Source organism: Phragmites australis, chromosome 18, assembly GCF_958298935.1.
Source record: "Phragmites australis chromosome 18, lpPhrAust1.1, whole genome shotgun sequence".
NCBI classification, from domain to species: domain Eukaryota; kingdom Viridiplantae; phylum Streptophyta; class Magnoliopsida; order Poales; family Poaceae; genus Phragmites; species Phragmites australis.
In genome coordinates this window covers 698,203-815,199 of record NC_084938.1, presented here as the reverse complement: position 1 = coordinate 815,199, position 116,997 = coordinate 698,203, and the positions used below count along the sequence as shown (strand labels likewise).

Below are 116,997 nucleotides of genomic sequence, written 5' to 3'. Positions count from 1 at the left end.
CAATCTTTACCTCTTTGGCTCGCTTGGTTTTTATTTATTTATTTCATTTTGACCCTAAAAAAATCCTTCTAACTATTCCCTCTTCTCGCGGCATTTTTCTTTCTCTTCGCTTCCCTCTATAATTAGATTACATGCCAAGAGTTGCTTAAACCTTTCTCCCATAGTACAATAAATATGGTGAGGATGGAACTTACATGGGGTCAAGAAGTGCACCATCTGCTTGGAATCACGACATCTGACCGATTGACAACCTCTAAATTTGAATCCCACGAATAATACATATATTTCTTAGTGGTGCATGTATTTTCTTTTACCTATCCATGTTTACTTTCTTGTGCTTGCATGACCTTTTCGATCTTTTTGCAGTTGAAATCAAATCTATAAGATATGATCTTATTTGGCATAGCTAAAACTTATGGAGTACAGACCTCTAACCTTTTTATCTTGTTCTCTCCAAGATCGAAAATTCTTAGATGCTAAGGGTTTGATAAAATCATAATGCATCAAAGTTACACAGCTAAGCAATTGAACGATTTTTTTCTCAATTCCATTCAAAATTCCAAACTTCGAATTGAATTAAAAAAATTAAGCCGGCGACGACGAGTTTTATCAATGCTCTATTGCCCTCGTTAGCGTCTCTCTCTCTCTCTCTCTCCAAAAAAGTCTCTCTCTCCTTACTGTATTTTTCAACAACCAACGTAATTGATGACTAAATAAGAGGAGACAAAGAGAAAAGAGAAAACGAAAGGGAAAGGGAAATAGACAGGGGAAATTAATTTTTTGTCACCATATCGAATGGCACACTTTCAAAATGTATTCCTACAGAAATAGCTCCCTCAAATACCAACTGCTCCCCACTGAAAGTTACTTAGATCCTGTTTAGCATACTAAGATTTATAAGCTTTTGCTGAAAAGTGATTTTTATTGAAAGTTAGTTATGATTTATACCAAAAACTGTTGATTTTTACGAGAAAATTTTAAGGTCTCAACATATCAATTTTTTAGAAAAGTCACTCTTAACAAACTTATCAATTTTTAGTTTATTTTATCACATGTCAACTTTTAGCTTTTTAAAAGTCAGCAATAAACCATCATATTTTGTTTCAGTTTATAGCTTTTAAGAAGCAGAAGTCAACAATAAATTATATCAAATAGGGTCTTACTCCCTCCGATTATAAATACTTGTTGTTTTTAACTTTTCATAGTTTTTAATGTACAATATTGACCATTATTTTCTATTAGAATATAATTATAATATCTAAAATAATAGTATAAAGTATTTTCAAGATAAATCTACACATATAATTTTTATATTTCTAAACTAATTTTTAAAATTATTGATATTAAAATTTTAAAATTTTGACCAGATCTTAATTAAAATGACAAGTATTTATTACCCGAGCGAGTATTTACCACTATAAGCTCTTTTTCCCTGCCAATTAACATTTTTCATTTTCTTTATTCCTTCTGGGGAAATGTCTCTTCTGCCCTCTTCTTCTTCCTCCCCTTCTACCTGGTGCGCAGGAGCTCCGCCGTGAAACTCTTGCTCCTCCCGCCACCGATTCCAGCCAAGCTTGAATGGCCGATGCTATTCTCCGCGCTCACAAGCAACAGCAGCATTCAGTGGAGGGGACGCGTGGCTGCTGGGCCGTCACCAAGGCGTGGCCTTTCCGCCCGCTGCAGAGAGCGCACGAGTGGGAGAAGGCAGGTCGTCGGGATCCAAGCGCTGCCCATCGGCCATGATTGTCGTAGCATCGAATGCATCTTCATCCCCCGCTGCATCATGGAACTCACAAAATGCTACGCAGATTGGATCAAATCTTGACACATATCACACTAGAAATTGGAACAAATTGCAACACAAAATCGCAGCTAAAATTGATAAGGTCTGTCCATGTTCACTGCCGGAGCATTGATGGCTGCTAAGTCGCTGGTGGACTAGTACGCATGTGTACAGGTTCATGAATGAATATCAATCGCATGGCCTTGCTCGTGGTTGGAACCGAAACCACGTGAGGCAGATCCGTGAGCCTCCCATGCTCGCAGACGAGCTGTGCGATCGTACTCGCCGGCCGGAGCACGAAAGGTTGCGGCGCAAGACATAACTTTTGTGACTCCCTTGTTCGCTGATCGGAGCTAAGGAATTTGTTCGAGCACAGGCACGAGGGCCATCGACTGCGCTGCGCCGCTCTGCCGTGGGCTTGACTCCGACGGCTGCGATCTTCGCCGTAGGGCGTGCCTCTAACAGTTCGCGCCTACGACGATGGCTCCGTCACGACTGGAGCGTGGGCAGACCGGCGTCCTGGGCGTCGGAGAGTCAGCCCTGGACGAGCTCAGGGAGCCCGCGCGCGCCCTCGACAAGGGAGAGGTCAGAGGAGCTTGCCGGTGCAGGCGAGGAGGTGGCCATCCGATGACAGCTCTATCGCGGCTGGGGAAGTGGGTGGAGCGCTGCCGGAGAGTAGAAATGTCTTTTTTGCGTTGTTTGCCATGTCGAAGTGAATATAGAAATGAAAAAAATGACAAGTGGCAGCGAAAAAGAGCTCATAGTCACAAACGATTAATTTTTAGTGGGACTAGGCGACATTTGAGAAAACCACTTCGGTTGAAAGGCTGCCACTCGGGTGGCAAAAAGTTAAATTGGCCAATAGACTTGCCAAAAACAAAATAGAACAAGGAATTGTTACGATTCAATGATCAACATTGATAACTGTTTTAGCAGTTGCTCATGTCACTTAGGAGGAGATATCCATTTAAAAGGGATATATGTCCGTTCGCATATGAATATGTATGTCCATCTTATATAAACACACGATTCAATGAAATAAAATGTAACAAATTCATATTGTATTCATCTTTGTCTCTACAATCTCTACTACTTCCATCATGTTATCAATCACGTAGTTCTACCAAATTGCTAATCATTCATAACATAAAAGAATAGAGGCTCGATAAAAGGATCGAATGGATCAAGAGAGAGATGAATTGGTTTCTAATTAAAACTATTTCAATCGAACTCTAGAAAATATAAACAAGCTTATCCTGGATAAATAGTAAAACAACTACAATAATCAAATTTAATAGAATTCTAAGCAAGAAAACATGCAAGCTACAGCAAGAAAAGAATTACGGAAAATTAGCTTGCAAGAAAGCACACGCTCAAAGTAAATACGGGAAAGTAAAAAAATGGGTAAGGAGATAATAATTTTTTCACGATATATTGAGGAGTTGGCACTCCTATCTAATTTTCCTTAGAGCATCCACTATAAATATTGCTTTCTCTTGAGTCACCCAGACTTGAATGCTCCCTAGTGATAGCCACTTATCTATCTTCGAATTAGCGGGTTTCAAACCAAGCATAAACCTTTATCTTGAGACCTCCACAAGAATTCCAAGAGCTCACCAAAATACCTCCAATCACTAAGGCCGGTTATATGTTACCAATCATCAAAAGTAACAAGTCAATAGCTTCACTCAACCCAAATCAGGCCTAGACTACAGCTAAATACACACTTTCTACTCTCCTTACATTAATGATACCCTTAATATTCAATTAAGAACTTTGTAAATCACTTTAGTGCACTCCCTTACTTCTTGATCACACACTAAGTGTTTCATCTCTTCTGAATCACAAGGTTGATCAGTGAAATAAAATGAGGTGGTATATATAGACTAGAGGTCTAAAACTAGTCGTTGCCCAACCACTCATATTTCTTGTGAACGTCAGATGATCATGCATAGGCTCTAAACACTGGAACATCTGGTGTGAATCGTCCACCCAAAACTAGTCGTTTCAAGCATTGAATCCTCAGGTGAAGTCTCTGATACATACGTTGAACCATCATGCATGTATGAGTTCAACTTCCATTGAACCGAAAGAAATTTCTCTGAACTTTACTCTGGCGACGCCTCATATATATGCGTCAGACCATCTGACGTGTATAAGTCTGTCTTGTAGTGAAGACAAAGAAATCCTCTAGACTTTACTTCGGTGATGCATCCGATATATGCGCCGGACCATCCAACATGTATAAGTCTGTCTTCTAGTAAACACAAAGAAATCCTATAGACTTTACTCCGACGAAGCCTCTGATGGTACGCTGGACCATCCGACGTGTTCAACATGAAATCCCTTTTTTGAAAAATACTCTGGCGTGTACAAGAGCGCCGAGATAAAAGCTCTAACGTGTACAACATCTTTACCACTGGACCATCCGACGAGTATAGAGTTTTTAGAACTTATCTAATTCAAACTTCTTTAAGTCATATCTTCACTTCAACTCATTCATGGGTTTCTTTGCGCTATCTAGTGTTATAATTGCACGAGTGTGCATCGAGATAAATCTAGACTTAACTAGATCAAGCTACTACTATTAGCCCTCTTTATAGTACGGTCAAAACCAAAAAGAGCACATGCTACTCTAAGTGTCATTCATCTCCTTGTGACACTTAGAACTAAAAAAATCCTTAATACTGATGTTCACATCCTTTGATCGCTCAACCCTTCAATTAAAGGATCAAGATCACCCAACAATATCGTGAACTAATCTTTTAATTATTCTTAAAAACAAACTTGTTAGTCACAATTATATAGCTGTCATTAATCATCAAAATACTTATCACTTACCTAGGGGCCTAGATGCTACACTCGACAACCTCAAATTCACATTATTTTTATGGAAAACAATCAGATGAAGGAGAAAATTTGTTTAGTGAACAACTGTACCATTAATATAATATTAAGGGAGATCAAATGTTTCCAAATTCTTAAAAAGATAAACTAAAATATTATGATCATCGTTGGACACGATGCATTAATTATTATTCCGAGTCAAGCCACAATTGTTCTTCCTTTGAGTACACAAATAGTAATCGAAGATGCACTCTTGTATTCCAATTCTACTCATACCCTACTCTATTATAAAGATATATGTTTAAATGGATTTCATGTGAAAACTCAAACTGACAACGATTATAAATATTTATTTCATCCAATGAATACGACAATCAAGTACTTAAGAAAATTCCTTTCTTGTCATCTAGATTGAACTATACATATATTAAAATCATACCACATATTGTGTTCAAGATAGTTTTTTAGAATCTTGATAAATTTAAGACTTTACATGATCACATTGTTATCCTGATTTAAGAATGATAAGAAAAATTATCAGTAATTTTATTGGTCATAATATTAAGTTGTAAAATTTTAAAAATCCTCAGATTTTATGTGTGTCGCATGTGTTAAAGTGAAATTAATTTTGAGACCCTCTTATCTAAAAATTAAAAATGAGCCACTCAATTTACTTAAACACGTTCAAGTAAATATATGTAGTCGTATTCAACTATTATCTAGACCATTCAGGTATTTTATAATGTTTATATATGCATCCACAAAATAGTCATATATGTATCTGCTCAAGATAACCTAAAAAGAGATTAGGAGACTTGATAACTCTAATATGTGAAAACACGTAATACCACTAAATGTGCACGCATATATGTATCCTAGCCGAATTCAGGTTTAGCCCAAGCGCTGCTAAGAAAAAACCACAGCAAAACACACGGGTGCAATCCCATAGATAGAATCCGCACGGACTGCGATCAGGGATCAAATCCGCACGGGCTAAAACAAGCCATCTTCAAATCAGCAAAACACCATCGCACAAGCCAACCGAACCAGCGTTCGGTTCTCTCCTTCAGCGTTGTTTGCGACGTCTGAGTGATTGTAGAAATGAAAAAATATGCCATGTGCCAGGTAAAAAGAGCTTATAGTGGCAAACGATTAACTTTAAGTGGAGACAAGGTGTCATTTTGGAAACCACTGCGGTTAAAAGTTTGCCGGAAAAAAAAAATCGCCAATAGACCAAGTGCCTGTCGCCAATAGAAAGAAAAAGGCCATCACTGACTGGAGAGAGAGAGAGAGAGAGAGATCTCCCGAGGGGCGACGCCTCGCGATTTCCAGCGGCAAGGTTCGATTTTGATCCCACCCCCAGATTCCCCACCCCGATTTGCCCCCATTCGAGTCGCTGGTTCCTGCGGAGTACTGGAAAAAAAGATCCCAATATTTTTTTTCCAGTTGCTGTTCGTGGCGCCGCCGCTTCCGTGCTGCGTGTTCCCGATTCGGCAGTTGCTGGACTGAGGGGAGTTCTTGCGGTTGGATTCCTATTCGGATCTGCGGAGGGGTCAGGTTTGTGACTCCAATTCGACCAGCAATGAGCGTTCTTGAATCTTGATACGGGACTATACGGGACCAGATGCGGGAGGCGTATTGGGAGAAGGTTTCTTGAAATTTCCGTTTGTGCTTCGTGGAGTGAAGTCTCTCGCTGGGATCGCCCAATCGTTCGATGGGCTGTGTCAGTTCGAAGCAATTCCATGGTGGGGACGAGCGCGGGGACGGGAAGCCTCGCCGGCGACCCTCGAGCAACTCGCTGAAGCGTCTGGTTAGTTACAGTTCCAGCAAGAGGCATGAGGAGTTGGAAGAGGAGGATGAGGAAGGGGTGGTTGTGGTACCCACGTCCTCGAGCGCCGGACGTCGTGCTGGAAACGACGCGAGCACTGCGAGGCTGATTCGGAAGCCCCCAGCACCGGTGGTTGAGGCAGTGCCGGCATTGCCGGACAAGGCTGCCACTTTGGAGATTGGTGTTGTTGATGCAGAGAGGGCAGTAGCTGCTGCATTTGGGAATTGGAAGCCTGCTGCAGTGGATGTACAAGTCAATGGCGCGGCCAAGCAAGAGCCGAGGAGTGGTGGTGTTAGGAGTGAGGGGGAAACCAAACCAAGGATCAGGGATGTACCCAATGGAGTCCAGGGGGAGCATGTGGCAGCAGGATGGCCAAGATGGCTCACAGAGGTGGCGGCAGAGGCGGTTCGTGGGTGGCAGCCTCGGAGGGCGGAGTCTTTCGAGAAGTTGGACAAGGTTTGTCATTATTCTGACCGTTACTTTTGCAACAAAATTATCTTATGTCCTTTTTCAGAACCTTCATTTTCTATCTTCTGGATCATCCTTATGAATTATTGCCTATTGGGTGTCACAAAGTGCTTGATTATTCCAGTGGCATACGATATTCTGATAGGTGTTGAACTAGACATGTTTCTAGGGATCAAAAGAATTTTGGAATGTCGTTCTTGAGGGTGTGAAGTAGTTTAAAAAACAACTGCAATACTAGAAACAGAGTCCTCACCCCCGACTCCATTTGTATTTCAGAATGAAAATTGTTTTGTATCAACGGTTATACTGTTCCATTTCTGCATAAAATGCATCACTAGCTCCAGACTGACCAACACAGAACACAAAGTAGACAAACATGACATCCACCATCTTTGTAAATGCTACTCCTACTAGATGACAACTTCCTTAGAACATATAGTACACCCTCTTCTACTTCTTTTCATAGACCTCAACATTATAAAAGAAGTTCCTAAAAGGCCTGATTAGAATTGGAACCAGCATTGAACCATTGATCCTATGTGACTTCACCCTTCTCATGTCATCTTCTAAATATTTCAGATAGGTCAAGGTACATATAGTAGTGTTTACAGAGCACGTGATCTTGAGAACAGCAAAATTGTGGCTCTTAAGAAAGTGCGGTTTGCCAATATGGACCCTGAGAGTGTCCGATTTATGGCAAGGGAAATTCACATCTTAAGAAGACTTGATCATCCAAATGTTGTGAAGCTTGAAGGTTTGGTGACATCGCGCATGTCGAGCAGCTTGTATCTCGTATTTGAATACATGGAGCATGATCTTGCGGGACTTGCAGCTACACCTGGCATAAAATTCACAGAGCCTCAGGTTTACCCTCTAGACATGTCCTTTGGCTTTACATTTTGAAAACTTCTCCATTTGTTTTCAGGTTGATGTTGCCCTCACTTTGAAAAATGGTCATTTCAGGTCAAGTGTTACATGCAACAACTACTTTCTGGACTTGACCATTGCCATAGCCGCGGCATTTTGCACCGGGATATAAAGGGTGCAAATCTCCTACTTGACAATAATGGCATTCTTAAAATAGCAGATTTTGGTCTAGCTACATTCTTTAATCCCAACCAAAAGCAGCATTTAACAAGTCGTGTGGTAACATTGTGGTACCGGCCTCCTGAGCTGTTGTTGGGTGCCACTAACTATGGTGTTGCTGTTGATATATGGAGTTCTGGTTGCATTCTTGCTGAGTTGCTGTCAGGGAAGCCTATCATGCCAGGACGAACTGAGGTACTGTTTGACTTTTCTAGTTGTGACCAAACTTGCAGATGGTTGCATTCTAAGGATAATGCCATATTTTTTTACCCACAATAATTCTAATATTGTCTACTATAGTGTCTATGTGAATCTGTCATTTCTTTCATTTCACTATTGGTTAAAAATGAATTTGACTGGATTCAGATGTTTTTGGAAGCAGATGAAGGTGAATCAGTTCCTTTGATTACTTGGTACAGTGAAGGTTATTTTCATTTGAGAATTTAAACACGTCAAGGAAAATGATATAATGGTTAGCTCAAGATGCCTGTAGCACGTGCATTAAGACACCATTAATGCTTTTTATACGTGTACCCTGCAGCATAATCTTACGATTAACATACATACAGGTTATGTGATGCTGGGCCTATTTTTACTTTTACATGGACCAATACCAGTTTTAAGTTAACAGTATTATTTATAAACTTTCTATCTTCATATCTTTCACGTCTCCACTGTTTTAGAATTTTGAGTCTTGAAACATCAATGCGAATTTTCAAAAACTGATTTGTTGTGTGAACTCATTCAGGTGGAACAGTTGCACAAGATATTCAAGCTGTGTGGTTCACCATCAGAGGAGTTCTGGGCTAATTTGAAGTTGTCCCGTGCTACCATATTCAAACCACAGCATCCGTACCGCCGATGTGTGAATGATGTTTATAAGGACTTCCCTCCTGTTGCTTTAGCTCTTCTGGACCGTCTACTTGCTGTAGAACCTGGGAATAGGGGTACTGCTGCATCTGCTCTTGAGAGCGAAGTAAGTACTGGCCTTTACATTTGTTGATCTGCATGTCTCTGGACTCTAGTGTAATATGCACCTATGTTGGCCCCTACATTTGTTGATTTGTAGGTTCGGCGTGATGCCTGCACAAAGTTACAAAAATATGGTGTCTAGTGTACTTTTGTTTTGTTTGGCATGCTGGTCTAACTTCCCCTTATATCGATAGCTACGAGTGAATGCCGGAATTTTCAAAGTTTCCCTCTCCTTCTCCTGTGATTAATTCTTTCTTGTTTTTTCACTAATCTGCAGCCTTGTGTCCAAGATGTCCTATCTTGTGTTTCCTTGCTATGAATAACTTTTGCTCCTAAACATGTGGCCATGCGTATGAGATGCTAAAACTGATTTGGGCTCATGCGTTTACACCCAAACATCATTGGCATGGATCTGGCCGTTCAATCCAAAAATATGAGTTTCTTTGTTGTTTTCGTTCATGTTCTGAACTTAGTGACATTGCTTTTAATATGTCGTTTTACATTTTCTAGTTCTTCACGACAAAGCCTTATGCCTGCGACCCATCAAGTCTACCAAAATATCCTCCAAGCAAGGAATATGATGCTAAGCTTCGAGATGAAGAAGCTAGGAGGCAATTCCCTCTCAGCAACCAAGACCTACATAGAATCTGCATTGCCAATCTTCTATGTTGGACATTTCTTTTTCGATCTAAGCCCATGCCATTGTGTGCAGGCAAAGAGCAGCTGCTAAAGGACAGGAATCTGAAGCTGGACGGAGGAAGCAACTTCCTGCACCGGATGGCAACAGTGGATTGCAGGTACTAGGAAATTGCGTCTAAAATATAGAGGTCTCTGAGTGAAGTTGATAATCATGGCACAAGAATTTCTACAATCTTGTTCTTTTTGCTAGTGCCAAAACGTAACACTATCGAGTTTTCAAAATATTGTCTGTAGATTACTGAATCATAGTGGGGGGAAAACCATGTAAGTACCACATGTTACGACTTCTATGAATTTTACGAAACATATGATTCATTATGGTAACTAGCAGGCTATCATAACCATTTGAATATCCGCTTGGAAGTGAGTGCATATTTAATTCCAGAACAAAACATACCATGTATAGCAACTAATGCTGTCATATTCTGTTGTTTCTTGTTACTGATTATTTTGGTTCCATGACTTCGCAGCAACGACGAGTTCAGGTGAATACCAAAAGCAGCAGTTATAAGTTCACTCCAAAGGAGGATGTTGTTTCTGGTTTTCCAATTGATCCGCCAGCAAGAGCTGCAGACAATGGTTACCCTCAGCGGGTTCCTTTGATGCATGCTGGCCGTTCATCCTCCACTCTGGGCAGATCAAGTGGAATGGATCAAAAGACCCAAAGATTTCACACCTCCCAGATTGTTGCTGCTGAAATGTCTAACCAATCTAATGCATCCGGGCAGCGAGGCAATACTCCTACTAAGTTGTCTAACCTTGGGAACAGTGCCAGGACACAGTATTTGAGAGAGCATCGGTCCAGTTCAAGATACAGTCAGCTCACTGCTGCTGACCCTTCTGACAAAACCGAATGGACTCATCAATTCCAAGAAAGGCCGTCATCTTCCCACCGGAAGGATGATGTGGCCGCAAACAAGGAGCCTACAGTGGTGAGTTTCATACTTATCCTAAATTGCTTTTATTGCTCTTAAAATTCTCAAATAGCATTCCACAGTTGTTCCGATCGACATTTTGTCTAAATCTAAGTCTTTGATCATAGCATGGAGTATTTCTTCCTCCGTTCCTATATTCTGTTGACACTTTCTGGTCAATATCAATGATTCTATGTCAATTTATAGAATGCAATTGGAAATGGTTGTACATGGAGGGTATTCCTCACATGCTGCTAAAGAGTAGGAATTAGTTTGTTGCTGCCATATGATGATAATTTTTCTCCCTTGTTCAGGTGAGTGGTGCAAAGAAGAACAGAATACACTACTCTGGACCATTGATGCCTCCTGGAGTGAACATGGAAGATATCCTTAGAGAGCATGAGCGGCAAATCCAACAGGCCGTACGAAGAGCCCGTCTCGACAAGGGAAAGGGAAAGCACAACGGTGATAGAGAATAGTAAGAGGTGCTGCTCTATACTACCGGGAATGTCAGGGCTGATCGCTAAGAAGTTCGGTTCCGTGTTGACCCTGATTTGAGCAATCAAAACCATAGAAAATAGTGTTCGATCCCGTTATTTTCCTGTCCCCCCTCAAACTGAGGTTTTTGCTTTGCCAGAAACTCCACACCTGACGTGGTTTGGTGCCCAGGAGGCAGCAGCAAAAGAAAACCTGCACCTGTAGAGATTTACTATCCTGAGTTTAGCATAGGCTGTCTGAAATATTTTCTGAAGATTGGTTGGTTATCCATAGTCATCAATTGTATATCTCGAGAGTACACTCCCTGAAAATTGATTCATACACCTGTTGTGGCATATGACAAGAGAAATACAAATCAAATTACAGGCCATTGCCATCCTCTGCTTAGTGATGCATTTTTTCTCCTAGCTGAATTGCTCTTGACATCCAAAGGCGATAGAAAATGGGATTTCAAAGGTTCAACGGCTAATTAAAAAAAACAAAAGTTGGGTGTTTTCCCCTGAAAATCACCCTGATTTTGTTGACATGGCATCTGCGTGAATATGAGTTAATAAATGAGTTGCACGTTTTAACTTCTTTCTTCCTTTTCAAACTTTCTCTCTATAAAATATGATACAAACGATATTTTTTTTAAAAAAAAATACAGAAGATTTTAGAACTGTCTCTAATATTTTTAGGATTTTTAGGATTTTTTATATTTTTTAACTTAAATTAAAAAACTAGTCGATTTTAGAATTAGATGCGGACCGAATTGATCGAATATCACGATTTTTGACTGGACATCGATGAATTTTGGAACCCTGGTGTTGAGACCATTCTCTCACATTGCACCAAATTTTAGAGTAGTCCTCACAAAACACTAGGTTTTAACCCAAATCTTCACCATTTTTTACATCTTACAAAGCCTTGGTCCATCCAGCAGATGCACAACCAGGCTAGATGTTCTGCCACATGAGCACATGAGGTGGATTTGGCGGGAAATCAGGGCCATTGGCGGGCAATTGTGAGCCCCCTTGCCATTGGATCCAACCCCACTGCCCCTTTGTTATTTTTTTCTCGTCACAGCCAAACAACTAAGCAAACCAGGCTAGGGCAACCATCTCAAGCTTCAGCAAGCACCGCTACAGGGAGGAATGGTAGAGAAAGGGGAAGGAGTGATGGTACAAGGAGGAACAAGGCAGCTTTGCTGGTATTGGGTCACCATGCCACTAGCCAACATTTCAGGTTTTCTTTTGCGTAAAAGTTTCTGGGCTTTCTTTTGTGATGGAATGCCATGACACTTAACCAATCGAAAGCTGAAATTTGATTAATAGATGAAGGCACGTAGTCAGATTATACTTGGTTACATAGTCGAAAGATGAAGGTTAGTAAAACTTTTGTAAGAGAGTTTAAGACCCACATGATTATCTAGAAATATTGTCACATTCAAGTAGTAAGGGAATGTAAGTAGGACAACTACCTATGAAGTAATTTTTCAATTCACTATATAAAACTGAGAAATACTGATCGAAAAGGGGTAGAAGACCGATTTGATAAAAGATTAAGCAGGTAGATAGAAAAACATTTATCAATAAGAGGCAAACTTATTCTCATTAACTCAATTCTTTCTAGTCTATCAATGTACATGATGTCTGTTTTTAAAATCTCAGGAGGGGTTCTTCAACAACTTGATTACTTTAGAAAAAAGTTCATTTTACTTTCCCAAAACTATGTCAGTGGTCTGAATACTTTCAAACCATCTATTTTACTCACTCGAAGTTTTAATACCAGATTACTTAACCTCTTAAGATGGTTCTAATACCGATTTTAATAACGTGAAAGCGATTTTGATGATATGAACTTCTCCACAACCACGTGGATTACCACGTTATCTCCGACGACTAATATGGAAAAAAAACTTTCCTGCTCGCTGGAGGAGACACACGGCGGCGCAAAAGCCAATTTGTGGCTATGGACTTCAAGTGACGTGAGGCAAGCAGGAAAGTTTTTCCTATTTTGATCATCAAAGGTGACATGACAATTCACGTGGTTATGGAGAAGTTTCACATCATTGAAAACCGCTATTAGAACTAGCTTAGGGTTAAGTGATTCGGTATTGAAACAAGAGAGAATAAAATGGACATTTTGAAAGTTTAATGAGTTATTCAGACAACTGACATAGTTCAGAGAGTAAAATAATTTTTTTTTTCATTACTTTTAAGTCTAAATTCTACTTAAAAAAATAATGATCATAAAAATAAGTACCACCTAGCTAAAAATGAAGGATCATCTGCCAACCCAAAGCACACGGTGGTTTAAGGATCCAACCAGCTCCACCGCTCCCGCTCAAAGATCCCTGACCTCCCACCTCCACCGCTCCCGCGTCTAGAATCTTCTGGATCCCTGTTTGGGGTTGGAAATGGTGCCCTGCACCGTCGCTTATCTTATCTCGTTTTCTTTCTCTTTTCATTTTCTGGTTAATTTGATGATGCCAGGACGGGAAAACAGGACGAGCTTGATAAGGCCCGTATGGATTTCCTTGTGGATATTCGCGGTAAGAATCTCCATTGAATCTCAATTTCCTCTCTCTTTTTAGTAGGACCTGTTTAGCATTTGGAATACAAATTCAGAGTTAGTAACTCACAGTAGTGTGGAGCTGATATGCATCTTTGGGAAATAGCGGCAGTGATGTGTCCCTGATCAAAAGTACTAATTGATCAACATGTGCCAACGTTTATTGGTTATGCTCTGCAGTATCTAAATATCCAACTAATGATGCACATTATAGGTCTGACCAGCTATAGTTATATAAGTAATTTTCTTTTCCTTAGCCTTACATGTTTGGATGCCATGTTTTTCTTTTTTTTTTTTGCTATTTAGTTTTTCATAGGAAGTAGTCACGACTCACGAATTGACCTAATCCTTTTGAGTTAATTCCCCTTAATATGATGTATTTATGCTCAAATTAGACTATTGGGACGATTATCCAGAAACATGGCATGTAGTAGGGCATTGATTAATCGTTTGGAAATTGAACAAACAGTGTGATGTTTCTTAAGCTACTCTTGGACCGGTTGGTGTCCTACTCTGGCCTGATTCAGCTCCTGATGATGTAATTGCCTTTGTGGCTGCTGACATTGAGTCGGCCTCGATCAGATGGCATGCTTCAATTATTTAATGTCTTTCACATCATTAAAGTATGAATTGAGAGTGAAAATGCGGCAATACCTCCACTTTTGTTTTTCTCAATGGACAAATACTTTGAACAGGGAAGCCTGTGTGAAGGGACAACTATTGTGAAATAGAGGAATACATTTTTTTTGCGATTGAAATAGAGGAGTATATACTGAATAGTATACTAGCTGAGGTGTTTTCTATAAAATAGTAGTTTCATATGATTTCATTTCAGTCCTGTATTTCGATTCATATATTCGCTCTCAAATCATGTAAAGGAACTGAATATGGTCCTTACCGAGTAGTTCAAACTGCTGCAGGTTATAGTTTCACTCTCACATGGGTAGAGGGAGTAGATAAATGGGTTTATCACGTCTCTGATTTGGGCACGCTGGAGGGCGTAGCACCATGGATACATGTTCCCTTAAGATTCGAGCCACATATGATGCGTTCCTTCTTTGAGGAGGTATCAAGAGTCACCAGCTGAGCTAGCTCGATCAGTTGCCTACTAAGCTGGAAGCCTCCGGATGTAAAAATGAGCTAGTGACATAATATCTCGTGGCAGGACTAACGTTAGGCTGTCTGTATTTTTGTATGTCGTTCAGTGTTTTGTTTTTAGTTAAGCAGCTCCAATCCGATCCCTGCTAGTTTTGCAGAAATCTGTAGCTTGACCTTTTGTTGGGGTTAGCTTCCCTGCTAAAGCAAGCTTTGGAGGCAATGGAGCTTGGGATTAGTTGATGTTCAAGATGAAGTCGAACCTGATTTCCAAGAGACAATGATGTATTCTTTTGGTCAATTGATAGTTTTAGAGGACTATTTTCTCCCAGCAAATTGGCCTGCTGAAGGCATGTGGTGTGTGGCTGTGCATATAGTGTGCACGCGTCCGACTTGTATTTAAAGAAAAACATGAGCACTGTGACACAGTCGGTCAAGTATTGAGTTTCTGCTAGTATATCAAGGACTTGGGAGAACTGAAAAGAAAAAAAAAACTAGGCAAAGTACATTAAGTTAAGGGAGGACCATTCCGCGGGGGGTTCGGTTCTATTCCATCCCTAACCATATCTCCTTTATTTTGTTTTTCTTCTGATTCTTCTCTCGTTCTTATTTCTTTTATTTTCTTCAATCTTTAATAAATTTTTTGAAGGAATTTGTGAAGTGAAAAGAGAATCCTGTTACAGAGTGAATGGCTTTAGGAATCTTTTCGTGTCAAAAATCAGGAAAGAAAATCGTTGGAGCGCTGAAGGGAACGAAAATACTTTCGTGAAGAGACTCCTTTGGGATGGTCTTATTCGCGGTATGGGGAATTGCTAATGTGCTTTTCTTTATTCTGGTTTCCAAAATATTTGTAGTTTGACTTATCCATTAACCAAGGCAAACAAAACGAAACATGCTCCTCAAAAAACACAGGTGGGTTTGCCTTAATAGCAAAACCGAGGTGGGACGCCAAGAAATTTGAGAAATTTTTAGAGAGATCATCCGGGTACTTATTTAGAATTGTAAAATATTTTTTCGGTGGGACGGCAAGGTTGCTACGGCTGGGAAAATGAGAAAACGGATTTGTCCTGCTACTTATTTAGAAATTTTAAAATAATTTTGAAATTCGTAGAGTTCACAAGAAATTCTCCAGAAAAATGCCAAATAAACATTCAAAATCTCAGGAAAACCCAGAGATTTAGAATAAAGCATTTCAAACATGATGGAATAAATTTTAAAGATTCCGGTTGTGGCATGCAATCCCCCAAGCCTTTCGCTAGTTCCTTTAGGATACCCATTGTTCATAGGATGGGAATCCTTCGACGTTCTGCACGTCCATTGATATACAGGCTCAAGCTTCATATTTCAACGGCCGTGTAGTACATCAGAGTATCCCCAGAGTATCTCCGTCCTTGTTCATGACCTTACTTTACTCACTTGTATCATATGGCTGGCTGCCCAGCAATTTGAGCGCTATTAGTTTTACTGCCAGTAACTTATGTTTGAGAAACAAACCGTGGCATATTTTATACCGCATAACTAAGTGACCATATGAGAGAGTTTTAACCATAAATTAAATGACAACATATGTATCTTGACACATGGAATCTCTATCCAGCATCAATGCAATAATTTTTCCATTCTTTACCAAGAAATCCAATGCTCCAGTCCGCCGTTAAGCTCATGCACTCAGTCTATGCACCAGCTCTCAGCCATCATAAATAACCCCACATTCATCCATGGATACACCGCTTATTCCTTAACTCTCTCAACTGCAATATCTTCTTCAGCTTCACCAAGCCTATAAAAAACATTGTAGGCTTCATAAGTCCCAGGACATCTTCTAGACCTATGGCCTACGCTTTTTTATGTATGCCAACTACCAATACGATAAGCCTCAACATGGACCGTATGAGTACCCACCGGTATAGCGATATAGATCATTCATGTGGCACTTTTCACATCTTGTTCCTGATTTTATGTATTGTTGTACTAATCTCACATCTTGTTTTATTTGTCCAGTCTACTCCATCTATTTGTGACTTCATCGAATGATTCGATATTGAGCAAAATGAAGACTAGAAGCGGTGGGTCGATATGAGCATGCGATGGAGGAGAGAATCGTACACATGCCGGGAGTATGAGCAATAACAAGAGGAATTACAGCTGAAACGGCAGAAAGAGGAGCGCACGAGGAAGGCAGCGCAGGACCATACCGCGGCTCAACCTTGTGAAGCTAAGAGGGCAAGGAAGCGGGAGAGGGCCAATCGCCTTAGCGGGAGAGGGCTCGTCGTGCTAAGGCGGCTGGCCCCGATACCCTGAGAAAGGGTAAATATCCTAGATGCACTCAGTAGATAGCATCTAATGTAACTCAACATATTTTCACTCCCTAAGTCATGTTAAGTTTAGCAGTGACACACTATTAGGTTGGTCTTTAAGCGCATCGTACATACTATAATTTTTTATCGTCGTGTCTTCATGGTTAGGGTCCCATGTAATGTTTGGCACCATATGTAACCTCTGTGCTGGATAATATGCTAAGAGTGCTTCACATCTACAATTGTTCACAAAATTAGATTTTGTATCTTCCTAACAATACGTCACTAAAAAAATTACTGATACAATTTTACATCAAATACATAAATAAATATCGATAAATTTACAACGATCCATAATTTCCAAAAAGTAACTACTCCGTGATGCCGTTTTGATCACTTTTTGACAATTTCGATCCAAAGTTTCCAAAATATCAATTTCCAACATTTTTCATCGAATAAATATACACTATTTTTCAAATTAAACTATACAAATATTAAATTAAAAAAATAAATTTCACCAAGACTACCCACCCTCTCAAAAGGTAGTTAGTCCCTACCTGCCCTCTGAAAGGACGGCAGGCGCCGGGGTGGACCCCACCCACCCTTTGAGAGGACGATAAGGGGTGACGGTGCCACAATATCATCCTTTCAGAGTGCGAGAGACTCCTATTTCGACAAATCTTATAATCAGAAATCTATTTATTTAAATTAAATAAAAAATAAAAAAATAAAAAAACTCGCTCGTGGATTGTTTTTCCGTGGGCTCGCTCTCCGGAAAAAAGGCTGGGATCAGGGGGTTTGGGCTTCGTGTGGTGAGATTAGATTCTTTTCTTTCCCCGGTCCTGTAAGGACCGGATGTTGTTTTCTCGCCTGGTTTTTTCTAGTTTTTGTTGTTGGCCTTCTTCATGTTGTTTCGTCCAAAGCAACTCTCTAATTAATACAAATCTAGCAGCTCTCTAGCCGTTTTCTTTTTTTCTTTTTAAAAAAAGAGAGTATACCCCATCATCTGAAGTTCTGAACTTAAGACTTCGGGTTTGTCGGCGACGCCGCTCTCGACCACGCTGCAGGGACATGAGCCGCGTCAGCGCCGGCAGGCCCATGATACGATGACAAGGCGCGAGGCGAGGGGCGGCGGAGGAAACACGAGCAAGTCTGCGATGGGCCAGCCCAAAAGCTTTTGCTCCGGCCTGCCCGCCCGCCGTGTCTCATTGGACTGTTGGGCTGTCATGATTTGATGGGCCCAGCATGTCGTCGCAAGGAACGGACTCTTGGCGCGCCGAGAGCCCGGGACGCAACAAGCCGAGAGCCGCCGGCGAGGTGTGATGCTACGAAGACGGCGGCGGCGTCCGTTTGATGCGCTCACCTCCTCCTCCTCCCGCCGCCTCCGCCGCGCTGTCCAAGCAGCACCTCCTCCGCATCCGCCGCTGCCTCCCACCCGTTTGGCGAAATGCCGCCCCTGCCCAGGACCCGCCGCCGCCGCCACCGCCCAACTCCTCCTCCTCCCCCGCTTCCCTCTCAGCCCTTCTCTTCTCCTGCACCGCGCATCGCGCCCACCGTCCCGGGGAGCAGCTGCACGCGCGTGCCGTCACTCTTGGCCTGGGCGCGCACCCCTCGGTGCTCCCCAGGCTCGCCGCCCTCTACATCGCCCTCGGCGACCTCCCCGCCGCACGAGCGGCCGTCGAGCAGGCGGCGAGAAATGCGCGGGCTTTCCCCTGGAACCTGCTCATTTGGGGCTACGCCGGCCGGGGGCTGTGGGAAGACGTGGTCCTCGCGTACGAGAAGATGCTGGCGCTGGGCGTCGACGCCGACAGGTTCACGTACCCGTCGGTTCTCCGTGCCTGCGGCGAGCTCCGGGAGGTCACCGTTGGCCGGAGGATTGAACGGCGTATTCGGAGGTGTAGATATGGATTGGACATGTATGTCTGGAATGCTCTGGTGGGGATGCACGCCAAGTGCGGGGAGCTGGAGGATGCGCGCAGGGTGTTTGATGGAATGCCTTTGAGGGATGTTGTCAGCTGGAACACGATGGTTTCCGGGTATGCGTCGAAAGGCTTGTGGGATGAGGCATTTGAGCTGCTACAGCGGGTTCCTGGGGTGAACATTGCAACCTGGAACGCAGTCGCAGCGGGAAATTTGAAGGCAGGGAACTACGACGAGGTGACAAGGTTGGTGTCGCTGATGAGGAGTTCCCATGGTCCAGGGCTTGATTTTGTGACTCTTGTGATTGGCCTCAAGGCATGTGGTAAGAACGGTTATCTGAGGATTGGCAGGGAGTTGCACAGTGTGGCTGTTCGTCTGTGCTTTGATGGGCTTGAGCGGGTGGAGAATTCGTTGATCACAATGTACTCAAGATGCGGAATGATCAGCTATGCCTACCATTTGTTTCGAACATGTTCAATTCGGAGCATAGCAACTTGGAATTCATTGCTAGCAGGATTTGCATTCACGGACCAGGTCGAGGAAGCTATTTCTCTTTTCAAAGAGATGACTGATTCCGGTGTCTGTCCAAATGATGTTACTGCATTAACTATGCTTTCACTTAGTGCACGTTTCGGACACCTCTGTCACGGAAGGGAGATGCACTGCTACATCCTTAAACATGGACTCAGTGGCTCTAACTTACTGCAGAACTCACTCGTTGAGATGTATTCAAAGTCTAGACAGATGGCAGCTGCCCAGAGAGTGTTTGACCAGATGCAATGTCAAGACAGGCATGCCTACACTTCACTGATTTTGGGTTATGGAATGCAAAGAGAGGGGAATGTATCGTTGAAGCTCTTTGATGAAATGATTTCCAACAGTATCAAGGTGGACCATGTAACTATGGTTGCGGTTCTTTCAGCATGCAGCCACTCTGGGCTAGTAACTCAAGGGCAACTACTATTTACCAAGATGTTCGATGTATTTTGCATCGCACCAAGGGTGGAACATTTTTCTTGCATGGTCGATTTGTACTGCCGTGAAGGTTTGCTGAGGATGGCTGAGGAGATAATTGACAAGATGCCATTCCAGCCAACTGCTGCAATGCTGGCAACTATTATTGAGGCTTGTAGGATCCATTGTAAAACGGAAATTGGGGATCGAGCTGCAAAGAGGCTGCTGGAAATGAGGACAAACAACCCTGGTCATTACAAATTGATTGCAAACATGTATATAGCAGCAAAACGCTGGCCAGAACTAGCTAAGGTTAGATCATTAATGAGCGCCATGGAGCTAAATATGATCCCAACTCATTCCTTACTAGAGTCGGAATATGACATATGTCCAGTCAAACAAGATTATTGCTTCAACCACAGTACAGATGGAGGCTTGTCTGATGACATGACAGAAACTGATTTCTCTAGTAGTGAGGAAGTGAAATGCAATGGAGCTTTTGGTGGGTAATAATAAAGCTGGAATCCAATAAGCTATTTTTGGACCATGGCTTTTATGTTAGGCAAGCAACTGAACAACCTGTGCTCTTCACATCACGGATGGGTAATAATAAAGCTGGAATCCAATAGGCTCTTTTAGACCATGGCTTTCATGTTAGGCAAGCAGCTGAACAACCTGTGTTCTTCGCATCACGGAAGAGGTAATATACTGGTTGCTGATATATTTTATTGTCATGCTACTTACTGAAACTTTGTGTTTTCAAATTGATGCTACTTCACCATGCTAGCTTACAACTTAGAGATATTTGTTTATATATGTCCACTTTTGAGGTTCAAATTACTAATACCTGGAAGTACTTCTATACGCCAATTTGATATCCTGGATAATTCCCCAGATAGAAAGCATTTTAGCTACAGTTTCTGAATTGGCACTTTGGATCTCTTGCCAAGTTCTTTCACATCTATTCTTGATTTCATGCTGTGGTATTTTGGCTCACCTAGGAGGATGTGAAAGAAGATAGTAGAGGTCTTTTTGCCTCTCTTGCCAAGTAGTAGAGGCAATTGGATGGAACAGGTATGCTTGCTCCTTTCACGAAAAGGCAACAATCTTAGCAATGTATGTTTCAAGTTCTTGCTAACTTGAGGATAGTTATTGGTCTCTGATGCACTGATGTTCCTTCGTTTGTTTTACTGTTCTTCTAACAGAGAACCTTTGCATTGCCACATACAAAGATGACACATCCAATACTGCCTTCAAGCTCAACCACAAATGATTCAGTTTGGTAATATTAATATCTGCGTACTATTATCAGTGAACACTGTTCTTGTACTGTTTTTTGCAGTCGTGTGATTCATGGTCATTTTAATTTCAGAAGTAAGCTGTCACCCTATCACCTCAAGAGCAGCTGACCAACCTCTGAATTGCCCGAGTATAGGAACAGCTTTGGTAAGTTTCTTCGATCCTTTTCTGGAAAGTGAGAATTTTTTAACTGGAACTCAAGGAAACTACAATTTTGTTCATTTGATTTGAGGTCATTCCAACAGGATAGTACGTGTAATGCATGTTCTCCATGTCAGTAGCGGTTCTGTTTGGACACAGGAGTTGCTGTTAGCTGCTCTCTCCGGTCATAGTCTATCCCGCAGTCATGATATCAAATGTGTTAACTCTCCTTTCTGTTTACCCATTGATTACTGTGTTTCTATTGTTGCATGGTCTCTATTTTATGCAAAAATGAGTAGCTCATAACCTACTGGTAATAATAGTAATGCTGCTCCATAAAAAGATAGAGAATTCTGATTCTCTATCTTTTTAGACAGCCTGTGCTTTGTAGTCACTGCTCAACTTTTTGTCCCATGCTGTCAGTGTTGACCTCTTGAAACTTCGCAGGATTATGCGCAGCTCGATTCCCCACCTCTGCGATTTTTTCCCCAGAACTGTCTGCTGCGAATCAAATACCGACCATCCCTGCGGATTCTTGGCAGCGGTCGCTCCAGCAGGAGAGCGTGGCAATCCGCTGTTGCTGTAACGAGATCGCCAACACATCTCCGCTGCCTGCTTCTGCAATGTGGAGCGTGCACGAAGGAGGCCGTTTCGGCCGCATATGTTGTTTAGGTGTTGAGCTATTTAAAGTTTAATTAAAAGTCTGAAAACGCTGCTACTTCTCGCAGCACAAATCCTTGTGTTCATCAAGCTTGCAGGAAGAACTCTGACAGTCGCCAACATATCTCCACTGCCTGCTTCTGCAACGAGATGGCTACCTGGTCGGCACCCACTCGCCCTCCAGAACCGCTCGTCGATGACTGGAGCGTTGCAACCACTGAAGCGAGGACCTTGCCGTCCAACCGCGGCGGCGCAGGCAACAAGCCAGTGGCTACGTACGGGGGAAGCCGCCGTGTACGAAGCGCGTGGAGGCATCGTTCTGGAAATGCCTGGCTCCCGGCGCTGGTCGCCGGCGAGGAGCCGTCGAACGACATGAGCTGCGTGGCGATTGCATTTGCAGTGGCCACTACTTGCAGTGCAGCTGAAGCAGCAGCTTGTGATCGATCCAATCCAAGTCTTCTTGTCTTAGCATTATTACTCATGTAAGTCTTCGTCTTCCCCTAAAAACAAAAACGAAGAAAAGGAAGCCTTGCCTTAAAGATAAACAAAACCAAGTCTTCGTCGTCAAGGGTAAAAAACAAAAGAACAGGTCTTGTCTTATTTCAAGTCTTTTGTTCATCTTTGAATAAAGTTTTGTGTCTATTTCATTCATGCGGCCATACTTGACCTTTGTTCATATACAAGTTCGTCAATGCCGTCGTCCTTATGTGCTTGAATCCTTCTCGTTAAAGCGATAAACACGTCTGCGAACCGTGTGCAGATGGAGTAGGTCATCTATCTCAGCCTATGAAGCTTTCGACTTCAAAATGGCGTCAACTTCTTTAGTCTGTTATTGTCTTAAATTACCGCAGGCGGCCAAGTAAACCAATTGGCTTGCGTGTTTCTTGACTCTTGGCTATAATATAGCAAGCCTGATTGACCAATGACTACATAATTAATACTTAAGGATCTCAATCAAAACAGATTAATTCAACGCAACCAGCACATATTAGACTTTACTCGAGGTACCAAAAAACGTTTTCCTTAGCAACTGCATGACCGCGTCTAGAATTACTGACAGATAGTGTGACTTATTTCATTATTAAAAAACAACTACAATACATAAGCTACTATGAATTGACATGTCATGTGTTGACGATCGAAATTGATACATTATGAAGAATTTCGGTTCTGAAAATTTTCTATTAATCGGTGAACAGTACCTACAATCAGTACGCAGTACTCCGATTAGTAAACAGTGATTTCAGACCAGTAAACAGTGATTTCAGACCAGTGATCATGGTTTGTTCCTGCAGTTGGTCTCCGAACAGATGGAAGAGTTGGTCGAATCTAAGAAGGTTGAACTACATTAAAGCGTATTCAGATAGATATATGAAAGTTTTACGTGTTCAAATACGAAATATATGTTTGTTATATAAAGTTTGGAGATCAGGTAGGCATAACCGAATTATATCTGTAAGTCATGTTCGGTTTGAATTAGGAGTCCTGATCTCTTACGGTTAAGACCTGCTGCCTTTTAAATATGATAGGGTTATGACCGATTGAGGACATCAACCAATCGATCAAACATAATTTACATTATCTTTCATCTTTTGCCTAGCTCCTGTAGTCCTGCTCCTCTTTTTCCTCCTCCTGCTGCTACTCGTTCTTGTTCTCGACGATCAAGGATAAGCCGCTCGCTAATCGTGCCTTAACGGGTCCCTCCCGGGTGCGATTTGTTGACGAAGATCTGTCGTCGCAGTGCCAGACTAGGCTTTTCAGGTGTTGCTCGCCGGGTTAGTTATCCTTTGCCGGTTTGCTCGTAAATCGGTCGCTCGTTGCCGCGAAAGCGCAATAGTTACCTCCGCTGTTTTGCGCCCTGCGCGTGCTGCTGCGGATTGCACACGAGATGCTCGTGTGTTGGCGCGAGTATCCATATTTTTGTTGCAACACATTTTGACGACTCCGCTAGGGAATCGACTTCTTCAGCCATTGTGCAATATGGACTCGAGATCAACTCCAACAACTTTATCACGCCATCCATCTACGCCACGTCCGAGGTACAATTTTCAAGTACATTAAATAGATCTGTTAATGCTGCTATGCCTGTGTTCTATAGTCATGAAAGTACTATGCAAGGATTATATGGTGATAATGGTATACAATATACCATGTTGAATAATACCATTACATCGAATTTTAATAATATTAGTACATGCAGCAAGAATTTGTACCTCCTAATTCATCGGCAATATTTGCGTCACCTTGTGTGTCACAAACTAACATACCTATGAATAATCATTACAACCGAATCGATATGATGGGTTCGGCTAATAATTATGAGGCATTACATGTTAATAATTTTAGTAGTATACAACAAGAAATTGGATCTCTTGATTCATCGGCGAGTGTTTCACCGTTTATACTTACACAACAAGCTATGCCAATGAATGAGATATATGGCTGCAGTAATGTTGATCATTCGATCAATTATATTGAATCACCATATGCTACACCCTGTGTCACTAGAACGGAGGTTACACCCTATGCTTTTTCAGCACCATATGCAACACCTAATGCGTATAATTCAGCTTCATATGCTACTGATGATTATGGCGGAATAGATGAGAATTCAGTAAGTATGCATGTACCTCCATACAACACTGTAGCATATAGTGTATCTCCCACACTACCCTAAATTTCCGGTATTCCTTGTAATTCATTGCCGGGAACTTATTTCAGTGTTCCCCAATAAGATATATCATATGTGCAGCCCACAATGTCATATTCTTGTGATACCCTAAAGCCATATATTTTTAGCTCAGAACAACAAGCTGATTTCGTGTCTACTCGGCTCACAGTCGAGTAACATATAGGGCCTAAAATATCGGAGGGCAACCTGACATGAACAGAGATGAAGCATGTAGGATATGTGAAATATTTTTGGATTCTAAGGTAGGAAAGAATTAATTAATTTATTGTGGAAGATTGTGAGTTCCTATAATTCAAATGTGGAGTCAGAGTCGGTTTTAGAAAAAGAAAAGCCGGTTGTAATTGAAAGGAAAAAACAAAAGCTAGCTACTATTGAATTGACAGCCATGCTTGAGATAAAGGAAGCTATGATGCTACAATCTGAATATCATGCTAAAACAATTGATGATCAAGACCGAAATAAGGGTGTTTCAGTCATAGCTGATGTAACTAGTGGCAACAAATCTACGCTTAATGAATTATCTGAAGAAGATAATAGCGCGATTGAAGCAGAATTACAAGAACATTAGAAGGAGCTACTTTCGTGCTATCAAAAGACAAAGCATGGTGTCATTAAGATAAAAGAGATTTCATCCATTGATGCCCTGCTGAAAGAGATACGATCTGAAATTACGTTATCTGCTTCCTAATATGATATTATAGACTCTATATTTTATGATTCTGAAAGATTGGATAAAGAGGATAATGCAAGCAAACAATTAGGTTCGAGTATGAATATCAAAAGGCCGATTACTATTGCATACCAACGGTTGATTAGTGATCACACTAATACGGTTCCATACCTGCGGGGTTTTAATGTGCAAGAACTTGCAAAATTCGCAGGTAAAGATAGTAGAATCACCAGTGAATTCGTTGGCCAAGTTATTGTGTCATATAGGAAAGCCGATAATAGTAATACATGCAAGTTAGGATTATTCCCATCATCATCTTTACTAGGCAGCATATTTATATAGATTACTTTACTTGTTCTACAATCGCTCTACACTTGGTCACAAATGGAGCGTAAGTTTTGTGATTATTTTGAATTTACAGATACAAGGTCGAGACTGATATTAATATAGTAGAAGATAACTCTAAGATATCGGAGAAGATGAATACAAGTAAATGTGTAGCCGAGTGGGTTAATATCAAATCTGAACCATTTATTTGTTTAGCTTTGAAACCATCTCCTCAAAATAATCAGCTAAGAAAGAAAAACTGTACATTTGATTTTAACATGTGTGACTAGGATTTTGATAGTTTATTACAAGAGAAATATATTAGATTACTTGGTCATCATGCTATACCTTCATGTGAAGAATTAGAACAACGTATGTATTGCAAATGACATATTTTATTTACTCATACTACTAATGATTGCAATGTGTTTCACCGACAAGTACAATCAACTATTAGTGAATGTCGATTGAAGTTTGCAAACTGTGGCATCCTAAATTTAGCATATTAATTAAATAGCAAAATTCAGTGCAAATTTAAAATTTTTATAGTAAATTAAACCAGATAAAATCAAGGAACTATGTATATGAATATATATACTAGTATTAATTGGCTAAGTATTCCAAAATGCGCCAACTTTATTTTAAGGTAATCTCTGCCTTAAGTTGATTCATACGCAATTGGTTTATGATTTTATGTTTCTTTGAGTGGAGATTTGAATTGAATGTCTCTCAATTCAAATCTTTTCTTAGATTCTTTCCAACTCAGATCCAAATCGAATTTAAATCTTTTGATTCAAGTCATATTCCTAAATCTTGGAGCTTTACCTCTATCTCATAATTCAAAAAATCCATTTAAATTGATCCTAATCCAAAGTCAAATTCAAATTCAAATATCTCTTTTGAATTTAATCCCACATCCATTTTTTTCTTTTTTTTTCCTTCTCCCCGGGCCGAATCTCTCTTTCCCTCCCTGTTCAGCCCACCAGCCGGCCCGTTTTTTTCCCTCCCTTTCCTCACTTTTCTCCCGCGCTTGGCCCATTAGCACACTGAGCCGGCCCAGCCGTTCGGCCGCGCGCGTGCCAGCGCTCGCCCGTGCCCCGCCCTCACTGTATTGTCCACGTGTCGCTCATCCACCCAGTCTGCACCTGCGCGATCTCCTTTCTCCTCCAGCGTGACGCCGCACCTCGCTGGCGCTCACCACCACAATACCGGCGAGCCATTCGCTCTCTCTCCCATACCGCCGTCCTCTCCACTCTTTCTCCCCCTCTTCCCCGTAACCCGAGGGCCTGGCACCGCGTGACTTTCGCGCCCCGCCTGCCCATGGACGGTGCAGAGCGCCCACACCGCGGGAAAAATGGTGGGCGTCGCTTCGCCACCTCCCCGTCGTGATATCGCCGATGTCTGCCCGGCGTCGCACGCGCACCTCCCCTCTGTGCTCCCTCTCCCGCTATAAATAGCGCCGCCCCGGCCTCCCTTCTTCCCCTTTCCTCCCATTACACCAGCCGCCATCACCATTACACGCCACCACATCTCGCCGCCGTCGATCCTCCGACCACATGCTGCCGAGGAGCTTTAGGACCCTGCCTCCGCCTCTGTGCCACTGCTCGTTCACCAGAAGCCCGACAAGAGCCTGTCCGCGCTAATAGTCGAGCAGCGCCGCTGCCACCTCTTCGACAAATCACCGGTCGCAGTCTCGCTTCTCGTCGTCCTTGAGCACGGTGAGCACCCCAAGCCCCTAGCACCCCCTCCTAGATAGCGCGTAGACGACCCTATGCTCTCTCTTGGCCGGTTACCATGCGCCGCCGTGTGCTTGACTTTCGCCGCGTGCTTTGGCTCAACACCGACGCGCTGGTACTCCGTGTGTGTGGCCGGCCATCATGTCGTGATGCCTAGATGCCTTAGGCCTCTCTTTCTGTGCGGGTTGGCGCCTCCCAGTACAGGGGAGGTGCTGCCCGATTTTTGGCTACGCCAATGCCCATCTTCGGCTGCAGGCTGGTATTGATCTCGTCGTCGGCCACCGTCGACGTGCTCCTCGCCGCATTCATCGTTCCGCAAAGAAGCCCGGCGTCGACTTCCCGTCGTTAAACCCCATCGGAATCCCACGCCGACGAGCTTCCCCGTGCGCATCGCCGTAGATTTCTCGTTGTCGGCCACTTTTTCCCCTCCGTCGCTCACGCTGCGCCAGCATTCGCCCACGCGCCCACACACTCGAGTGGACCGGTCAAAGGTCATGACTCGGCCTGGCCAAGTGGGCCATAGCTCGGCCCGAGCGCCACTAGCCTGCCAGGCTGGCCCAGCCGTTCAAAGGCCGCGCCCAGTGGGCCGGCCCAGCTCCTGTAACCCACTAAGCCATCCAACCCAAACCTGAGCGGGCTGGCACTGTGCAGCCTGGTACTGTGCAGCCCGACACTATACAGCCCAAGCCTGACCCGGACCGAGCCCATCTTTGCCCAACTAGTACCGTTCATGTGAGTCCCACCGATCACTGTTCATTGGGTCCCCCCATCACTGTTCATGTGGACCCGAGGTTATTGTTCAGTGGGCCCCACTTGTGGGTCCCACTCATGAATAGTACCATTTGGTACTTTTTCGATTTAATTTAGATTAAAACTTCCAGGGGTCATAACTTCAACTTTCTGGCTCTGATTTCGACGATTATTTTGCCAAAATTCATCTAAAATCGAGATCTACTCTTCTGTCACATTGTGATATCTATTAGGGCTCATTTGGTTTTCTATTTGGTATTAATTGATTCTTTTCTAGTATTGCTGTTATTGATCATAGTCGCAATTGCAAAGCAACCAGTGTTCTGCGAGTGCTGCGCGGGAAGCATCAGGAGGGAGGAGGATCCTGACTACAACCAAGACTTCGAAGAGAACTTCGAAGAAGGCAAGTCCTATCTCCTTGATCATACTAAACATATGGTTTTCAAATAATATACATGATCAACTAAAACTAAACTTATTACCGTATGTGCTATGTATTGCGATTTTACAAACTACTTGTAATAGTTAATCCTAGCAAACACATGCCGTGCTTTGACTATTATCACCCAGAATACATATCAACCTAGGATTACCTGTTGTTATCTATATTAAACAATAGACGACATCTTGATACTTAGCATGCTTAGGATTGAATACGCCTCTTCAAAGACGTCGCTTTTAAAATGCACCTCTTCGGAGATAACGATATACTATTATCAATGTTAACTCATATACCATGAATCCATGATGATTATGAATTCTGTGATGGTTGTGAAATCCTTGACATCGTGTGGGATATGGTGGGAGATGTGTAAAAATAGGTGAAAACTGTTTTAACGAGGGCATGTGGAGTAGTACTTTGGACGAGGATGCTCCTGGGAGCTTGAGTCACTTTTGTAGTGTTCAATGCCAGAAGATACCTACTGTGGCTGGTTAAGGACCGAGTCATTGCGCCGTCATGCTTAGCCACCCTTGTACAACCATGCGTCCTGAATGGGCAGGACTTACCTTTTCTTTCACCGGACTGGGTTGGACATCATACTAGGTGGCTGGGGAGTAGTGAGAAGCCAAGTGTCCATCTAGCCATCTGTTGAATATTTCGAGAGACGGCATAGCCAATCTGGTATTCTGAATATGGTCTTTGGTACTTGGGGTGTCTCGTAGAAAAGCCCGGCAGGAAAGGTGTTTGGAGGGTCTCGGTATGATTCGCTCCTCCGCTTGCAACGGTTGGAGGCTGAGCATATCCCGTGGGTAAAGCTGTACAACCTCTACAGAGTGTAAATATATTCGAATAGCCGTGTCCATAGTCATGGACATGCGAAAGCAGTAACCCTAATGACTAGACTCCAGGTGCGTGTGTCTTGATGAGTGAGTGTGTGGACTAGATGTCTGTGTGATGAGGTTCCTGGCACAATCCGTCAAAAGCTATGTGGTATTAGAGGTACACCAGATGTGATAATAGGGACTGCGGAGTGAGGTGTTGCCCCCCCCCCCTCCCTGCAGGACTGAAAAACCCCAAGATAAAGCTTTACCTGGTTTCAAACTATTTAAAACAGCTTTAAAGTCAATAATAAATGAAACAATGGAATACCTGCATAATTCGCTTTACGCGGAAAACTAAACCGAAAAATCTTATCGTTGAATTACCCATTTACGCATCTATCAATACCTTGAAATAGTATAGTGCTTGCTGAGTACCTTCCGTACTTACTCTTGCTGTCATTTAGATGAAGAGACAGACCCTGCCAACGCCAGAGGCAAAGATAGGGTTGAAGAGTAGTCTCTAGAATCGCGTTCGCACCCTAGCTGCCTGTGGCTTGGGTTCTACTTTCCGCTGTGCTTTTCTTTGCCGTTCGGCCAGGTTTGTAATATACGCTATAGCTTGTAACCTTTTATACTCTGTAACCTTAATACTTATGTACAAAGTTTAACTGTGGTACTACAACTATTATACTGTACGTATCAGTTATTTGATCCAGGGACTGATACAGGAGGCATAGGAGATCCCAGAAAAGGGGTCTTACACAAACCATCTAGAGACAGGGGGCATAAAGTAGATAAGCAATCTTTCCCTGTAAGTCTACCTGGTAGTGAAAACAAGAAAGTGTTGATATGGCCAAAATAAGCTAATACAATAAAAGGCAAGAAGGTCGCAATAGTTAGTAACATTAATAATGATAGAACTAGTAAAGCTAGCAATATTATAGGCAACAATAAGAAGATGGTTTGAATTCCTAAAGATAGTCAGAATGTTAAAGGTAAGGTTAAGGTTCAAGCATCAACTGCTAGAGCTGTACCAAATGCAAAGCCGAAGGTGACATTCAAACAACTTCTGGCTAAGTATGAGAGGGAGAAAGCCGACCCGAATGCTGCTAGTCAGTTTGATAATTTTAAGCAGCCGAGAGCACCTCCAAATATGAGTTTGGTGGTCGACATCGGCGATGGGAAGGATTTCATGCAGCGGCACTGTATCCTCCTTCTGGGCCACTAATGCCCATGCCGTGGGGGCCTCTTCCTATGATATTTCCTCCTTATCCGTTGTGGGGCTGGTATGGTCCATGGAAGCCACCTCTGATGCCTTTTGAGTCATTCCATCCAGGGCGGACAACACTTAGGCCACCAGTGTTTGATAGACTATCTCATCCTAGGGATGACCGTTTTGATCATAGGAATTGGTCTGGAAATCAAAGGAAGAGGAAAGTGATCAAACAAGTTTATCGTGTTAAAAGGGATGGTAACAAGGATAAGAGTTCAGATTTGCCTTCAAGAGATGAGAAGCTGACTATTGTACCCAAGGAGCTGATAAGTGTGAATTCATTTGAAAGAGCTATGTCGATAACTGAAAAACATGCACATGCTTCATGTGATCAAGACAAACACACATCTGGTTCGGGCTCCTGCATTAGTATGTGACAAGAAAAAGCAACACATAGAAGAGGAATTATTGATGTCAGGCTTAGCAAAAAGGAAAGGTCTAGCAGCTCAATTGTAAATGATGCAGCCGAATGCATGTGTTCCAGTTCAGGTTCAAAGCAAGAAAGTGAGAAGGCAATTGATGTGACTAATCAAAAGCATGGCCTTGATGCGGTTAGTTACAAGAAGAAGATGTGGGTTCCTAAAGGTAGCACACAAGTTCAGACCAAGGGTAGTATTCAAGCATTCATTGCTAGAACTATACTGGAGGCAGATTTTAAGGTGAAGGAATCCAGAAAACAACCACAAAATCATATGTTTGCACATGATCATCAAAACCTTTGGTAGCCACATCATTTGTGTTCATTACATGTTCTACTGATGTCCTTATCGTGGAAACTATGCCCAGGTATATTTGATTATTCTCCTTGGTTTTGGTGTAATCCTTAGATGTCATTTTATGAATCTTTACAATTTAGTCAGGCATTATCAAGGCAAAGTACATAGGATCTTATGGCCATATTAGAAAATTATTAGGAGAGCATAAGATATATGGAAGATGTTTATTTATCATCGCCCTAAGAGCATACATAGCCGACATATCATTTATCATCGTCCTAAGCGATGGCTGGAAATAGATAATAAGTTATTCATGATTATTGCGCATGAAAGTGATTTTCGGTACGTAAGCTTTACCAAAAAAAAAAACAGGGGGCATCTGTTGACGACCAAAATTGACATATTGTGAAGAATTTCGGTTCTGGAAATTTTCTGGTTGACCGGTGATCAGTACCTACGATTAGTGCACAGTACTCTGACCAGTGAACAATACTCCGGCCTGATAAACAGTACCCCGGACCAGTGAACAGTAACCTCCGACCCAGTGAACAGTGATTTCAGACCACTGAACACGATCAGTGGTCATGACCAATGACCAGTGATCATGGTTTGTTCCTGCAGTTGGTCTCCGGACAGATAGAAGATTTGATCGAATCTAATAAGGCCGAACTACATTAAAATGTATTTGGGTAGATATATGTGAGTTTTACGTGTTCAAATAGGAAATATATGTTTGTTATAGAAAGTTTGAAGATCAGGTAGGTATAGCTGAATTATATCTGTAAGTCTTGTTCGTTTTGAATTAAGAGTCATAATCTCTTACGGCTAAGACCTGATGTCCTTTAAATATGAGAGGATCATGGTCGATTGTGGACATCAACCAATCGATTTAACACAATTTACATTATCTTTCATCTTTTGCCTAGTTCATGTAGTCCGGTTCCTCCTTCTTCCTCCTCCTGCTGCTACTCATTCTTGTTCTCGACAACAAAGGATAAGCCGCTGGCTAACCGTGCCCTGACATGGTCCCTCTCGGGTGCGATTTGCTGACGAAGATCCGTCGCCACATTGCTAGACTGGGCTTCCCAGGTGTTACTCGCCGGGTTAGTTATCCTTTGCTGGTTTGCTCATAAATCGGTCGCTTGTTGCCGTAAAAGGGCAATAGCTACCCCCGTTGTTTTACGTCCTACACGTGCTGCTACGGATTACACATGAGGTGCTCGTGTGTTGACGCGAAGATCTATATTTTTGTGCCAACATCATGTCTCGAAAATTCATTATAAATCCTAAGACACAAGAATTGTTCAATTGTGCCTTCTGGATGTTTCACAGGAAAGGAGTGCATGATTTTGGAGAAAGAGATTCAAAGGAAATTTCATATAAGAATGAATTCTCTGAGTGTTTTTGCAAATTTTCCATTTTCCAGTGCTAATGACTAAGGAGAAATGTTTATGAATTAAGAGCCATTGCAAGAGAACACGCATGCATTTCCTTCACGAGTAATATACAGCCCATTAATAATTAACAAGTCATAAGTTTCCTCTTTGCAGATAGATACAGAGCACAACAGATGGCATATCAACCAAAATAAACTCATGGCGTCACCGATTCTCCAATTGGGCTCTTTTATTAATCCAGCATTTGGATTCCCTCTATGTCTATGTCACAACTAGCTAGGCTCCATGCAGGCTGTTCAAAAAAAATATATAGGTGGCGTGCGATGCTATTATCAATTGGAGATGTGTTACTGGGAATCACGATGGCCGTTCATTTGTTCAAATCGAATAATCAAGAATGAAATGTATCTATTGAAAGAAAATTAATTAATTAATTAATTATAATAAGTCTATTTTATCCCTTCGAGCTATCACGTTTGTCTGGATAACAACTTTTAAACCGTCTATTGTACTCTCCCAAACTATCAATACCATTTATTTTACTCCTCGGAGTGGTTTTTCTTGGTGGATTTGATGATGTGGTGATAGTTTCGCCACGTGGCAGTCCTAGTCAGCGTGCTGACAACAGCGTTGCGTAGTAATTTAATTTTTCTTTAGAAAAATAATTCATGAAAATAGATTATTCCGAAAAATAGATTTTATGTTTAGAAAAAAAATCCAAAAAATATAAAATAATTTAGATAAATGTTTTAATATATTTTTAGCTATGTTTTTATTTCTGTAAATATTATTTAATGTTTTCTAGTGTAAAAATTATTCCAATAATGTTAGAATAAATGTTTTAATTTAGAAATTAGTTTTAGAAAATATAGATTAATTCTGATAAAATTTAAAAATATTTTCTTTGATAAAATAAATATTTTTAAAATGTTTTGTTGTATATCAAATTAGTTTTAATTCTAGAAAAATTAGGTTTAATCCCGGAAAAATAGTTTTCGTCATTTTTAGCTGTAGTTTTTGCGTCATTTCTAACCGTTTAAAATTAGTTTAGCTGTACTTTTTAACACATTTTTGGCACATCTGAACATATTTTGAGCATATTTTGGCACATTTGGACACAATTGCCCATATTTTAGCCACATTTGGGCTTATTTGTGGCATATTTTGACACATTTTAGCCACATTTTGGTCACATTTTGGGCACATTTGGACCCATTTTATACACATTTTGAACACATTTTTGATATTTTTTTCTAAATTTGGGCACATTTGACCACATTTGGGCATATTTGATCATATTTGGACACATTTTAGCCATATTTGGGCACATCTTGGGTATATTTTGGGTACAATTGGAAAAAATATGGCCAAATGTGCCCAAATATGTCAAAGTGTACCCAAATGTGCTCAAATATGTTCAAAATATGGCAAAATGTGTCCAAATATGGACAAATATGTGAAACTATGACCAAAATATGTCCAAATATGCTAAAAATAAGCTCAAATATGATCAAAATGTGCTCAAATATGATCAAAATATGACCAAATATGATCAAAATGTGCCCAAACGGGACCAAAATGTGGTAAATGTGCCCAAAATATGGTAAATGTACAAAAAAATGTGCTCAAATGTGCTCAAATATGCCCAAAATATACGCAAAAGTATGGCTAAACAAATTTTAAACAGTTAGAAACAACGACTAAAAACGACGAAAACTATTTTTTAGATTGAAACCTTTTTTAAATTAAAACTAATTTTATATGTAACAAAACATATTAAAAGCATTTATTTTATCAAAGAAAATATTTTTAAACTTTATCAGTATTAATCTATATTTTGTAAAACTATTTTCCAAATTAAAACATTTATTCTAACATTTTTGGAATAATTTTTACACCAAAAAATATTAAATAATATTTAAAGAAATAAAAATAGAGCTAAAACATATTGAAACATTTATCTAAATTATTTTATATTTTTTGGATTTTTTTAAACATAAAACATATTTTTTAGAATAATCTATTTTTCTAAAAAATCAAATTACTATGCAATACTGATATCAGCACTCTTACTAGGACTATCATATGCCGAAATCACCACCACGTCGAAACCACCAAGAAAAATCACTCTAGGTGTAAAATAGACGGTATTAATAGTTCGGATAAGTAAAATGGATAGTTTAAAAGTTCAAAGGTTATCTGGACAAATATGATAGTTTGAGGGAGTAAAATGAACTTATTTCTAATTAATTTGTTGACTGGTACCATTAAATATTTTAGAGCAATAAACTTCTGAAGTCGGCCATATTCCAGCGCAATAATGTAGGCAAGGGAAGGGATTCAGAGAACACGGCTTCCAAGGAAGCAGCAGCCAAATGGAGGGCGACACCGGCGGCGGCGTCAGGGTCGTCTCCCGGCGCATGGTGAGACCGTTGACGACGCCGGACGGGAACGGCTACCATCATCCGAAGGAGGAGATCGAGGTGATCCATCTGACGCCGTGGGACCTTCGCGTCATCAGCATCGACTACATCCAGAAGGGCATCCTCCTGCCCAAGCCTCCTTCTGGCGGCGATCACCTCGTCAACGCCTTGGCGTCCTCCTTTGCGCGAGCACTGGGGCAGTTCTACCCGTTCGCCGGCCGGCTCGCCGCCAAGGAGCGCGGGGACGGAACTGTGACCCTGTCTTTGCTCTGCACCGGCGAAGGCGCCGAGTTCGTGCACGCCACAGCTCCTGGTGTCGCCGTCGCGGACATCGTCTCCTCGCTCTATACGCCGTTCGTGGTCTGGGCGTTCTATTCCTACAATGGGGTTCTCGGTGCGGATGCCGCCGTCGAGCCCATCCCTGTGCTGTCCGTGCAGGTCACCGAGCTCGCCGACGGTGTATTCATCGGCATGTCGTTGAACCACACTGTCGGCGACGGCACAGCTTTCTGGCACTTCCTCAACACCTGGTCGGAGATCAACCGCGGCGGTGTTATCGGCGACGACCTGCGCGAGCTATCCACGCCGGCGCCGGTGCTCCGGAGGTGGTTCATCGAGACCAGCCCGGTCCCGATCCCCATGCCGTTCAGCAAGATGGAGCACGCCGTTCGGCGGTTCGAGCGCACGGCGGTGCAGGAATGCTTCTTCACCTTCTCCGCGGCGAGCGCCAAGAAGCTCAAGGCGCGGGCCAACGACGAGATGGCCGGCACGGCCACCGCCACCATCTCCTCGCTCCAGGCGGTCCTCGCGCACCTCTGGCGCGCCGTGTGCCGAGCCCGGCGACTCCCGCCGGAGCAGGGCACGTTCTACACCGTGGTCGTCGGATGCCGGGGACGCGTGAACGGCATACCGCCGGGCTACGTCGGCAACGCCATGGTGTTCGGCAAGGCGGAGGCCACCGTCGGCGAGATCGAGGAGAAGGGTCTGGGGTGGACGGCGTGGCTGCTGAACCGCGCCGTGGCGTCGTTCGACGAGGCGAGCATGAGGGAGTCACTGGAGCGGTGGATCCGGCAGCCGGACTTCACATACATGGGCAACCTGTCGTCCGGCGCCACGGCGCTAGTTACAGGGAGCTCGCCGCGATTCGACGTGTTCGGAAATGACTTCGGGTGGGGGAAGCCGGTGGCGGTCCGGAGCGGCTCAGGGAACAAGGCTGACGGCAAGGCGACGGTGTTTGAAGGGCCGGAGCGGGGAGGGAGCATGTCGCTGGAGGTGTGCATCGCGCCGGACGCGCTCGCGAGGCTCGTCGCCGACGAGGAGTTCATGGACGCCGTGACCTTGCAGACGTGACGTTCACCGCGCATTAACTACTTAATTGACAAGCTGCCATGTTCATTGAGACCATCTTTGTTTGTTGCATCTTCCATTCTCTACTACAGCTTGCATTGGAGTCAAACAGTTTGAAAATATGAAATTAAGGTCGTGTTTGAGAACGTGCCACATCAACTACTGGTTTAAGTTACCAGGAAATGTAGCAGATCGATTAACACAGCTCAGTAACCAGAAGCTTGGTGTAAAAGAGATTTGCATTTGCCATGCTTGTTCAGTGGAGTTATTCTTCTTCTTCCAATATCATGTATTTTATTATTTTGCATACTTTCAGTTGAACAATCCTCGATAAACTTATTTTAGGGAGCACGAGGCATCGTGCACACAATCTTTTCTCAAGAACGTGCAACGCACGTATTTCGTGAAGAAGACGTTAGACCATACAACCATGTAGCACATCCGACAATATGAAAATGCCGGATTACAGAGTAAACAGCGTCACTCCTACTGTAACTCCGCGTAGGCCTGCCCGACACAAGTTTTTTAGTGTGGAAAATATATATCTTTACCGCTAAGTGTTATTTTATCTTCTAGAGGGAATATATGTGTGGTATAATAAATAACATATCTCGAGGGAATATATGTGATATGACAACTACCATGTTCTACAAATATATTATGGAGGTTTTTGGTACTTTGGTTCGTGCACCCAATGTATTATGCCGACAATTTGGACAAAGGCATGAATATGTCAACCTTGAGTGTTTGGATTGCAACAAAATTAAGTAGCTAATTATTTAGAAAAAAACAACTAAAGTAGCATTGTTCAAAGCCAAAACTATACAGGCTGTCAATAATACAACATCGAAGGGCTCAAACATGAATTTCAAGTCATCAAAATATTGTCTTATTCATATAAAGTCCTATGGTAGTTTGGATCATAAATCATATATGTGGTAGCTCATTGGTTAGGATCCTGGCGGTGGATCTTGTCAAACTGGATTCGGGTCTCAATTTTGGTGTGGGTGCGCTCACCTTTCCTCCGGGATTAAAACTAAGGTAGGATAGTACATGTACACCTAGATGTGTTTAGAAATTCCTGCAATCAGGTAAAACAGTTTAAAAGCTTGCAAGTATCGTGATGTTTGAGGATATCACCACGATTACCAATTAGCATTTACCAGTTTAAATTACTCTGAAATCTACTTAATTATGTCACACATAAACACAACTTCATCAACTAGAAGCGCAACATATTCAAACACTTAGAGATCAAATCTTAGCACAGTTGCCAAACTGTAAGAAGAGAGATGTTTGTAGTAGTGTATGTTTGATAAAGGAGGCATCCATTTGTCATGCTTGCTCAATGGAGAGCTAATATCACACACTCACACTAAGATACCATGCTCTTCCCATATCTATTTATTTTATTGTCGTGCATATTTTGAAGTGGAGAATCCTCATTAACTTACTTTAGGAAGCATGAAGCATCGTGCACATAAATTTATAGTGTGCAAAAATCTACCTTTGTCACGAAGTTTGATTTACACGTGGATGTGTTTAGAAATTCCTGCAATCAGATCAAACAGTTTAAAAGCTTGCAAGTATCATGATGTTTGAGGATGTATCACCACGATTACCAATTACCATTTACAAGTTTAAATTACTCTGAAATCTACTTAATTATATCACACATAAACACAACTTCATCAACTAGAAGTGCAACATATTCAAATACTTAGAAATCAAATCTTAGCAGAGTTGTCAAACTGTAAGAAGAGAGATGTTTGTAGTAGTGTATGTTTGGTAAAGGAGGCATCCATTTTTCATGCTTGCTCAATGGAGAGCTGATATCACACACTCACACTAGATACCATGCTCTTCCCATATCTATTTATTTTATTGTCGTGCATACTTTGTAGTGGAGAATTCTCATTAGCTTACTTTAGGAGGCATGAAGCATCGTGTACACAATTTTATAGTGTGCAAAAATCTACTTTTGTCACAAAGTGTGATTTACACTTGGATGTGTTTAGAAATTCCTGCAATCAGATCAAACAGTTTAAAAGCTTGCAAGTATCATGATGTTTGAGGATGTATCACCACGATTACCAATTACCATTTACAAGTTTAAATTACTCTGAAATCTACTTAATTATATCACACATAAACACAACTTCATCAACTAGAAATGCAACATATTTAAACACTTAGAGATCAAATCTTAGCAGAGTTGCCAAACAGTAAGAAGAGAGATGTTTATAGTAGTGTATGTTTGGTTAAGGAGGCATCCATTTGTCATGCTTGCTCAATGGAGAGCTGATATCACACACACTAGATACCATGCTCTTCTCATATCTATTTATTTTATTGTCGTGCATACTTTGAAGTGGAGAATTCTCAGTAACTTACTTTAGGAAGCATCAAGCATCGTGCACACAATTTTGTAGTGTGCAAAAATTTACCTTCGTCACCAAGTGTGATTTACACGTGGATGTGTTTAGAAATTCCTGCAATCAGATCAAACAATTTAAAAGCTTGCAAGTATCATTATGTTTGAGGATGTAACCACGATTACCGATTACCATTTACCAGTTTAATTTACGCTAAAATCTACTTAATTGTGTCACTGTTGATGATAAGATTTGACGTTTATAGTGGTTATTATAGTAATGATTGGTTTAATAGGCGACCAGCGATCAATACATCCACTGATGAACAGTGCTCCGACCACTATGAACAGTGCTCCGACCACTATAAACAGTGCTCCTACCACAGTAAATAGTATTTGTCCAGATAAACAGTAACTTCGACCAGTGAACAAACTTCATGACCACGATCAGTGGTTATGACCAGTGAGACAATCATTGATCATGGTTTGTTTCAGTAGTTGGTCTCCAGATAGGTGGAAGAGCTGGTTAGATTCAAGTACATGGATATGTCAAATATGTAGTCAAATTTAAGAAGGCCGAGCTACAATAACATATACTCAGGTAGATATATGAGAGTTTGCATAGTCGATTAGGAAATGTATGCTAGATATATAAAGTTTAGAGATCAAAAGACATAGCTGAATTATATCTGTAAATCTTGCTCGGTTTAAATTATGAGTGTTGATCTTTTACAACTAAGATATGCCGCCCATTAAATATGAGAGGGCCATGACCAATTGAAAAAGAAATCAATAAATCAAATAAATCTACTTTACCTTGCATCTTTTACCTAGCTCTTATAGTCTCATTCTCTTTTTCAATCCATATTGCTACCTATTCTTGATCCCAACGAACAAGTACAAGCGTCGGCCATCCGCACTTTGATAGAGTCCCTCCCGAGCGTGGATAACGATGAAGATCCGACAACATAGTGCTACAACCAGGATATCCTAGATGCTGCTCATCAGATATTGCACACAAGATGTTCGGTGTTTAACATAGCATCTTTACGTGTCAACACACTTTTTAACGACTCCATTAGGGAATAGAGTTTTTCGACTATCTCTTAACCAAATTCTAAAACCCTAGACATTTCTACTTTGAAAATCAATAAAAAAAACATCATAATAGCGTCCTATAACGAGTTACAAGAAGAAACGTGTATCGCAATCGAAACCAACTTAGAACAATGTCGACAACAATTACTCTCGCGCTATGTAAAAACTCGACAAAATGTGGTAAAAAAGAAGATTTTCCACCATCTACCGACCAAAATCCTAGGTACTAACCAATGTAAATGTTCAAAAAAATTACTGGTATAATTGATCAATCTATTGGTGCAACTATAACTAATACCTTAAATCCCTATTTTAAATTAAAATAAAAACAAAATACTCTTAGTATACTCATAGCTCTAACTTACGTATTCCTAGAGCTAAAAATACCCACCTTTAAAACTTTGAAGCTAAAATTCTACCAAACAAATCCTAAATAACATGATATCAAATACAAACAAAACCACTCCGTTTGAGTGAATTCGCATAAACAGATAATTATTGCCAACTTGGCAACTTAACCACATGGCAAGCAAAACTGCGCCAATCTTTCCAGTACGACACGGCAACACCAAGCAAAACAGAACTGAATAGGATGTAAAAGTCATCTTAACCAACTGCTAGTTACTACATGGATGCAGTATAACAACTCGAGGGGTTACAATCCCTTTTAGATGACAAAAGTCAGCCGCGCCGATTGCGTCCACAGAAACATTCAACATATCCAAACAGCAGCCGGTTCAACACAGTACCAAACTAGATCTTGATGCCTGTGAAGTTCGATAATATCATGCAGTCCACTGGCCACCATATCCAGCAGCTGGCTGCGGCGACACCCCCTTCGCAGCAGCAGGCTGTGGATTTGCAGGGGCTGCAGCATACCCACTCTGAGCTGCTGGTGGTGCAGATTGATCGTAACTGGGCGGATTTGTAGGGGGCTGGGTGTATCCTGCCTGACCATATGCAGGTTGGCCAGCTGCTGGTGCAGTAGCATAACCAGTTGCCGGAGTAGGACCATATCCAGACTGTGGGTACGCACTTCCATAGTTGGGATCAGCCGGAGCTCCCTGGTAACCATAGTTCGCATTGGTTTGAGCTGCTTGATCACCATATGCTGGTTGGGTTGGTGGGAACTGTGCATAACCACCTTGCTGAGGATAACCTGGTGCTGCTGGTGCACTCTGGCCATATGGAGCTTGCGCTTGCCCACCCTGCTGTGGGTAACCCTGTTGAGCATACCCATCAGGCCCAGTAGTTGCACCATATGTTTGACCATAAGCAGGAGGTTGCTGAGATGGTGGCCCATAAGATGTAGGAGGTGGTGCTTGGTAGGTGCCATCTGCAGCCGGTGCACCTCTGGGCTGCCATTGTCCTGGTCCGCTGTATGCAGGCCTAGCATAAGGATCGGGCTGTTGAGGATAGCCTTGCTGGGGGCCCATTGATGGCTGCCCATAGTACTGCTGGTTCGGTGCCGGAGCATTATATCTAGGATCACCATACCCATGGCCATAGTTCTGTTGAGGCGGAGGTTGCGGGTACTGAGGTTGTCCATAGCTAGGAGCCTGCGCCTGCCCATAACTGTTGTAGTTCCCAGGTCCAGGGGGGTAGCTTGGTGGCTGGCTATCATATGGTTGAGATCCCTGCTTGTAGTAGTCATAACCACCACCCTGATGGGAAGAATGTGGCGGAGGGCCCTGCCTCTGGTCCCAGCTCACGCCACCCCTTGGTGGTGGCTGCTGCGGGTAGCCACCGTAGGGTTGGTTGTAGTTCTGGGGTGGAGGCATACCTCTTGGTGGGTATCCATAGCCAGGCTGAGTTTGAGAGCGTGGCCCCCACTGAGAAGCTGCACCATGACCCTGAGGGCGGTAATTTTGCGGACCATATCCACCAGATTGAGTTGTATGTCTTGAAAATGTCTGTATAAGAAAGCATGTTAGGAACCAAAGGGAAAACTATATAGCAGATAGTACCAAATAGTGCAGATCCAAACCTTAACACATAAAGCAAAATGCATTTATAAGATGTTATCAAGGGGAAATCAGACAGCGTTCACGTTAGATTCGAATAACAATAAGAAAATAGGCCAGCATATCAGCTCAAGTATAATACTTCCTTAAAGACAGTCCATCACTGGCAGCTAAATCATGCAAGAAACAATGTTCAAGAAATGGATCTCATTAACACTACTACCGAAACTTCCACAGCCACGTGGACGACATGATCCTAATCATTAAGAGATTCAAAATGTCAATCTGATGTGAAACCATTATTAGAATGCAAATATCAACAAGACCCTTGGTTCACCATCATTAAAATTGCAACAAGCGTGGAGATTCGAAAAAAGGTTTGGAATTCAACATGTTGGTGCATCTTAAGAAGCTTGTAAATGGTAGATCCTTAATGCAAACAGTTTCAATGGAACACAAGAATATTGAGAGATTAAATGCACAGCAGCACACATCCGATAGCAACTGTGACAATATTGGTCATGACAATAATGCTAATTAACCCGAATTTCCTGACAGGATTACTTCAACAATCTAGTCAGAATGCTAGCATATCAAATAACTAACAGTGATGAGCAAATTCGCTGCTGTTCAGGTATAGCATATAAAAGTGGTGCTTTGCAGACAACATACAGTCACAAACAATTTAGCAAACCTAGACATGGTGATGCAGTAGCCTTGTCATGGCAACGATACATTTGTTGCTGTCTTCCAATGCCATACCGTTTCAGTTTCCTTTTCAGCATAGGCAGCCTTACCAGTTACCAACTACACAAACCATGCACGGGTAAGGGATAATGATCAATATCCCTCTTCTGTGCACATATAGGATGAAGGATGTTGACCCCCATGAGGAAAGCCTAGCCGTATCTGCATTAGGATACCCAACCAACTCCAAATTGGCACCTTCAACAAAAATAATTCACAGAAACTGGAAGCGGGTGAACCTGATGAGTCAGTTCTGACTTCTTACGTAGGAAACAGAAACATATCTCATCTAATAATTAGCAAAAGGCTAACTGGGCAAACCATTGGTATAATCATAGATCAGGTCAAAGCGTCCAACACACTTGTGCTCCATTTTACTTCAACTAAGCATGCCCATGTTTACAGAGAATTTCAACGGATGTGAAAAGTTCTATTTATACATGTACTTTGAAGAATAGTCAAGCTAATGGAACCAGCCACAAGAATTGTGTGAAATGTATCCAAATCTCTCAAATGAACTTGTTACTGATCATGCATGCCTTTGGCTCTTTCACAATTCATATTATATACATAAACCGGGAACATTATTCTGATGGACGAGTACGGAAGCATGCATGGTGTTGTAAAAACGAGAAAGGAAAGTAAGCCCATACAAGATCATAATGCCTAGTAACTAGGACAGGGATTTTGATGAGGGAAAGAAAGTTGAAAATATTCATGTAGATTGCAAATTTGATTAAGCATACACCTTAAGAAACAAATATTCCTCAGTAACAATGTATACAGGAGGAGATAATAAATTTACAACTCATGAAGCTGAAAGAATCAAATTATTCACTTAAAAGTTATAAGTCCTCAGTTGTGCCAAAGTGATGGCATCCATTGTCTCATTTATCTTTCATCAAAAAGTGGAAGAGAAAACACAGAAACAGGTCGCTGATTAAGAACTTACCTTCCAGTCCAACTAGGCACTGCTATATATCAAGATTGATACTTCATACAAGACCAATTGTAGAAGAGACTGGTTAGTTTATAACCACACTTCAGATTTACTAAACAGGCAAGGGGCCAAAGCTCCCCAACACAAGAAAATGGCAATCTATTTACAACGTTACTAACAAAATAAGGATGCCAAACAGTGTTTTTCTTTATGCTAAAAATCAGTACAATTGGGACATCAATGCAAGTTAACAAGCTTATCAGAGACAAGTCTAAGAAATCCAATGACAGAAAATCTCAAGTTTTGCTCAACAAAGTTAAAACAGAATCGATCAACAACATCAAGGTAAGCCATATGTAAAGCAATGTGCTCAACAGTCATGCCATGAATAACAAAAGTATCATGATGACAATATTAAATTCAATACTAGCATCACTGCTTTAACCATATCGTGAATGAAGATACAATCATGAAGCATGAAGCAGGATCGCATTAACAAAGCATAATTGAATTAATCACAGCACAAATGAACAATAAAAAGCATAAAGCAGCTGCATCCTGCATGTGATCTTCTAACAACACAGAAAAATGAAAGCACGAACAGACTATACAAAGCACAGAACAGGATCACATCACCTGATTCATAGCTTGCTTGATCATATCTTTTGCAACTTCGATCTGCTTCTTATTCCCAGTAACACGTACAGTTCTTTCAGTCAATGTAACACCCTCTGGAGGATGTTGGGGTATCAACTACAAGAAATTTTCAAAATTCTCACCACCTTAGGCCTCATTTGATATCAGCTGTAACAGTATACCATGCCAACATAACAAGTAATATAACCACCTGAATACGAGCACCAGATCTTGTTTGCAGATTTTTTATTGTCTCGCCGCCTTTTCCAATAATCAGACCAACCTGTAGAAACAAGATAATGGTTAAACAAATAAAATGGTATGCAATATACTTCATCATTAATGCTAAGAACTAACCTTGTTATCAGGAACTGTCATCTCAAACTGCTCTGATCCTGACTGTCCACTTCCAAAACCTCTAGCTATTAAGGCAGGGGAACCACCAGCCTCAGCCTGGAGTATAGCATTCGAGAAAATGTTATTTGTTACTTGTATGGATGGATATATGATTCAAAAGACCAACTAGAATGAAGGAAACAACACATTTAGTGTACCTCAGCTATAACACTCTTAATGAGCTGCTCAGCTTTATCAATGCTTTCAAGGTTTCCAACTAATTCAACTTGACGAGTCAGGGCACTCGAGTCAGCATCAACGTCCTTGGTTATTTGGATTTTTGCACCTGAGCTCGTTTGCAAGTTCCTGATTGTTTCACCAGCTTTTCCTATTAGGACACCGACCTGCATGGATTCCCAAAATCAGCATACCCCGAACAGCATGCCAAAGTTAGTGGTTCCTGTAAGTGCTTCTAATCATGTTTTTCCCCCTCCGTTCCTCCTAAACCTCACTAGTATTATGAACTATCAAGTAGAATCTGACGGCAAACCAGATATTCCTTCAAGTAATATACCTTGCTATTGGGCACTTCGATTTTTCGAGAAGTCTCCTGTGCGGCACTTGATGCAGCACCTTCTTGCTGTGGAGTTTCAGCCGCTGCTTCCGGTTTGGGCTCAAGTGGCTTCTCCTCAGAACCCGCCTGCGAATCCACAGCAAGAGCGACCATGCCATTCGCAGCATCTGCCGCCCCCTCCGCTGGAGCAACCTTGCTGTCCTCTGATCCCAAGAGAGACAGCGAGCGAATCAATCAGTTCAACCGAATGTTTCAATAGGTAGTGACTGTGTCTAGTACAATAAATCCTAGGTTCAGGCACAGATAGAGAGGGGGGGGGGGGGGCAAGAGATTCACCTGCTGCGTTGGGCTCGCCGTCCACGCGCGGGCGCTTGGCATCCTCGCCGGCGCCGTTCGCCTCCGCGCCGGCGTCGACCTCCTCGAGCTTCCTCTTGTGATCGCCCTCGCCTGCGGTGGCCACCTCCTGGGCGACGGCGGCGGCAGAGGCGGATTCGACGGCCGGGGGCTGCTCCTCGGGGGCTACCTCCGGTGGCGGCGGCGCTGCATCGGAGTCTGCCATGGGGGCGAAGGGATTAGGGTTTGAAGGTTTTCGCCGCACCCGATTTTTTTTTTTCACGGGCGGACGTGGAGGCGCTTCTGGTGATGAGGGGGAAGAACGCGTCCTGCCTAGCCCAGCTATATCATGGGCCGAGAAGGCGTAATTTTTTTTACAAATAGTACGTGTCCTTTCAAAAGAGGCGTATTTCTGAGGATGCAAGGGGTTAGGGAAAGCGTATTGTTGCGTACGCTTCAAACAGGTCCTCAATACGTAACGCTTGACTGTATGGATGAAAAGTTCGCTTACCACATGGGATTTCTAGTTTGGACCCGTAGAAGTGAAGAAAAGCATCTAAACTTACCCCACTTTAAGTGTGTATTTTCTCTCTTTTTCTCCATAGAATATTGGAGAAAACACGATAAACACGAGCGATATGAAATCCTTTCATGATCTGGGGTTATGCTTCTCGGGAGCTGAAGGTACGACGACGTAGATTAAAAGTGGATGAATATGCTTTAAGATGAATATTTTAAAACTCTTGATGATTTTTCTATTGAGTGGCTTATCCGAGGCATCTAGTATTCGTATGCTCACGCGCAAGCCAATCTAGCACAATACATTACAACTAATCCGTAGCATGTTCATTTTTTTAAAAAAAAGTAATTCCTAGCACGCAACCAATGCCTACGACATCCTTCGTCCATGGAACATCCAATGGTGATAATAGAGTAGGAGAATACATCAAACGTTTTGTTGCAAAAGCTGCGCGAATTCAAATTTGATGTGTTTTTAACCCGCGTCCATGGACCGATTGGTACAACCACTAGCCCGACCCAGGCCGGACTTGCACGTTCCGTCCCGTGCCGGTGCCTACGTTGGACCCCACCGCCCTCTTCTCTCTTCCCCGTCTCCGACTCAGCTCCTCCTCCCTTTCCCTCGTCGGCGGCGATCCCGAATTGGGAGCGGCGCGCATGGCGAGCCCCGACGAGACCTGGGCGCGGGGCGGCGCGGGGGACGCGCCGTCGGGCGCCTCCACGCCCGGGGCGTCGACGAGCTACGCGGCGGCCCCGGACGCGGGTGCGGAGGGCGCGTCGCCGGACTCGCTGCAGAACACGCCGTCCAACATCGCGCGGCTGGAGGACGCGATAGAGAACTGCGCGGCGCGCCGCAAGTACCTCGCACGCACCAAGAGCCCCTCCGACGGCGAGGACGTCCGCTGGTACTTCTGCAAGCTCCCCCTCACCGACAAAGGTGCGCCGCCGCCGTCCCATCACCCGCCAGCCGCGTGCTTGATGTGCTACTCCACTAGTTAATCAGCGAGCCCCTTGCTCTGCTGCTTCCGAGCAATTCATCCATGGCTCGCTAACTCTATGACTAGCGTTAACTGGGGTTTAGATGTCACACACACTAGTTGCTAATTTAGACTCGTAACTGATATGGGAATTTCAAAAGGTTGGCGCATGTGCGCCCTCCCCTGACCAAAAAATGGAGTTGCAATTTAAGGCCCTATTTGTTTCAACTTCAGATTCTGACTTTCAGCTTTTATAATCCGAAGCTGAAACAAACAGGCAGTTTTTTGTTATAGCTTTTTAAAATCTGCTGGTTGGATTGTGAGAATCTGAGAAGCTGGTTTTCCTCAGCTTTTGATAGATTGTGAAAGTCCATTTTACTAAACTGTCCATTAAATTTTTTTAGAATCTACAATCTAAAAGCTTTTCATAATCCAGCTTTTCACAATCCAGCTTTTCACAATTCAGCTTTTATAAGCTGCTTTTCAGAATCTCTAGCTGAAACAAACATGCCCTAAGTTCCATTCGACATCTAGCTACTTTAGGCTCCTGATGATTGAACAGTACCATAGCGTGCCTGCGTAGTTCAGCACATGCTATTGTTATAATTGATTGGTTTTTTGAACTATCACTTTATCTACACTTGAGCCGAAACTATCACTAATTTGGCTCTTGACGTTTTCGTGCTGTTGATGCAGTGCTATCTTCGTCGGTACCACGGACAGAAATAGTGGGGAAAGGAGACTATTTCCGGTTCAGCATGAGGGACTCTCTAGCACTGGAGGCATCTTTCTTGGAGGTTGCTATAGCTTCTGAAATTCTGCTCTAGTTGGTGCCCCAACACTGGTAGTAGTAGTAATAATAATTATGCTATAGCTTTTGTGATACAGCCCATTCGAATATTGGTAACATCGTTAGATAATTAATCTCCGATGGCGATTCCTAGGGTTGAGCTGTGCTAATTTATCTACAGTAGTGTATGTTTTGCACATTTGCTTTTTAAATTTGGTTCATTCTTTTAGTTTACATCTCCTACACAATATAAGGGGAATATCCTCCATATTTTATTTTATCGCTTCTCTTGAATTTAATGTTATTCGGTTACTGTATGTAGAGGGAGGAAGAGCTGCTTGCATACTGGTGGAGGGAGTATGCTGAATGCAGCGAAGGACCAAGAGGATCCTTGGTAAAAGGTGATGATTCAGACTCAGGAGATCTGTATAAGGTGGAGGAGGAGCGGGTTGGGGTACCTGTGAAAGGTGGACTTTATGAGGTTTGTAATCCCTTCTCTAGTACGTTCTATCACTAGTCATGCTAGCAAACTTTTTTTGTTGTTTGCCAAAGCATGTATGGATCATGGGAAGCGAACTTTGTTATTTGTCCATATTTGGTTATACCCATAGTTAGTTGCTGAGCAGGAGTAGAAATAAAACCAGTAAACTTGAAACCTAAGAGAACTTTTCTTACATATCTGCAGTATGGTGTTTTCGTTTTGGCATTCAATATGTTAGCTAGTGAGCTTGTTTTTTGTCATAACATCCTACACTACTGCAGGTTGATTTGAAGCGACGTCATTGCTTCCCTGTCTACTGGAATGGGGAGAACAGGCGTGTCTTGAGAGGCCACTGGTTTGCACGCAAAGGTGGTCTTGATTGGATCCCCTTGCGTGAGGATGTTTCCGAACAACTTGAGTTAGCATATAATTGTCAGGTACAAATGCTTTGTGGGGTATTCTTTAGTAACATCGTGCCAAGGCTATTAAGAACCATTTTCAGGATTGCCAATTTGTCATAACTGCTATAAGGATTTTTTTTAACAAACCATGGGTTGTGAGGGAAAATGATATAACTACATATGCCATGGTGCGACCTACATTGTGGATAAATCTTTCACCCTTTTCATGTTCCACTGTTGATTTTGTCCATACATATACTCCCTTCTCTAATTTCCTTAGCTCAGAAAACAACTGAGCACCCTGATGTTGTCAAAACTAGGTCTGGCATCGTCGCAAATTTCAACCTTCAGGCCTATTTGCAGCACGGGTTGATCTCCAAGGAAGTACACCGGTATGTAATAAGCTGATAAGGCTCCCTCAGAAAAGGAAGAAAGATAACTTGAGGTCAAGGCTAAAATATATCTTGTGCAGGACTTGCATGCTCTTTTTACTGGAGAGGATGATACTTGGGAAGCTTGTCTTGTCTTTGATACAGGTCCTAGGCTAGGTAGCAACACAATCAAATTAAGGCGTGGGTTTTCTTTTTCTGAATCTGGGAAGCCTTCACAGGTAAACTACTGTGTTAGCGATTCTTAATGCCTCTTATATTTATCAAGTGTTTTCAAACACATAAGTTTGATTACTTGGAGGATGTAGAAGTTGAAGCTTTTTATATGTACTAAAACCCTGAGATACCTGAACTCTTGATATTCGGTTCTGTTGATGTTCATTGCTCATTTGTTCTTTATTTTATAAGCACAAAGTATTGACATCTGTATGGATGGAAAATTAGCTATAGGCACAAGTTCATTCTTAGCAGCATCCTGAAGGACTGATAAAGTAATTACAGTTATGTCCTATTGAATATGTAATTTAATCTAGTGCCTCTGAGGTGAACTAGATACAGTTAGCACAGACCAACTATTTTGTACTGCATAGATGAAGGTCACCATCTCATCATTCAGTAACCTTGCATGTTGGTGCATTTTAACCACATGGGAGTTCTGTACTATTTGAGTTTTGAAACTTGCATGAGAAATTACTTTAACAAATGGACTAGTAAGGAGGAAAACCTCCTTAGTTTTCATTCCTTTTTGCTTCAAAATTTGAAATGCAGTCCTATTTTTGGTTTGTCAACTTGATATCAGAGTCTGCAAGCATGAATCTGGAATGAGATCGTCTCACCTTTTTTAGGGGTTCTCTCTCTGTATGCCTTTCACCATCTTATTATCGCTGTAATCCTACAGTCAATTCTTGTTTAGTGTATAATTGACATCTGATTCTTTGTTAGGATGAGCTGCGGCAGCAGAAAGAAGAGGAAATGGATGATTACTGCTCTCAGGTATTTGCAATCTTTCCCAGGATGAGTTGCATGAGCCTTATCTTTCTCCACATCAGTAGTCGGAATTTGGAAGTAAGACTGAAGTGCGCAATAAATTGATATTATTATCTCCCAGGCAAAGAATAGATCCACATAGTTGTTACAGAAAAAAGTACTTCAGAATACTTTGTTCCATTTTCTAGTTTATCTGGATTTGATGCTGCCTCTATCGGTATCCTTCCTATTGTCAATTTTTTTTTTGTTTAATATGCAATTAGGTGACATTATATGACTTCTCATATGTGGCCTACCGTACTCAAATGGCATGATGGCAAATTTGCACATGTACAAAACTATTCTTGAGTGGAACACTTTATTCGATTGTCCAGATTCCTTAGCCCTATCTATTCATCTTACAAATGATTGCCACATTAATGAAATATAATCAGAAGTTCATGTTTGTTCAAGAGAATTTCCATAAACTTTACAAGGTTTTTGGTGCTTTAAAACTTTGAGTGATAATGTATTCCACAATTACTTTTAATAGGTTCCAGTTGGTCATCTGGTATTCATGGTTCATGGCATCGGACAGAGATTGGAGAAAGCTAATCTTGTTGACGATGTTGTCAATTTCCACCGAGTAACTACCAACCTAGCTGAAAGATACTTAACTCCTTATCAACGAAGTACCCAGAGGGTTCTATTTATTCCTTGTCAGGTAAGAATTGAAAGTTACCAGTGTGTGATACCTCCTGCTGAAATCTCTGTATGACCTGGTTAGCATGATAAAGCAAGTCTGAATTTGGGTTCAGGCAATGCTGAGAGCCTGAGATAACATATAAAGAATGCTTGATCTAATTTTGAACTACTTTATTACATATGGTAACCAAAAAACGCGTGGTGCTTTACAGCATTACTTTTGAATTTAATCCATTTCTTTAAATTAACTATAAGGGGTTGTTTGGCACAGAGATCCGAGATACATATGACAGGTTGTTGTCCAACACTCAGGCATTTCTAGTTATATGTATTCTTAGGCAAACATTGTCATCTCTGACCTTTTCACAAATAAAGTATTTAGTTATCACTTATTTATATTGCTAAGTATGGTGGAAGTACAGATTAACATGTTGGTTTTTTGTTGGCGTCTTTTTCTTAATAGTGATGCTTATTATTGCAGTGGAGGAAGAGCTTGAAGCTCAGTGGTGAACGTACTGTTGAGAAAATAACTTTGGATGGTGTTAAAGGTCTTCGTGTAGCGTTAGGCGCCACAGTTCATGATGTTCTATATTATATGAGTCCTATCTACTGTCAGCATATAATTGACTCGGTATTTTGCTTTATTACCCACTATTCTCTGTCATTTTTACAGATTCCTTGATTTTATTCATTGGCTTTAGATTTTTTTTTTTTTGTAGTCCTACTTTGTTTGGTGGTATTAGATTCTTTAGCGGGATTACATTTTTTAATAGTCCTAGTTCAAGCATTTATGGTTCGAATATATTTCCATCCTAGCATTGTAGCTCAAGAATTGCTGCATTAGAGCATGTGTCCACCCAATATTCACATGTTCCTTTGTCACACCGCAGACAAGTGGTGGAGGAGAATGCAAAAAATGGTGGTAGGATTAATAGACCACTGATGATTTTTCCAGGAGGATTCAAATATAATGCTGATTTTTTTTTTAACCTGTCTCATATTGAATAGAACCTGAATTTCTTGAAAAGATAGAAGTTAGTTAAATTGTTTAGCAATCATGCTTCCTTCCTTTGCTGGACAACTATCAGATTTCTCATTAATTTATTCTCTTTTTCATGCATCTCACGGAGTTCAAATTGAAATTGTTTTAATTGCCCTTGCCATATGCCCATATCCATCACTTTTTGTCCATAGGACCTGAACTGAATAGGAGCATATCCTCAAACTCATCATCAGCTTGAGACCTTGAGTCCATTTTTCCTTAATGTATAACAGGTCTCAAACCAGTTGAACAGGTTGTACATGAAGTTTTTGAAGAGAAATCCTGGTTATAGTGGAAAGGTTTGCAGTCCTTGATTCTTTCACCTTTTTTTTTCAATGATTGGACTTGCACTGATGATTTTGCCTTTTTTTGCAGGTTTCATTGTATGGCCACTCATTAGGAAGTGTTCTATCTTACGATATACTTTGTCATCAAGAGTCCCTTTCAGCCCCATTTCCAACAGAGTATCTGAACATGGAAGTTACGCCTAACGAAAGTCAAATAGTAAAATCACCCAATGTAGCTTCTGTACATGTGTCGGGCGCAAAAGAGCATGATACTTCTTCAACTGTACAGCGATCTTGTGCTGATAATGTAAATGGTGTTGTTGACGAGAACAGCACCAAAACTGATCCTTCACATACAGACAACAATCACCTGTCATGTGTGCTTGAGAATACTCCAGAGAATGATGCTGCGCTTGCATCACCTATTGCAGTGGATGAAGAACAAAGTGAAGAAGTGTCTACATCAGCTGTAAGCACAGAAGATGCTGATGGGTCTAGCATTTCAAAATCTGCTGAGAAAGTCCACGATGAGGTCCTTGACAAAGACAAACTGATCTATTCATTAGAAGAAGAGGTGTGAATATATGGAATTTGTTTAATTTTTAACGCACTTATCACCTAGGATTCATCTAACTGTATAAGAAGGCTCATCATTTGTTGATTTCCTCGTGAGAATGATAATGAGAATATATTCAATAACTAGTTTCTAAGCCCAAGATTTAATGGTGTTGTCTTGGAGCCAAGCCATAGTACAAGTTATGTCAAACTGAGACCTATACCTCTCTTTCATGCAGGTGAAACGTCTTAAGGCTAGACTAATACAACTTGAACAACAGAATGATTTAGTGTCTGAAAACATCGGTGGTTTTGAGTGTCATGAAGGTAACTGGTTGCTTTTTGTGCGTGGAATCTCTTGGAAGACTTGTTATCTTTACCTTTGCTAATGTTTATTCAAATTTTTATGTATATTTGTGGTAGGTAATGATGCCAATCATACACAACACATGTCATTAGTCATTTCAATGGGGCAAGGCAGCACAATTCAGTCCTACACACCACAAATTAGATACACTAAACTAAATTTTAAGGTAATCTGTCCTGAATTATTTTTCAGTAATCTGTTTAGTCATTAGAGTTTACTTTTGATTCTATTTTTATGCCATCATCGTGTCACTTTTGGATATTCAGGTTGACACATTCTTTGCTGTTGGATCTCCCTTGGGAGTCTTTCTGTCCCTCCGGAATGTTCGTATTGGTATTGGTATGAAACCTTTGACTGATAATATTTCTGTTTATAAACTGGTTATCATTGGAAAAACAATCAACCTTTTGTCTGCTGTCTGCTTGCTTTGCACCAGTGTTGATGTTTTTTTATCTGTTTTTGGTTTAGATAATCTGATGTTTAGATATAAAATTATATCGAGCATTTTAGCATTTTGTCACCATGTTAAGTACCTACTTGACTATATTCATCTACTAGCTGCTGGAAAAAAAAAAACTATTGAAGCTATGCTTCAAGCATGAACAATGAGCAGGGAAAATGGCTGAAAGACTACTTTCAAGAATGATCGGTTTTTCTTGTCAATTCATCACATGTATTATAACATGCTTCTTTTGGACGAATAAAAATCTGAAGTTCTTTAAAATGGATAATTTTTTTGAAAGAATAAAATGGATAGACTGAGATGTGGTTCCTACAATTATAGGGGTCCATTTAGCGACACATGTTTTTCACTATTAGCATTTATTTCTCTATGTAGCTACTGAGTATTGCTCCTGGTGACTGGCTAGTGTTCCCATGATTGGCAGTCGTTACATGATTTGTTGCTTTATATCTGAATTTTATACCTTCTTCTAAAGGCGGGGGGAAGGATTATTGGCAAGACAAGAACATAATTGAAGAGATGCCATGCTGCCGGCAGATGTTCAACATTTTCCATCCTTTTGATCCTGTAGCATACAGGTTTGTAGCTTTCTCACATAGCATTTTTCTTACCTCATGTTTGGAGAGTTCATGAAATATACAATTCACAAGGGAACTAAATAAAGCTAATCTTGTATCAAAATATGTAGTACATAAGCTTCATCACTTTTAGTTATGTTTCTTTATTGCACTGGAAGACAGTGCACTTATCTGTTGCGAAGTGAGGAACATGTCACATGAATCTAGGTGGGCTTTTATACAGAGTTGAACCACTTGTATGTGAAGATTATATGAACAAGCGCCCTGTCATTGTACCCTACCATAGAGGCGGAAAGAGGATACATGTAGGAGTGCAGGTGCGTTGGAGCATGTCTCAGTTTTTACTCAACAGGTTTTGCCCCTTATTACCTGATTTGGTTTGATACATCATGCAGGAGTTCGCAGAAGATGTTTCTGCACGTTCTCAAGCCATTACCCGTCAATTGAAGTCATTGAAGGTAAGGTCTGCCCTTCTGCAATTGTTGTCTGAATAGTCTACGCTTTTAGCGAACAAAAATGTGAATCTTGGTGGTTTTTATACATTTAGCAGTACATTTTACACTAGTGAATGATTTAGAAACAAAGTTGCTAGCATAGCTCATACTTAATGAGTTTGCACTCTTACCCCTTCAGTTTCAATTCCTGTTTAGGTTAAAGCAGTAGCTGCTTTTCTAGCACTGAGCAGAAATGACACAGAAGGTATTCGTATGTTTTTATCTTTTTCTCATTTAGCAAACAAGCAATGTTCTGACAATTTTTGTTCATTTAGAGGATAGTGAGGGTACTAATGAGAAAGGAAGATCATATGGTTCCATGATGATGGAAAGGCTGACAGGTTCGCCAGAAGGTCGAATTGATCATGTGCTTCAGGTGATTAAAATTTTGCGATTAGAGAAAGCTCAATTTCTACTCTGTATTGGTGTATTACTACAAGGACATGCATTTAAAATGAGCGTCCTCTGCTGTGTATGTTAATGTGCTGGTCAGTTACAATAATGTACAATTAAGTATTGTGTACTGTTCTGACACGATCCACCTTCTCTTTCTTTTATTTTTGACTTGTTTTTCTTGTATGCTTTTATATTTAAAGTCTTAATAATCTTATTCCAGGCGAAAACATTTCAACACCCATATTTATCTGCCCTGGGATCTCATACGTGAGTTCTGTAACCTTTCCTGTTGGTTTGGTTATTATTTTTACAAATGAATTTTCTGGTTTTAACTGGTCTGTGGATTGATTCCTGTAGCAACTACTGGCGAGATCATGATACTGCTCTCTTCATTCTCAAACATTTGTATCGTGATATACCTGAGGAAGCTCCAGCTGATGAAACTGAAAGGAGGCCTATTAGTCTATTTTATGTGAGGGATCCTATTGCTGAAGACACTCCTTTGACATTTTCAGATAGTTCTTTAGTTAAGGAGTTCTCCAGAAAGGTGAGAACTTATTCAAGAAAAATGGAGAGTGATGCGAACTGTGAAGCCTCCTGATGGTACGTTGACGAAGTGTCCTCATTTCTTCTCAATCTTGTTGCGTACATAGATCGGTTAGTGAGAAGTGGTAGCACAGATAAAAGTTTGCCATCATTCCTAGTTGAATGAGAGGTTTCAGTAGCTCAATATTAGGTGGAAAATCCCTTGATGGTGATCCTCATAATTTGTTGAATCCAAATGAAAGCTGTGTAATGTAGGATTGTAGGCTTATAGACAGTTTTAAATTGGTATTGCTCTAGTTATCCCCACTAAATTTTCTCGTGACTGCTAAGTATTGCTTGATTATTCGCGTTTATTGTTTTGAATAGCATCGCGAGCCTAATTTTGTGATGCTGCTAAGGTACTTGATTCTGGCTGATTCATGTAGGTTCCTTGTTGGCAGAAGTTTGCTTGAAATCTAAAGTCCAACTTGGTCAGCAAATAGCTGATTTCGAAAAGCAAACTATGGGAACTGGCAAATTACCATTCCCCTTCATTTTTCAATTGACGCGATGGAATGTGTCTCTGTGTCCGTGTGAATTGTAACATAAAAATTAAAGATCATCCAGAAATTTTTAGAACCCCAGATGTTTTGCTTTTTTGCATTTGATTTGCCATTATTCAATATTTACTTGTGATTGTATGACTCTGATTTTAAAACAGTCTGGATCTTGTGGATTTCCTGTTCTCTAGAACTACATCTAGCGACTAGCATGGCTTCAATTGTCAATAAAAGTGCCTTTCATTCTTCTTATTTTGCTCATTTAGTTTACCACAATTGGAATATTATTGTTCTATGTGTTTGCCCATGCATGTCGATGTACTGTGTTTAGGTTTGCCTTTTAGCCATTGATTGTACAGAGAATGAAATCTAACCTAAAGTAGCACAGTTGTTGCTATAAAGCTGGAATCTCTTGCTTCTTTGGAATGAAGACTAAAGTTATGTTTTCTTTTTGCAGGTGTCAATATTTGCTGCAACTGTGTTATGATCTCACGATCCTCACTGAGCGGAAGTTGGATGTAGTTATGGAAGAACAATTCCATGTAATGGTGCATGGTTCACAGTTGACATCAGAGTTAGGGAACGTCGGTGAATGTTGTAGATAGAGTACGGCCGGTGGTTGTGTACTGTAACTTTTTTCCTTCCTATCTGAGAATGTAACATTTTACGTAGCATTCGGCCATTTTATGTGTATAGGTTCTTGTATCAAGAATGTGATGTAGTTGTACATATACGAATTATGAGAGATTAGTTTCGAAGAATGGTTGTAGTTCTTTCTCGTATACCAACACAAGGAGAGACGAAGGTCAAAGGTGCTGCTTGCATTTTGCTTTTGCAGCAGCGTAAGGCGATGGCAAAGTCATCTTACCTTAGCACTGCCAGATTGGTAATTGCAGTGTAAGCCACAGGGAAAGCAAGCATTGTTCCTAGTGGATCTCTTGCGCGCCCAAGCAATTGCTCACTAGATTCTGCTAGGTACAATATTGACGCTTTTTTTTGGTTAACGACTGCTGTAAATCTTGCGTCGACAATGGTTATCCACTTACAACATCAGAAACCAAATGTGTGGGAACTACTGCTCAAATCTAGCACATCAGAGGCTTACAGAAGACCGTCAATCAGCAAATCCGGCACACTCAGATCACAATGTAGAAAGGAGACTCAGCAACTCAACAGAGAACAAAGCATTGAACGATGCAAGCAAGGCTTGTTTGGTACAGAACAATATTAACTTTTACAACCATTGAACAATCATGACACAGCTAATAGCATATACAATACAAAATCTCGGTGAATAGCTACTACCAATGGACAAGCTATACAATAAATAAAAATCCTCCGAAAAGAATAAAAAAGACACCATCTCAACAGATAACACCCGCTGCCCACAATCACATTGAGCCCAACGCCAATGAACGACAACAGGAGCCCAATCACATTGAGAGATAAAGGTGGATGCTTAATGTACACTACAAAAAGGTTCTGGGAAGGTCATCTCCTTGCTGAATTCCCATGTCTTTGGCTGCGGAAGTAGCTAAGAAGAGCTTGCGCCTGCAAACACAGCAAAATTAAGCCACACCGTTATGCTATATCAACCGGAGCACAATGATTTGGAAGTGCGCACTGCACATTCTAATTCTAAGAAAAATGGTGGGAATCAGTAAACCTAACCTTTTCTCTTGCCCGCGGTGTTCCTGACTGTGAGAGGGCGACTAAAGGGGGCACAGCACCCTCTTGAAGAACTATGCTGCAAAATCTGTTGCTGTTTGTACAGAGCTGATACAATGCAGCAGCAGCATTCTCCTTCCCTCTTGCAGAGCCCAATTCAACAACTTCAACAAGGGATGGAATACCACGTGCCTGCCCAATCGCAGTCCTCCCTTCCGGTATAGTAGCAAGATTTGCCAACACAGCCACAGCTTTGTCGACCATTCCAGCAGCAGGATCCATAAGCTCAACTAGGTGCCTCACAGCATCGGCTTGCACAATGCGAGCCTTGTTCTCATGAAGTATGGACAAGTTAAACAATGCAGTGGCCGCATCTTTCTTTCCTCGAGGGGTACCGTTTCCTAGTAAGTCTACAAGAGGCTTGATGGCCCCAGATCGTCCAATCCTCACTTTATTTTCTTCAATAACTGAGAGACTGAATAAAGTAGCTGCTGAATTCTCTTTAGCTTCAGGGTTCCCTGTCTCAAGGACGTGAATGAGAGGATCAACAGCATTAGCACTTGCAATTGCAATTTTATTGTTGTCGTTGATTGACAAATTCAGAAGAGCTGTGACAGCATGTTCTTGGGTTTTGCCATCTGGTGAATGAAGAAGACCAACCAGCAAGTTTACAGACCCACAGTTTGCAATGACAATCCTGTTCTCCATGTTGTGCTTAGCTAAAAGGCGAAGCTCTGACGCTGCTGATCTCTGAACATCTATAGAATCGCTTTTCAAATCTTCAATCAGCTTGCGAACCTGACCCTCAATGGCAGAAAGATCGTTCCGTGCATCCATCGACGAGGAAGATATTATTCTGGGGAAACCCCTATCGGATGCTTGCCGCCTAACAAACTGGCCTCTAATGCGGCCATCGCCCAGTCTTGAAGGGATTAAATGTCCTGTAATTTGAGGAACAGAAGAGGCTACAGGCGCACCACCATCTGTAACCTCTCCAGATGCATCGCTACTGTAATTTGTCCTATCGCTTGGAACTCTTGTCACCCCATTGTCACATTCCCCATCAAGTTGACCACTATTTGGAAGACTACCATTCACTGAAGAACCAGCCACGTTGTCCTGCAGATCCCTGTCCAAACTAGAAGATTGAAATGCTTCCTCTGTAGACTGTTCTGAAGTTTGTCCAATCAAACCTGCACGTCTTCCTTCCAAACTAGACTCTCTTGCTTCAGAACTTGCAAGAGATAACCTTGAAACATCTGGTGCAGAACCATTTGCATGTTCCGAAGATTGACTTGTCGAGACCTCATGACCAGAACGGTTGGCATGCGCATGAGGGTGCTGTTGTACCGCACTATGGGGAGGAGATGCCCCGTTCAAGTTTCTCAAATACACGTCTGCTTCTGGGGATCCAGGAATATTAGCCCTAGAGACGACACTAGGATGTAGAGGACTGCCACCTGCAGCACTCAAATCCTGATGGGAGGAGGCAGCTGAAGGAAAGTTCAACTTCAAGGATTTCATAGGATCAGGAAGTTTAATGTCATGCGATTCACACCAGTTAGCTATCAAAGCTTTCACAGTATAATTAGGAATCAAATTGGAGTGACCAAGTCTTTGGCGTGTCTTCGGGCAGATAGTAAAACCCTCATCAAGCCACAACTTGATATAAACCCGCTCATAGGTCTGACCAGATGCTACAATAACTGGATCAGACATCAGCTCCAAGGAAAGCGGACAGCAAAAATCAGCAGGAATAGGCACCCCGTTGATGCTAAGCAATTGAGTTTCCCTGATAAGGCGCTCATGAATATAGTTGACCAATGGAATCATCTGCTCAGCTAGACCCAGTTCTTCACGGTTCTCACTTCGTAGTGCCCTTGTTCTAAGATTCTCAAGGGAAACAGCTTCCATGTACAATTCCATGTTTGTTGACAGACTCAATGAACTCGATAGTTTCAACAGATTCTCAGGACTTGCTGCACTTGTCTCCGCAAGCTCCATAGCAACCTCCTTCACCAAATCAAACATGTGCTCATAATTTACGTCCTGGAGTTTCTACATGAAGTAGAAAATCACAGATGAGTTGGATGCAGAAGACGAATTAGGGGTCACAAACAGCAATAATTAAAAAAATTACTTTCCATTACCTCAATACAAGTGCAGGCATGGCCAGTCAGAGAAGGTAACAGAGAATTAACCAGCTGGCACAACTGAAGGGAACATCCCTGAATATCAGAGATTACTGACTCAATTTGCCAACCCTGTTTAAGGTAATAAGACCATACTGAATCAGAAAGGCAAGATTTGATGTATTAGCTATTCAACGTTTCATGGCACTCATCAAGCAGCGTTAACTAAATAGCTATAGTTTTTAATGGGTAAATAAAGTGACATGCAGAGTTCAGGGGAATCCATGAGCATGTAAACATTCAGAATACACCTAAACCACCATGAAGGATTAAAAAAAGGTTTTATCTGTAATGGCATAAAGATTAAAGGAATATCCAGTGACAAGGACAAGTATACTGTTCACTGCACATGATAAAATGGAACCACCAATGGAAAGAATGGGATAACTCCAATAGCTTCATGACACAGGTTGAGAAAATACAACTCGTGCACTTACCCTCATAGATGAATAGCATGTGACCTTTGCACGACTTCCCATTTTCTTTTTGTATAAACACGAGAAAATTTGGAAACTACCATTGCAAAGCTCATGGAGTTGGAAACTAACATTGCAAAGAACTTGTGCTGCAATATACCACCCCAAAGCAATTTAAGTTGAGGAATACCATTTCCGTCATTTTTGGGATGAAATCCTAACAGCAAGCATGGAAAAGACCTAAATACCCTTGTGTATGGCTGGTAGCACACGTTGTGATTCATTTGGAGATCTGATCATTTTCGTCATGAACTCGATAGTTGGATGTGATCTTTGGACATGGATTTCAAACACATTGGAATTTTGGTCACAACTCAATGACAAAACACCTAAATATAAGCATTTTTTACTTCGGCCTCCCGACTCAGGGGCGCAACAGCGGGACGAGCTCGGGAGCGTGGCGGTAGTGCTTTAGGTTTAGGAATCAGGATACAGAATGAGAAAGAAAGAAAAGGCAGGAGCAACTTAGGCATTTTAGAATCAATTATCTCCCTAAAACTCCTTTCCGTTTGAATTAGACAGAAAAAGTAACGGCAATGGTATTCCACAATTTAAATTGCTTTGGGATGGTATTTTGCAGCTCAAGTTCTTTGCAATGGTAGTTTCCAACCCCATGAGCTTTGAAATGGTAGTTTCCAAATTTTCTCTATAAACTATGCACATTGGATTCACACGCTACCTCACTTGAACAATATTTCTTATTAGATAACCATAACATGAACTGGTAGAAATGTCAAATGCAACTGTAAAGCTATTCAGTTAAGTCAACTAGAACATCTTGGCTGTTTACCAAGGACCAAGATCAATGCCCCAGCACACTCCAAAGGTTATTCTATAGAAGAATGGGAATTTCATTTAACACAAGAAGTGGCCAGTCATAGATAACGTCAGTCTGAAAGTTGAACCTATGAACCTTTGAATGCTTCAATTAATATAGGCATCTATGCTGTTACCAACAGATCGAAACTTTCAATATTTCAAGGCCCCAGAGTTCAAGCTATCAGGATGATAACAGCTATCATATATTGCACTACAATAATAGTTACAGGAAACTGCATGATATCTTATCTTGTCGGTGTAAATGCTAGTCAAAAAAAAAGAAGGGGGGGGGGGGGGGAGTGGGCGCGGGGGAGGCTAAATAGTGGCACTGACAGATAATGCAAAAACATTTGTATCTAGTAAATGCATGTTATGGTACCGAGTTTTGCGCACAGGAAAAATCAAAAGAGAACCAGGTTCCTAGTAAGAATTGAAAAGGACATTGAGCTGTTAAAAACGAAGCATATCAAGGTAGATAGACAGATCGATTATGCTTTATTTACTTCATTCTAAAGCATAATATATGAAACGTAGAGTGAATCAGTGAAATGCGAGTATATTAAATTCACTCATGTGTACTTACAAAATATATTTTGCTGGTTGCCTGGTGCCAGTTTCCAATAAGCCTTGAAGCTTCATTGATAGCAGTGTCAAGCTCCCTTAAGACCTCATTCAGTTGCTCTTCGGGAGACTTGCACAGATCTTCTAAAAGGGCATTCATAATGCTCGAGATATCGTATACATTTTGGCAATACTTCTGAATAGGCTTGGGTCTCGCGGTAGAGCCATCAGATGCTAAGACACCAAGGTGGGAGATACTATTGAGCAGAGTCGTTGGGGAGAAATTTTCCATCAACCCTGATTAAAAATCCATGTGTGTAAGAGTAAGACAACATGAATTCATAACTATTGAATATTCAAAACCATTCAAATATGTTGGTGCAATACACATTAGAATTATATAAGAGCTTCTCACTAGACACACACTATTACTGCACACAGTTATCGGTATTCATCCCAACACATCTGGTTAGCTAAGCTATAGCCCTTTTTCATCCACATTTTGATCTCTCTTTTCAATCCACAACATATATGCATATCCTGATTGGCATACTAGGTATTGACTAAAGTGTATGCATATAACAATGACGGGTTAATGTGGACTCAGACCTCTCACAACAGCAACAACAAAGCAGACGGATGTGGAAAGTGATGCTTGGGATGAGAAAGTGTATTTGTTGGCTTTCGAGCAGTAGCGGCAACAGGGCGGGTGAAGTGCAAGATCGGACATTACTTTCCCGAGCAGATTGTGTTCTACAAGTAACTGCATGGTGCACTCAATAGTCGTGATTACCAGAAAAGAGACGCTTTGAACCTTGCGAGTGCCAATAGACAATTTGCCAGTGGTGTGGTGTGAAGAATAAATGCAGAAAAAGGTTTTCTCAACTTTCCATTTCAGTCCAGACAAGCTACCTCGTTCCCCTTCAGTACCATCCAGATTAAGTTTAAATGACGTTACGGTTCGATGGTCCGCTGACGCAACGCAAACGTCCAAACAAACAAGATGCTGAGCACCATGTGATTTATTATTGTACCGTGACGCCAAAAAACCTAGGTTGGAAGTTGGGAACAAACCACTCGATTGCGCGGGGAAATGGAATAGGTCTGTAGGTAAATTACGAATTGAAATCCCCGAGCACCACAGATAGCATAAATACGAACTCTCAGGTTAACAAAATACAGTATATCCCACAGAACATTCAACGCATGAACAGCGCCCCTAGCGATGCAATTGCACACACATAAACGGTACCCTGACACGGCGAGCGTGTGGACTAATGGGATGTAGCATTTGCAGAAACGCCTTACATGTTTGGAAGAAGAGAAAAAAAAAAAAGAACAACCTATAGCATAGAAGTGGCAACCTAATCGATGATACATGAGCCTACTCTCAAGTCATTAGGACGTTGGCAAGTACACGAAGCAGACATGAAGCAGTGGCTCACGAATGGCAACCTAGCCCAACGATCCACCCATGATGACTAAACTATAAAAGGCGTGACGAAAAGGAGAAGCTTTTCAAATGAACCCCTAAGTAAGTAACGATGCCATTTCCACGACGGGGGCACGAGCAGCACGCGAGCGGATGCCGGAGTGCAGCTCAAGGCAGGCAAAGCGTAGCTGGATTGCGAGGCGTGAGCAGGGAGGGTGCCTGGCGCGCGGCGCCAGCCCAGAAACGGGGGCCCTCGCCCCTCGGCGAGAGCGGAAGCAAGCGAGGCGGCGGGGAGCAACCGCGCGTGCATAGGCAGAAACGCCTTACATATTTGGAAGAAGAGAAAAAAAGAACAACCTATAGGCGAGGAGGGAGGGAGGGAGGAACCCTAGGTAGAAGGGGGGAAAGGAGGCCCGGGAGCGGATCGAGCGGGAGGCGGGCGGGGTGGGGGGGCGTAAGACTGACCTCGTGGCGGCGACGGCGAGGGAGGGGATCGGGGGACGGAGGCGGTGGGGATCTCTTGGTCTTTGTCCGGCGGTGACCTGGTGTTGTGGGCAAGGCAAACAAAGCGTGGAATGGGGAGGAGGAGGAGGAAGAATGGCCCTGGCCCTAACAAGGCCTGCCTGCCTGGATTCAGTCAACGCTCAAGAGTTCCAAGCTGTATAGACGATTAGATAGATTCCTTTTATTTTGCTTACCAAACTGATTATGATCTTACAAAACCAACATCCGTTCAGTTTGGATTGTACACGGTCACTACTGTATCAATACCGTGTGCAGCGCTTGTTTATTCTTTTCGTGTCTCACGTTTCTACATGGTATCATACTTTGGATCATTGGTCTAAAAACCTTGGCCGACAATCGGACCGACCTTCCATGTCTCCTGCCTTTAACTCGTGCATGCCATGGGCTCGACCGAAGTCACCCATAGCACCAACGTTTCCACCATGATGGTTGTATCCATGTCGGTCATCTCCTTCACAAACTTCGTCAACATCAAGACGCATGTCCCGATCATGCCTGATCTTGTTGTTTCCAACTACACCCAGTGAAGCCAGTTCTTCATGACGATGTGCGGCAAGTTTTGCCTCATGGGTTCAAGCCAACTACGCCATTCTCTCTTGGCTATTCGACTTGATCTTCGATGGCATTCTGGATGTCACCATAGAGCCATGCACACGACCGTTGGATTGCCACAGAAGGTGCTTTCTGCAACAACAAAGAATCACACGCCATATAAATCAACACCCAGTTTCACACGCTACTTTAGGGTGACATGCCCGTCCAGCCTATTGCCAACTCATGAAGTAGCTCACCAACTCCCTTCGTGACGTTACCCGCTCCATCTCTGACCCCCATCTCATCCTAAACTTGCTCTGTGGGCTTGCCACGTGGCTCAGTCACTAGGCGGACATCCTTGCCTGAGAAGGATCTCTTCCCCCTCCTTTGCCTCTGCTGAACCTCCTTACTCCTTGCGGAGATGCACATGACGCACACCACTAATATTGTTGTCAGCAGTTCTCTCATGGCCTCTACTCACCCTTGGCCTGCAGCGCGGGTGTGTGCACCCAGGCTCCATCGGACGTGTCCTCGAGTTCCTCAAATCAATGTGGCAACAAGTACCATAGTGGGAAGCAACATGGGTCTTCCATCCCTAACCCTAGGGCGCATACATCCCAGATGCAAAGGCCCGTGGATATGTTCCAATCCATTAATGCATCGTAGTGGCGCTCTGCTACCAGTAACGCTAGCCTCCTGAGTTTGTGCTCGCTGGCACACCCTAGCCCTATCATACGTCATCCACGCCTTCCTACATATCCCCGTTGACCTCCATGCAGCCCTCATGGGATCAAGCCAACCTGATTGCCGCCATGAACGAGTTGTCCAGTCAGGCTCTGTGGCAGTAGACCATTGACTCCAACGCCACGGTGCACATGTCCACGATGGATGGTGATCTCTTTTTATCACACCCTCTACTCTATCCCTCCTCTATTACCATGGGTAAGGACACCACAATACGTGTCTCAGTTCGTGGCATTGCCATCCTTCTTACTCATTCCTCCAACTTTATTCTAGACAACGTTCTACTTGTTCCTTCACTAATAAAAAATCGCATATATGTCCAATAATTTACTAGAGATAATTCATGCTCAATTGAATTTGACTCTCATGGCTTCTCTATCAAGGGCACTTGGATGCAACGCGGGATCCTTTGGTGTTTGTGCCACCATCATCGCCATTCTCATCACACTCGTTCCTCTCCATTGCCACATTGTCCTTCACTTGGCACCAGTGTCTTGGTCACCTCAACATGCTCACCCTCGAGACTCTGCAACTATGCCCATAGGTAAGTGCTAAGTGTTTCGGTGATTAATGACAATCGTATCATTGTTGACCGTTGTCTACTATTCACAACTCCACACCCTTTAGCATCTAGGCCCCTAAGTAGGTGGTAAGTATTTTGGTGATTAATGACAATTGTATTATTATGACTAATGTGTATGTTTTGAAGAAAATCAAAATCCTTTAGTTCACAATGATTGAATGATTTTTCTTGATCCCTCATAGAATTCTATTGGTCGATCAAAGGACATGTGCGTCAAGATTAAGGATCTTCTAGTTCTAAGTGTCACAAGGTGATGAATGACACTTAGAGTAGACATAGATCTTCTTTTTGTCTTTTGATCGTACTATAAAGGGGGGCTAAATTTTGTAGTTTGACCTAGTTGAGTCTAGATATAGTTGGATGCACACTTGCGAAAATTTAGCACTAGATAGCTCAAAGAAGTCCATGGGTGAGAAGTTGAAAAGTTAGAACTCAAAGTCGATTGAATTGGACGAGTTCCAGGAATTTTGTTCTCACCAGATTGTCCGGTGTGAGAAGGATTATACTCACCGGACTATTTTTCTTCTCTGTGAAGATTTCAAATGAACTCACCGGATTGTCCGATGATGGAAGAAATTTTGCACTGGAGCATTTAACAGAAGAGTCATTTTTCAGAGAAATTTGAAGTTAATGCACCGGATTGTCCGGTGATCTGAAAGACTCATTGTCGGAGGATGAACTCCTCAAGCGGGGATCCTGAGGGACCCCCTTTGAGATTCGGTCGAGGGGGCTGATTCTGGATCTACCTTGTACGGGGATTTAATGCAAATATGTGAGATGTAGGCGAGACGGATGATCGTCCGCTAGTGGAAGTAAATGCTCAAGGGAGTTTAGACAGGTTCGGGCCGTACGGAGCGTAATACCCTACTCCTGTCTATATGCTATTAATGCTATTGAAATGACTCTCTCTAGATCTCTTGTGTTACAAGGTTTTTTGTCTAAGTCTAAAGCTTCGGTCTTGCTTTGAGCTTGGTGAACCTCTGCTCAGCTTCTCAGACTTGTGTGCTGCGCTTGTCCAGAACCTCTCCTTCTCCGGAGTGCTCCCTCCCCCCTTTTATCTTGTTGGGGGAGGCTTGGCGTGCCCAGAAAGGAGGGTACGAGTTCCTATGGGCCATAAATGGAAAACAAACATCATGGGGCTGCAGTTTGATGCTACAGGGGGTTGAAAATGCGCCCTCAGCCGGTCTTGTCGCCCATTACGCCCATTTTTAGCAGATGCAGGGGGGCCACCGGGCAGCCGCCGAACGACCCCGCATACCCTCTCGGTCAGAGCAGGCTTGACACAGTAGGGGGTAGGCGACATGCCTCGAGCCCAGCGACGATATCTCTAAGCCGTTTCTTTTATGAGCCCCGCAGGGTGACGTGCGATGGGACCTGTCGCATTAAATGTCCCCACGTCTTCCTACCAGGAGGTGGCAGGGACTGACGTACTCAGTACGACAGGCATGGGGGGGAGTGGTTGGAAAGTGACAGGCCACGCTCCCTCTTAAATACAACATCGGGCCTCTCACCAATTGACACCTCACCGTTGAGCCCTTGTGGGGTCCACCAGCAAGGGGCTTCTCAGGTTCTCGGGGAACTCTGGGTGCTCGGGGACTACTGTTCATAGCCCTGAGCGCCCTCTCCCGGATATGTCTCTTCTCGGTCCTCGGGGAACTCCGGGTACTCGGGGACCACTGTTCATGGCCCCGAGCACATCTTCTGGAACTGGCTCTTCTCGGGTCCTCGGGGAACTACGGGTGCTCAGGGACTACTATTCATAACCCAGAGCGCCCTCTCCCGGAACTGGTTCTTCTTGGGTCCTCGGGGAACTCTGGGTACCCGGGGACCACTGTTCATGGCCTCGAGCGCCCTCTCCCGGAACTGGTTCTTCTCAGTCCTCAGGGAGATGGTCCATGAGGGAAGGCGCCACGTGGTATTCTGTTGTCCTGGCCTCGGGACTCGGAGACCCCTGGTTCCTATGTCACCGACACTCATACACCGGACTATTTAACAGAATGACTATTTTTTCTGGAGAAAATCAGAGTTGAACTGACCGGATTGTCCGATGACTTAAAGAAGTCGTCACTGGACTATTCAGCAGAAGTTTGGTATTTTTGGAGAAAATGGATTATAACTTACCGGACTATCCTATGATGCTATATGGAAGAACACCGGAGCATTTTGCAATGGCTACTGACAACTGTCAAATCAGCGTGTGAAAAAAATTAACTCACCGGATTGTCCGGTGTTAACAGAAGCGTGTGCACCGGACCATCCGGTGTTCATAGAAAAAGTGAGTGGTTGGGCAACAGCTAGATTTGAACCTCTACCCTATATATATCCCCTCACTTGGTTTCATTTGTCTCTCTTGTAATCCAGAAGTATTCACACTTAGTGTGTATCATCTAGAGGCAAGAGAGAGCACTTGAGGTGATTTGCAAGTTCTTAATTGAAGATTAAGGACTCCATTAGTGCTTCAAGAGTAGTGAGTGTGCATCTAGCTGTTGTTTTAGGCTTGATAGGGATTAAGTGAATCAGTTAGCTTGTTACTTTTGGTGGTTAGCAACACCTAGCCAATCGTGGAGATTGGAGGTGTTCTCGATGAGCTCTTGGATGTCTTGTGGGAGCCCCAAGAAGCTCGTGTACTTGGTTTGATACCCGTCAATCCGGAGATGGAGAAGTGGCAATCGCTAGTGAGCACTTGAGTCTTGATGACTTAAGGGGGAGCGACATTCTTGTGTGGATGCTCCAACGAGGATTAGTGGAGAGTACCAACTCTTCGATACCTCGAGAAAAACTCAGTGTCCTCTTTCCCTACTCTTGTTACATTCCGTATTTTGCCTCTAGCATTTCCTTTATGTAAGTTTCAATTTCGCACTTTACTTATGTTATATATTCTTGCATGTTTGTGCTTATCATTCTAGCTTGCTAGGTCGTCTAGTTGCTTTTATACATTCTAGGCTAAGATTGCTCTTTGTTATAGAAATCGATAGTTGATTTAGTTTTTTATTAGTGCCATATTCACCTCCCCTCTAGTGCCATTAGATCCTTTCAACCCTTCCAAAGTCGCTACCAAAAATTGTCATCATACTTGCATCTCTATGTTTTTGGTTGTCTATGCTACCCAAACATGTCCTCCATGGTGGCTAACAAAACTCTCACCATGCTCTATTGCGTGTGTTTTTAATCGACCTCGCCACGAATCATGTGATTATAATGTGTTCTCGTTTGCTTCCCACAACCTATCTCGGTCTTCCTCCACTATCGATCCCATCGACTTCATCGACATCTTTGATATGCCCTCACTTCCTCCTATGTGCTGTGCTGCACCTGCACACCCCCTTGTCATCCATTCCTGTGTCACACTGTCATGTGCGTCACACGCATCGGCACTGCATGGTGGTGATGAGGAGCTCCTACTTTCCTTGGCCTCGCCACCTTCCCAGCTGGTTGTTCCAAAGGTATCGCCACCTCCAGTCGGCTCTCCTCTTTGCTCTTCGCCAGCCGTCATAGAAGTCCATGTACCTCTAGCTAGTCCTGAACCTCACAGGAACCGGCCATCACAGAGGTACACATTGTACCTCCGGCCATTCTTGCACCCGATCCTGCACCCAGTCCTTATCACATGGTGACTCGCGTAGCAGTAGGTATCATAAAGCTGGTCTATCGTCTTAATTTATCCGTGGTGCACTCCTCTATTTCTCCTATTCCTTTGAACTATAGGTGTACCCTTGTTGCTGCAAATTGGCGTCGCATGATGACCGAGGAGTACTAGGCTCTCTTTGATAATAAAACCTAGACTCCTATTCCTCATGGTGCCGACAGGCCGGTCGGCATTCCAAGTACCGATAGGCCGATCGGTTGTCACCTTGCGCGACAACTGATCGATGTCTACCCAGGGTCATGTCGGTATACGGAGTGCCGACAGGCCCTAGGCCCACTGACACTTAGGCTGTCGGCATGGGAAGACGTATCGGTACTCCACATGTCGACAGGTATATATTCTTATAATTTAGTGAATTTGACTAATATTTTTATAATTTTTCATTAAAATAATATTATTAAAAAATCCCCAACGCATGAGCGAGCGAGGTGTTGATAAATCAACAAGGCGACGACAGCAGCGGCACTTGATTATATTCATGGATGAGCAGCAGCTAAGAGCATCCCCAATCATATTCCCTTCATTCTGTTCTCTTCCTGATTCCCCTTCACGTTCTCATTCCCTTTTTTTTTCTCTCATCTCCAATAGCTTCCATTCGAAGGGATTCGTGAAGGAAAATGAGAGAGAATCCCGTCCTAGAGAGAATGATCTTAGAAATCCCTTCATAACGGAAACCGTAAAGAGAAACTGTTAGCGTGTTGAAGGGAACGAGAATCCCTTTGTAAAGGGATTCTCGTTCGCAAAAGAATCCTTTGGATGCTCTAATAATCCATTTCAACTCAACTTTTGAATGCAACTATATAATCCAAACATACATATATGCACACCCTGCACTGCAAATACTCCTAGGGCCTGTTTAGTAGAGCTATTTCTGATTCAAATTCTCTGCGGAGAGTGATTTTCTGGGGGAAGTGATTCTGTGGCTGAAAGTGATTCTCTAGAATAAGTTATATGGAGGAAGTGATTCTGTGCGCGAAGTGAATCAGATGAAGCTATTTTTTTTCAGTTGAAAGCTGCTGTTTGACAGAGCTCTACCTGATTCTAGCCAGAAAGCTGCTATGCGAGCTCTGTTAACAAGACCCCTAATTCAACCAAATACTCCACGGGTGATGGTCGAGCCCTAACCGCCAAATACTACTAGTATATAATATAATGATGGATGCATGAACCAAATATAATTCTTGTGTGGCTACCATTTTTTCAGTATCGTCCATCGTATGCACATGCACTGCACTCCATGTCGTCACTACACCTCACGTTACTAGAAATGTGTTTGGTTTTCCAAATTTGCCTCCGCTTGATCTGGTGGATACTTATAATATTAATAAGAAATGCATTTGATTATTCACATTTACTGTTCTAACATGATTCAACATATGTAAATATATGTCTTTAGTCTGGCCCGGGATTCGAGCTTCACTCCGAAATCTCTTCCGATAGATACAGTCTCCTACATCTGCTCATGCAAGCGGTCCACTTATTATGTCACAAAATCATCTTTATACGAGCAATTAATCACAATATCAACTTTTATATCTACTCATGCATCTCAGATTCAATCAACCGAAAAAACTCAACTCAATTTATTTTAAAAGATATAATCAATTAAATAATTTTATTTTAACAAATATAACTCAACTTAATTTATATCCGCTCAATCAGACTATACAGTACAAGTTAATAAAACCCCACACTAAAAACCAAACAGACCTGATTGGTTTCCTTTCCCCCTCGCCCAACGGCACAAAAAACCGGCTTCACATGCCTGGTCGCTGGCCGGAAAGGCGTTACGCGGTAACCTCTGCCTCATGACAGCCGGGCCCTACCGTAGCAAGCGCGTGAACGTTGCGGGCCCCACTGCCCGTTGCCCCACGAGCACCGAGGCCCCACCCACTGACCGTTTCCCCTCCCCTCCTCCTCCTCTTCTCCCCGTCCGCGGCGACCTCATCGACAAATCTCGCGGCTGCGGGGGTATCCGCCATAAATACACGCGCTCCTCTCCTCTCCTCTCCTCTCCGCTGTCCCCGACCCGCGCCACGCTCTCCAGCACAGCTAAGCTTTCTCTCCTGTTCCGCCTCCTCCGCGTGTTGAGCTGCGTGCGCGCCTCGTCGGCGCTGCTGCGTCGGGGATACAAAGGCCTCGCCTTTTCGCCGGGGCCTGCAACAGAGACTCTCGGCTCCGATCTCTCCGCGGGTGGGAGATCGGGCGGAGGTATCTGCGGATTCGGGCGCCGATTGCGGCGTCAAAAACCGATCTTGTTGCTGAGGGTTGGGGCGAGGAGGACAGCCCGCGGAGATGTGGGGGGAGTCCAAGCAGATGCTCAAGTCCCGCGGCGGCATGGGCGGGGGCATCCCCGGCGGGGTGGGGGACGAGGAGTCTGACTACTTCCCCCCAACGCCGCGCAAGGACTGGTCCACGGGCCTCCTCAAGCTCGTCACCGCCACGGTCATCTTCATGGGCGGCGTCGTCCTCGGCCTCTCCGTCAGCGGCAGCGTCGCCCGCTACTACTACAACTCCCACGCCGAGCTCTTCTTCCCGGCCACCACCTACGGCTGCGACCGCGACCGCGACTGCGGCCTCGGGCTCGCCTTCAAGGCCTTCGTCCACCCGCCGCACCTCGCGCACTCCATGTCCGACGAGGAGCTCTTCTGGCGGGCGTCCCTCGTGCCCAAGGCGGAGGAGTTCCCCTTCCAGCGCGTGCCCAAGGTCGCCTTCCTCTTCATGACCCGCGGCCCTCTCCCGTTCGCGCCGCTCTGGGACAAGTTCTTCCGCGGGCACCAGGGGCTCTACTCCGTCTACGTCCACACCGTGCCGGACTACAAGCTCAACGTCTCCAAGAGCTCTGCATTCTACGGCCGACAGATCCCCAGCGAGGTCAGCTGAGCTTTCCTTTCTGTTTTTTTAGCTCGTTCATTCAACTAACCAGTCGTTAATTCATTCATCGTTAGCATAAATCTTCACTAGTGCATTGTAATCCAACAGCATTAGAGCGCCTGAGAATTAGAATCGCATTATTGCCTTGTCAAAATTTCTGATTGATTGAATAGCTGGTGCCTTGGTGGCCGCTTGTCATGCTAGTTGGTGGCTGCGATGTGCTCAAGTTGATTGGGATGTGTGTGTGGGTATGCAAATGGGGGAGGATTTGCTCTAGGGGAATATGCTTGCTTGTCCAAATGCTAGGTTGGTAATCTACTCTATTTGTTCAACAACTAGTGGTCTTCACGAATATCAGATGACTGATGATGAGATTATTGCTTGACAAATATTCCAGTTCAATTATTTACTAAATAACCTGTCAAGAAATTCGGGCAGGCATGAGACATTACTCTCCATTTTCTTTTTGTGCAAAAGTACCACCTTTGAATTTCAATAAAGTGGTTTTTCAGAGTGATACATTACTCTTCCTTTTCTTTTTGTGTGAAAGTATCACCTTTGAATTTCAATGTAATGCGTGCATTCCTTCTATATTTCACAGCACAATTCTCCTTCTTGTGGTAGATGGACAGCTTCGTTCCACATTCTAATATTTATTTCTTGCATATGCAGGAAGTGTCTTGGGGGTCGATAACCCTTGTGGATGCTGAGAAGCGCCTACTGGCCAATGCCTTGTTGGATTTCTCAAATGAGCGCTTTGTCCTGCTCTCAGAGAGCTGCATTCCTGTGTTCAACTTTCCAACCGTCTATGAGTACCTCATTAACTCTCCACATAGTTTCGTTGAGTCCTACAACATCGACACCCAGCAATGTGCCGGCCGGTACAACCGTCGCATGGCTCCCCACATCCTCCCAGATCAATGGAGAAAAGGGTCGGAGTGGTTTGAGCTTAACCGTGAATTGGCTGTGCAGATAGTAGCAGACTACAAATACTACTCAATCTTTAGAAAGCATTGCAGGCCATCTTGTTATCCAGACGAGCATTACATACCGACTTATCTTCATTTGTTCCATGGGTCCCTAAACGCCAACAGGACTATCACATGGGTTGATTGGTCAAGAGGAGGCCCACATCCAGCTAGATATGGTGCTGCTAGCATTTCAGAAGAGTTCATCCAGGCCATCAGAAATAATGGTACGCGATGCACTTACAACTCCAAGAACACTTCTGTCTGCTACCTCTTCGCGAGGAAGTTTGCTCCTAGTGCTTTGGGACCGTTGATGAACCTCACTTCAACTGTGTTGGACTTTTGAGTCGTCCGCCATGTGTTGTCATTGGCATTACGCTACCGAGGTATCTATTGATGCAACCGGTCAGGAAATAGAGGTACACTATTAGATTGGAGTCGGCAACATGTGTCTCGGTATAGATGGATCAGATATGGCTTTTGATTGATGCATCTCTCGTGGATGATGCTATGTGGGACAGTGAAAATTGCTTCACTTATCCTGAAGCTGATCCTGAGCAACGGACATATGGCACTGGAGGAGAGGACTTTTCTTTCACCTCCCATTCTTTTTAATATATCATAGTTATGTGATACTAGATCTTTTCTTTTCCTTTTCCCCCTATCTACTGTAATGAATTGATCAGATACTAATTTCTGTGAATATAACCTATCAATCATTGCTTTACTTGAAGTCTGGTATTGCCAGATGTCGCTGTATACTTAATCGACTGTCTCTAAATCTTCAAGTAACAACTTGTCATTGGTTGTCTGGTCGATGATGCTTAGGTACAGAAAAGCTAGATATGGAAGTATGTGGATGCAAGCAGTTTGTAGACTGTCTTTGCAGTAAGGAAAAAAAGTAGGCTCCTTTGATGAAAGGAAAAAAAACGGTATGCCGTTTTGTTGCAGATTCTTAGTGTGTTCAAACATGGCGGGTGTTTATTTGAATCTGAATAATACATTGCCAGGAACATGCTTGATTGGCCTTCATTTGACAGCTAATATTCTAAGATTGGATTGGTTGGTGAACATGGGGGACATGATTTAGGCTGGTGCAGTCCACGCACCCTTGTCATGCCCTTCTTTTTAGTAGTATAATCCATGGGCAGAGGTCCATGAAACATGATATTATAGTAGACATCTGTGCAGTGTATCCAAATCTAATCTTAGTCTAATCCAAGCAATAGTTTATGTGCTGTAGCCTGTGTGTTCTTTAGGATGTTTCCAGTTAGATATTTGGGAAGGAAATTCTGGTGCGCTTTTTTTTTTGTGAGAATTGTATTGCCGGTGTTTTTTATTTGTGAAGAGAGGCGTATCTCTCAGATTGGGTGAAAGTGACTTTTTCTGGTGCTTGTGCCGTCTAAGCAAAGACGATTCTGTTGCTGGGTACCTGGCACATTTTGGACTAGAAATAAGATGGGGTGAAAGTGATGTCTTCTGAATTTTGATTTGTGCCTCTGACGAGAGAAAGAAATCACTCAGCTATATTGTTCCCGAATAATTCTGTAGAATGAGAATCTTTATATCCTTTTGTCTATCAAAATTAAAGGAGACAAGTGGATAGAGTGAGCACGGCCAAGTCTTTCAGGAGGAGGATGACCAATGCAGTAAGCAGAACAAGCCCTTGAAATCCATGCCTTATCCGCAGCAATTCGATGGGGCTTTTTCGGAACAAGTGATGCTTTATTAGCTTCCAGCTTGTGATGCGTAGACTCTTTCTTATGATATCAATCTATCGCCCATTGGACAAGACTGAGAAAACGTTTAATTATGCTTGCTTGTACGCACGCACTAAAGCTGTATGATGATTACATGCCAAGAAACGGTCAAAATAAATAAGAAAAGAAGAAATGCCGGGTAGGTTTGCACTCGTCAAAAAACGAGTAGGATTAGTGTGTGTTCTTGGTTGAATCCATCCATTTGCAGTGACCAGTGACAGAGCCAGGGTGTAGCTGCTGTATCGTGTGGGCCACAGAGCCTGCCAACCCGAACTCCAAGCCCAAATGGCCCAAACCCACTAGCGTCGTCCGAAAAGCCCATTTGCATCGCCAGACAGACACCAGCTGGTTTCAGTGATTCAGCCTCTCTGAAATGCTGCTACTGTTGTTCATTTGTTGCTAGGACTACTATTTCTTGCAGTGAGTGTTTTTTTTGCGAGAGGAAGAATTGTCATTCTTTTTTCTAAGCTTCAACATTAGATATAAGATGTGAATATCTAAACTCACATCACATTTTATATACATATATCCACACATTAGATCTACAACCTATACTCACACACCTATCGAAGACATTTACGAAACCTTAATCTCCTTATACTTTTGCTCAATCTGTAGTACTTTTGCCACCACACATGAGAGAAGGTGTGGCGATATATGGTAGTGAACCAAACATGGCTTTGCTATTATTCTCCACAGGGACGAGATAACGAATGTGTTGTCTGAACTAAGAGCAACTTCAAGAGCCACGCTATCACACCCTCCGTAGTCAAAATAACGTGAGCTACGTAAAAATCACGCTCCAACAGACGCGCTGTCACACACGCTATTTTACTAGACCCTCCAAATCACCCTCACCGCACGCCAAATGTAGCGTGTGCTCCCGGCCGCCCTCGAGCAACCGCCGCTTCACTCCCGCCTTCCTCCCTCCCCTTCCCCGTCGACCAGCTACCCATTCCACCTCGTCGCGAGAGAAGAGCGACAGGTGGAAAAACGCGCATCAAGCAGAGGACCAGAAGCTCCGGCGTGCTGCCCGTGAGCCCCCGCGAGCTTTCTCCTGCTACGGGCGCGCCGTTGCCGCCCCATCCACCGACGATTTCTCCTACAGGTTCGGCCCCCATTAAACTGCCGCTCCTTCGGTCCTTCCCCTCCCTAGATCTGACCACTTGATGCCCAAATCAAACCTATTCGTGTGTTTCTTCTCTCCAGCAAGGTTAGCAAATTGCCGGGATGTGGTTTCTTCCTCTGTTTTTGTTTTCCTTCTGGGTTAATTTTTCATATGTTCATTGTTCAGATTTGTCTTGCCGTTCGAGGTAATGCATTTGAACAGAGAAACTAGACTTCCAGTTGATGCGCTTTGGACTGAGCAGTGTTGAAATTTCGTAGGAAAGAGGTTAATGTACATTGCCAATAGTAGCAATATTCCGTTCATTCTGTCTCCCCATCAGATGGAGCAATATTGCCAAAACGAATTTCAGACAACGAATGATTTCTCTTTCCCTATATCAATGATAGCTGCTTCCTGAAAAAACAAAAAAGAAACAAGCTACCTGCATACTATCTAAGATAGCAAATGTACTTTCTTTTCTGTGCTCTGAAATTCAAGTCTCTGAATACTCCATGAATGTGTAGTACTGTGTTTAGCTACTCTATATATTTTTTGTAAATATTGTGCCATACATTCCCTATTCAGTTCATTAAGAATGTGATGTAATAAATATGCATACTTTCTCTCTAATGTTAAAGAAGGTGCTACAATGACGGATGGATTTTATTGTAACTTGTTGAGTGATGGAATCGATGGCGCAAGTTGGAGGATAGTCAAAATTTTAGCCCAATTGAAGAGCAACAATCATACATTGAAGAACCTATCGTCTCCTCAAGACCCACCAACAAGAGATCAAAAAAATTTACTGAGCAAGAAGACGACTTGTTGGTACAAGTATGGCTAAATACCAGTTTGGATGCAGCAATCGGGAACGAACAAAGTTGTGAATCTTACTGGACTAGGATTCATCATTACTATCAGCAGAACAAGCAATTTGAATCGGTGCGCAATCAAAATTCTCTTGCCAACCGTTGGGATACTATTCAAGAACAGGTTAACAAGTTTTGTGGATGTTATGACCGGATTCAGAATAGAAGACAAAGCGGTATGACAGCGCAAGACAGGGTATGCACCTATCTCTTTAATTTTCTTGCAATTTTATATACTGTAGCTTCATATGTTGTGTGCAAGTTTAATAAGACATCTTCACTTGCAGATTGTTCAGGCATGTACTTTGTACCAGGCGGAAGATACTAAAGGGAGATCATTTGGATTATTGCATTGCTGGAGAATCTTAGAGCACCATCCAAAGTGGACTTCTAGATTATCTCAGAAAAACAAAAGACGGCCTCCAATGCAAGTCCGGGTACTTCATCTCCAGGTACGACCTCCAACGATGATGAAGTTGAGGCTTGTACTCCTGAACATGATCCATTAAGAAGACCAATTGGTAAGAAATGGATCGTCCCTGTTTCAGCAGTTTTTTACAGGATCATCAAGAGGCTGAGCATTTTCACTTTCGATTCCTTTATTTTCACTTCTGAGCATTGTTCTTCACGCTGTATAAAGTACAAACAGGCAAACAGCTAACCATGAAAGATTTTAATCTACCAAATCATACGCGGTACATTAATTTAGAAAGAACTGCATACATTATCATACATAATTTGAAACACAACATCCCTCTATAATGAAAACACTACTTGATAGTTTTTGATTACATTATTGCAGATGCTTACACTATAAGAATTATAACTCTGCATATAGTTGCCATAGATGCTCGACTAGATCATCTTAAAGCTGAGAATGAGCTTGCCGATCCCTGATATTATGATTGCTCTTAATAAACTCCATAAACTGAGACAACTCAGGGAAGTGCTCATCAGAAACTGTCACCCTTTCTCCCTCATGATCGTAATGGAAGTCTTCCGGCTCATGATTGTAATCAAAGTCTTCCCGCTCATCTTCAATTATCATGTTATGCATGATGACGCAAGCTGTCATAATTTGTCCGAGTGTCTCTTGATCCCAAAACCTTGCTGGTCCACGAACAATAGCAAAACGAGCCTGTAGAACTCCAAATGCTCGTTCGACATCCTTCCTAGCACCTTCTTGAGCTTGCGAGAAAAGTTTTTTCTTATTCCTTTGCGGAGATGTTATTGTCTTCACGAAAGTTGCCCATGGTAGATATATGCCATCTGCCAAGTAATAGCCCATTGTATAGTTGTGACTATTGATGGTGTAATTCACTTTTGGAGCTTGTCCTTCGGCTAGCTTTGCAAATAGAGGGGAACGGTGAAGAACATTAATATCATTGTGAGACCCCGGTAAATCAAAGAAAGCGTGCCAAATCCAAAGATCTTGTGAAGCAACGACTTCTAAAATAATTGTGGGCTCATGCACATGGCCGGTATACATTCCTTGCCATGCTACAGGGCAATTTTTTCACTTCTAATGCATGCAATCTATGCTCCCTAGCATACCGCGAAAACCTCTTACTTCTCCCATTTCTAGTAACCTAGCAGTATCAATATTATTTGGAGATCTCAGATACTCATCACCAAATACTTCCACAACAGCTTGTACAAACATTTTAAGACTCTCTATAGCAGTACTTTCTCCAATCCAAATAAATTCATCTGTAGCATCCGCTGGTACTCCATAAGCTAGCATGCGAAATGCAGCGGTAATCTTCTGCAAAGGAGATAACCCAAGAATCCCGGCACTATTTCTTTTCTGCATGAAATAGCTATCATGCTCTACTACAGATTATACTATACGAAGAAACAAAGAATGAGCCATTCTAAATCTGCACAGAAATAATAATAAAATGAGACAAGAGGATAAAAAATAAGGGCGAACAAAAACATATTCACTAATTACAAACCTGCGCCGGAAGATAGCTGGGCTGTAGGTGGGATCCTCTAAAAAGTAGTCTTGGTATAGTCTCGCATGTCCGGCTTCTCTACCGCGATGAATTACTCGATGTCTTGGCACGGAACCGCCATGGCGTTGAACATTCAAACGCTGATCTTCATCGTGCACTTGGAATGCTGTAGCAACAATGAGTTCATCGTCGTCGGATGAGATCGACGACGAATCCATGAGAATTTGCTTGACGATATTACGACGCCTCATTGCGATGTTGGAGAGGAAACAAAGATATGTGAGAAAGGACACAAAGAGAGCTGGGAGATGAGACACAGCTTAAGAATGGCAAATGGACTTGCATATATAGATCTGAAAAAATAGCTGTTGAAAAAATAACCGTTGGAAAAATAACCATTGAAAAAATAGCCGTTGGAGAAATAACCGTTAGAAATATAGTCGTTACAAAAATATAGTCGTTACGAATATATTGTTAGTTATAGAATACTATTAAAAAATAGGAGAGAGAATATATAAGGTGAAATATAGATGTACTGTTGGAGTAGTGGAGTATTATAGAGGAGAAATCTTTATATATGATAATATATATGGGGATATAGATAGTGAAATATAGATGTGTCGTTGAAGTTGCTCTCAGAGAAGATAGCTCGTCAATTCTTTTCATGCTCGATCTTCACTCGGATCTCGTGGGAATATCTATAATCCTTCAATCATGACCTGGTCGAATTCAGCAGCATGATGACTGAAAACACTAATTAAAAGAAAGAATCACTCAACCATCAACATCGATATCACGATCGGTTCATTTGGTTTGGCGGTGATAAGTGAGAAGTATCTGGGAAACTGCAGGCGAGCAGAAGACACGTCAAACCAAGTCGAACTCTGGCAAGGCATCTTTGTTGGATTCTCTCTTGGCTTTGCACACGGACAGCAGCTTTTGAACGCTTCAAAGGCATGCTGAAATCTGTGCAACTCGTGGGGTCTCCATGTCTCGTCTATCCTAGTCGACCTTGCGTGCTCACACGGTAGTTGTGGCTCGCGAAAAATAATCATTTTGTGTATCCAACACCTCAAAAATAGAGAGTAAGGGTTTTTTTTATAGAGCTCTCAGAGCAGATTTTTGGTTAAAATTAGAAAAATTCTGTCAAACAGTAGTTTTTAGTTTTTAGTTTCCTAAGTAGTATCCGTGAGAGTGATTCTTTGTAATGAACTAGAAGCTAAGGAGTTGAACAAAACAGCTTCTCATAATTCACTTTCTTTACAGAATCACTTCCTTCGTATAATTTATTCTAGAGAATCACTTTCATCAACATCATTACTTTACTTGAGAATTACTCTTTATAGAAAATATGAATTAAAAAGAGGTCTATCAAACAAATCTAAAATACACCGACGATTATTGAACCGCTAGTGTCATCCAAATCCATAAATTCTTAAAATGCAAATATAGATTCTAAACTTATTAACCGTGCCACTTGAGATTCAAATCAACCTATTCAGAATAAACACATGGTCCAGATCCAAACCAATGGCGTGCCACGTGGGCAATCACACGCTGATTAGTGAGATTTAAACTTTGAGTGGGTGTATTGTACTAAAAATTAAATTTTTGAAGCAACCGAGTCTAACTCAGTGGTCGTGAGTGTGACCATGAGTTGCAAGAGAAAAATGGTTGCATGTTTTAGCATCTATTTATACGTACAAACTTATTTGTTTGTATCATAAAATAAATTTTATATAAATAATTAATTATAATTTTAATTCTTACATTCGATTATTTGATCTCAGATTTAATCAACTAAATAAAAACACAACTTAACTGATACAAACAGATACAAACATTTAAATATTCTTCTTTTCAACAAATATAACTTCATTTATCTTATTTATAAAATACATCTTAAAAAATATCATGCTGATAACCAAACACACCCGCAACAAATGCACTGGTTCGGTTTTAGCAGTATAGCACATCACACCACAACGAACTACAAACTGACATTAAATTCGATTTAGACATTCTCATCTCTTAAACAATGGAACATATGCTCAAACCGCGTAACATTTTTAATCCATTTCTTTTCTCGTTCCATTCAATTCCTTGCTCGCTCCTCCTACCATCATCTTCGTTTGGTAGCCCGGTCAATGGATGGAAGGAATCCCCACCCCAGCCCAGCCAGGCCAAGTCGTCCCAAGACCTTCCATTCCATTAATAACAGCACGCTCTCGCCTCGTCTTCCACCTCGCTTCGCATCCCCCTCCCACTACTCCCCTTCCTCTCCCTCTCAAAATCCCCATCCGAGGCACGACTGCAGCTTCCTGCCCCGCAGCCCTCGTCGCCGAGCCGTTTCTTGCAGGTAATTTTGCCGCTCACCTTTTCTTTTCTTTTCTTTTAGCGCATTCTTCAGCGGATGGTTGATTGGTGAGGAAAGGAAGGGCCTTTTCTTGCTTCTTGACGCGTGATCCTAGTTTGGTGATGGGGGAAATGTTGTACGGGGTTAGGGACGCGGTAATCGTTCGTGGAAACGGGTCGACGCTAACCGTGGCCTGCTGATTTGCAGTTCTTGATCCGTGGTCCTGCCGTCGTTCCGCCGGAGGAGTCGCCGCCGGTTGCCGTGCGATTTGCTGCTGCGTCAGATGTGGATTCCGTGGACAGACAGGGGCCTCGATTGTTGTGGTATTGATTATTGAATTGAATTGGGGCAAGTTGTTGTCGGCAACAAGGGTTGATCCGGAGACTTTGATGAATCCTCGCCGATCCAAGTCAGTCAAGCTCCTATCAGCGCGCGCCAACAAGCCCCTTGAGGTCGATATCGTCGAGGAGGACCCACGGATGAGCTCGTCGGCCGACAACACCGTCTACTGCTGCATTGCCAAGGGGAGGAAGGTCATCTACTGCTACAATAGCAAGGATGGTGATCCGCAGATGGATGCCACGGCCGCGCTCTGCCTCGAGAACGCGCCTTCGTACCACCGGCATTACATCCACACCATTGGATCGAGGAGCTTCGGCTACTTGATGGCTGATGGGCACACCTTCTTCGCCATCATTGACCCGAGCGTCGGGAATGCGGGTGTCCTCCAGTTCCTGGAGCGTGTGCGGGAGGTGTTCAGGAATGCGAACAGGAATGGCTTCCATACCTCTCTGGTACCGGCTGTCCAGAGGCTGGTGGCTTCACTAGAAAAGATGCCGCGTGCGGCGTTTGTCCTTGAGGAAAGTGCGGAGAGAGGAGGGTCGAGTGAGAGCTCCAGCTGCACGTCGTCGAAGGTGCCTTTGCTAGGGAAAAGCGGGAGCAGGAAGGAGAAGAAGTCCAAGGATAAGGCGGTGTCGGTGGGGTGTGACGATGAACACCATGGAACTAGGGGGATGAGGATAGATATGCCAACGGAAGAGGTCAGTGGCATGTCGTTGGAGCGGAGTTCAAGCCAATCCAGGCTGCGACGGCAGCAGCCATCGCGGTTGCTGTGGATGCGCCATGTGAAGATCATCGTCGTCGTAGACGTCATCATCTGTCTGGTGTTGTTTGCTGCTTGGCTCGCCATCTGCAAGGGTTTCCAGTGCGTTTCTGGGTGATGAAATGACAACTTTGCTGGAGTTGTATAGCTTTTGAGAAACTGGGAAGGCTTTGGATGTGGTAAGGATTGATATCTTCATTTTGGGAAAGGTAAATGTAAGCCAAGTGAGATGGTGAATGGGGGCAGATGACTCGCGAAAATTGTGGTGGAAGCTATAATTACCAAAAAACAGTACCTTCATGATTATATGGCCAAAATGGAGGCTTGATGTCATGAACTTGTACATATGCTTCACCTCTTGTACATGAGAATTTCATAGGATTTTTCATAGATATATCCTGCTCTCGTGTGTAATATATGATTCCTTTGCTAATAGGTGTGCAGGTGATGATATGGTATACCTTGCTGTAGTATATACCTCAAACACATGTCTTTTACTCTTTTCAATGCCCTTCGTGGCCTTTGTTAAGATTTCTGCTCTCACGGGAAAAAAAACTGAGTTTTTGCGAGGTTTTGAACTACTGATGAACTTATTAGTGTCACACCTTATACCAAAAGAATGTTCGTTTCTAGATGAGGCTGCTTTGGAGTGAGAAGAATTCTGCTCATGATTTTTTTGTTCTATGCAGGGTTTTTTTTTAGTTTGTTAGTTTTCCAGGAATAAAGATAGCATTCAAATAGTACTCCCCGCTGTGGAGAGTTCCAGTAAGCGCATCACAATTCACAAGCAGCTCTTGTCTGAACTTTACCTGAATGCTGCCATCACTGCTTTGGAGAAAGAATGGATTGGTTGCCTTGACAACTGCACGGTTCGCTTGTCAAGATATGGAACTCAAGATTGGAAGGAGTAGTTTGATCATGTGATGATCCCCTCCGCTCCAGCAGTATCTGCAGTGTTTGAACCAAAGTGATTGTATGGCAAATGCAGTATCTGCAGGCTCAGTGATCCCTGGCACGCCGTAAAAACTACAGAGAGCGAAGCTCATTTTCAGTGAGAAGGACACCGTTGGAACCGAGTAGGGTTCTACTTACACCAAGAGCGGGGGTCTCAAATCTATTGTACATTTGTACCTGCTGCCGTTGCATTCATCTCTTTGTAGTTTGTTGCATCAACATGACTGGTTGAATGAACTTGGAATGTGACGAGTAATCCTCGAATGCTCACAGTTTGCCATCGCAGCGTAGTAACGAGATTGACGATGAAAGGGATGAATAAGTGTCTTAATAAATTTCTTGCAAAATTAATAATCTTCTTCTATTTAGATTACTCAACATACCTCAAAACTCAAGTGGAAGTAAAAATATAGAAAAATTTTAAACAGAGAAAATCAAGGCAACACGACTCCATAAATAATATATGAGTCATAAGTTTATTTAAGATCAATCCATATGTCTTAGCATTCGAAAGATCATAACTTGCAAAGAAATAAAAAAGATGAACATCAAGCAACAAAACTCTCCAAGTTAATTATCTAGAGGCAAGAGAATTTAAGACTGTCTCTAACCATATTCCTTTTATTTCATTCCCTTCCCGATTCCTTTTCCCGTTCTCATTCCCTTTATTTTCTCTCATCTCCAACAGTTTCACTTTGAGGGGAATCGCGAAGTGAAAGGAGAGAAAATCCCGTCCTGAAAGGAATGAACTTGGGAATTTCAGCTCAAAAATCAAATCTAAAAACCAAAAAACTTGCAAGGGAACCAATAGAGCGAAACTAGAATGAGATGAGCACAATAATATGAAGAAAAATAAATGTTATTGCAGCAGAGATTAGTCCTATTTTAGACAGACTAAAGATTTTTCCTCACAAAGCTTTTACCTAATATATAGGCTAAGCACTACTCTTTCTTTTCTCTAAAATCATAGCACAAAACTCTCATATAAATGACATAAGGGACTTAAAAATGACTGGTTCACCTCCTCTCATAGCCCTACCCCTCTATTCATAAGCCTAATAAACTTGACTCTTAAGTTTCCTAATTTTTTTTCCCAAAATATCCCTCTCTTGTAGTACACTCCTACCTACCACCGAGGGTATTTTGATCCATTTTTTTCGATTCATTGGACGACCACATCACCTTCACGATTTAGCTTTATCTCGACGCAAGTTTCGTGATGGTATCACGTACTCCTCCAGTCCTCCCACAGTTTTGAGGGCAAATCATGAAACCCTAGCATGCTTCTCAAAACGTGACTCCCCACTTACTTACACCTTAAGCAAGCGCTCTGATATCGACGTGTGTACTCCGTCTTACGATACTGACAGCCAGCAAGTCTCTTATGCTCCCGATCCCTCGAGCTATCTTGTCACTTGCACTGACATCCCCTTCGCTTGACTTTGCCAACATGTCGTCTCCATCCGTCTTCCATACTTCACTTGACATCCACATGTTCAGGTAGGATCACTCTTGACTCCGTCCGGTCTCCTTGATCGTTTGGCACCAAGCACTCTTCTTGGCCCCGATCTTCTCGCCGTCGATCACTAAGTTACATCCATCACCTGCACATCATAAGACAAGTAAACACATATATATCCAACTCCAATTCCAGTTAGTCCATAATCAATATGCTCAAATAAAATATCAAATCAATTCAAATCACATCAAAGTTCATGCAAAACCGAAGATCATCAAACCAAATAAATATCGATATCAATCACTCATCACAAGTAAACCAATATACATTTCAACTTTGTTTCTCAATCTCCCCCGTGATGGGTGCATTGACAACCCTCAAAACTTAAAGATTTTAGTTTGAAGAAATTAAAATAAAATAAGCTCATCCAAGTAACAAAAGCTCGAGAAAGGATAAAATATATCACTTGACAAAATAAATGTTGTAAAAACCCTAAGAGAGGTAAATACAAGCTAAAAATCTCAAAAAAGAAAGAAAAACTCGAAAATCCAAAAACACATACTCCTGCTTGATGATTGTATATTTTCTATTTTTTCCTTTTTATTTCTAGATAAATGCAAATCCCCCCTTGTTGAATATTTATGCATAATATATTTGGGTATATTTTCTCCCTATTTGACAGTACAAATATCAAGGATACAAGACAATATCAAAGATGTGCAAATAAAATACAAGTCTACAAAGCTTCACATATAGAACACAAAGCACTTGCAAGAACTAGAGATATCAAAGCACTATGAGAAGTAAACAATATAACTCAAAGACGCACAAAGTCTTGAAGTGAGTTTGTGTCACAAGTACCGGGAGTAAAACAAGTTTTGATCGTGTTGTTCAATTATTCAAAAGATATCACCATAAAAGCATCTAAAGTTTTATGATCAATGCAAAGATTAGATAAACTAGTGCTATATCAAGTTCAAACTAGACAACTAAGTTCAACTCGACGGGTTATGCAAACACTCATATATCAATCCAAGCCTTAGTTTAACATCATAAAAAAGGAAAATTCTTAATAGATTAAAAAGATAGCAACATGAAGAAAAAAAAAATTTACTCCAAACAAAAAATTACTGGAAGAAGAAGTTCTCTGAGTTGATGATCTAGAGACAAGATAATTTAAGACCTGATTGTATATGTTTGTATGTGAATTTTATGTTTCTAGTAACAAGAAGAACAACTTCACAAGATAGAAAATCTCAGTTCATCAACTGAAACAAAAATCACAATAAAAAAAGAAAAACTCACAACAAAATAAGGGAGCCAATAGAAAAAAACTAGAATGAGATAAATACAAGCATCAGAGAAAACATGCATTTCATTTCTTGCAAAGATCAACCATGTTTTTAGCAGATTGCAAGATATTTTTTTTCACACAAAACTCTCATCTATTACAAAGGCTAAGCTCTTCTATCTCATCTCCTCTAAAAACCTTAGCATATAAATTCAAGTGCTTGACTCTCCCTCACATACAAACTTACCCCTCTATTTATAGGCATAGGGAGGTAGCTTAAAGCTTAAGCTTTCTTATTTCCAAAATCCACTCTTCTAATGACTTTCTATCTACCACCGGGGTATTTTGGTCTATTTTTTACTCTATCCATCGAACAGCTATGGCGCCTTCATAACTTAGCTTCGCCTCGACGCAAACTTCGCGATGATACCACATGTCCTCCATCCTTCCATGGTTTTAAGGCCAAACCACGAAACCACCTTGCATGCTTCTTAAAGTGTGGCTCACTGCCACTTGCTTTTCACCTCAAGCAAGTATTCTGATATTGACACGTATACTCCGTCTTACAATCTTGATCGTCGGTGAGTCTTTCCCGCTTTTGATCCCTTGAGCCGTTTTGTCACTTGCACCATCATCCCCTTCGTTTTATTTTGTCAACATACTGTCTTCATCCATCTTCTCATGCTTTGCTCATTTTCCATGTGCACAACTTAGAACCACTCTTAACTCCGTCCGGCCTCCTCGATCGTCTGACACCAAGCACCCCGTTTGGCCCTGATCATCCCACTGTTGACCGCCAAGTTGCATCCATCACCTGTATATTTGAGACAAGCAAACATATCTCCAAACCATCTCCAGTTTATTCCAAATTGAAATCCTCAGCCTAAGACACATCCTAGTAAAATCGTGAATGTTGGATGATCCGATGTTCACAGCTTCTGAGCGTTGGACCATCCGACATATACTTCTTCTCCGGATCAGCCATCTTACAACCTCTCTACAAGAAATACTCCGATGAAGCATTTGGCATTTATCACTTTGAACGTCAGGCCATCCGGTGAGTACAAGTCCACCAGAGCCAGTTTGTAACCTTTATGCAAAAAAAGCTCCGATGTTCAATTCACTTCATCGCCGGACCATCCAGTGTACACTTCAATCTTTGCCTCTAGGATGAAATATTTCAGTATGTATATTTTTCCATTACCGGACCATCTGACGTGTACATTCTTATAAGAACCTATTTTGCAATCTCTTTACAAGAAATAGTTTGGTATTCTCTTCACTTTATTGCCGGATCATCCGGTGTGTACTTCATCTTTTGCTTCTGAGCTAAAATACTCCAGTATGTAGTTTTCCTAAGCGCCGAATCATTTGGTGTGTATAAATTGTCCACCGCTAAACCATCCGGTGTATGTAATTTTTCTGAACTTAGAGACAAAAACGTCAACTCTATTTTCTCTGTAATTTTAATTAGTCATGATCATAATTGCAATACATAATCATACTCATACAACTCACAAATTAACAAATCAAAATAATAATATTATCAATCACTCATCACATATAAACCAAGATACATTTTAATTTAATTTCTCAATTATTTTTTCCTTCCATATTCATTCAGATTGGTACAAGCGCGAGTGCAGCCTCCAAATTAGGATGGGCTAGCAGTAGAAAAGCTTGTCTACCTGTTTACATGTATGGCCGGAAAGACGAGATCATGAAGGCTTTCCCAGCCGGCAGCTGTTACATGTATGCCTCTAAATTAAAGCTTCTCCATGCTGGTTATCACCAATTTTACATATGAATCTCTCCTACTGTATTTCCCTCGAAATAACACAGTTGCCGGCCTGCCGGATTTCAACCGGCTGCATAGGACAGGCATAGGGTCCTTCGAGCCCACACCATCCAACACTCTTCCAACCGAGCAAAGGCTAGTGATAGAAAGGAAATTTTATAAATTTTTTTACTGAAAGATCTCTATACAATCCTAATATCTACTGTTCTTCTCTAATCTAACAGCTAATATGTGCAACTAAGAGTTAGAAGAGATATACGTGATATATACAAGAGAAAATCTTTCTGTAAGATCGGATCTTATAAAATTTCCTTCCTCAATGATATGATCACTAAAAAAAGCAGAAGCCAGTCATATAACACCAATTATTGAACAATGTCTCTGATCATGTTATGCGTGTTATGTAGGTGGTATTGATTGCTGCATTAAAAAAAAGTACATTTGGGTGTGGTAGTGACCACTCACCAGAAAAATGGCATCCCACATGCACTCTATTTCAACAACATAATACGCCGGTAAAAGAAATTAAGGATAAAGTATAGTTCAAAAGACTTTTTCAGATACTAATACATCCTGTAAAAAGAAATAAGAACATAGAATGTTATTGCCTCTTACTAATTTAGTGGTTTGTTTCATTCTGTTCTAATATTCGTAATTATTCTAAAGTCATTGTTATATCACTATTTAATGTGTCTCGTCTTCAAATCGCACCTGGTGAAAAATAATAGGCTATTGTTGTCCGATATCCATTGCTTTAGGTACTACTGTACTAGCCATCTATCTTTTATTCTTCCTTGTTTATGTGTTTTGCATATTTCTCTTTATTTACGCGTGACAATGCTTTGAACTAGCCAACTATGAACCCATGAAGCAGGTGAAGAGATTTTTAACCACTAATAATCGAATTGATTGATTAGTCTTGTGTCGGTCAAATCAGCGTCACATGTGACATATGTACGATTAAAGTCCTATTTGTTTTCTCCATAAATTCTGAATTGCGGATTGTAAAAGCTCATCTTAGTAAATTATATATTATGCTATAATGCAGACATATATTTATAAAATCCGTTTCTAAAATCTAACTATTTATTTACAGAATTGACAATCTAAAGACAAACAAACATGATCTAACATCCCTTAACCTTAAGGTTTACTTGGCCCACATGCGGATCATCATGTCATTTCACTACTAGAAACAAACGCAAAGTGGTTAAAAATCTCTTCACCTTTTTTCCCATGTCTTTTTTAAACCAAATACCTTTTTCTTGTACAGTTCGAATAGAGAAATTTTACGGTGGTCCAAAATTAATATGAGCCATCTATTTTTAGAGTCCAACGATCCAGATTAGTCAGAATACTACTTATTTTCTACTAGTAGTATAGGTAGTATATGTGAGTAGTATAGTAGTATTAGGGTTATTTTGGGAAGAAAAATACGTTGCATAAAACTAATTAACTGCAGTTATGTGTCTCTAAATAGAGTAATATTTCATTGTTATTTTAACATTTTAATCTGTCTTCGGCATGAGAGTTCATTTGCTACCCATCGGCTAGGGTTAGCGATCCGATGTTTGCGGCGTCAATTTTTCTATTAGCAAAAGCATGATAGTTAATTTTAACAAAATTGCCACAATTACCAAAATATCCAATTATATAGATCGTCGGATTAGATTTATACTAACTCTTACCTCTAGGTAGTATGGACCACCGTAAAAGAGCTCTTCGAATATACTATAAATTTCTCTCACACACAGCATCTCTCTCTGCAGCTGCATACGCACAGCATAGTTCCCTTGTCTGTTCTTGCTTTTCGTCCTGGTGAGAGTTGTTCCTGCAGAGAAGAGAAGCAGAAAATGACATGCACAACTTATCAGCAGCCTTTTCAGCTCAGAGAGAAAAGGCTGCAAAATGGCAAAACGGCTCCAGGTTCTTGAAACTGAGTCCTCCTCCTCTTGCCATTATACGTAGAGCAACAAGAACAAGATGCTGATTTTTTTTTATCTGAGAGAGTGTTGAGATGATTGAGACCTGAATTGGTTGTCCGATCGGCATCTTCCACGGGGATACAGTGTCCATCAGAATATATGGCAATTGGCGCCATGCTGATTGATTACCGAAAGGAGTGCTGATTAGACAAGCAGTCAAGTGGATCTCGGGAGCTCAATCGATCATTAGAAAAGGTCATCCAAACTCAAATGATGAGCATATGAAATGAAAGCAACATATGTAATACACCGGCATATCCAGAAAAGGGGGAAATTAGAGAGAAAAAGGATGTGCATGCCGTTGACAGATAAAGACGCACACAGCACTGTCTCGAGTAGCATGTATATTCAGGATTCAGAGCAAGAAGAGAAGAGGAAGATGCAGCGAAGCTGAAGTGGATACCATGATAAGGAAGGAAGGGAGCATGCATTTGTTTCATCAGGAAAATCAAAGTAAATCGAATTAAATTAGCAGATTACGATGAGGCAACGCGTCGCGGAAAGATGAATCGGTTGGGAGATAGATGGATACCATTCATACCAATGATGGATGCTTGTGATGGGAGCCGTTCATTGGACAAACATAGCAAACGGTTTGACCTGCTCTACAATAATGAATGATATTTACGTCCAAGGGTAAATAATTCGGTTGCGAACCATTTGAGCACCTGATTTGTAGTAATCATGGTTGCGCCAGTGTGTTCTTGTGGCTCTACTGAACTGAACGGATTGGAGCAGCTGGATGGAGGTTGAGTGGGCAAGGCACTGAATCTGAATGATGGGCATGCCCTGCCTGAACACGCAACAAGTAACTAATTCTCACTGGTCATATCGACATGGACGGCGATGGAGCTTCTCCTGTGTCCTGTAATGGCCATACTAGCTTGTTATATACTAACTAAATCGGGTCGTAATTTGAAAGTGTCAACAGAGAAGGGATTATGGTGCCATCACCAATGTCGCCATCAAAGATTTACTACTACAGATCAAGAGAGTTCAATAAGGTATCGATCAGAATAATAATGCATTGACCAAAAAAAAAAAAGGCAGGGCGGACTCAGCCTAAAATTTAAGCGGAGCATATTAGTTACTAGGTTTTACAACTTTATTAAAAAATAGAGACTAAGTTCATTAAAATTTATTGGAAAATAAGAATTTTGACCGAGGTTCTATGCCTTTGCTAGACCTCTCCTGCGTAGTCATCGCGGCGCCCGGTTGTATTAGATGGGTTAAGCTTACCTACTTTTAAATTTTTGTGTCTTCTGATACAGAGACCGGGACATTATGTTATTTAGTTATCTTAGAAAATGAGCTTAGCTATCCTTCGGCGATTCCATCGTGTTTGGTAGCTGAAGCAGGATTGGTTTATCCTACCAGGGTCTCTTCATGTCGTGTTGGATTAGTTTTGGAGATCAATTGTTCAAACGTTATTCTTTTTTTCAAAAGATTGTTAAAAAGTTCATCTCAGATCTCCTTATCTGTTGGCAAGAGATGTACACTGTGTATCAATTTGCTTGTCTAAGGCCAACTCTAGCAGTAGTTCCAAATTTGCAGAATCCAGTGCTACAGCTAAGGCTGGGCTAAACACCGTTGAGTACTGTAGCAACATTGTAACAGTACTGTTCACAGAGGCTGACAGCGGGACCGGAGAGAGAAAAAGAGGAGTAGAAGGTAGAAATAGAATAGCTGTTGGAGATGAAAAAATAAGAGATGCTATAATAGTAGTAGGGGATGCTATAATAATATTTTTAAAATAAAAATTTGAGATAGCTACTGAAGATAGCCTAATTACTGGCACTGTATTTTGTTTTTTATAATTGGGGAGCCATGGTCTCACACGACATGACATGTGCTACTTCCAACGATAGTAGAAATTAAAAGTTGACTGCACCTGAAAAAGGAAATAAAATGAGCGCAACACGTGGAGAGAAAAAAAACTCATGGCTCTATAACTCAACACATCTATACTCAGGTGAATAAAGAAGCAGTACAAAAACACATAAGCAAGTACAGTAGTAACTTCAGTCCTCGCACCTGCATTTCATACCCTACACCACCATACTATTTCAGCGCCGTTTCACTGAATTTATGGTGGGGAGTTGAACGGAACACTCGGAACTATGCAATAAGGATGTATTTGATTTATTAGATGATGTTATGTAGAGTTGTATTGTACAAGTATATTGAGGAGAAATATGTTGAGTGAATTCATATTTATTTAAAAGAAAATGTTTACTTGATTGTATATGTTTAGAGAGGTGGAGCTGAATTTCTTCTATTTAATTGATTGAATTTAAAATTATATAAATAAATATAAAATTTTAAAATTGCAATTAGTTACTCGTACAAGAGTATTAGTAAAGAACGACAAGAGCAAACGCATTAACTTCAACTGCGCTTTCAGATCTGTTCATCAGGTAGCACTATTTTCTGCAAATCATTGGTACGATCCACAGTCATTCTGGAGCTCAAAAGCCAGACAAACACCTACTGACTTTGCAGGTAACCTATTGTGCTAATTCTAAATCCTGCATGCTTACAATAAAATTGAGAAAGGCAGGGCCTGGGATCTGAAAATGGCAGACCAGGATATCCCCAGGAATGGAAGAAAAACAGGAGGGAAAGAACACTAGACAAATCCTCCTGCAGTGATGACACGGAAAAGAAGCTGCCACTTTCGTCCTTATCTGCAGGATGGAGAAGACAAGGACAGCGTCGTGGTCAAAAGGCAGACCATACCACAGTGAACTACTCCCAGAGAAAGAAAAAAAGATGAACAAAATAACAAAAATAAAACTTTATTCGTGTTTCTTTTTTGTTTCTCTTACAGAAGAGAACAAGACTAGAGAGGTGTACAGCTCTACACAATGGACGCTAGCATAGCAAGAGACACAATGCCCTAGAAGCCGCCCAAAAGCTTCCTGCTTTTGGCTTTGGGCCTCCCTTGATTACTTACTATTCCTACTACGTAGTACTATTAGCTTCCAAAGATTTTATTTTCTTTCATTCAGAAGGAGCAGAGAGAAATAAATTCCCTTGGCGAGATTCGTGTGGAAATGAGTTGGGTGTTAGGACCACTCATAAATTCTGCCTGTTCTTTCAGATCTGTTCCGTGCTGTGCTTTTGCTTTGCAACGAGAAGAAATTCTCTCGGCCCAGGACAGGGCGCTCCCTCTGCTTCGAGTTGGAGGTTGGGGCTTCGGTTCTTGGCAAAAATCTCTCGTCTAGTCATGGTTCGTCGCCGGAGTCCAATCTCGCCGCTCTCCAGTCTTAGAGTTTCTTGATTTGTTCCTTCCAAAAGCTGACTTTTTTCCTACAGGACTGTGTGTTGAGTTGTGTTGATTTCTCTCCTTGTGTGAGTCCATTTCCAGTGGAGCTTGTTCTTGAATCCCGTACTATTCAAAGCAGAAATCGATTTCTTGCTTAAAAATCCTTCCCTTTTTTCTTTGGTTTCGTTGCAGCGCAATCACCGTTCCCTTCTTGCTTAAATCTCGCAGTTCACAGCTTCCCAAACTCGTTTCCTGCCTCGATTTCATCGTATCTTCAGGTCGGTTTTTGCTCATCTTCGCCGATTTGTTCCTGAGAGCCTATAAAAACCCCACCTTTTCCTCTTCCACTCCACGGGCTGGTGTTTTGCTTGGTGATTTCTTCTCGCAATGGGCAACACGTTCGCGTGCATGCCGCACAAGGACCACCGGGGCGCGGCCGCGGTGTCGCGCAGCAAGCGGATGGGGAGCGCGCGGTCGGCGCGCGGTGCGCCGAAGCTGACGCCGGCGGAGGAGGAGCTCCTGCACCGGCAGGCGCTGGCCATGGCCATCCACCAGCACCTCGACGCCGGCGGCTCCATGTCTCGCCGCATCGACGCCGGGGCGTCCCTGTCCCGCCGCATGGGGCCCGGTTCCACCAGCTCCCGCCGCCGCGGCGACCTGCCGGATTCTGTCACGAACGCCAAGAGCGTAAGGCTCCTACCTACCCCTCTCTTTCTGCTCCAATCTTCACATCCTTCCTTGTTTGTTTCAACCTTGCGTTGTGCTTTTGCATAGCGAATCCAGTCTTAGAACCAACAAGTTTTCATTGTTAATGCTACCTTAGAATTCTACATTTTTGTGCTGCGGAACTTCTGCAGTTCATAGTATTTGGTCAGTTGTGCGAAACTTCTGTAATTCGTAGTATTTGGTCAGTTGTGTGAAACTTCTGTAATTCATAGTGTAATGCCTTAGTTTTCGAATAGTAAGAAATTCTTGCTAAATCCTAGTGATTATTATGGTAACATCTTGTCATAGGTTTTTGTTGATCGAGGTGTTTGGTCTGTATCATTCTGTTCTTAAGATCAGCACATTACTGTTACCGCTGGATCACTAAAGTTTCTTGCACGGTCAGTGGCATTTTGACTGTGATTTGACTGCAACATTGGCCTAGACGTATTGATTCATATCTAACTGCTTTAGGTCGACCTATTGACTTATAATGTGGTTGTTAGAGTTGGATTGCTTGTGATTGGGTGAGTTCAACTAGTAGCCTGTGCTGTACGTTTATGTTTGTTGAAGAATTTGTCGTGTTTTGTACATGGAAACTGTCCTAACTTTTTGAATTATTTCTTCGTAGCTTCCTTGGTTGGATAAAGTCTTAGTTTATAATCATTTGGAGTTCATGTTATTAGTTGAATATCGGCTTCCAGGTTCTGAATTATTTTAGAAGTAGTTCCACTGGTGAAATTATACCATACTGAACGGAAACTGAGGTCTCTGTGCTTGCTTGGTGCTGCTCAGCTGACTAATCATATATGTTTCTAGTTAATGTTGCATGTTTTTTTCACATACTCACTTCAAAAATAAAATGAATATGAAGCTTGACGTCTTTTTTTTTAATGTTTTGTGATGTCAGACTATGGATTGTAAGTGATAGATATAGTAGTCTCTGCTATAACTTGGAACTTTGCTTCGTCTTTTAATAAAAAGGATGAAAGAGAGCTAAAATGATTTTTTTTTGGTTAACTCTAGCAATAGCGAAATGCCATGCTGTTTCTTTCTGTGGTCGCTGTCACTCAGCATAGTTTCAGTTTCCTTTCAACTTCAGCTATCTAGATATGGTAGACATGCAGTAGTGTTTTCTTTCACTTTGCATGCTATTCATCTAAACTTCTAAAGCATAAATAAAAAAATTATAATATTCATACACTTAATTATCTAGATGTTGCGAATTATTTTGTATCTCATGGATCATTGTCTATGGCTCTATGCCACTATACGCTGAAAGGTATCTTTGTGTGCAACTGTTGATTTATACGTAAGTACAAGACAGGTATACATTTTCATGTGGAAACCTATATGCCATTAGGATTTAGGACTACAAGACAGTGCTAGCACTTCAACAGCAGTGTCACTAGTTCGACATCATAGTCCCCTTTCCAATATTCTTCTCTCATTTACTGTCTTTGCTATTTTCTTGTTTTAGTAGCAGTAGATTTGAGCTATTTGTCATTGGTCAGCCTTTTTGGTTTCTGTTAGTGCCAACCTTTAAATAGCTTCAAGCAGGGAACCATACTTTTGTTCCTTTGTCCTTGGCCTTGTCTGCACTCAAATTAATAAGAAAAGTTCTAACATTCTCATACAAGCATATGTTTTGTGGTTCCTACAAAAAAATCTTTTCTAATGGTACTGCTGGTATATGCTTTCAGGTGAAAATTGTTCTGGAGAACCTAGAGACAAAGAAAATTGTCCTTATTCATGGAGAAGGATTTGGTGCTTGGTGTTGGTACAAGACCATCTCTCACTTGGAGGAGTCTGGTCTTGATCCTGTCGCCTTAGACCTCACAGGTTCTGGTATAGACCATACTGATACAAATAGCATAGCTACATTAGCAGATTACTCCAAGCCTTTAATTGATTACCTTGATAAACTTCCTGAGAATGAGAAGGTGACTATTACTTCTGCTGTTTTTATGTTTTTGTTTTGAGAAAAAAAATGCAATTAGTTTTCTTAGCACCGTGTTCATAACGGCAACAATGCAGGTTATCTTGGTTGCCCATAGTTGCGGAGGTGCAAGTGTCTCATATGCGTTAGAACACTGCCCCAAAAAGATCTCAAAGGCGATATTTCTTGCTGCCACCATGGTTAAGGATGGCCAGCGGCCCTATGACGTGTTCTCAGAGGATGTATGTGTTCTCTCTTTATATGTTTGCACTTCCATGTGCATATTGAATGGAACTGATATCAAGCTGTATTTTACAGCTTCGTTCAGCAGATGTTTTCTTGCAAGAATATCAGTTTTTCATTTTTGGTAATGGAAAGGACAAGCCTCCTACTGGTCTCATGTTTGATAAACAGCAGATCAAGGGGCTCTATTTCAACCAAACTCCTTCCAAGGTACATTTTATTCCAATATTTGGTTAGTCAGTTGAAAGCTGTACTGTATCCACTTCCATTTCTAGTTTCTATCTTCAGTGGACTTGGTAACAAGTTTGCACACTCTAAATTGTAGGATATGGCGCTAGCTGCGGTGTCCATGAGGCCGATCCCTCTAGCCCCGATCATGGAAAAGCTCTCCCTTACCTCTGAAAATTATGGCACCGTCCGCCGCTACTTCATTCAGACGCTTGATGACCACATGCTCTCGCCTGATGCGCAGGAGAAGGTGGTCTGTGAGAACCCTCCTGACGGCATCTTCAAGATAAAGGGCGCCGACCACTGCCCTTTCTTCTCGAAGCCCCAGTCCCTCAACAAGATCTTGCTCGAGATTGCGCAGATCCAGGCTCCGGCGACATTGCTCCCAGGCAAAGCAGGCGCAGAGGAAACCGCTGCCGTTGCGAAATCGTGACTCTATGTATGTACTGTACATGAAACGAGTAGCACATAGGTTGCAAAAGGAGACGCGGGGATTAATTGAAATCAGCGGTCACATAATAATTTTTTTATCGAACACGCACGAGAACTATATATATCATTATATGAAGAAGATAAGCAGTCAAAGATGACTCAAAACATCTGCACACAGAAACGCCCAACAGGGTCACCCTAGTTACAAGAGAAAACACACCGGGAGAACAGACTACGACCAAACGATCAAAACTTACGGCCACAAACTACTAAGACCTTTGGCTCCTGTTAAACACCATATCTTGTAAGATGATGCTTTGTAAGATGATGCTAACACTAGGTGATGTGCCTTTAAACACATCTATTTCTATGCTTTCATAACCACCGGGCAACCAAAATGATCATCGAGTTAAACCCCTTGCAATGTTGCGTGGAAACATGCTGCAGCGATGGCGCCACCGTACAATGAACACTTGGTACTCAGGTCCTGGTGTTTGCTGCTGCAGGCCAATCATAGATAGCACCGAGAATCAAACCTCCCTTGCGAACACACTTGCTCACTTGTTGCACATTTTCAGAGAACGAGATATTGTCAGATAGTTGTTTACCTTGTGAATCCAATATGAATGAAGTCAGAACATATCTTACAGTCTGTGATGTGGACTGCGGCCGAGCTACTTTGTCCAACGAACAATGTCGAGCAGCTATATCTTGTGGAGATGTTTAATTCTACAATCATGCAAGCATTCAGAGCAATGTCGAGCAGCTATATGGGTCTAAGTGCAAATCTTTATTTACCACTTTCTTCCGACGAGGGGAAATTTTAGGATTTAGTTAAAATTTGAGCTAGATTATGGTCATTTCATGCAAATAATCTTCTGTATCGAAAGGAGACTCAAATCTCCTCATCAGTCAGCTCATGAGTGGGGTGGATCAGAAGGCTCAAATCTCAATCGCTCCCATGGTTCATAGGAATTACCTCGAATTTCTTTTTCCAATGTAGCAGTTCTTCCGAAGAAAGGGATTTTTTCAACGGCCAAATAAAGGAATTAGCTCATAATATTCCCATGAATGAAACCCCTATAAGATAAATTCATAGGAATTTATGGGCCCATAGAACCTCTCGGCCCATAAGGCCCATATCCAATGGGCTGAAGGGTGTCAAAGTCAGGTGGGGCCCATGTGGAAGAGAGAGAGAGAGAGAGAGGAGAGAAAAAACGGAGCTCGAATTGGGGGAAGAGAGAGAGAGAGAGAGAGAGAGAGAGAGGAGCAGGAGGAGGAGGGCGGCGGCGTCAGCGGCAGCGGCAGCGGCAGCCATGGAGGACCTGAGCGTGGTGGAACTCGCCTCCAACCTCTCTACCTACAAGGACCAGCTCCGCGAGGTCTCTCACCTCGCTCCTTCTCTCTTGCGGTTTCACTTCCCTCTTGCTTGCGGCTCTTCTCTCGCTTGGAGCGTTCCTTTGCGGGTGAGGATTTGGGTGCGGTTGTGTGCTGGATTCTCGATTCTGTTTTGTTATGGGTTAGGGTTGGACGCTGCTCGGGTTCTACTTCTAGGGTTTTATTGATTTAGGATTTCTTTTGTTGTCAATGTTGTACGTATGATAAGATTGTAGGGTAGCTTGGGTCAAATCTAGGTTTTCTGTATCTTGTATGGATTCATAGTATCATGCTTAGCCTTGCCTTTTGAGTTTGCAACATATACGTGGTCCAATTTAACTGTATATCTATTGATATAGGTAATAGTTCCATCATATTGCTGTTGTATGACTTGTGCCTATTACCAGTTGCACGCTAGAAAAATGTGGTTGCAGATTATCGAAACCTGACCTGGTCATCCAAACATAACGTTCTATCAAGAACGAGCACTCAGATTTCTTGTCAATGTGGTGTTATGTTAGAGAAGTTGGAGAGGCCAAGGACATCAACGAGAATTTTCAGGGCCAAAATCTGACAGCTTTGAGAATTGAGGACCGCAAATCTGACCGCAACAACTTTAATCTGTACAGGGTGCCCCTTTTGGGGGCACTTGATACTGGAAACATTGATAATGGAAAACCTACTCGTATCTCCTTCAGGGAAGTGTTCTCGCCTAGTATAATATTCTGAAATTGAAGCCAGAAAATTCTTAGGAAAGGATTTTTGTATGAGTCAGTCAAGCCCCCTAGTAGTTTTTGGAGGTATGAACTGCAGGTCATTCAGTATGCACGTGATGTAGTTTGATTGCCATGAAGACATGGATTATATAATAATTCTCGTGAAGTATCAATACTAGTTGGGTGAGTGAAAGGTTCACTGGCCCTTCGATGTATTACAATTTTCAAGTGCTTTATTTTGTGAAGATGGCATCATGTTTATGCCTACTAATTCTTTCATTGTATGTTAATACCTTAACGGCACAAAAGAATGCATATGGTGGTTTAGCTACAGACTTGTGCATTTTAAACTTGAGCCTTTGTTGTTGCGGTCAATATTTAAAATTAGAAAATGGAACATGCTCGCTCTTTTTGAATATTTTGTCTGCTGTCTCATTCTTATATTTGGCTCTACTCTAGTGATTTAGCTTGAGAAACAATCGGATATTCTTCGAGCAACTGCAATGTACTACCTCCATTCTCAGATGTCGTTTAGGGATACGTACAATCAAGCTTTGGAAACTTTGACCACTAATATACTCAAAAGTATTAAGATTTGCCACACGAGAATGTTATTAGCAGATTTGTCATGGAAAATACTTTCAAATGGTTATACTTTTAGTAACTTCCGATAACAAATGCTTGGAAAAAGCAGTGATCAAAGACACACATTGGAGACCGTGTCAATGTCCTAAACGGCAAGTAAAAAAGAATAGAGGTAGTACTATTTTGTTCTGTCTGGAAACTACCAAGGATAAGCTATAGCCGCATTGCACTTTACTTGAGAATGGAATTGTTGATCACTCTGGTTTCATGCTACATCCTTTCCTTTCTTTTCTTTACCAAATTATTTTTTCTGTGTAGCATTTTTTGTTAGTTGTCTTATAGCAATCTAATTCATTACTCCGGGATGTATCTCATGTCTTTGCATTGCAGGTTAGGAAGTTTATCAAGGAGAAAAAAGATGACCCTGGAATTTCTGAATATCTTGATATGGAAAAAGAGCTTCAAGAGGTGAGTTATGTTGCTGGTTTTATCTTATGCTGTTATGTGCTCACAGCCTCACACTGGTATCAGCTAACTGTCAGATACTGTTTCTGTTGGTTTGATGCTAGTCGAGTTAATGATTTCTACATAAAGGATGTCTAATTTCTTCTCTGATTTTGGGGACTGTTGTTATCGATTCCCTTCTCTTCTTTGTTACAAGGAGCCATGCCCAGCAAGGTAGCATGAAAAGGCAGCTTGCAACAGAGGATTTATTTTTGGGGAATTTAGATTTTGTTGTAACCTTGAAAGGTGAGAAGGTTGATTATAACAATGGTAGGGAATGTTTGAGTAACCGTATTAATAGTAATGAACGCTATGTACAAAATTCAATGGCTTCAAAGTTGTCCATTACCCTTTATCTTAATTGATTGCAGGTTTGTGTCATGCTAGAGTACCTCCTCCTGATTTTGGGTGTCGATGCTGCTGTTCTAAGACGGATCTCAAAATATGGGCATATTTAATAATACTTGGAGGCTGCTTATGTTTATGATGCTGAATGTAGTTTTCTGTCACCACTACAGGTTATTATGTTAACTGAAGAGCTTTTGGCAACTGCAAAGCAAAGTGAGAGTGCCCAGAATGATGCAGGTCTATCACCACCAAATTATTCATCTGGAGTGCAATCAGAGGTAGATTTATTCTTCATTACAACGCTCTGGCCTTTTGTTGCAGGCAGCAGTACTGAGCTTTACTGTTTTTATTTGCATAAGACAAATACATACCAATTGTTCCACATATGAGCAGAACATACTGATGAATTACATTTGCATTTCTCATTTTTTGAATATTGGGCTTGTTATCTTCCTGAGTGTATCACTAACATATTCAGTCTTGTGCTAGGGACTGGACGATCTTTCGCATTCCCATAAGTTTGAGGTTGGGACTAGAGTGCAAGCTGTGTGGAGTGAAGATGGGGAGTGGTAAGTTTCTTTGATATGCCTATCTCTGGTTGTAAGGATATGATATTTCTTTTACGTTTTGTGCATCTTTCTATTACAGCATGTTTGATCAGCTTAATTGCCAGGTACAATGCAACAGTTGAAGCTTTGACACCAAATGGATATTATGTAGCCTATGACGGCTGGGGAAATAAGGAAGAAGTATGCCCCCTTCCCAGAAAAATTAATCATGGTCTTTTTTTATATAAAAAAGTGGAATGTTCATATCTGATTATATGGCAGAAAGCTACTTCTTCACTTTCTGAAGACTGAATGGTTTCTCATATTACTCATGTTATGGAGCTCCAAATTTGCATGCTCATATTTATCAAATGGCAGATAGATATTGTCACCCTGATTTGTCAAATGTACCTAGCGTCTGTAGACATTTTCTGCAGCTAAAAGTATTTCTTGTAGCATTCTAATTGTATCTTCATCCCCTCTTTTTTTTGTAAATTTGCTATCCCTTCAGAATTCATGTATTTTCCTTGACTTATAATAGTATATTGTTGGTTGAAACTGTTATTTTTTCTGCCTTGTACAGGTGGACCCAGCTAATGTCAGGCCGCTTGAGGAGGAAGCGGATGATGCTTTGCTACAGGCTGAAAAGAAAGCTGAAGCTACAAAAATGGCAATAAAAAGGAAAATTGAACAAGCCGCAACATCTGATTTTCAGATGCGTAGCTTGCCTACCAAACTTAAAATCGATCCAAGTGATCCTGAGGATGTCGTAAGTGAATTAATTTTTTTTCCTTTCAACATATTTGCAATGGCAGTCAAGTTGAATATTACCATTCAGCATTCTTCTAATCATGCAATCTATACAAATAACGTGCCTTGCACTTCTATTTAAGCTACATCTTGTGGGGTAATGTGTTCTGACTAATCTTTTTGTTTGCAGAAAGCTGTGAAACGTAAGAAAATACATGCTTTCAAATCAAAAGCCCGCTTTGAGCAACTTGAACTTGCACAAAACAAGCGGCAGAATGCATGGCAGCAGTTTCAAACAACCAACGGGAAAGCTAAAAAGGTACGATATCTTCCCCCACCCTCTCTTAACTTGGCTAGTCACTCATCAATTTAGAAGTCCGAATCTCAAGGTACCAGCATATCCCTCCAAACTTTCACGTTTCGATGACAAAAAGTGTCCCCAGCATCGGTGCAGTTTAAGCACCGTACCAGTAGTCCAGAACTACACTTCCTTTTGATTTTTACAGAATGGGCTCAATTTTGGTGCTTTGTTTTCAGGTTGGATTCTTTTCTGGTCACAAAAAGGAGAGCATCTTCAAGTCACCAGATGATCACCGAGGTAAGGTTGGTGTCACTGGGAGCGGCAAAGGCCTGACCGATTTCCAGAGGAGGGAGAAGCACCTGCACCTCAAGGGTGGATCTGCGGACACACTAAATGATGAGGAATAAATCAGTGTTAGCTTGTGAGCGTATCACGAAATACTTCCATGTCTGGTGCTTATTGCCGGACGAGCGTCCAATTGGAGCATGTAGTCTGTATCTTAACTTGTCGAAGCTGGAAATTATACAGATATATCAAGGTTTTATTCCTCACGTTTGTCCTGTTGGATATGCTTGGTTTCCCTCTGCTTGTGCGATGTGCATGCTCCACTTTGTTGAGCCAAGGTTTTTAGCCACCGCTAAGAAATGGCTTCGTTTATTTGTCACTCAGATCCATAGTCATTAACTCAGATGACTTTACATTTTATTGACATGAGTGATATTATAATCGAAGGGTCAATTTTTTATGGCAAATCATCAATTTATTCCCACTTTATGAAACCATCTTCCACTGCCTGGATGTACATCTAAATTCATTACTTGGGTGTGCCATTTCCCACGGTTTTAGGCCCTTTTTGGTTTTGCTTTAAAATCGCTATTTATTTCTTATTCTGGATGTAATACCAAAATCTTTCTGGAAGTAGTAAAGACTCGTCAAAGCTGAACTAGTTGGAGTTGATTATTACTAAAAAAAATTCAGCGGCACATTGAGGTCGGTAAGGAAGAGTGACACAAGTGTTCCGCGTAACTGCAGGCCATGGCCGTGTATTTTGAAGTAGACGTTTCTTACAGTTGAAACGCTTGGTCTGAACTCTGAACATTCACCATGCTCGTGACTTGCACATGAAGGCATCAAATTTCTTCATCCGAAAGAAAAAGGTGCAGCTGCCAACACGGTTTGTGTTCTTGCAACTACGTACAATCTATAACAGGAACATGTATGAGATCGTTGTATAGTCGCCTAAATTGTTCGAGAAATTTCATCATCCATGCCTCCGTGGAGCTTCTCTGCTGCTGAATTGTTTTTCTGAGCTGAGCTGATGATCCCACTGTTGTCAGTTTGTCAACCCCAGAAAATTTCTGGAAATAGAGAGCTGAATAACATATACCACAACACTCCGTGTTTGTTCTCCTGTTTACTTGTAATTAACTTCCCTTTTGTTTTGTTGTGCTGCAGGAGCTAAATTTCTGGAAATAGAGAGCTGAATAGCATATACCACAACACTCCGTGTTTGTTCTCCTGTTTACTTGTAATTAACTTCCCTTGTGTTTTGTTGTGCTGCAGGAGCTGCATCTCATCCTGTTCTGGGCAAGCTTCCTCTCAAGACTTCAGTGTCTTTCTCTGACATCTAGAAGACAATAACCCTCAGCTTATCTCTAGTACTCTTCTTCTTTCTTTATTTTTTTCTTGTCAAACAAACAGATTGTCATTTCCTACTAGTAGCCAAATCTTTCCATTTCAGTGCTCAATCACTACATCTATAAATTGTCACATTACTCACATGTGGCGTATATTGGCGGAAGGAAATTTTATAAAACCCTCACGCGAAAGATCTCGGTGAGATTCTAATCCACGTTGTCTCTTTTCTGATCTAATGGCTAGCGCGTGTGCAGCAAAGAGAGCAGGAGACATGTGTCGTGCGAGGAGAGCGAGTCTTTTGAAAGATCGAATCTTATAAAGTTTTCTTCCCACGTCGGCGCGGCGAAGCTAGATCAGCTCTCCTATAAAATGAGCAAAAACTCAACTCGATGTCTGCGAATCAAAAAGAAAGTATTGTTCTAAATTTGTCACGTGATCCCCGTAAAAGGCTGATGAGTTGGATGGTCAATTCCAGAGGCAGCGGGGATCAAGATGTGTTGCAGGAAAAAGGAGAAAGTTTGCACCAGCACGACCTGCAAAACTGCACACTCCCACACACGTTTCTGAAAGAAACTTTTATTTTGAGTTCTCTGACTCCATATCTCAGCTCAAATGCCAGTTAACTACCTCGAACCGCGATCGGCATTAGTACGTAAAAGTTGGAACTTGAATCGGTCAAGGTGCAGTGAGGTAAGAACAGATCCTTGTCAGCCTTTGGCTTGGCTTATATTTCTAGCCACTAGCTATCAAAGTTAATAATTGTCACTGCGTGGTGCAAACGCTGAAAGAAATCTAGAATCGGTGCAAAGCTTCCACAAGGCGGCTATTACCTAACCCTACCCTTTTTTCTTTTCAGCCAAGGCTGTTACCTACCCTTGAGATGTGACACTCTTAATAACCTGGAAAATCATGTTGAAACCTCCTCTTTAATTTCTCTATCGTCTTATGCCACCAGTGCCCCATTTCGCAGGTCACTTGGTAACTGAACCGCGCGGACAGCCTCAGCTAGACCTGGTATGGGACGTGGTAGTTGTCGAACTTGATCAACAGCAGAATGCCTGGCCTGTTTGGCCGTCGGCATGCAGCAGCCGCTGCCTGTTCCTTAACACCCCCAGTAACCCCAGGTGGAGTTTTCGGCTTCTTAGGATAGTGGTTCAGTTGCTACCAGTTTCTTGTCTGATAGTGTTGTAGATATCCATAATGTTATAATAGGGGATGAATTAGAATATTAAAATTATTTTGGTTTTAAAAAATAATATAAAATAAATTTATATTAATTTCTATTTAAATGTGTTTCAGATTTATCTAGTGTGTCTATTCTACCGATCAAAGCGTTTGTAACTTATCTAAGAAGATAAATTGCAAGTAAATAAATACGGAAACATAAATAAGGTAGAGAGAGCAAACTTGGCACACGAATTTTTTTCGTGGTATCGATGGCATGAATGACACCCCTAGTCTATGTTGGAGCTTCACAAAGGATATGCTCTCGATCGACACCCGATCACGGCCTTTGAGTCACCGAGTCATAAAGACAAAGCATCCATCCAGATGAGCCACCAAGCCACCAAGATAAGGTTTCATCACTAGTCTCTCTTCCGGTTTCTCGCTGCTGTGATCACTTCGGAGCTTTCTCGCTGCTGTGATCACTTCGGAGCTTGAGCCACAAAGGCAAGGTTCTCCGCGTCTCCGCACAATCGTCTTGCCGCCGCTCCACATCAAGTCGGAGGGTCAACAAGCTTGCCGGCGAGTCACTAAGACTCCAAGGTGCCGGCGTATCAAGAGGTACACTGTTGAATCACTCATTGATCCACTCTCTCGGCAGCAATCACCTAGCAACTCACTCTCTAGACCTATAAGTACTAATCACTCACTAATCTTGTGCTTAATCGTCTTGGATGGTCACTTTAAGTACTTTGGTGGTTTGAATGTCTTCTCAGGTGTATATGAACTTCTCTAGACTCTAGCACCCTCAAATGATTGAGAGGAGGGGTATTTATAGCCTCAAACTCGCGCGCTAGCCGTTAACCCAACGGCTCTAAAAAACTGTTAACACCGGATGATCTGATGAGAATAGTAGTACTAACACTGGATCATCCGATGAGTACACTCTCACAAACTAGCAGCTGAAACCCCACTCAAGCCTCTGTAAACACCGGATACTCCAGTGTATACTCTACCTTCATCATCAGACTTTCCGGTGAGTATACGTTAGCCATCCGAGCCAACATCTTCTATGTGTAAATTGCTTCGGTGTATTCTCCGGTGCACATTACTTCATCATCGGACCATCCGGTGCGTTATCCTCAGCCAGCCGAGCCAATGCAACCCTCTCTGGAAAATATGCTTCGGTATACAAATCTTCAGGGCACCGGACCTTCCGGTGAGGTCATTGCATTCTCCCCTTTGTCAAAAATGCTCCGGTGCATTCCTCCGGTGAGTTCAAATCAATCACCAGACTATCCGGCAGCGTCTTCTTCTTCTTCATCTTTGCACTATTCATTGTCCGGTGTGTTGTCCGGTACAATTCTCTTCATCACCAAACCTTCTGACGTGTTGACCTTTGATCTTCAACAATTGCAAACTTCTCTAGTAGAAATGCTCCGATGTGTATCCTTCTCTGAGCACTGGATCATCCGGTGAGGTGAAATGCCTCTGGACACAATACTCTGGTGTGTTCAACCATGTGAACACTGGACCATCCAATGAAGTCATTTCTCTTGTGACTTTTTCTAATTCAACCAAACTTTATCCCGGCTTCAGTGGCTTCTTTATATATTGCATCCATGAGACTTACTAATATATATTATTGACAAACATGTTAGTCCCAATGACTATGTTGTCATTAATCACTAAAATCACAATCATAGTCTAATAGGGTCATTTTCGCTACAATCTCCCCCTTTTGGTGATTGATGATAACACAACCAAAGTAAGTGGCAAATAAAATGATTCCAAATGTAAAGATCATAAATGACCACATTGCTTGGATGCGTGTTCTTACCACTTAGCCCCTTATATTGTGGGTCTTTCTTTATCCATTGCCACTATCTCCCTTTGATTTGACCTAAGCAAGAACTTCTCTCCTATTGTTAACCTTCATGTATCTTGCAATAGCTACAATCTCCCCACATTTTCATCTTGCATTTCTTTCTTTGGTCGTCAAACTTCTCCCCTTTTGTCAATAATCTTCCAAAAAGGACTATATGCACATGTTGAATTTAAAGGGAAAAACATTAGAGCACATGGGAGAGAGCTTCACAAATCATAATCAAATTAAAAATGATACCAATTGTAATAAAACCAATTGTAGGAATCACACTACAGAAGAATGATACCAATTGAAAGCTATAAAAGCACATGAATCATAATTCATGAAACTCACATAATATAGTCTAAACTCCCCCTATATCTGTGCATACATATGATGAGAAAAAAATATATGCATAACTAGATAATATGTTAAGATAGGAAGTTTAAGCTATCCTATTCATTGAGTAGCTTAAATGAACAAAGATTTGACAATGATACTAATTGAAGCGTTTGAGCATTTCATACCTCTGGGGATATGTTGATTGCTCTATGAGACAACAAGAGATATAACTTGAGACACATGTTAGTCTCAAAATCACATCTTATAGGATATACTCCCCCTAAATGTGAGCATACGAGTGTTGAATACTTATGAGATATATGCACTTGTTGTTGATAGCAATGGGACTTATCCTATAGATTGGATCATGGCACATAAAAGATATCAAATGTAAAACTAATACCATAAAAGAAACCTACCACTAATAAACCATATAGGTTGCTCATGGATAAGAGAGAAATACAATCAACCTACCATACGAAAACCTACAATAGGTATTGCAATAAATTGAAATAAGCATATGCAATCCTAGACAAGTCAAATGAGCTAGAAGCAAAACAAAATGCATGAACAAGAATCTAGCTACACTTACCTCTTTTACATTTGGATGAGGATTTGGGTTTGTGATGATCATAATCTTCATCAATGCGTCCATCTTGTACACTTGGCTTTTTTACTTAAATCTTCAGTTCATCTTATAAGACAAGCCTCCAAATCCCCATAGCCACCTCGAGCTTCAAGTCTTCTTTGGAACCCAAATCGATTGGGGCCCCTTCATGTTGGTGATGACTTCCTTGTACACCCAAATAGGTTGGTTCCACCTCCGATCATTTTTTCCAACTATATGTGCAATCACCTTTCTATTTTCCTTCTTTTTGAGCTTGTAGTGGTTACTCTTTATTTTGTTCTTGTAGTTGGGCTTGGTGTGGAGGTTGAAGGTCTTGTTGGAGAGATTTGTCATGTTTTTCTTCTCCTTGGTCTCCTTCTTCACTTGCTTGTATTGGAAGGATCTGTGGCCTTCTTGATGGCATTTGAAGTATGTCACGGTTGACCCCTCCGCAAGCTTCTTCACCATGAAAGCACGATTATCTTGAGGAGGTTGGACATGTCCTTTGCCCTTTAATCTCGCCAAGTCCTCCTTGAGCTTCTCCATTTCTTGCTTGAGCTCATCATTCTCTTGCCCAATGTGTTTATTAGATTGTTTCACAACAATATTTTCAACACAAATCTCATTTCAAAGGGATGAAATAGATAAAATATATAAATCATCACAATAAGTAGAAGCATCTACCTTAGGATTATAATTAAAAAAGAGGTAGATTGTTTCAAAGGGACATTAGTTTGAGATTCAGTGCACTCAAATTTAGCCTTAAGTTCTTCATGCTCTTTATTTAGCAAATTGAATTTGTACAATAATTATTCATAATTAGAAACAAAGGTAGCATGAATTTCATTTTGTGCATTGAATTTCTTAAGCTCTTTTGATTGTTTCTTAAGGGCCCTTTGTTGCTCATTAATCAAATGAAGGAGTTCATCATAGGAAGAAGAATCCTCATCGGATTCATCATCATTTACATCCTTATTCATATCTTTGGCCATAAGGCACTTGTGGGATAGCTTGCGAGACGACTTGTGTGATGATGACCTTGAGGAAGATGTTCTCTTGGAGGAGTAGATGGTGATGCTTTTATCACTTGAGCTTGAATCTTCATCATCACTCATCCATCTTCCTATGCTTGCGAATCCTTTGGCTCTTCCCCTTGTCTCCCTCTTGTTCTTGGTATTTCTCTTCTCATTCTTAATATGATTAATTGTTTTAACCAAGTCTTTCATGTAGATTGGGTGATCAATCTTGGAATTTATCTTCTTGATGTTCTCCACTTGTGAGATGAGCTTGGCAACTTCGGGATCCATCTCTTCATCGCTTGATGTGCTTTGCTTATCTTCTTCATAGTTCTCTTTATCTTCATCTTCATCATCTTCACTTGAGCTTGACTCTTGCTCTTGTCTCCTCATCCTTGCCTTCATGTGTTGACATTTAGCTTGCTTTCTTGTGAGAGCAAAGCTCTTGGTGTCAGATGAGGAAGAAGTTTTCACCCTCATGTTCATTGTCATCTTATGGGCGGTTATCTTGCCGAGCACTTGACTTGGAGTCATCTTCTTGATACTATTATTGTCGTAGATGATGGAGACAATCAACTTGTACTTTAGAAAAAGAGCTTAAAGTATTCTTCTAACCACTTGATCATCTTCAATTGATATCAAACCTAACCCATTGATCTCATTAACAAGAATATTCAAATGTGATTACATGTCGTTAGCAATTTCATAGGGTAGTTGCTTGATACCATTGAGCTTAGTAACAAACATATGATATTTCTCATTATGTATATCCTTTGTGCCTTCATGTATTTCAATGAGACTATTTCAAATATTATGTGCATTAGTGAGAGAATAAACACGATTGAATGCATCAACACATATAGATGATAAAAGGATACTATTTACCAATGCATCTAATTTTCTCTCTTTGTTGGTGATGCGAGATTTCATCCCTTCCTCGGTGACCCTCTAAACATCTAAGCCTCTAGCTTACAAATAACAAGACATTAGAATTTTCCAACATAGGAAATTTATGCCATCAAAAAGTGGAGCACTATAGGAATCCATCCCAATTCCGGACGTCACAACTCTAGTATTTTAAGCCTATCAAGAGCACGAGGCTCTAATACTAATTGTAGGTATCGATGACGTCCTAAGTGGGGGGGGGGGTGAATTAGGATATTAAAACTATTTCGACTCAAAAAATAACACAAGATAAACATATATTAATTTCTATCTAAATGTGCTGTAGGTTTATCTAGTGTGTCTACTCTACCGATTAAAGTGCTTACAACCTGTCTAAGAAGGTAAATTGCAAGTAAGTAAATGCAGAAACGTAAATAAGGTAGAGCGAGTAAACTCGGCACAAGGATTTTTTCCCGTGGTATCGATGGTATGAATGACACCCTTAGTCCACGTTGAAGCTCCACAAAGGATATGCTCTCGGTCGGCACCCGATCACGACCTTTGAGCCACCGAGTCACAAAGATAATGCTTCCACCCGGATGAACCACCAAGCCACCAAGATAATATCTCACCACTAGCCTCTCTTCCGGTTCCTCACCACCGTGATCACTGTGGAGCTTGAGCCACAAAGGTATGGGTCTCCGCGTCCCTGCACAATCATCTTGCCATCACACCAAGTCAGAGGGTTAACAAGCTTGCCGACGAGTCACCAAGACTTCAAGGCGCCGGCGTACCAAGAGGTACACTGTTGGATCACTCCTTAATCCACTCTCTAGGCAGTAATCACCTAACAACTCACTCTTTTGGCCTATAAGTACTAATTACTCACTAATCTTGGGCTTAATCGCCTTGGATGATCACTTTAAGTACTTCGGTGGTTTAGATATCTTCTCAGGTGTATATGATCTTCTCTGAACTCCAGCACCCTCAAATGATTGAGAGGAGGGGTATTTATAGCTTCAAACTCGTGCACTAGCCGTTAACCCAACAGCTCTAAAAAGCTATTAATGCCGGATAATCCGGTGAGAACAATAGTACTAACACTGGATCATCTGGTGAGTACACTCTCACAAACTAGCCATTGGAACCCCACTCAAGCCTCTGTAAACTCTGGATACTCCGGTGTATACTCCACCTTCATCACCGAACTTTTCGGTGAGTATACCTTAGCCATCTGAGCCAACATCTTCTCTATGTAAATTGCTCCGATGTATTCTCTGGTGCACATTACTTCATCATCGGACCATCCGGTGCATTATTCTCAGCCAGCCGAGCCAATGCAACCCTCTCTAGAAAATATGCTCCGGTGTATAGATCTTCAGGGCACCGGACCTTCCGGTGAGGTCACTGCATTCTCCTCTTTGTCAACAATGCTCCGGTGCATTCCTCCGGTGAGTTCAAATCAATCACCAGACTATCCGGCGAGGTCTTCTTCTTCTTCGTCTTTGCACTGTTCATTGTCCTGTGTATTATCGGTACACTTCTCTTCATCACTGGACCTTCTGGCGTGTTGACTTTCGATCTTCAACAGCTGCAACCTTCTCTGGTGGAAATGCTCCGGTGTGTATCCTCCTCTGAGCACCGGATCATCCGGTGAGGTGAAATGCCTCTAGACACAATGCTCCGGTGTATTCAACCATGTGAACACTGGATCATCTGATGAAGTCATTTCTCCTAGGACTTTTTCCAATTCAACCAAACTTTGTTCTAGCTTCGATGGCTTCTTCATGTATTGCATCAATGAGACTTACTAACATACATTCTAGATAAACATGTTAATCCCAATGACTATGTTGTCATTAATCACCAAAATCACAATCATAATCTAATAGAGCTATTTTTGCTACAAGTGTCTAGGACTGGCACTTGCATTTCAAGTATGCATGGCTAATATTGACCCAACATCAAGAAGACCTGATGGTTGTCAGCGTTGATGGCCTTGATCAGCAGCCAAACTGGATCCAGCCATTCTTGTCTGAGGCCCTCATCAGAGTTCTCTCCACGGTGTTCCCCCAAGCCTTGTCCTCTACATGGTCGAAGCACCTCTACCAAATCTCAACCTTAGTAGTTGCTCTTTCCAAGTCATGGTGGACCTTGCTTAGCTTGACCCTAGGATGAATGTTCATGTGGGCTTGCGTTCTCCGTCTCATATGGTGATTAGGCCAGTTGAGGACAACCTTGGTCAATTGGAGTCCTTCTCGCTTGTAGAGGACAAATATGATTTCAAGGCTAAGCTGCCGGTTAAGAAGATGTACTTTAGAAAGAAGACTCATGAAAACCTCAATCCATGTCTAGAAGTTGAGTTTTAAGGTCCGAAGGAGCTCCAAGAGAGACGTCGGCTCAGATGAAGGTCTCCACTCTTTGATGAGCAGTCACAGAAGAAGAAAGCGCATGGAGACCAAACTTCAAGGGTGATATCCTCTCCGCATCTAACCACAAGAAGAAACGTAGGTAGAGGACTCCCAATGTTTCAGTTGCGCCCCCTCTTCTTGATGGTATTTCTAAACTCCTTGCTTCGTTCTCTGGTCCTCCAAAGTTTCCCTCTCTCACGGATCTTACTCCTTTCTTGACTCATTTTCTAAAATTTCTTTGGAGGCTATTCAGAAGAGGGCGACCGTGGGTTGCAGCATTGATCCTACAGACGTGTCGAGTGACTTGCTGTTGGACCTAAAGATGGTGTTCAAGGAATGTCAGGGCCACGTCACATCTCTTTTGTCTATGCATCCTGATGGACATATTTCCTCTTAGGATTTTGAAATGGAGTAGTTGGGACCTATTCTTTTTCCAGAGTCTCTATTCTGTGACTGTTTGGCTCTTCTTGCAGAATTTATGTCGTAATTCTTTTATTCATATTTGCCTATGTATTTACCGTATGTTACTTGACTTCCTTTTTACTTGTGCTTCACTTCTTGACCTCTCTACCCTACCTTCCTGTGGGGTCCTCTTTTTAGGTCCGTTGTTAGTCCTCAGGGGGTCCAGTTTGGCTATCTTTCTCTCGAGGATGACTTGCATTCACTTTATGATCGGTTTTGCCATCCCTAGACTGTTCATGTTTTGCCCTACTCTTTATCCGACAACACGCGATACAACAACAAATGACTATATGTTCATCAGGTGGAAGACTCCTATCCCTGTTGGTATGGAGTTCTCCCTCTCGTGGCTGGATGGCTCCATGTTTGTCTGGAGTCCCTTTCAATTGTTAATGTTGCCACTGGTGTTGTTCTGGCTCACCGACCGTAGCTACCACGAGCTCCTTTGAAATTTTTTCTTTTTCTTTCTCCTATCTGTGGCAAGGAGATCGGTTTCACTTCTTTACTGCTATCTAATGGTCATGAAGAAGAAAAGCTGAAACATCCTTAGTTGGAATATTAGGGGATCCATAGTGAAGACAAATGGAGGACGGTTAGAGCCAAGGTCGATGAATGCATGTGTTCAATTGTGTGGCTTCAAGAAACCAAGAAAAGTTCTTTTGATTATTCTTTCATTAGTAAACTTACTTCCAAACATTTTAACAAGTTTGCTGACACCCCCTTCAATGGAGCTTCGAGAGGGATTTTGGTTGCTTGGGTGGGTGCTCACTTCTCGAGTCGTGTAGAACATATCTAAAGCTTTGCAATCACCATTATCTACTTTTGATGCCTTAAAATGGAACCTAACTTGTGTCTACGGGTCATGGAGAAGCCAAGGACAACTTTATTAGTTGGTTAAGGAACCTAGAGGTTCAAGTTGAGGATAATTGGATATTCCTTGGTGATTTTTACCTCTACAGAAGTACCACTGACAGAAACAAGCCAGGAGCCAATCTTAATGATATGATCTTATTTAATGACCTAATCAGTCATTTCTGGCTCCTAGGGATTCCTTTGAAGGGAAGAAATTATACCTAGGGTAACATATAGGCAGACCCTTTTTGAACAACTGGATTGGTGCTTCTCAACGGTTAACTAGACAATTAGTTATCCAAACACTTCGTTTTTGCCTTTGTCAAAGCCTATCTCAGATCACATCCCTTGCTATGTCAAAATAGGCACAAACATTCCAAAGACTAGGACTTCAGACTTGAGAATTTCTAGGTGGATCAATCAGAATTCATGGATATGGTTCAGAATTCTTGGAACTCAAATGTTAATGCCTCCAATAGTATCAATTGTGTGGCGGAAAAATTTAAGATTCTAAGAAGAAACCTAAGGGAGTGGGGCATATCAATATCTCAATTGAACAAAATCCTTCTTGTAAGCAATGAGTCCTTGGCAGTCCTTGACAAAATTGAAGAAAATAGAGGCATGTTCATTCAGGAGAGGAACTTCAGACACATCTTGAGGAAGCACATCCTGAGACTACTTAAGGCCAAGAATGACTACTGGAGCAAAAAGTTCACTATTAGATGGGCCAAACTTGGGGATGAGGGCAACAAATTCTTCCATGTGGCGGCCACTGAACAGTATATAATCAACACTATCACGAGTCTATAGACTATTAATGGAAGAAGGATCACATGCCATCATGAGAAGGCTGCAACTCTTTGGCAAACATATAAGGATAGGATGGGTACTGTAGGGAAACTCCTATTTTCTTTGATCTTGACTAACCAATTGCTCTAAGAGAAGATCTTGACCTCCTTGCAGAACCTTTCTCCAATAAAGAGATTGATAAGATAATCAAAGATATCCCTTCTAATAAGGCCCTGGTCCTGATGGCTTCACTGGACTTTTTTTTTAAGATGTGTTGGAGCATCATCATAGGACACTTTTATGAGTTGATTAAGGACTTTGAGGAGGGTAAAATCTCTCTACACTATCTAAATACCTTTTATATCACTCTTGTCCCCAAGGTGAATAACCCAGTGAAGACTGGGGACTATATACCAATCTCACTTCTAAATTCTACCCTCAAGATCATCACCAAGCTCCTTGCCAACAAACTGTAGGCCAAAATTATGGACTTGGTCCACCATAATCAGTATGGCTTCATCAAAGGTAGAGCTATCCAAGATTGCCTCAAATGGGTCTTTGAGTACATTCACCAGTGTCACCAATCAAAGGAGGATATCATTATCCTCAAACTTGATTTTGAAAAGCGTTTGACACGATTGATCATGGTCTCATCATTCAGATGATGGATAAACTGGGTTTTAGTCAGAAATGGATCTCCTAGATTAGCTCAATTCTTGAGTCTTGCTCTTCATCTATTCTCCTCAATGGGATTCTAGGCAAATCCTTCTCTTGCAAGAGAGGAGTTAGACAGGGTGACCATCTATGTCCTCTTCTCTTTGTCATTGCAGCAGAGCTTCTTCAGTACATCATTAATGAGGTAAGAATAAGAGGTCTCCTCTCTCTTCCGCTAAACCTGACACACACAACAGACTTTCCGATGGTTCAATATGCTGATGACACCATCATTATTCTCAAAGCTCACTAGAGAGAGCACTTTTGTCTCAAAGGCATCCTCCACACCTATAAGCAATCATTAGGCCTCAAGATCAACTTTGATAAGTCCTACTTTGTTCCCATTAACCTGACTAAGGAGAAAGCTAAAGCTCCTGGCTGGACTTTTTGATGTGCAGTGGCTTCTATGCCCTTTACTTATCTTAGTCTTCCCCTAGGAACACCCGATCAAAGTTTGAAGATATGAGTCCCATTATGCATAGGATAGAGCGAAGAATCACACCAACCTCCTCATTATTGGGTCTTGCTGGAAGGCTCACCTTGGTTAACTCCGCTCTCTCCTGGCTTCCAACATATAGCATGTGCACCCTCAAATTGCCAAAAAAGACTATTAAGGTCATTGACAGAGCTAGAAGAAATTCCTCAAGGGGAAAGGCCCTAATCGCTTAGAAACAAATGTGTATCCCCAAGAATAAAAGGGGCTTGGGGGTTATCAATCTGGTCTCACAGAATTAAGCTCTCTTAATCAAGCACCTGCACAAATTCTACAAAAAAATGGGCATTCCCTGGGTTCATCTGATTTGGAACACTCACTATGGTAATGGCCGCACCCCTCATGCCTTCAAAGCCAAAAGCTCATTCTAGTGGAAAGATAGCATGGGTTACATCGATCATTTTAGAGGAATTGCTTTTGGATGCCCAGGTGATGGTACCACTATCCTGCTATGGAATGACAACTATCTTAAGGAGACCCTCCCCCATCTATACTCTTTTGCAAAAACAAAAACTTATCCATTGCTGCTTACAAGGAAAATGGTTCCCCCTTGCTAATTTTTCATGCTCACATGTCATCTAAAGCACTCCAAGAATTACAAATATTGAGTCAGAAAATAGATAGTATCCATGCTCAGGATACCCAGAAGGACGTTTGGATCTACTGTTGGGGGAGTGATAAGTATACTTCTAGCAAATTCTATGAGCTCCCTTACAAAGTATCATCCCTACAACGCCTTTGGTTGGAATTTGGAAATCAAAGTGCTAAAAAAAGATCAAGGTTTCATCCCGCTACTTTTCAAAGATAGAATTAACACACGTAATATGCTTAAAAGGAAAAGACAAAAAATTCAAAACAATGACCACAACTATGTTCTCTGCAACCATAATTCAGAAGAGACGACCTTCCATCTCTTCTTTGCTTGCCCATTTAGTACTAGATGTTGGTCTTCTCTTAGAATTATGTGGAGCCTTGACGCTGCCTTCTTTGATATGATTCATGAAGCCGCACATAACTTTCACTATCAATTCTTCATGGAGGTATTCACCATTGCAGCCTGAGAAATCTGGAAACAAAGAAACGCAAAGATCTTCCAATGGGCAAATCCCTCCTTCCACCTTTGCCGCTCTAACTTTTTAGACACTGTGCGTTTACAACTGCATAGATTCAATAAACCTCTCCATGACTTGTTTTCCCAATGGATTGTTCATTTTTCTAGTGTCTAGCGCTCTCCTTGCCTTCTCTGGCTCGCCTTCTTCTAGGCTTTGTAACTTTGTACAGGCTTTCCTTCAGTATTTTTAATAAAAGTTCCTCAATCAGTAGGGGTTCCCTACTGGAGTTTTTCAACAAAAAAAAAAACTGAATTGAATTTTTCACCTTTTTTCTAGATCGGTGGCGACAGTTCAACTTCATTCAGATTGTAATGAAATGTTGCTATTACTTTCTCTTTTAGTGTTGTCGTACTACACATTTTCTCTTGCTTCTAGAGCTGTACTACCCTTGTGTTTTCCCTTGGACGATAAGCTAGACAAAGTCCTCGAGAGCCTTCTGAATCATAAACATGCAACTGGTTTGGTAGATATCATGAATGTGTGTGTGTTTGCAGAGTTGACATGAAGAAAACTTGATCAACACAATGCTTAACTTTCTTTGCCCTTTTCATCTTGTTGTTTCCATCCCTCAAATCTCGCCATGATCTTCATTCACATCAAAAGGGAAGCATCAGGCGCCATCAGGTGAAATTGTGAAAAGGAACAAATTTTCTTTCTGAGAAATGCAAATGATGGAGAGATAGCTTTCAGTAATTTCACTTGTGTAGAAAGGCATGATCTGTGAGAGGATCTGCATGCTTTCCTTGGAGAATTAACCTAATAATGTTACTTTGGTTTTGGTAAATTTGCAGCTGGGTGGTTAGCCGGTCGCGATTAACTGTTGCACGTAATGTGTTCATGGTCAGAAGATGAGGAAAAAGATGGGGTTGAGGTGATTGATTGGTAAGTTTCAGTTTGGCGATCGAGCCATTCTTGCTTTTCATAGCAATGACAGGTG

At 41.9% G+C, this 116,997-nt stretch overlaps 10 protein-coding genes across 20 annotated transcripts; 8 read left to right on the top strand and 2 right to left on the bottom strand.

Moving 5' to 3' along the window:
* Positions 1-5,535: 5,535 nt before the first annotated feature.
* LOC133898294 (probable serine/threonine-protein kinase At1g54610) lies at positions 5,536-11,465 on the top strand. Its single transcript, XM_062338928.1, has 8 exons — positions 5,536-6,914; positions 7,506-7,790; positions 7,890-8,207; positions 8,761-8,988; positions 9,495-9,595; positions 9,697-9,781; positions 10,154-10,615; positions 10,912-11,465. Exons 1-8 carry the CDS (start codon positions 6,345-6,347, stop codon positions 11,074-11,076), a joined length of 2,214 nt encoding a protein of 737 aa, XP_062194912.1. The 5' UTR covers positions 5,536-6,344; the 3' UTR covers positions 11,077-11,465.
* A 6,768-nt stretch (positions 11,466-18,233) lies between these two features.
* Positions 18,234-22,656, top strand: LOC133898295 (pentatricopeptide repeat-containing protein At1g71490-like). Of its 5 annotated transcripts, XM_062338931.1 has the most exons (6): positions 18,234-20,614; positions 20,916-20,988; positions 21,120-21,196; positions 21,287-21,360; positions 21,459-21,538; positions 21,802-22,656. In XM_062338931.1, exon 1 carries the CDS (start codon positions 18,394-18,396, stop codon positions 20,422-20,424), a length of 2,031 nt encoding a protein of 676 aa, XP_062194915.1. In that variant the 5' UTR covers positions 18,234-18,393; the 3' UTR covers positions 20,425-20,614; positions 20,916-20,988; positions 21,120-21,196; positions 21,287-21,360; positions 21,459-21,538; positions 21,802-22,656. The 5 variants fall into 5 exon arrangements, with proteins under 5 accessions (XP_062194915.1, XP_062194914.1, XP_062194913.1 ...); XM_062338930.1 differs by lacking the exon at positions 21,459-21,538; XM_062338929.1 differs by having other exon boundaries at positions 21,459-22,656.
* A 12,483-nt stretch (positions 22,657-35,139) lies between these two features.
* Positions 35,140-36,852, top strand: LOC133899070 (uncharacterized acetyltransferase At3g50280-like). Its single transcript, XM_062339985.1, has one exon. The coding sequence runs from the start codon at positions 35,214-35,216 to the stop codon at positions 36,609-36,611; it is 1,398 nt and encodes a 465-aa protein (XP_062195969.1). The 5' UTR covers positions 35,140-35,213; the 3' UTR covers positions 36,612-36,852.
* Positions 36,853-40,529: 3,677 nt separating this feature from the next.
* On the bottom strand, positions 40,530-45,922 carry LOC133899021 (uncharacterized). Its single transcript, XM_062339908.1, has 7 exons — positions 45,614-45,922; positions 45,278-45,480; positions 44,922-45,107; positions 44,725-44,820; positions 44,579-44,650; positions 44,368-44,484; positions 40,530-41,993 (listed from the first exon to the last, which is right to left on the bottom strand). Exons 1-7 carry the CDS (start codon positions 45,834-45,836, stop codon positions 40,866-40,868), a joined length of 2,025 nt encoding a protein of 674 aa, XP_062195892.1. The 5' UTR covers positions 45,837-45,922; the 3' UTR covers positions 40,530-40,865.
* A 733-nt stretch (positions 45,923-46,655) lies between these two features.
* On the top strand, positions 46,656-56,986 carry LOC133899323 (phospholipase SGR2-like). Its single transcript, XM_062340311.1, has 22 exons — positions 46,656-47,066; positions 47,803-47,903; positions 48,219-48,377; positions 48,659-48,814; positions 49,099-49,170; positions 49,251-49,388; positions 50,110-50,160; positions 50,687-50,857; positions 51,320-51,469; positions 52,114-52,179; positions 52,256-52,741; positions 52,962-53,049; positions 53,146-53,255; positions 53,356-53,428; positions 54,028-54,130; positions 54,354-54,447; positions 54,526-54,588; positions 54,781-54,829; positions 54,900-55,000; positions 55,241-55,287; positions 55,378-55,623; positions 56,563-56,986. Exons 1-21 carry the CDS (start codon positions 46,787-46,789, stop codon positions 55,619-55,621), a joined length of 2,802 nt encoding a protein of 933 aa, XP_062196295.1. The 5' UTR covers positions 46,656-46,786; the 3' UTR covers positions 55,622-55,623; positions 56,563-56,986.
* Positions 56,987-57,274: 288 nt separating this feature from the next.
* Positions 57,275-63,892, bottom strand: LOC133899324 (U-box domain-containing protein 4-like). The gene is made up of 5 exons (XM_062340312.1): positions 63,719-63,892; positions 61,844-62,118; positions 59,924-60,037; positions 57,777-59,831; positions 57,275-57,656 (listed from the first exon to the last, which is right to left on the bottom strand). The coding sequence occupies exons 2-5, from the start codon at positions 62,111-62,113 to the stop codon at positions 57,597-57,599; spliced, it is 2,499 nt and encodes an 832-aa protein (XP_062196296.1). The 5' UTR covers positions 62,114-62,118; positions 63,719-63,892; the 3' UTR covers positions 57,275-57,596.
* Positions 63,893-71,259: 7,367 nt separating this feature from the next.
* On the top strand, positions 71,260-73,854 carry LOC133898749 (glycosyltransferase BC10-like). Its single transcript, XM_062339434.1, has 2 exons — positions 71,260-72,159; positions 72,832-73,854. The coding sequence occupies exons 1-2, from the start codon at positions 71,581-71,583 to the stop codon at positions 73,471-73,473; spliced, it is 1,221 nt and encodes a 406-aa protein (XP_062195418.1). The 5' UTR covers positions 71,260-71,580; the 3' UTR covers positions 73,474-73,854.
* Positions 73,855-80,893: 7,039 nt separating this feature from the next.
* LOC133899083 (phytolongin Phyl1.1-like) lies at positions 80,894-82,750 on the top strand. Its single transcript, XM_062340007.1, has 2 exons — positions 80,894-81,181; positions 81,386-82,750. Exons 1-2 carry the CDS (start codon positions 80,974-80,976, stop codon positions 82,396-82,398), a joined length of 1,221 nt encoding a protein of 406 aa, XP_062195991.1. The 5' UTR covers positions 80,894-80,973; the 3' UTR covers positions 82,399-82,750.
* Positions 82,751-92,578: 9,828 nt separating this feature from the next.
* Positions 92,579-96,735, top strand: LOC133898883 (putative methylesterase 14, chloroplastic). 2 transcript variants are annotated; one of them, XM_062339687.1, is made up of 6 exons: positions 92,579-92,999; positions 93,228-93,722; positions 95,444-95,683; positions 95,778-95,921; positions 95,998-96,132; positions 96,248-96,735. In XM_062339687.1, the coding sequence occupies exons 2-6, from the start codon at positions 93,423-93,425 to the stop codon at positions 96,581-96,583; spliced, it is 1,155 nt and encodes a 384-aa protein (XP_062195671.1). In that variant the 5' UTR covers positions 92,579-92,999; positions 93,228-93,422; the 3' UTR covers positions 96,584-96,735. The 2 variants fall into 2 exon arrangements, with proteins under 2 accessions (XP_062195671.1, XP_062195670.1); XM_062339686.1 differs by having other exon boundaries at positions 93,086-93,722.
* Positions 96,736-97,805: 1,070 nt separating this feature from the next.
* Positions 97,806-102,262, top strand: LOC133899098 (uncharacterized). 6 transcript variants are annotated; one of them, XM_062340035.1, is made up of 9 exons: positions 97,899-97,964; positions 99,651-99,728; positions 99,922-100,010; positions 100,283-100,390; positions 100,602-100,681; positions 100,786-100,861; positions 101,244-101,429; positions 101,601-101,729; positions 101,948-102,262. In XM_062340035.1, the coding sequence occupies exons 4-9, from the start codon at positions 100,289-100,291 to the stop codon at positions 102,116-102,118; spliced, it is 744 nt and encodes a 247-aa protein (XP_062196019.1). In that variant the 5' UTR covers positions 97,899-97,964; positions 99,651-99,728; positions 99,922-100,010; positions 100,283-100,288; the 3' UTR covers positions 102,119-102,262. The 6 variants fall into 6 exon arrangements, with proteins under 6 accessions (XP_062196014.1, XP_062196013.1, XP_062196019.1 ...); XM_062340031.1 differs by having other exon boundaries at positions 100,136-100,390; XM_062340032.1 differs by having other exon boundaries at positions 99,922-100,034; positions 100,136-100,390.
* The last annotated feature ends 14,735 nt before the right edge of the window (positions 102,263-116,997 follow it).

What these genes read in the sequence shown, in the direction of transcription:
- LOC133898294 (XM_062338928.1), top strand. Translation starts at nt 6,345, where the DNA reads ATGGGCTGTGTCAGTTCGAAGCAATTCCATGGTGGGGACGAGCGCGGG. An exon ending in CTTTCGAGAAGTTGGACAAG is followed by an intron (nt 6,915 to 7,505) that starts GTTTGTCATTAT and finishes TAAATATTTCAG; the next exon opens with ATAGGTCAAGGTACATATAG. An exon ending in CAAACAAGGAGCCTACAGTG is followed by an intron (nt 10,616 to 10,911) that starts GTGAGTTTCATA and finishes TCCCTTGTTCAG; the next exon opens with GTGAGTGGTGCAAAGAAGAA.
- LOC133898295 (XM_062338934.1), top strand. Translation starts at nt 18,394, where the DNA reads ATGCGCTCACCTCCTCCTCCTCCCGCCGCCTCCGCCGCGCTGTCCAAG.
- LOC133899070 (XM_062339985.1), top strand. Translation starts at nt 35,214, where the DNA reads ATGGAGGGCGACACCGGCGGCGGCGTCAGGGTCGTCTCCCGGCGCATG.
- LOC133899021 (XM_062339908.1), bottom strand. Translation starts at nt 45,836, where the DNA reads ATGGCAGACTCCGATGCAGCGCCGCCGCCACCGGAGGTAGCCCCCGAG. An exon ending in CGGCGAGCCCAACGCAGCAG is followed by an intron (nt 45,481 to 45,613) that starts GTGAATCTCTTG and finishes TCTTGGGATCAG; the next exon opens with AGGACAGCAAGGTTGCTCCA. An exon ending in TCGAAGTGCCCAATAGCAAG is followed by an intron (nt 45,108 to 45,277) that starts GTATATTACTTG and finishes GAATCCATGCAG; the next exon opens with GTCGGTGTCCTAATAGGAAA.
- LOC133899323 (XM_062340311.1), top strand. Translation starts at nt 46,787, where the DNA reads ATGGCGAGCCCCGACGAGACCTGGGCGCGGGGCGGCGCGGGGGACGCG. An exon ending in AGTTAGCATATAATTGTCAG is followed by an intron (nt 48,815 to 49,098) that starts GTACAAATGCTT and finishes TGTCAAAACTAG; the next exon opens with GTCTGGCATCGTCGCAAATT. An exon ending in GAATTGATCATGTGCTTCAG is followed by an intron (nt 55,001 to 55,240) that starts GTGATTAAAATT and finishes ATCTTATTCCAG; the next exon opens with GCGAAAACATTTCAACACCC.
- LOC133899324 (XM_062340312.1), bottom strand. Translation starts at nt 62,113, where the DNA reads ATGGAAAATTTCTCCCCAACGACTCTGCTCAATAGTATCTCCCACCTT. An exon ending in CAACCAGCAAAATATATTTT is followed by an intron (nt 60,038 to 61,843) that starts GTAAGTACACAT and finishes TACCTTAAACAG; the next exon opens with GGTTGGCAAATTGAGTCAGT. An exon ending in ATGCCTGCACTTGTATTGAG is followed by an intron (nt 59,832 to 59,923) that starts GTAATGGAAAGT and finishes TACTTCATGTAG; the next exon opens with AAACTCCAGGACGTAAATTA.
- LOC133898749 (XM_062339434.1), top strand. Translation starts at nt 71,581, where the DNA reads ATGTGGGGGGAGTCCAAGCAGATGCTCAAGTCCCGCGGCGGCATGGGC. An exon ending in GCCGACAGATCCCCAGCGAG is followed by an intron (nt 72,160 to 72,831) that starts GTCAGCTGAGCT and finishes TTGCATATGCAG; the next exon opens with GAAGTGTCTTGGGGGTCGAT.
- LOC133899083 (XM_062340007.1), top strand. Translation starts at nt 80,974, where the DNA reads ATGGAAGGAATCCCCACCCCAGCCCAGCCAGGCCAAGTCGTCCCAAGA. An exon ending in CGCCGAGCCGTTTCTTGCAG is followed by an intron (nt 81,182 to 81,385) that starts GTAATTTTGCCG and finishes GCTGATTTGCAG; the next exon opens with TTCTTGATCCGTGGTCCTGC.
- LOC133898883 (XM_062339687.1), top strand. Translation starts at nt 93,423, where the DNA reads ATGGGCAACACGTTCGCGTGCATGCCGCACAAGGACCACCGGGGCGCG. An exon ending in CTGTCACGAACGCCAAGAGC is followed by an intron (nt 93,723 to 95,443) that starts GTAAGGCTCCTA and finishes ATATGCTTTCAG; the next exon opens with GTGAAAATTGTTCTGGAGAA. An exon ending in ATGACGTGTTCTCAGAGGAT is followed by an intron (nt 95,922 to 95,997) that starts GTATGTGTTCTC and finishes TGTATTTTACAG; the next exon opens with CTTCGTTCAGCAGATGTTTT.
- LOC133899098 (XM_062340029.1), top strand. Translation starts at nt 97,899, where the DNA reads ATGGAGGACCTGAGCGTGGTGGAACTCGCCTCCAACCTCTCTACCTAC. An exon ending in TGGAAAAAGAGCTTCAAGAG is followed by an intron (nt 99,729 to 100,282) that starts GTGAGTTATGTT and finishes TCACCACTACAG; the next exon opens with GTTATTATGTTAACTGAAGA. An exon ending in CAAGTGATCCTGAGGATGTC is followed by an intron (nt 101,430 to 101,600) that starts GTAAGTGAATTA and finishes TTTTGTTTGCAG; the next exon opens with AAAGCTGTGAAACGTAAGAA.